The 144,179-nt window shown below is 34.5% G+C and overlaps 1 protein-coding gene and 1 pseudogene across 2 annotated transcripts; one reads left to right on the top strand and one right to left on the bottom strand.

Moving 5' to 3' along the window:
- Window positions 1-24,487: 24,487 nt before the first annotated feature.
- Cdh19 (cadherin 19) lies at window positions 24,488-132,588 on the bottom strand. Of its 2 annotated transcripts, XM_085688398.2 has the most exons (14): window positions 132,329-132,588; window positions 122,627-122,676; window positions 120,829-120,870; window positions 115,784-116,006; window positions 111,776-112,067; window positions 89,062-89,181; window positions 87,085-87,249; window positions 85,684-85,868; window positions 84,972-85,225; window positions 75,516-75,637; window positions 43,056-43,177; window positions 35,344-35,461; window positions 33,222-33,473; window positions 24,488-27,051 (listed from the first exon to the last, which is right to left on the bottom strand). In XM_085688398.2, exons 4-14 carry the CDS (start codon window positions 115,973-115,975, stop codon window positions 26,561-26,563), a joined length of 2,313 nt encoding a protein of 770 aa, XP_085544524.2. In that variant the 5' UTR covers window positions 115,976-116,006; window positions 120,829-120,870; window positions 122,627-122,676; window positions 132,329-132,588; the 3' UTR covers window positions 24,488-26,560. The 2 variants fall into 2 exon arrangements, with proteins under 2 accessions (XP_085544524.2, XP_048299846.3); XM_048443889.3 differs by lacking the exon at window positions 120,829-120,870.
- Window positions 30,324-30,833, top strand: LOC125406787 (prothymosin alpha pseudogene; annotated as a pseudogene).
- Window positions 132,589-144,179: the final 11,591 nt, after the last annotated feature.

Here is a 144,179-nt window from a genome sequence, read left to right as displayed (position 1 = left end):
TCCTGACTGAACATGGAGAGGAGACCCAAGAGCTCCATCATAAACTACCACAGGCATGGCCCCAACTGCAGCAGGAGAAAGTCACCACATAAATCAAAGACCATACTAGCACAAATTGGAGGAAGTGAGAAACCTAAAGTACAGGTTGCACCACACCTGCAGCCATAGTGGGAAGAGATGCGTAGGAACCAAACCAAGAATGCATTCAACACCCTAAAGAGCAATATGGCAAAAATGAAAATAGTGGTCCCCTGAAGGAAGACCTTAACATACGAAGAAATAAATGACCTTAAATATAACTTTAGGAAGATGATAGAAACCCTTAAAAATGAAATGAAAAAATCACTTAAATAAATTATAGAAAACAGAAACAAAAAGAATTGGAAGAATTCAATAAGTCTCTTAAAGAAAGACAAGAAAACTAAGAAAAAACAATGAGACAAGTGAATCAGACAAGTCAAGAATTGAAAATTGAAATAGAAAATAAAGAAAACAAAAACTGGAAATGGTTTTTGAACATTAAATGAACAGAAACTATAGAAACAAACATAGCCAATAGATTACAAGAGGTGAAAGAGAAAATTACAGGAGTTGAAAATATGGTAGTAGAAATAGATTCATTGGTTAAAGAAAATGGTAAATCCAACAAATTATTAATATAAAACATCAAAAATATCTAGAACAGAATGGAAAGATCTAAGAATGAGAGGGATAGAAAGAGAAGAACTCCAACTCAAAGACAAAGATAATATATTCAACAAAATCATAGACAAAATGTTTATCAACCTAATGAAGGATATGTTAAGCATGAATAATAAAAATTCAGAGACAGAAATTGAAGTTGAGCTTGATGATCCAAACAGCAAAGAAGATAGCAACTGGTTCTTATTTCTGCCTCAGTCTGAAATGGCAATTCTGCTTCCAGGAATCACTGAATGAGATTGAATCTTAGAGCTATCTTGGTGCGGGAGAATTGTCTGTATTCTGTCAATCATGTTTTAAATAAATGCTGATTTGCCAGGCAGGAGGTGTAGGTGGGAAAACTAGACAGGAAGTGGAAATGATGCAAGGAGAGTAGGAGAATTCTGGGGAGAAGGAAGTTGATTCTTCCCACTCCTGCCCAGATCACTGAAGCAGCAGGATGTGAGCTACACCACTGAAAAAGTTACTGAGCCACATGGCTAACATAGATCAGAAAAATGGGTTAATCAAGATGTAAGAGTTAGCTAATAAGTAGCCTGACCTAAAAGGCCAATCAGCTTTATAACTTACAGAGATTTCAGTGTGGTTGATTTTCTCTGGGGCCTGCCAGTTGTGGGGTACCAGGCGGGGACAGAAAACACCAACAATTGGGGCCCTACATGGTACACTATCTTCTTCCATTTTATAATAGTCTCTAGGACTGGGATTAAAGGCATACACTTCCCAGTTTCTTTGGCACCTAGTGTGACCACTGGGATTAAAGGTATGTGTTAAAATTACCTTACCTGATAAATACTGGGATCGTTTTGTTCTCCAATCTTCAGGCAAGTTTTATTTATTAAAATACAAATGCAATGTCACTACATATATGATGTCTATGAAGGTATAAGCAGCTTACAGGAAACCAAACAAACTGGACCAAAATATAAAAGTCCCCATGCCATACAATATTAAAAACAATAAATATAGGGAAAAAGAAAATAATATTAAGAGCCACAAATGAAAAAGTCCAAGTAACATATAAAGGCAGGTCTATCAGAACTACACCTGACTTCTCAATGGAAACACTGAAAGCCAGAAGGTCCTGGCCAGATGTGCTGCAGATACTTATAGACTATGAATGCAAGCCCAGACTACTATAACAAGCTAATATTTCAATCACTGTAAAGGAAGAAAACAAGATATTTCATGACTAAATAAAATTTAAACAATTCCTGTCCAAAATTCTAGTCTTGTATAAAGGACTAGTAGAAAAATTCCAACCCAATAAAATTTGCTACACTTACGAAAATACAAGCAATAGTAAACCACACAACACAAAGAAGGGAACAACCACAAACACTGCCACTGAAAAATAGCAGCAATTAATAATCACTTGTTATTAATATCTCTTAATACCAATGAACTCAATGCACCAATAAAAAGACACAGGTCAACAGAATGAATGAGAAAACCCAGGTCAACAGAATGAATGAGAAAACCCAATCCATTCATCTCCGGTATACATGAAACACATCTCAACTTCAAAGGCAGACAATCCCCTCAGAATAAAGTATAGGGAAAAGAATTTACAAATAAATGACACTAAGAAATACAGAGGTGTAGCTATTCTAACTTACAAAATAGACTTCACTCAAAAAAAAAAAGATAGAGAAGGATACATATCACAGGAAAGTCTGTCCATATGGAGTCTCAATACTGCAGTTCTAAGACCCAAATTCAAGAGCAACCACATGTATAAAAGTAATATTACTAAAGCATAAATTGCATATCAATCTCCACACCCTATTAGTAGACTTCTAAACCTCACTCTCTTCAGTGGACAGGCCTATCAACCTTTAAGCTACAAATCCTGGTCCACCCCCAAACCCCCATATAACATACAGCCTTAGAAGAACTCTGAAACACAGGCTATAACTTCCCAGAGAGGACCAAGAGGTGAGTGAGCATCCAAACAGAAAGGCACCCCACTTACAATGCCCTCGGTACTAAACCAAAACTCTGGACCTTTCCCCTATTTGTCTCAGCTTTTCTAGCAAACTAGCAGGCAAGCTTCCTGCATGTAGGCTGTTTCAATACCTCCACGCAGTTTTTGGTCCCTGTTAGTTATGAGTTACACTCTTCTACCAAACACTCTTATTCCCTGAAATCTCAGAGGAAATCTGAAACCCACATTGCAATTGTACAGAACAAAGAAAAAGAGTGAGCCAAGATAACAAACCAAGAGAGTGGACGAAGAGAGCAGAGTATGAAAGAACTCAGTGGCTCCCTGAATCATAGTGAGAGTATAGACCAGACCAAGAACAGTTCCCAAAGACAAAACAACAACTGCAAGGAATGGACCAAGAAACAAAGAAACTGCCTGCATCAGTTGGAGAAAAAGATGAAAAGACACTTATGTAAAAATTCATTCAAAAACCAAAAAAGCAATAGGATAACACCAGATCCCAGTGGTCATACAATAGGAAGACTTGAACATCCAAAACCAAAGAAGCAGAAGGAATAAATTTTAAATGTAACTTCATGAGAATGATGGAGACTTCTAAAAAGAAAATGAAAATCTCCTTAAAAATGAAGGAAAAATCAGACAAAAATTGGAAGCAATCAATAAATCACTTAAAGAAACTCAACAAAGTCAAGAAAAATACCAAGCAGATGATGCAAAGAATTCAAACAGTTTAAGATTTGAAAACTGGAAAAGAGGCAAGATAAAAAAACACAGACCAAATGAATTCTAGAAATGGAACATCTGGGTAAATAAACAGGAACTACAGTTGCAAGCATAACCAGGAGAATAAGAGAGATGTAAGGGAGAATCTTAGTTGTTGAAGATACTATACAGGAAGCAGATTCATTGGTCACAGAAAATGTTAAATCCAACAAATTCTTAAAACCAAACATCCAGAAAATTTGGGACACCATGAAAAGACCAAAGCTAAGGATAATGGGGGCAGAAAAAGAAAAGCTCCAGCTGCATGGCACAGGAAATGCCATTTAACAAAATCTAGCAGAAAACTTGATCAACCTAAAGAAGTATATCCAAATGAAGGTACAAAAAACTTGCAGAACACCTTAAAAACTGGACCAAAAAAGTCCCTCCACATATAATAATGAAAATGCAAAACATACAGAATAAAGAATATTAATAACTGCAAAGGAAAAAGCAAAGTAACATGTAAGTGCATATCTGCCAGAATTATACCCAAATTCACATTGGAATCATTGAAAACCAGAAGATCTGGGCAGGTATGTTACAAGCTCTAAGAGAACATGGATGCAAGCCCAGACTACTAAGCCCAGCAAAGATTTCTATCACTATCAATGGATAAAATAATGTAGTCCATGATAAAACAAGAATCAAACAATACATATCCACAAATCCCAGCCTCCAGAAAGAACTAAAAGCAAAACCCAATCCAAAGAAACTACTGATCAAATGAAACACAGGCAACAGATAACCTCCCATTGGCAAACCCCAAAGAAGAGAAACATACAATCACTCCCACTGAAAAATAGCATGAATTAACAATCACTGTTCATTAATGTTTTTATACTAAGCTCCTCAATTCACCTATAAAAAGACAAAGGCTAAGAGAAATGACATAAAAGCAAGATACCTCCTTTTGCTGTATAAGAGAAGAAACACACCTCAACATCAAAGAAAGGCATTACCTCAGAATAAAGGTTTGGGAAAAGATTTTCCAATAAAATGTACCTAAGAAACACATAGGTGTAGCTATCCTAATATCTAACAAAATAGATTTGAAACTAAAAATAATCAGAAGTGATGGAGAATGACAAATCATCACATGAAAAATTCATCAAAATGAAGTATCAATCCTGAACATCAGTGTCCCAAATTCAAGAGCTCCCACAGATGGAAACATTACTAAAGTGTATATGCACATCAAACATCAAATGCTAATTGTCAGAGACTTCAACACCCCATTGTTACTAATGGACAGGTCAACCAGACAGAAATAAAAGAAATTTAACAGAGAAATAAAAGAACTAACATATGTCATGACTCACATGAACTTAACAGACATCTATAGAACATTTCAAGCAAACACAAAAGAATATATTTTTCACTCAGCAATTCCTGGAATAGTCTCTAAAACTGACCACATACAAAGATAAGAAATAAACTTCAGCATCTCAGCCGGGGTGGACGCCGCAGGCCGGGACAGGCGGTGAGTGCAAAGGGAAAGGAGTCCCTTTGTTCTGATAGCCAGCCTGCAGCAAGCTAAGACTGCAGGCAGGGAGACTTCTGACCAGTGAGGGGCTCTGATCCTGTACCAGAAGATACAATGGAGGGATAAGTGTGCTGTTCCTGACCGCCACACAAGTTCGGTTAGGGAACACACAATATTTCCGCCATCCTTATCTCCCTGGCTACTCCAAACGGGCAGCTTCCCCCAGCTAAACCCTCTCTCCTGCTACGCCATCCCAGCTTTCTGCCTGGAACCCCGACCCTCCTTTCTCCCTTTTTTTCGGGGCTTAAATTCCTCCATCTCAGCCGGGGTGGGCACCACGGGCTGGACAGGCGGTGAGTGCAAAGGGAAGGAAGTCCCTTTGTTCTAATAGCCTGCCTACAGCAAGCTAAGGCTGCAGGCAAAGTGATTCCTGGATAGCAAGGGGCACTAATCCAGTAGAAGAAGACCCAGCGGACGGAAGAGCCATTGGAGAGCATCTGAAGGAAGAGATGGGCAGGCGCCAAGGCAAGAATTCCTCCAATAATCTGAAAAACAACATGAAAATGCCAGATCCCAGCGATCTTACGACAGAAGGAATTGAACACCCTGTTCCGGAAGAACTGGAAAACAGTGTCATTATGAAAACAATAGAGTCTCTTAAACAGGTTATGAATAACTCTCTTAAAGAAATAGAAGAGATAGCGCCTCCCCCAGCCATCCCAGCTTCCATCCAGAGGGCCTTCAGAGGGGTAAGTGTGCTTCGGGCCACGGCAGGGGCCCGGCGAGGAGGAGCTAGGACTTCCCCCGACCCCATAGACTCCCAGGTCAGCCTGCTCTGCTGGCTCCACCCTGCTAGCGCCTCAGCCAGCCATCCCAGCTTCCATCCAGAGGGCCTTCAGAGGGATAAGTGCGCTTCGGGCCGAGGCAGGGGCAGGCAAGGAGGAGAAAGGACTTCCCCAGACCCCATAGACTCCCAGGTCAGCCTGCTCTGCTGGCTCCAGCCTGGTAGCACCTCCGCCAGCCATCCCAGCTTCCATCCAGAGGGACTTCAGAGGGGTGAGTGTGCTTCGGGCCCGCGGCAGGGGCCCGGCGAGGAGGACCTAGGACTTTCCCTGACTCCATAGACTCCCAGGCCAACCTGCAGTGCTGGCTCCATCCTGCTATACTCTCCCGCCTGCCATCCCAGCTTCCATCCAGGTACAAATTTCTATATTTCTCCCCTCCCACTGGGGCCATAAAATCTCCCCAGCTCAGCTGCCTTGCACACTGGGCCTGCTCTGTAGGCACATCCCAGAAAGAGGGAGTGCATGTGCTTTAATATCCTGCCTGAGGAAAGGTAGGCATTCTATCAGTGAACTCCCTGCCCAACAAGGGAACCTGACTGGCTATCAGAAGTTCCAATAGAGAGCATTTGAACGAAGAGATGGGCAGACGCCAAGGCAAGACCTCCTCCAGCAATCTGAAAAACAACATGAAAACACCAAATCCCAACGACCTTACAACAGAAGGATTTGAACACTCTAACCCAGATGAAGTGGAAAAAAGTGCCATTATGAAAGCAATAGAGTCCCTTAAACAGGATATGAATAATTCCCTTAAGGAACTGGTCGAGAAGTATAACAAAAAGTTTGAAGAAATGAGTATAGAAATGGATGAGAAATATAACAAAAAGTTTGAAGAAATAAGTAAATCCGTGAATGAGACCTTAAGAAACCAAGAAAAAACAATCAAACAAATAAAGGAAACAGTCCAAGAATTGAAAACTGAAATGGAGGCAATGAAGAAAACACAAAACGAGAACCGGCTGGATATGGAAAACCTAGGTAAACGAGCAGAGACTACAGAATCAAGAATAACCAATAGAATACAAGAGATAGAAGAATGAATCTCAGATTCTGAAGATACCATAGAGAAAATAAATGCTCTGGTCAAAGAAAACAGCAAATTCAACAAATTCTCTTCACAAAACATTCAGGAAATCTGGGACACAATAAAAAAACCAAATCTAAGAATAATAGGGATTGAAGAAGGAGAAGAACTGCAGATCAAAGGCCCAGAAAATATATTTAACAAAATTATAGAAGAAAACTTTCCCAATCTAAAGAACGATATTCCTATGAAGGTTCAAGAAGCATACAGAACGCCGAATAGACTGGATCAAAAAAAAAACGTCCCCTCGCCATATAATAATCAAAACACAAAACATCCAGATTAAAGAAAGAATATTAAGAGCTGCAAAGGAAAAAGGTCAAGTGACTTATAAAGGTAAACCTATCAGGCTTACACCGGATTTCTCTATGGAAACCATGAAAGCCAGAAGATCATGGATAGAGATACTGCAGAAACTAAGAGACCATGGATGCAAACCCAGACTACTATACCCAGCCAAGCTATCGTTCACTATCAACGGAGAAAACAAAATATTCCAGGATAAAAATAAATTTAAACAATTCGTAGCCACAAATCCATCCCTACAGAAAGTAATAGAAGGAAAATCGCAAACCAAGGAATCCAACATTGCCATCACTGCCTACAATAACTCAGACATCTAGTGACCCTTCACAACCACAAATCAAAGAAGAGAAACACACAAACTCTACTACACACACACACACACACACAAAAAAAAAGAATAACCAGAATCAACAACCACTGGTCATTAATATCTCTTAATATTAATGGACTCAACTCACCTATAAAAAGGCACAGACTTAGAGACTGGATATGAAAACAGGATCCAACATTCTGCTGTTTACAAGAAACACACCTCACCCACAGAGATAGACATCTACTCAGAGTAAAGGGTTGGGAAAAGGTTTTCCAAGCAAACAGACCTAAGAAACAAGCTGGTGTGGCCATTCTAATATCTAACAAAATTGACTTCAAACTAAAATCAGTCAGAAGAGATGGTGATGGACATTTCATACTCTTAACTGAAACAATTAATCAGGAGAAAGTCTCAATCCTGAATATCTACGCCCCTAATATAAAAGCACCCACTTATGTAAAAGAAAAACTTTTAGAACTCAAGGCAGTCATCAAACCACACACACTAATAGTAGGAGACTTCAACACACCTCTCTCACCAATGGACAGATCAATCAAACAGAAACTCAACAGAGAAATAAGAGAATTGCTAGAGGTAATGAATCAAATGGACTTAACAGATATCTATAGAACATTCTACCCAAAAAGGAAAGAATATACCTTTTTCTCTGCAGCTCATGGTACCTTCTCGAAAATTGACCACATACTTGGTAACAAAGCAAACTTACACAGATACAAAAGAATATTTGTAATCACCTGTGTCTTGTCGGATCACCACGGAATAAAGTTAGAACTCAATAACAATTTGAATTCCAGAAAGCCTACAAATGTGTGGATGTTGAACAGTCAACTACTGAATCATCCCTGGGTCAAGGAAGAAATAAAGAAAGAAATTAAAGTCTTCCTTGAATTTAATGAAAATAAAGACACAACATACTCAAACCTATGGGACACAATGAAAGCAGTTCTAAGAGGAAAGTTCATAGCACTAAGTACCCAATTAAAGAAAACAGAGAAAGCATATATTGGAGACTTAACATCACACCTAAAAACTCTGGAAAAAAAAGAAGCAGACTCTCCCAGGAGGAGTAGAAGATTGGAAATAATCAAACCGAGGGCTGAAATCAACAAAATAGAAATACAGAAAACAATCCAAAAATTCAACGAAACAAAAAGTTGGTTCTTGGAGAAAATCAACAAGATTGACAAACCCCTAGCCAAACTAATCAAACGGCAGAGAGAGAACACTCAAATTAATAAGATCAGAAATGAAAAGGGGGACATAACAACAGACACAGTGGAAATTCAGAGAATCATTAGATCTTACTACGAGAGTTTATATGCCACAAAGTTGGAAAATGTACAAGAAATGGATTGGTTTTTAGATAAATACCATCTGCCAAAGTTAAATCAAGAGCAAGTGAACAATCTAAATAGACCTGTTAGTCACGAAGAATTAGAAGCTGTTATCAAAAACCTCCCCACCAAAAAAAGCCCAGGTCCAGATGGTTTCAATGCAGAATTCTACCAGAACTTCCAGGAAGAGCTAATACCTATACTCCTTAATGTATTTCACAATATAGAAACAGAAGAATCATTGACAAACTCTTTTTATGAAGCTACAGTTAACCCTGATACCAAAACCACACAAAGACACAACCATGAAAGAGAATTACAGACCAATCTCACTCATGAACATTGACGCCAAAATACTTAATAAAATACTGGCAAACCGAATCCAAGAATACATTAGAAAAATTATCCATTATGATCAAGTCGGCTTCATCCCAGAGATGCAGGGCTGGTTCAACATACAAAAATCTATCAACATAATCCATCATACAAATAAACTGAAGGGAAAAAAACATATGATCATTTCATTGGATGCTGAAAAAGCATTTGACAAAATTCAACACCCCTTTATGATACAGGTGCTGGAGAGATTGGGTATACGAGGAACATACCTAAATATAATAAAAGTAATATATAGTAAGCCGACAGCTAACATCAAATTGAATGGAGAGAAACTCAAAGCCATTCCACTAAAATCAGGAGCACGACAAGGCTGTCCACTCTCTCCATACCTCTTCAATATAGTGCTTGAAGTTCTAGTAATAGCAATAAGACAACATAAGGGGATCAAGGGGATTCAAATTGGAAAGGATGAAGTTAAACTTTCGTTATTTGCGGACGATATGATAGTGTACATAAGCGACCCCAAAAACTCAACCAAAGAACTCCTACAGCTGATAGTAATTACACCTTTAGTAATGTGGCAGGATACAAGATCAACTCCAAAAAATCGATTGCCCTCCTATACACAAAGGATAAAGAAGCAGAGAGGGAAATCAGAGAAACATCACCTTTCATGATAGCCACAAATAGCATAAAATATCTTGGGGTAACTCTAACCAAGGAAGTGAAAGACATATTTGACAAGAACTTTATATCCTTGAAGAAAGAAATTGAGGAGGATACCAGAAAATGGAAAGATCTCCCCTGTTCTTGGATTGGGAGAATCAACATAGTAAAAATGGCAATTCTACCAAAAGCAATCTATAGATTCAACGCAATTCCCATCAAAATCCCATCAAACTTCTTCACAGACCTTGAGAGAATAATAATCAAGTTTATATGGAAAAACAAAAAACCCAGGATAGCCAAAACAATCTTATACAATAAAGGAACTTCTGGAGGCATTACCATCCCTGATTTCAAACTCTATTACAGAGCAACAGTATTGAAAACAGCTTGGTATTGGCATAACAACAGAGAAGTCGACATATGGAATCGAATAGTAGACCCGGGTATTAACCCACAAACATATGAACACCTGATATTTGACAAGGGAGCTAAAGGCATACAATGGAAGAAGGAAAGCATCTTTAACAAATGGTGCTGGCATAACTGGATGTCAACCTGTAGAAGAATGAAAATAGATCCATATCTATCACCATGCACAAAACTCAAGTCCAAATGGATTAAAGACCTCAACATTAATCTGACCATTTTGAAACTGATAGAAGAGAAAGTGGGAAGTAGTCTACATGATATAGGCACAGGAGACCAGTTCCTAAGCAGAACCCCAGGAGCTCAGACAATAAGAGAAGCAATGAATAAATGGGACCTCCTGAAACTGAGAAGCTTCTGTAAATCAAAGGACACTGTCAGTAAGACCAAAAGGCTACCTTCCGAATGGGAGAAGATCTTCACAAATCCCTCATCAGACAAAGGTCTGATCTCCAAAATATACAAAGAACTCAAGAAACTAGACACTAAAACTCTAACTAACCCAATTAAAAAATGGGGTACTGAACTGAACAGAGAATTCACAACAGATGAACTCCGAATGGACAAAAGGCACTTAATGTCATGCTCAACCTCCTTAGCGATCAGGGAAATGCAAATCAAAACCACTTTGAGATACCATCTTACACCTGTCAGAATAGCTAAAGTCAAAAACACCAATGATAGCCTATGCTGGAGAGGATGTGGGGTGAGGGGAACACTCATCCATTGTTGGTGGGAATGCAAACTCGTGCAGCCACTGTGGAAATCAGTGTGGCGGTTTCTCAGGAAACTGGGAGTCAACCTCCCGCAGGACCCAGCAATTCCACTCTTGGGAATATACCCTAGAGATTCCCTAACATACTACAAAAGCATTTGTTCTACTATGTTCATAGCAGCACTATTTGTAATAGCCAGAACCTGGAAACAACCTAGGTGCCCCTCAATAGAAGAATGGTTAAAAATGGTGTGGAACATATACACATTAGAGTTTTACTCAGCGGTAAAAAACAATGACATCTTGAATTTTGCATGCAAATGGATGGAAATAGAAAACGCTTTACTGAGTGAGGTAAGCCAGACCCAAAAAGAGGAACACGGTATGTATTCACTCATAAGTGGATTCTAACCATAATTAAAGGTCTTTGAGCCTATTATTCGTGATCCTAGAGAAGCTAAATAAGAAGATAAACCTGATGAAGATTATTTAGCTACCTGCCAGGAGGTAGGAAATAGACAAGAGTCCCAGGTAACCTCGGGTGCATGGGGGGGGAGGTGGGAGGGTTGTTGGAAGGGGAGAGGGTTAGAGAGAAGGGAGTAGGGGAGGAATGGGGAAAGCTCGGTGGCCTGGGAGGGGGAGAGTGAGGAAGGATGAATATTGGATCAGGGAAGAATATATTTCAACTAAGGGAGTCATTTTAGGGTTTACAGGAGACTTGATTATATATGGGATCCCAGGTCCAAGGAGAGATCCCCAGATTGTTCTCTGGACAGAGGAGAGGGTGCCTGAACCGAACGTGGTCCATAACCATACTGATGAATATTTTGCTTATCACCATAGATCCTTCATCTGGCGAAGGACGGCGATACAGACGAAGACCCACATTGGAGCACCGGACTGAGCCCCCCAAGGTCAAAATGAGGAGCAGAAGGAGGAAGAACATGAAAAAGAAAATCAGGACTGCAAGGGATGCTATCACCTACTGATACAAGGGAACGGATCTAATGAGAGTTTACCAAGGCCAGTTGGACTGCGACTCAAAGAGGATATGATCTAACCAGATTCTCGGAATGTGGTCGAATTCTCTGAATTTGGTTGGCCCAAAGTCTTTCTGAAAATCCATTGACAATGATACTGGGACTTGTTTCCTCTGCATATACTGGATTTTGGGGATCCAGTCTGTTTGGATACTCACCTGCCTGGACCTGGAGGGAGGGGGGAAGGAACTTGAACTTCCCACAGGGCAGGAAACCCTGACTGCCCTAAGGGACGAAGAGGGAGGAGGAGAGGGAGTGGGGGGAGTGGGAGGGTGTTGGGAAGAGGGGCGTAAATGGAAACTTTTATAATTTAATAAAATTTACTCAAAAAAAGAAATAGAAGAGAAATTTACCAAAAAGATGGAAGAAATGAGTAAAGAAATGGAAGACAAACATAACAAAAAGTTTGAAGAAATGAGTAAATATGTAAATGATACCATGGCAAACCAAGAAAAAACAATCAAACAGGTAATGGAATCAGTTCAAGAATTGAAAACTGAAAAGGAGGCAGTGAAGAAAACACAAACCGAGGGCCAGCTGGATATGGAAAATCTAGGTAAACAAACAGAGACTTCAGGAACAAGCATAACCAATAGAATACAAGAAATAGAAGAACGAATCTCAGAGTATGAAGACACCATAGAGAAAAAAAAACGCCCTGACCAAAGAAAACAGCAAATCCAACAAATTATCATCACAAAACATTCAGGAAATATGGGACATAATCAAAAAACCAAATCTAAGAATAATAGGAGTAGAAGAAGAAGAAGAATTGCAGATCAAAGGTCCAGAAAATATATTCAACAAAATTATAGAAGAAAATTTTCCCATCCTAAAGAGTGATATTCCTATGAAGGTGCAAGAAGCATACAGAACACCGAATAGACTAGATCAGAAAAAAACATCCCCTCGCCATATAATAATCAAAACACAAAGCATTCAGTTTAAAGAAAGGATATTAAGAGCTGCAAAGGAAAAAGGTCAAGTAACCTATAAAGGTAAACCTATCAGACTTACACCAGACTTCTCTATGGAAACCATGAAAGCCAGAAGGTCCTGGATAGAGGTACTGCAGAAACTAAGGGACCATGGATGCAAGCCCAGACTACTATACCCAGCCAAGCTTTCATTCACTATCAATGGAGAAAACAAAATATTCCAGGATAAAAACAAATTTAAACAATACGTAAGTACTAATCTAGCCTTGCAGAGAATATTAGAAGGAAAATTACATCCCAAGGAATCCAACAATGCCAACACTGCCTACAATAACTCAGACATCTAGCGACCTTCACTAGCATAAAACAAAGAAGAAAAACACATACACTCTACTACCCAAAAAAAAAAATGACCAGAGTCAACAACCAATGGTCATTAATATCTCTTAATATCAATGGACTCAATTCACCTATAAAGAGGCACAGACTTAGAGATTGGATACAAAAATAGGATCCAACATTCTGCTGTTTACAAGAAACACACCTCAACCACAAAGACAGACACCTACTCAGAGTAAAGGGTTGGGACAAGGTTTTCCAAGCAAATGGACCTAAGAAACAAGCAGGTGTGGCCATTCTAATATCTAACAAAATTGACTTCAAACTAAAATCAATCAGAAGAGATGGAGATGGACATTTCATACTCATAACAGGAACAACTCATCAGGAAGAAGTCTCAATCCTGAATATCTATGCCCCTAACATAAAGGCACCCATATATGTAAAAGAAACTCTTCTAGAACTCAAGGCAGTCATCAAACCACACATGCTAATAAAAGGAGACTTCAACACTCCTCTCTCACCAATGGACAGGTCAATCAGACAGAAACCAAACAGAGAATTAAGAGATTGATTGGAGGTATTGAATCAAATGGACATAACAGACATCTATAGAACACTCCACCCAAATAGGAAAGAATATACCTTCTTCTCTGCAGTTCATAGAACCTTCTCGAAGATTGACCACATACTTGGTAACAAAGCAAACTTCCACAGATACAAAAAAATATTAGTTACCACCTGTGTCTTGTCAGATCACCACGGATTAAAATTAGAATTCAACAACAATGCTACCCCCAGGAAGTTAACAAACTCATGGAAGTTGAACAGTCAACTACTAAATCACCCCTGGGTCAAGGAAGAAATTAAGAAAGAAATTAAAGTCTTCCTTGAATTTAATGAAAACAAAGACACAACATACTCAAACCTATGGGACACTATGAAAGCAGTGCTAAGAGGAAAGTTCATAGCAATAGGTGCCCAAATAAAGAAAACAGAGAAAGCACACATGGGAGACTTAACAGCACACTTGAAAGCTCTAGAAAAAAAAGAAGCTGATTCACCCAGGAGGAGTAGAAGACAGGAAATAATCAAACTGAGGGCTGAAATCAACAAAATAGAAACACAGAAAACAATCCAAAAAATCAGCGAAACAAAAAGTTGGTTCTTGGAGAAAATCAACAAGATTGACAGACCCCTACCCAAACTAATCAAATGGCAGAGAGAGAACATGCAAATTAATAGGATCAGAAATGAAAAGGGGGACATAACCACAGACACAGAGGATATTCAGAGAATCATTAGATCTTACTACGAAAGTTTATATGCCACAAAGTTGGAAAATGTAAAAGAAATGGACATTTTTTTAGATAAGTACCATATACCAAAGTTGAACCAAGAACAGGTGAACAATCTAAATAGACGTGTTAGTCGTGAAGAATTAAAAGCTGTTATCAGAAATCTCCCTACCAAAAAAAGCCCAGGACCAGATGGTTTCAATGCAGAATTCTACCAGAACTTCCAGGAAGAACTAATACCTATACTCCTTAATGTATTCCACAATATAGAAACAGAAGAGTCATTGCCGAACTCCTTTTGTGAAGCTACAGTTACCCTAATACCAAAACCACACAAAGACACAACCAAGAAAGAGAATTACAGGCCAATCTCTCTCATGAACATCAACGCGAAAATTCTCAATGAAATCCTGGCAAACCGAATCTAGGAACACATTAGAAAAATTACCCATTATCATCAAGTAGGCTTCATCCCAGAGATGCAGGGCTGGTTCAACATACAAAAATCTATCAACATAATCCATCATACAAATAAACTGAAGGGAAAAAAACATATGATCATTTCATTGGATGCTGAAAAAGCATTTGACAAAATTCAACACCCATTTATGATAAAGGTGTTGGAGAGACTGAGGATACAAGGATCATACCTAAATATAATAAAAGCAATATACAGCAAGCCGATAGCTAACATCAAATTGAATGGAGAGAAACTCAAAGCCTTTCAACTAAAATCAGGAACACGACAAGCCTGTCCACTCTCTACATACCTCTTCAATATAGTGCTTGAAATTCTATCAATAGCAATAAGACAACATAAGTAGATCAAGGGGATTCGAATTGGAAAGGATGAAGTTAAACTTTCGTTATTTGCTGACAATATGATAGTGTACATAAGTGACCCCAAAAACTCTACCAAAGAACTCCTACAGCTGATAAACACCTTTAGTAATGTGGCAGGATACAAGATCAACCCCAAAAAATCAGTGGTCCTCCTATACACAAAGGATAAAGAAGCAGAGAGGGAAATCAAGGAAACATCACCTTTCACGATGGCCACAAATAGCATAAAATATCTTGGGGTTACTCTAACCAAGGAAGTGAAAGACCTATTTGACAAGAACTTTAAGTCTTTGAAGAAAGAAACTGAGGAGGATACCAGAAAATGGAAAGACCTCCCCTGCTCTTGGATTGGGAGAATCAACATAGTAAAAATGGCAATTCTACCAAAAGCAATCTATAGATTCAATGCAATCCCCATCAAAATCCCATCAAACTTCTTCACAGACCTTGAGAGAACAATAATCAAGTTTATATGGCAAAACAAAAAACCAAGGATAGCCAAAACAATCTTATACAATAAAGGAACTTCAGGAGGCATTATCATCCTCGACTTCAAACTCTATTATAGAGCTACAGTATTGAAAACAGCTTGGTATTGGCATAAGAACAGAGAAATCGACCTTTGGAATCGAATAGAAGACCCGGATATTAACCCACAAACCTATGAGCACCTAATTTTTGACAAGGGAGCTAAAGGTATACAATGGAAGAAGGAAAGCATCTTTAACAAATGGTGCTGGCATAACTGGATGTCAACCTGTAAAAGAATGAAAGTAGATCCATATCTATCACCATGCACAAAACTCAGGCCCAAATGGATTAAAGACATCAACATTAATCCGTCCACTTTGAACCTGATAGAAGAGAAAGTGGGAAGTTATCTACAAGATATAGGCACAGGAGGCCTCTTCCTAAGTAGGACCCCAGTAGCATAGACAATAAGAGAAACAATGAATAAATGGGGTCTACTGAAACTGAGAAGCGTCTGTAAAGCAAAGGACACTGTCAGTAAGACAAAAAGGCTGCCTTCTGACTGGGAGAAGATCTTCACCAACCCCTCATCAGACAAAGGTCTGATTTCTAGAATACACAAAGAACTCAAGAAACTAGACACTAAAACTCTAATTAACCCAATTAAAAAATGGGGTACTGAACTGAACAGAGAATTCACAACAGATGAACTTCGAATGGCCAGAAGACACTTAAGGTCGTGCTCAACCTCCTTAGCTATCAGGGAAATGCAAATCAAAACCACTTTGAGATACCATCTTTCACCTGTCAAAATAGCTAAAGTCAAAAACACCAATGATAGCCTATGCTGGAGAGGATGTGGGGTGAGGGGAACTCTCATTCATTGTTGGTGGGAATGCAAACTTGTGCAGCCACTGTGGAAATCAGTGTGCCGGTTTCTCAGGAAACTGGGAGTCAACCTCACTCAGGACCCAGCAATTCCACTCTTGGGAATATACCCTAGAGATTCCCTAACATACGACAAAAGCATTTGTTCAACTATGTTCATAGCAACACTATTTGTAATAGCCAGAACTTGGAAACAGCCTAGGTGCCCCTCAATAGAAGAATGGTTAAAAATGGTGTGGAACATATACACATTAGAGTTTTACTCAGCGGTAAAAAACAATGACATCTTGAATTTTGCATGCAAAGGGATGGAAATAGAAAACGCTTTACTGAGTGAGGTAAGCCAGACCCCAAAAGAGGAACACGGTATGTATTCACTTATAAGTGGATTCTAACCATAATTAAAGGTGTTTGAGCCTATTATTCATGATCCTAGAGAAGCTAAATAAGAAGGTGATCCTGATGAAGATTATTTAGCCATCCGCCAGGAGGTAGGAAATAGTCAAGAGTCCCAGGTAACCTCGGGTGCATGGGGGGGGGGGTTGGGACGGTTGTTGGAAGGGGAGAGGGTTAGAGAGAAGGGAGTAGGGGAGGAATGGGGATAGCTCGGTTGACAGGGACAGGGGGAGGGCGATGGAGGAAGGTTGAATATGGCATCAGGGAAGAATATATTTCAACTAAGGGAGTCATTTTAGGGTTTACAGGAGACTTGATTATATATGGGATCCCAGGTCCAAGGTGAGATCCCCAGATTGTTCTCTGGACAGAGGAGAGGGTGCCTGAATCGGCCTTGGCCCATAACCATACTGATGAATATTTTGTTTATCACCATAGATCCTTCATCTGGCGATGGATGGCGATACAGACGGAGACCCACATTGGAGCACTGGACTGAGCCCCCCAAGGTCCAAATGAGGAGCAGAAGCACGAAAAAAATGAAAAAGTAAATAAGGACTGCGAGGGATGCCATCACCCACTGATACAAGGGGACGGATCTAATGAGAGTTTACCAAGGCCAGTTGGACTGCGACTCAAGAGGAAGTGATCCAACCAGATTCTCTGAATGTGGCCGGATTCTCTGAATGTGGGTGGCCTGGAGTCTTTCTGAAAAGCCATTGACAATGACACTGGGACTTGTTTCCTCTGCATATACTGGATTTTGGGGATCCAGTCTGTTTGGATACTCACCTTCCTGGACCTGGAGGGAGGGGGGAGAAACTTGAACTTCCCACAGGGCAGGAAACCCTGACTGCCCTTAGGGACGAAGAGGGAGGAGGAGAGGGAGTGGGGGGTGTGGTTGGGTGTTGGGAAGAGGGGCGTAAATGGAAACTTTTATAATTTAATAAAATTACTTTAAAAAAACAAAAAAAAAGAAATAAACTTCAACAGATAAAATTAAAATGGAATAGCGCCTGTATTTATTGGATTACCAATGTGTCAAAGTTCATTGCAGAAATCCTGCAAACTCATGCAAATTGAACAGTGCTCAATTGTATGAAAACTTGGTCAAGGAAAAAATAAAGAAAGAAATAAAAGTCTTCCAAGAATTTAACAAAAATGAAGGCACAACAAACCCAAACCTATGGGAGACTATTAAAGCAATGCTAAGAGAAAAGTTCATAGCAATAAGTACCTACATAAGTAATGTGGGAAAAGCTCACACTATTGAATTAACAACACAGCTGAAAGCTCTAGAAAAAAAAAAAACAGAAGCAGATTCATCCAGGAAGTGTAGAAGACAGGAAACAATCAAATTGAAGTCTCAAAATCAAAAAAATAGAAACACATAAAGCAATAAAAAGAAGAAATGAAGCAAAGAGCTTGTCCTTTGAGAAAATAAACAAAATAGAAAACCCTTATACAAATTAATCAAAAGGTATAGAGAGAACATCCAAACTAACAAAATCATAAATAATATGGGGGACATAATAACAGAAACTGAGGAAATCCTGAGAAAAATTTTAGATCACACTACAGAATCTTGTACTCCACAAAACTGGAAAACATAAAAGAAATGGGCAATATTTTTGATAGAAACCATATACCAGATAAAATCACAACCAGGTGAACAATTTAAATTGACCTATAACCTCCAAGGAAATAGAAGTAATCAACAAAAGCCTGCCAACTGAAAAAAGCCCAGTGTTGGATGGTTTTAATGCGGAATTCTACCACAGCATCAAAGAAGAGTTAACACCTCTATTCCTCAAAATGTTCCATATAATAGAAGCAGAAGAAGATTTGTCCAACACTGTTTATGAAACTAAAGTTACCCTTTTACTGAAACCACACCAAGCCTCAAGAAAGAATTAGTGTTGCAGACCATTCTCTCCTATGAGCATTGATTCAATAATACTCAATTAAATAGTAGCAAACAGAATCCCAAAACCCATAAAAAGTCATCATCATGATCAAGTTGGCTTCATTTCACAGATGTAGCTGGTTCAACACACAAAAATCAATCAAGTTAATTCATCATATTACTAAATTGAATGAAAAAAGCTTATGATAATCTCAAGCACTATACAACAAGTTGACAGCTAACATCTAATTAAATGGAGAGAAAATCAAAGCCATTACACTAAACTCAGGAACAAAACCGGGCTGTCCACTCTCCATATCTATTCAACATAGTTCTTGAAGTCTGGCTATCACAATAAGACAACAAAACGAGATCAAGGGGGTTCAAACTGAATAGGAAGAAGTGAAGCTTTCATTATTTGCATATGATATGATACTATAAATAAGTGACGTCCAAAAATCAATAGTAAACTCCTACAGCTGATAAATACCTTCAGAAATATGGCAGGATATACAATCAACTTAAAAAATCAGTAGCCCTCCTATATACAAATGACAAAAGACTGTGAAAGAAGTCAGAGAAATATCACCTTTCACAGTAGCCACAAAACCTATAAAATATCTGGGGGTAACACTAACTAAAGTAGTGAAAAAAACCTAATTATCCATAACTTTACATCTATGAAGAAAGAAATTGAAGAAGATATTAGAGAATGGAAAGTTCTCCCATGTTCTTGGATAGGAAGACTCAACATAATAAAAATGTCAATCCTACCAAAAGCAATCAATAGATACAATGTAATCCAAATCAGATTCCAAACATATTTTTTCACAGACCTTGAAACAAGAATATTCAACTATAATGGAAAAGAAAAAAACTCACAGTAGCTGAAAAAATCCTATACAATAAAGGAACTACCAGAGGCATCACCATGCCTGACATCAAAGCTCTATCACAAAGCAACACTAATGAAAACAGCTTTGTATTGGCATGAAAACAGAGAGGTTGACCAATAGAATCGAAACAAAGACCAAGATCTTATTCCACACACCCATGAACACCTGATTTTTGGAAAAGAAGCTAAAATTATACAATTGAAAAAAAGATATCTTCAACAAACAGTACTGGCATAAATGAATGTCCATATGTAGAAGAATAAAAATAGATTCATACCTATGTCCATGCACAAATCTCAAGTCCAAATTGATTAAAGACCTCAATATAATCAGAACACACTGAAATTGATGAAAAGGAAAGTGGGAATATCCTCCAATGCATGGGCTCAGGAGAACAATTACTAAATATAACTACAGTAATAGTGATGCTGAGAACAATAAAAAATAAATGTCACAACCTGAAACAGTGACTTCTGTTGAGCAAAGGACTGAGTCTGTAAGACAAAGAGGCTGTCTACAGAATGAAAAAGATCTTAATAAACTTCAAATCAGACGAAGAACTGAACTCCAAAATATATAAAAGAAACTCAAGAAATAAGACATCAAAATTCCAAATAACCAAGTTAAAAATGGGGTACAGAGCTAAACAGAGAATTCTCAATAGAAGAACCTCAAATAGCCGAAAGTCATCAAAGAAAATGTTCAGCATTCTTAGCCATCAGGGAAATGCAAATCAAAACAACTTTGAGATACCATTTTACTCCTGTCAGAATGTCTAAGATTAAAAACACCAAAGACAACTTATGCTTGAGAGGTTGTAGAGTAGGGAGAACACTCATCCATTCCTGATGGGAATGCAAACTTGTATAACTACTTTGGAAATCAGTATGGTGGTTTCTCAGAAAATTGGAAATTATCCTACCTCAGTATTGAGCAATAACACTCTTGGGCATATATTCAAAAGGTGTTCCACCATACTATAAGAACACTTGTTCCACTATGTTTATGGCAGCAGTATTTTAAATAGCCACAACCTAGATGCCTCTCAACCAAAGAATAAATAAAGAAAATGTGGCACTTTTACACATTAGAATTCTTCTCATCTTTAAAAAACAATAACGTCTTGAAGTTTGCCTGCAAATAAATGGGACTAGAAGAATCCATCCTGAGTAAGGTAACCCAGACCAAGAAAGATGAACATGGTATGTTCTTACTCAGAAGTGGATACTACCTGTAAAGCAAAGGATATTGAGAATATAGTTCATGATCTTAGAGAAGCTAAGTAACAAGTTGAACCCCAAGAAAATTATACATAGATCCACCTGGAAAAGGGAAACAGACAAGACTGCTTGACAATATTGGGAACATGAAGATGCGAGGAGTAGGGAGTGCAGAAGGGGAAGATAGGGGAGAAGGAAAGAGGAGAGCTTGAAAAAAGGGGATAGATGAGATGGAGGAAAGACAGAGATGAGAGCAGAGAAATTGATATTTTTTGTTGTTTTTTCAAGACAGGGTTTCTCTGAGCTTTGGAGCCTGTTCTTGAACTAGCTCTTGTAGACCAAGCTGGCCTCGAACTCACAGAGATCTGCCTACCTCTGCCTCTCAAATACTAGGAATAAAGGTGTGCGCCACCACCGCCCAGAGAAAGAGATATCTTAATCGAGGGAGTTGTTATGGGGTTAGCAAGAAACACAGCTCTAGAGAAATTCCCAGGAATCTACAAGGATGACCAAAGCAGTAGAGGAGAGGGTGCCTGAATAGGCCTATCCATGTACTCTGATTGATGGATATCTTAAACATTACTATAAAATCTTCATCAAGCAGCTGATGAAAACAGAGGCAGGGACTCACTTCAGAGCACTGGACTGAGCTCCCAAAGTCAAGTTGAAAAGTGGGAGGAGTGAGGATACGAGCATAGAAGTCAAGACCATTATGGGTACTCCAACTGAAACACTTTTCTGATTTAATGGGAGCTCTCCATCTCTAGCCAGACAGGGAAGGAAATAGCATAGGTCAAAACTACTCCCTCTAAATGTGGGTGATCGTTGTATGGCTGGGGCATACTATGAGATCTCTGGAAGTTGCACCAGGATTTAGCTCTACTGCTTGTATTGACCTTTTTAGAACCTAATCTCTTTGGTTGTATATGTTGCTCAGCCTAGATATAGTAGAGAGGGCTTTGGACCTTCTCCAAAGCAATGTTCCCTACCCTCTCTGAGGAGTAAATGTTTGTAATGGGATGTGGGGTATGAGTGGAAACTAGGATTGGTATGTATAATGAAAAAATTTAGTTTGTTTTCTTTTCAAAAATATAAATAAAATTGCATGGAAATGGATGAAATTTGGAAAAAAACATCCTGAGTCCTCAGAAAGATGAGATTGGTATGTAATCACTCATAAGTGGATACCAGCTGTAAAACAAAGAATAATGAGCCTATAGTCTATGACAAAAGAGATGCTAAGTAACAAGGAGAATGCTACAAAAACATAATAATTCAGCTGCAAAGGGGAAATACTCAAGGATTCTTGTAAAATTGGGATCATGGTGATGGTGGAAGGGAAGTTGAAGAGATGGGGAGGAAGAGGGAAGAAGGAGAGGGGAGGAATATTTGAATAAATGGCATAGTCAGAATGGGAGAAGGACAGTGGAAGTCAAATAAGGAGACATTATGATTGATGGATCCATTATGGGGTTAGCAAGAAACCTGACACTAGAGAAATTCCCAGTAATCTGCTAGTTATGACCTCAGCTAAGACCCTAAGCAATAGTGGAGAGGTTATTCTAGCTGTCCTTGCCCAGTAGTCAGATTAGAGACTATCTTAAATGTCTCCATATAACCTTGATTCAGCAACTGGTGTAAATAGAGGCAGCGAGTCACAGGGTGTTACTAAGCTGAGCTCTCTAAGTTTAGCTGAAGAGTGGGAGAAATGAGAATATGAACAAAGAGGTCAAGACCATGATGGTGATACCAATTGAAACAGCTTACCTAAGTTAGTGGGATCTCACCAACTCTGTCTGCAAGGGAAGGAACCAGAGTGGGACCAAACTAGGCCCTCAGAATGTGGGTGACAATTGTTTGGCTGGGGAAGTCTGTAGCACCACTGGTAATGGGTCCAGAATTTATCCCTACTACTTGTACTGATTTTTTTGTACCAATTCATTTTGGGGGGAATATCTTGCTCATCCTAGATATAATAAAGAGGGCTTTGGCCTATGCCCAAAGCAATGTGCCTTACCCACTCTGATGTATAGATAGAAGGTAGAGAGGAAATGTGGAAGGAAGGGAGGAGGGGAAGGATTGAGAACTGGGATTTGTATGTCAAATTTAAAAAGTTTTTAATAAAATAAAAATAGAAAAAAATTGCTGCTAATTTCTATGTGCTGGAATCTATTAATAAAAAATATAAAACAATAAATTTCAAGACTTTTTTCCAATATAAGTCTAATAATGGTGAAAAAGATACACTACATATGTTTAAATTATTATTAATTGTAAACAGCTAAGTGGTGTGACTATTTAAAAATGGGAAAGCAAGCATTACTGGGAGTGAATTAGTAGTCAGGTGTATCTCCCAGAGTAAGTCATACCTGAGAAGGGAGCAAAAGGGAGGAGAGAGATAAGAGAAATGCTTTGGAGAAGAAAGTGATTGGTAACATGAAACTGAGAAATTAAAATAATACAGAGAGAAAAATTGAGATTATGAATAATTAAGTACAGAGTAACAAATTTTGAATGGGTCATGATATTGATGATTATTGTCATAGACATTAGGAAACTTTGGGACCATGGTTTGCCAAGAGAAGAAGGGTTGCAATCACAGCAACATAAATTGTATTCTAGCATATTGCTCTATTGCTAATTAAGCTTTAACATTTTGTTAATATCACAAACTATTATATTTTCATCTTATTATTTATTCTCAATTATAGTTATGTAAATAGGAAAATTGAGGTTCCAAAAAATTAGATATATCATAAGGATCAGACATAATTTTTATACAATAAATCAAAGTGAATTGATTCATACTATTAAGAAGTGGAACAAATTATATTCTATATAATTATAGATAGTTATTACATATGTATAGTTATAATATATAGTTATATAATATATTTTATATATTATATATAAGCTCAGTAGTATTTACATTCTTTAAATTCTTTAAGTAACTTTAAATATTGCTTATTTTAAAAAGTGGGAATTTGAAAATTATATATATAAGATTTTGAGAAGGTTAAAGGGATTGTTAATGCAAACAAACCACTACCAGGAATAAATAAGTAATAAAATGTAGCTTCCTGAGGAAGTCAGATCTAAGAAGTTACCAAATGTGAGAAGAGAGGAATAAGAGAAAAGTTTATTTCATGTGACAATGATAGGTCATGTGGGAGCCTGTATTTTTCAGTGGATTTCCATGCCTGACCCAGGTTGTGTATTTTTTGAATTTGGGCCCATGAGAAGGGACAGTTGTCCTGAGGGCTGAAAAAGAGACATAGACATAAAGAAACCCTGCTCATCTATAAGAGTAAATGGCAACTTTATTAAACTCCAGACAGGTATTTATATCAGTGGGCTAGAAGAAGCGAACGGCCCTACAAATCGCCAAGAAAAAAGAAAAAAAACTTTGTTAACTACAAGGTCACATGAAATAAAATACTAAAATAATACAGAGAAAATGAAGTGAGAGTTTTACATCTACATAATTACATATGTTAATTTAGATTTTATTAAACCATTAAAAATTCATGTAATGCATTAACATAGGAGATAGTTAAAATTTTTCAGCATTCATGGTAAACAAAAGATAAGCAAGTACAAATACTGCACACTATTTTGTGAGGAGTTTATTCATTCCCTAGTATTAGGAAAGTTTCCTGGAATGATTAAAGAAGAATATATTTTACAGACAACTATGAGTATTATTATCATCTTTTGCAATATATCCTGAATGTGACAGCCCTATAGTTATAATGGGCACAATGTGTTTAAAACAAATCTACAAAGAGTATCTAGTCATGAATAATAAACAAGTTGTTATATATTCTATATCGTGTATATAAATTGTTCATGCAGATGGAGATTAATGTATTAAATCCCTACTGTGCTGCCCAAATATAATATATTCCCTTGACAATATTTTGTTTGGATTTAATCAGTTTTCAGCATAATTTTCAGTTCTTCAGCATAGGTTCCCTAACAATCATTTTAAATTTTATGAAATATCCATTCCTGGATTGATTTTATTAATGACATTTATATAATATATAATTGGACAATGTGATAGAACTAATAAACTCTCAATACATACATCTCTATATGAAATAAAAGTTTTGGGTATGTTGGTAAGAGTTTTGTTTTGTACATTTTTTTAAGACAGTGTTTCTCCATATAACTCTGGATTAACTATTATATTACAGTTGTGACAGTTTCATGATCTTACAAGTTAATAAATATCTGTTCCATGAACAAAATGATTCTGATTTCAAATTTACATTCTTTTAAAACTATTTGAAATAGATGTTTAAGTTTTAGAAAACAAAGAAAAATAGAATTATTCAGCTACCCTAATAATAGAACATTATTATATATATGTATATATAATATATATATGTTCAAGGTCATACACTATTAATAAAAACTATTATAAAACATTTTGAAGATCATTGTATTCACTGAATTAATTTCTATTCAAATACCAATTTTGACTCCATTGTGATTTTGACATTATAAGAAATATTCTTGAAAACTACATTTATTTATCACATTCTATTACCTTAGAGTTTTATTTACCCCAAAGTCGTATGTGTGGCAGCTTATCATTTACTCCTCCATAATGCTATAAAGAGAAGACTCCATTGTATCTGAGGGTACTGAGTGATCACTCACATGCTAATCTCCTAATAGTATAAGAAATACAAAGACAGACATTATGGTTTATTTATATGAATAATGAAATTCATTCTGTTTTCATATGTTATGCAAATTCACAATAAGGGAACTAACGTGAGTTACTTTATAACACTCATTAATTCATGTATTTAATAGACAGTCAAACTCAGAGTACTAAAGGGTACTACATTTGACAAAAGTTTCAAAATAAAATGATTCGTAGAATCTCAATCAGAAAACTTCTAACATGTAAAAAATATTTTTAATTCTTTATAAAATTACTCAAATTTCTCCAGGTCATAAATTTGAATTTGCACAACATCAGGAATTTCATACTTTTAGAGGCATCATTGCGACATCACAATGGAATGGTGAGTTTAAAAATGCAGATGTCTTTATTTGATATGTTTCTCATTTTGCCCTTCTGAATTGTTGAGTGTCTGTGTTGGATTGCATCAGAAAATTCTACTGATTCTTAGTGATTCAGCAGGGGTGGCTTGTAGTCATATGTGAAATATGATTCGTTTTACCCCTTGCAAACTCTGTGTTTTACTGGAAATAACCACAAGTGTGTACTTTAATATGTCAATTCTACAGACAAGGGCTCCTCCTAGACAGAAAGTTAGAGAATGCAATTTTACCAAAAGCATGTAACTTCATACAAATATATTTTAATTATTCTTTCATGTTGGTATAGGGAAGCCTTAGTTGTTAAGCTGCATTGCAGAACCAAACATGCAAGCCAATCTTTTAAAATGAGGTCCCAAATCGTTTAAGTAGTCAATATTATCTTCTTCATCAGTGACTAGAGATTCCAAGGAGCTCAGAGAGCCAGCTGATGATCCTGTGCCCTCAAAAGCAAAAGTCTGCAGTGAGTCAAAGGGGGGAGCACATGGATCTGTATTGGCTTCCTCCAACTTCTCTAGAATGAATTGTCGGAATATAGCACTTTCTGGGCCCACCAGCAGGGACTGCATATACAGGCTCCTGATCTCCATGCTCTTTCTTTTCCGTGGCTTTCTTTCTCTCATGATTATGCTGCTTCTCAACTCTGAAATATCAAAGGCTTCTGAGTCTTCTTCCCCACCCCCTTCATCATCATAGCAAAATATATTCTCTCCAAATTCTTCACTTTTCTTTGGAAATAGGATTTGATTCCTTCGTTGTTTCATAGCCAGCATCAAAAAGATAAACCCTGGTGAAAAGGGGACATATGAATATAAATTAGTTCATATTGCATAGTGTAAATTTTGCAGTTCTTTGCCTTAACAGAAGTTCAAGACGTCACTGCAAACTTGATGACTCTAAGGAAATCAGAAGGTCATGGAAAATGTTATCTGGATTTAGGATTCTGTGTGATGGTTTAGAGGAATGAGTGAAGAAAAAACAGTGAAATGTTTTGTCTCTTACTTAATTTAAAATTCAAAATGTAATTTAATTCTTCTTCCAATATTATACAGAACAAAGTACAGTAATGAAATTTTGTGCAATCTGAATATGTTTAGTCACCAATGATCCATGATGATTGATGTTCCGAAAAGGAATCATTTGATATTCTTTGAGGCAAACTCATGATGTAGATATTTTTTAAGTAAGTGTTTATAGACAATTATATATATTTTATTTATGGTATGAGTATATATATATATGTATATATATATATACTTAATAATTTTATACACCAGACCTTGTCATAAAAGCTTAATATTTATTGGTAGATATCATACTTGTGAAAATAATTTATTATTAATTATTTAAGACATGTGAGAAATGGAAAGTATATGTACTTGACATCATATCTCTTGTAAGAAAGAAGACACCAATGTGTAAAACAATACAAAAGGCATTCTCATTTGAATTCTGTGATATAACAGCAATTTTAGAAAATCCAAATTAACTCAGGTGTCTGAAATACACAGTCAGTAACTATATTGGAGAAAAATTTTAAAACATGTAGAAATGGAACAAGGTGAAAATATGCTTTAGTTTAAAATAAGAATAACTAAATATAGTTTGTGTCTTAACAATAATCAATTTTTTCTTAGCTTTCAATTTTATGTGTCTCCCTAGAACTTTCTATTATAGTATTTAAAATAAATATGAGATGATCTTATTGAAATTACAACTATATATATATATACATATATATATATATATGTATATATATATGAAAATTTCTTCTAAAAACTGAAGACAGGACCCAAATAAAACAAAAAAGAAGAGTTTTTAGCTGATAAAATAGAAAATATGGAATTGTAAGAGATCACTCTGAACAATTGCATATTGAAGAATTGGACAGCATGGAATAAATGAATGAAATTTTAGAACATATAACTCACTGAAGTCATATTGAGGATAAATGAGAAATCTTCAGGCTAAATAAGAGACTGGATAAATAAGTCTACTACTAAAAAGAACAGTATTTTTATAGAAGAATTTTACCAAAAGTTTGAAAACATAATATCAAGACTTCACTAAATCTCATAAATTTAAAATCAAACACTAATGTGATTATTTATACATGAACTTACTATATCAGTTGATGCCTGAAATTTTATATACATTATATATATATATATATATATATATATATATATATATATATATATATATATACATATATGAATGTTTTGCCTCCATCTTTGTAGGACTCTGTATAGGTACCTGAGAAAGCCAGAAGAGTGAATCAGATGTTTGTGGTGCCAGAATTTCAGGTAGCTCTCATCAATGGGGTTAGGGATTCTACTATAAACTGGAAGTCCATAAGAACAATAATTGATTTTGAGTACTGAAACATCAATATGGCCAAAATCTAATAAATTTTATGTGTACTCTAGTCATTGTCACCATAGATAAGTAATGATAGCTTATGCTGGAGATGATGTGGAATAAAAGAAACACTCATCAATTCCAGGTGGGAATGCAAACTTGTCCAACTACTTTGGAAATCAGTATGGTGGTTTCTCAGAAAATTGGCAATTAATCTACCTCAGGATCGAGCAATACCACTCTTGGACATACACCCAAAAGGTGCTCAACCATACTATAAGAACACTTGTTCCACTATGTTTATGGCAGCAGTATTTTAAATAGCCACAACCTAGATGCCCCTCAACCAAAGAATAAATAAAGAAAATGTGGCACTTTTACACATTAGAATACTTCTCATCTTTAAAAAACAGTAACATCTTGAAATCTGCATATAAATGGAGGGGACTAGAAGAAACCATCCTGAGTGAGGTATTCCAGACAAAGAAAGATGAACATTGTAAGTACTTACTCAGAAGTAGAAACTAACTGTAAAGAAAAGGATATTGAGAATATAGTTAAAGATCCTGGAGAAGCTAAGTAACAAGGTGAACCCTAAGAAAATCATATATAGATCCACCTGGGAAGGGGAAACAGACAAGACTGCTTGACAATATTGGGAGCATGGGGATGAGAGGAGTAGGGAGGGCAGAAGGGGAAGATGGGGGAAAAGGGGAGAGGAGAATTTGAGGAAATGGGATAGGTGAGATAGAGGAAGGACAGAGATGAGAGCAGAGAAAGAGATATCTTGGTCAAGGGAGTTGTTATGGGACTAGCAAGAAACATGACTCTAGAGAATTTCCCAGGAATCAAAAAAGATGACCAAAGTAATCAATGGTAGCGTGCTTGAACAGGCCTTGCCCTTTAGTCAGACTGATGAATATTTCAAATGTCACCATAGAATCTTCATCCAACAAATGATGGAAACAGAGACAGAGACCCAATTCAGAGCACTGGACTGAGCTCCCAAGTTCAGTTGAAGAGTGGAAGGAGTGTTGAATATGAGCAAAGAAGTGAAGAACATGATAGTTACACCCACTGCAACAGTTTATCTGATCTAATGGGAGCTCTCCAGCTGTAACCAGAAAGGGAAGGAAGCATCATAGATCCAAAATCACCCTTTAGAAATTGGTGAAATCCCTCTAAAGCATGAATGATCCTTTAAGGCTTTATATTATGTAAATGTTGAGATAGGAAGAATAAGTTTTAAACCTTTGTTGCATTGGAATGTATATTCAGAAGTATTTTAAGTGGTTACAATACTCATGTGCTTATTATCATATTAAAGTATAAATGATGATAATAATTATGATTTAAAATGAAGATCTAATATAAAAATGAATATATTTATCATATTAATATTGAAGTTTTTATATAGTCATATAATTTCAATTCTGATACTGCAACAAGTCGAATAAAATTGGCCTTCAATAAATAATTTTCTTAATTTAATTAAAAATTTAGCCCACTGGCTGCTCTGAAAAGCCATCTTTGCATTTTTCCGGTGCTGCTAGGTGCTCGCTGCAGCCGCCTTTGTGGCCAGCCGCCTTTGTGGCCCGCTGCCTCCTCCTCCTCCTCCTCCATGGCAGCTCTCTCTCCAGAGTCCTCGAACTCGATTCTTCTCACCCTCACTGCAGTGGATCACCGGAGTGCCCCACCATGTCAGATGCAGCTGTGGACACCAGCTCCGAGATTACCACCAAGGACTGGAAGGAGAAGAAAGAAGTGGAGGAGACAGAGACTAGAAGAGACGCACCTGCCAATGGCAATGCTAATGAGGAAAATGGGAGCAGGAGGACGACAATGAGGTAGATGAAGAAGAGGAAGAAGGTGGGGAGAAAGAAGAGGAGGAGGAAGAAAGTGACGGTGAGGAAGAGGATGAAGATGAGGAAGCTGAGGCTCCTACGGGCAAGCATGTAGCTGAAGACGATGAGGATGATGATGTTGACACCAAGGAGCAGAAGACTGACGAGGATGACTAGACAGTAAAGGACAAGCTAAACTAAGGCCGCCGTGACCTATTCACCCTCCACTTCCCGTCTCAGAATATAAACGTGGTCACCTTCGAGTAGAGGAGCAGGCCCCGCCCGCCAACAGCGGGCAGTGCCACCCACAGATGATCCGCACTCTTCATCAACCCACCAAAACCACAACATGAATTTGCAACAGGGGAGAAAAAAACAAAACTTCCAAGGTCCTGCTTCTTTTCTTAAAAATACTTTAAAATGAAAATTGAAAATTTGTTTGTATTTTTATTTACATTTTGTATTTTTGTACATATTGTTAGAGGTCAGTCATTTTTGATGATAACCGGTGACTAGACCAGCCTTCAGAGCGTTTTCTGTCCTACTTCTGCCCTTACTTGTGGTATGTCCATGTTCATTATAATCTCAAAGGAGAAAAATACCTTGTTAAAAAAAATGACAACAAGAAAACAATCTTATTCTGAGCATTCCAGCAACCTTTGTTGTGTATGTACCTTGCTGTACTTTAAGTAGTTGGTTTGTCTGAGATGGTTAAAAAGGCCAAAGATTAAAGGTTTCTTTTTTTTTCTTTCTTTTTCTTTCTTTTTTTGTCTATGAAGTTGCTCTTTATTTTTTTATTTTTTGGCCTGTTTGATGTATATGTGAAACACTGTCAAAAATAAACTGGAAATTTATTTTGCTGAGTTGCTCTAAAAATATTCATAAAATTTTGCCAAAATTTTTGTTGACCCACACTTCCCATCAACAAAATATATATCATGTTTTTGAACATGAAGCTCTCTGTGGTTGAGGTGGAGTTCAGGTTTGGGTTAGTAATATTGTTGAATTGTAGCTGAATAAATCTTACTTCACAAAGAATCTTAGAATTTTTCTGTTTTTATAAACATCTCTGGAAATAGTATGCAAAATTAAACCTGGATCAAGAAATTTATATATTTGCATATTTTGTAAAGTTATAGTTTTAGACTGTGATAAAGAAACAATGAGTGTTGTACATCTCTAAAAGACTCATTGGAAAAATCACAACTTCCCCAATAGTGTTTCATTTTTAGTAAACAGTATGATTGCTATTCTAATATTTCGTCAGAAATGATTAACCTCTACATTCAGCTAAATTGTACCATTTTGGAGTGAACATCTAAGTGAAGAAAGAACAGTGTATAGAAGTTAGAAAAATTAAGAAATATATGCACAATAATTAAATAAAGTGTAGGTTTCAACTCCACTTAAGACACTGTACAACGAATTGTTCATCTTTAAAATGAGTGCAATATGTCTGCTCACCAAAGCAACAATAATAAACCAATACAGAAAATTATAGTGATTCGACTGAGATTTCTTTCTATTCCATGCTTTACATATAGACGTTACATTCCACATTATCCTTTTTATTACCACAAATGGTCCCCTTAGGTTTTAATTGAAAAATATAGCTTCTCTAAATTTATGATCTAGAGCTTGCCTTTTTCTAATGGAGTAAAATAGGTTTTTTTTTTAAGACAGAGAATTACAAAAATCAAGAAATAGCTCTGAAAAACCAAACAAAGAGGTATACCTGAAAATATAAAAAATAAGACAGGCATAATTTTGAAATTTTGTTATAATAAAATTATTGTGTGATTATTAAATCAAATTAATTAATGCATAATCTCAGTTATTTTTAAACTGAATAGTAATATTTAATCATTCTAAAGTTGAAGATGTACACCACTTGGTTTTCAAATACCAACTAGTTTCTCATAAAGGCACACATGCATGTAAAATTGTACAGATTGACTGAGCTATATTTATATTTCAAATGATATATGTGCATATAAATATATAAGAATATTAATGTATAACAAACGCAAGAAAGTATAAATGGGAAGACATTAAGAGTGGAACAAACTTCAATAAAATGTGTTTTTTTGTATTATTATCTCATAAAATAAAAAAGATAGATTTTATTTCCTTGTTTTCACAAGTCATTCTGCCATTTGTAATAAAATGAAGGATCCTGGAAATCATTAGGTCAATTGACAAAAGGCAGCTACTCAAAGACAGGTGAAAGGATGACCGCAGTATGTTGAAGAACCACAAAAGTCTTGTAAAACAGCAGAAATAAGTCCTTGTGATCTATTATACAACAGTGACCATTAGAAACAGTAATGTAATATATGCTTGGAAATGGGATCTTCAGAGTACTGTTCATAGTGTCCTGCTCAGATGTAGTAGATTTGATTACTGATATTCTCAAGTCACAGAATTTCAAGAAATTCTTAATTGCTACATAATCCTTAAGAAAATATGTATTTCTTACAGTGAGTTTAAATTTCTTAATTTTTCTGGTTGATAATGACTTTTGGTTTATTCACTTATATCATATAGAGATAATCACCCATTTTAACAAGTTCTAGTGAAATATCAAATTGCGCAATAAATAAAAGAACCAAAAACAAATTCAATTTAGTTTTAAACTTAAACATGTTTAGAAAATATAAACATATGTAGAGAATGTTTTATAACTACCTCTTTAACAAATTCTTAGTGTTCCTTTTACAAATGAAAGTTTTTACCATTCAATATTACTTACCAAAAATTACCATAATGCATACCAGGATAGCAATTATTACTTCAATTTTGAACTCCATGACTAGCAGAAATCCCTTTTTAGTGCACATCTCTGTGCTTGCACTTTCTCCACAGTCACAGACTTGTATAGTGAGGGTGTTTGTGCTTGTAAGAGATGGGATTCCATTATCAGAAATCAAGATGATCATGGAGAGGACAGGCTCTTCTTTAAGGCTAAAACCCGTTCTATTAGTCAGAATTACAGCTGTGTTATCTAAAACAGAAATCCAAGTTCACAATTTTTTCAACAATATAAACCAAATATGAACAATATAAGTATTAAGAATAAAAACATTTAAATATAATAATATCTGTCTGAATAAAAAATATTATATTAAAATATTCAGCCCCAAATCATTTTAAAATGTTCCAAAAATTAATTAAATAATAAGAATTATTTGAACTAGATTTAAAAGGTCTTGAGAAATAGAAATGATAATCAGTGCATAGAGAAAAAATGTTTCTGTATACTGCTTTCAGTACTTGAAGGGCTCATTAGATTAAATTAAACCTTTATTTTCACAGTGTTCTGCATACCTTCAAAACAAAATAATTACAAAATTACTGGATATGTGTAAGCTATTCAGTAACCTAACTACTACAACTTGTGCTTTTAAATAATATACATTCTAATTAGAAAAGGGCATATTTCTATTTTAGAGAGAAATCTGATTAGAATATTCTTTAACTTTGACATTACCAAATTATATTTAATATAAAATTCCACACACACATTCATTACTTGTAACTAAATTAATTCATCAGGCAAGTGTTTCACAAATACTTCAAAGTTTAAGTGAAAAAGAATCATGAGTACTTCCATTTATATGAATCTTGTTTCTAAATCCCAAATAATTAGAATTATATTTTCACCATTTTCTTTTCTCAAAAATTTATGAGGAGAAATGATAGCCTCAATCAGAGAATGCCTCAATTAGCCTCAACAATTTGCATGTCTGTGAGATACTTTCTTGATTTCAAGCATATGTAGGAGGGACCAGACTTTAATGCCAATTCAGAGAAATGGGCCTAGGCTTTTATAAAAAAGGAAGAAAACAGAACAAAACAAAAACAAAACAAATTTTTAAAAAACAAACCAAAAAATAAGAAAAGGAGAATTCAACGAACCAGAGAAAAACATGACAGTATGCCTCTGTGGTTTCTGCTTCAAATTGTTGCTCTAAGAAATGAATTGTAAGGCAAAAAAGCCATTTCCTTACCAAGTTGCTTTTAGCTAGTGTTTTACCACAGCCACGAAACAAACCAGAGCACATTTCCATTACTGTAAATGATATTTGTATCTACAAAATCAATTTGAGAGGCACAAGACATCAATATTCATTTCATTCCAAGTCTCTTTCTAAATCATACATTTTCAGTAAAAGATAAATTTCAATATGTATGTATATGATGGGCAAAAATATTTTTCAGATTAGTGAAAAAGCTGAACAAAATAATTTTAGAAGTTATTATCTTTACAGGGAAGGAAAAGAAAGTCTTCCTTTTGAAACAAAATTCTAACTTCAGAATAATTATTCTTCTATTAATAAAGTCTTTGTGTTCTAAGATAATGAACAGATTTAAACACTAGGTTTTTATAAGTTAATTCGTGTTGGCAGACATTCATAATTAAGCAAAGCCACACTCATTGTAACTTAAATATAGATTATTAGCTCTTCATCATTACACTGATACTGGAAACAGTCCAAGATGGTTAAAGAATTGTGATGTTACCACTATAAGGATATTTGGTACCCTGTAAGTCTTTATAGTATCCCACAACCAAGAATAGCTTTCTATTTTAAATTTAATATCAAGATGCTATAAAACAAACTCATAGACTTACATATATACAGTACACAAAAAATTAAATCTATAACCCCTCTACTAATGACTTCTAATTTGAAGAACTATGAGGAGTAACAGAATCAGTGGCCTTCAAACTTGAATTTGCATTATTTTCCATTTTAGCCATTCCTCTTGTTTCATTTTTCATATTGCAAGAAAGTTAAATAATCAGTTTCCCAAATCCATTGATGTAAAAGATATTAGATTGCACTAAACATTTATAAATGAGCAGTTACCTTGATTGTCTCTTAGTATAAAACTTGAATTATTTCTGTCTTCCACAGAGTGATTGAAGTAAAAATGGTGATGTTCAATGGACTCATCTCTGTCTATTGCACTTATGGTCTGAATTATCTAGAAAATTATTAAGAAATTTGATTATGATTATTGAAAATAATAAATTTGTCAAAGCTATTATTATATACAATATTTCTTAAAATTATTAGCAACATCATTAAAGATATAGCAAAATCTCTATATTTCTTCAATATGTTTTTCTTTATTCACTATCTTCATCTGATAAGCAGTAATTATTATTTATCGATTAAGTCATGATGATATTGACTTTCCAGTTATACACATATTTAGAGCAATTATCTTTTTTCTAAAGTAATTAATTTTGTAATTGGTTTTCAGAAATGACTCATTTAAAGCTTTCAGCCAATGTGTGATTGGTTTTGACTCACAAAGATAATAAACAAAACTTTACCATCAAATAAATGTCACTTTATCTCAAATCATAAAATTGTAAAGAAATACTGATATAATCAAATCAGTTCTCAGTTAATTCTTTTATGTCAAGTCATAAGCGTGTTCATTTTAATGAAGGAAAAGATAAACTAGACATTATCACACAGTAAGATAGTGATTAATTCTCCAAATTAAATTAAATTGATTGTAGTAGTTAGTATTTTCTATTTTCTAAAATTGAAATGTCTTTAATAGTGTTTCAATTAAATCTTCACTTAACTGTAAGATGAAATATCCAATTTGATAAGTTATACTTCAATGAACAGCTATTTTCCCACATGAATGCAGAAAAGACTTGTAAAACAGAAGCAATGTGTACATGTCCATATTGACTTATGTTTTTACAAAATATTTACTTTTAACTAAATACTAAATTTTTAAAAGGAAATACAGAAAGAAACATTTTATTCAACTTATGATTGCAGTAATAAGAGAGTATCACATGATATCACGACAGTATTTTTATTTTGAAATAGATTATGATATTTTATGTTGATGAGTGAGGGCAGAATTTTAAGATTATAGTATTCTTGATCCATATTATGCCACTTACAAGTTATCTAAAGTCAGACACTAGGCTATGTTTGAACATAAAGTTTTTAAGTTTTCATTGTAAGCTCACCTAAACATGCTTTTAAAAAGCTTTTATACATCACTACAATTATGCTCTGGTCTCACCAAGAAAACTTTTTCTGGTGAAGTTAGTTGTAGTTGGGAGAATGCTTGTTGGTTCCTGGCTACCCAGCTAGCTTAGCCCAGAATTAACCATACAGAAACCGTATTCATTAAATCACTGTTTGGCCAATTAGCTCTAGCTTCTTATTGGCTCACTCTTACTTTAATTTAACCCATCTCCATCAACCTGTGCATCATCATGAGGTCATGGCATACCAGCAAATTTTCATCATATCTGTCTCCAGCAGTGGCTCCATGACTTCTCTCTGACTTCAACCTTCTTTCTCTCAGCATTCAGCCTAGCTTTCCTAGCCTATGCAAATTCTACCTTGATATAGTCCAAAGCAGTTCCTTTATTTATTAATGGTAATCACTGCACACAGAGGGGACTCACGCATCGGCTAGTATAAGGTAATATTTCAGATTGTTACTGATCACACAGTTTTGGGTTTATTTGTCTAACTAAAGCAAAATTTGTAACAAATCATAGCTGTCACATTTACCTTGGTGACATGTATATTGTTAATCATTTCATTTGAAGTTGTGTGATAAACAAAAACTTTATTGAAAAAGAATTTTGTTTAGTAAAGAAATGATTCAGAAGATGATATCTTTTGATTTTGTTTGTTTTCTAAAATGCTTAATTAAAATTAGCCAAAATACAGTGTTTATATTAGAAACAAATGGAATAGATCAGTTTCAAAAAATATAGATGCACTTATATTTGCTTCATAGCTGAATCTGAAGTAAAACAAACTATCCATTAATTTTAATAAAGGAACCCACAGACATATCAATTCTTAATCTATCAGAGTGGCACTATTAAAACAGTGTATTCAAGTTTAAGTACAACTACATTTTAAATAAAAACAAATCTTTAAGAAATGGACATTAATATGAGCATATTCATTTCCTTAAAATATAGCAATAGAAATCTTATATTTCATTGTGCAAATAAATCTAAAACTACTTGTACTTAGAGTTAATTACTTATCTAAGCTATTATATTTCACTAAATCAAGCCTACTGATCTCTTCAAAATTAATGACATCATTAATGAATTAAAAGATATAAAAACTAATTATGAACTTAGAAAAAATTGATAGGAATTTTCCAAGACTATAGCCAATTTTGATAGCTCTGTTTTTGGTATTTGCTCATGGGTATGATTTTGTCTAAGTTCCCCTTACATGGTACATTAGATTTTCTATCTGTAATTATCTGTGAATTCCATGATGAAAATTCATTCTGTCAACTTACAGAATTTGAAAATAAACCACTTATAACAAACTCATCTATAATTTATTCACTGATACATATTATCTTAGCTAATATTCAAGTAATTTTTAAAATAAATTGTTAGTGATTTAATTTTGTAAATACTTATATTAAGTTTCAAGTGAATGTTGTAATCAACCAAAATAAGAATGTACTATACATTGTACTTTGAGTGTCTCTGCCTATTATAGAAATTGGTATTCATTATTAATTATATAATTATTTTATATATTAGTCTACATGTATATTAATATAGATATGCTGTACATAAAATGCAATATATGTTTGAATGACACACTAAGATGCAATTCAAAAAAAAGAAAATTTAATGTGGCTTAATTTGATATGAAGAACAATTCTATTTTTACTGATTTTGATTCTAAAATATTCAACAAGTGATACCATGTTTATATCCTTGATCTAGTCAATATATTTGAACACAGATCTGATTTCACTAACAAAGTTCTTCGATAATTTCTTATTTTTAATAAGTCTGCTAAGCTTTTTGTAATTCAAAACCCTCTATGATGAATGCTATAACAAGAAAAATATATCCAAGTTTGGTTCCTTTTAAAATATTATTCAAAGCAATCACTATTCCAATTTTCTAAGACAAAATAACCTAAATGCAGTTTATAATTCAAATTTATATGTATTTATCTGTTTTATACTTACAAAGCCAGTAAAAAGAAATGTAACCATGAAATCATTTCACAATGTTTAGAGCATTCAGATGATCAATATAAAAAGCAAAGGAACATGTGACAGATTCAGGACTCTGGTATTATTTATCATACTAGTGAAGATTGAGACTGAGCAGATGAAGGAGGTGTTTTAATTACTCTTCTATGCCGTGAACAAACACCATGATCAAGACAACACTTTAGAGAAAAATGTTTCTGGGAGGATTGCTTACAACTTCAGAAGTTTAGAACATTCTCATCATTGCAGGAAGAATGGAAGCAGGTAGGCAAGCATGGTGCTGGAGAAGGAACAGAGAACTATATTCCAATCCACAGGCAGACAGAAAGCAAGACAAAGTTTTACTTGTTCTTAACTCATTACTTCTACTGACACACATTCTTCAAGAAGGACACACCTACTCAAAGTGCACAACCCCTCCTAACAATTCAGCACATGGGAACAAAGCATTCAAATGATATCATTCTTATTCATACCTCCATCATTTAAATTTTCAAATCAAAAATTAATGTTTGAACACTATAATCACACAAATAAGGTAAAAATTCCGGTGATCGTCCTGCACATCACTTATTACCAGTGAGTTTTGAAACTAGTTTATTACAAAAAAAAAAAAACTGCTAAGGACCTGTTGTTCAAAGTTTATACTTTGTAAATTTGGCCAACACAGATGAGTTAATATGCAACTGTTAGAAATTTTAGAAAAGAATGAAAGTAAAAAATAAAAAGGAAAGAAAAAGATATGACTGTTTCTGGGAATAGTGGAGGAGACTGTTTATTGTAGATAACAAGAAGAGCATAGCCAGAGGAATGGATACCTGGTAGAACACAGAGGGGACTTGACCAAGCTGAGCTGTGATATGTGGACAGTGGGAGGAAAGAAAAAAAAAACAAACAAGTGAAAGAGCCAAGAAGCCCATGGTACAAAAAAGTTATAATATATACATATTTTCATCATTTCCTCCCTCCAAACTCTTCGATATAACTACAAATTTATGACTTTCCTTTTTTAATCTTTGCTGTTACAGACATCTAATTTGATGTGTACTAATTTGGAAATACTTAAGTACAATGTCTTTTGGTAACAACTACAGAATCAGGTAGTAGAGTGGAGTGTTTTTCTCTGAAAACAACTATTTTCCCACTCCCAGCATTCCTTTATTAACTGTAGTCCTTTGTGCAGTGTTCTGTCCTGAGAGACACTCCCCTCTCTGGGTCAGCATGCCTATTGCTCTTTTCCTTGTCAGCTCATATTTATGCCTTCGAGTTTGTGAGATGTATGGGTGTAAAAGACTTAAGTGCACCCAACAAGTTGTCTCACCTTCTCAGTTTTCTTTACAATGATTCCTTTATTTGATCAATAATGATGGCTACTTTTAAGCCAAATAATCTTCACAATGCCATTATTTGTGTGGAGTATGCATGTGCCATGGCATACCTTTTGAGGTAAATATGTTTGCACATATTTTTCTACACACATATGTTTATGTACTTTGTTTCTCTGTGATAATTCTCTATCATATACTCATAGAAAACTATCACTACCACAATATCTAGCCAGCTACATATTCTTCATTTCTTTCTTAGACACTGTCCACTTTTAATAACATATATACTACAATTCTATAACATATTTTATTCAATATAATTTTTGAAATTTGTAAAATTTGAACTAAAAAGAAACTTGTCTGCTCTTCCCTGATATGGTATGTCCTTCTCTAAATTCCCTGATATGGTGTGTCCTTCTCTAAATATGTTGCTTTTATTGCCTGATGATTAAAACTCTTTTGGTCAATAGCTTTGGTATATTCATAGCTAACTCATTTAGTTTTTTGTTTGTTTGTGTTTTGAGACAAGGTTTCTCTGTAGCTTTGGAGGCTGTCCTGGAACTAGCTTTTGTAGATCAGGATGGCCTCAAGCTTAAAGAGATCTGCCTGCCTCTGCCTCCCAAGTGTTGGATTAAAGACATGCACCACCACCACCCTGCTCTTAGCTAACTTTTACATCTTAAATTAACCCATTTCTGTTAATCTGTGTATCAACACGAGACTATGGCCTACCTCTAAATTTTTGGTGTCCTTTTTCTTCAACCATCACATGGCATCTCCTTGACTCTGCCTACTCTTTTTTTTTATTGTCTTTATTAGGATTTCTCGACTGGCTTTTTCTGCCCTGCTGTAAGCCAATAAAGCTTTATTCATCAACCAAAAAAACAACACATATACAGAAGGACATCCCACAACACTCTACAATCTATGAGCAGGAAATTTAAATTATATTTCTTTTCTAGATAATCACACTTTCTATTTACCTAAGGTTTTCAAATATTTTCATCTCTGTATCAGTCTCTAGATGATATTGCCTATCTTATCTCACAGGTGACTGATAAATTCAAGTTTATCTTGCCAATAACGGGCTTTTTCTTTTAATGTTATATTGATGTCCATAGGTCTACTTGACAATTTTAAAATTTACAGCTGAAATGTTCATTTCTTAACTTTGCTTCTCCCAAGTATTATTTTATCAAGGCAAAACATCTTTTTCCTTTCAGATATAATGACTGGTTCATTGGAATTTATTTATAAGTCACCTTTTCTAGTTTTATCATGATTCCAATCTTTTACAACGTCTGTACTCTCAAGTTATATGAAAGATAGAGTGGCTTCCACCATTACCTTGAATACCTTCACATTGTGAGAATTCATCGTCCCTTGCTTTGTACTATGATAACTAGAGGGCATGTCTATAGAAGAGCTCCATTGTATGTATGTGTAAGTATGTGTCAAGAAAGCCATTTATAATCGTTCCATTTATTCTTGATTAAACTCTACAAAAAGTTAAGACTTTATTCTGAGAGAGAGAAAAAGTAAATACTAGTCTTAAGCTCATAAACTACCATGACTTGGACTGTACTATTTCTCTGAGATCCATGAACCATTCTATTCAGTATTGGTCTGTCTTTATACATATGGGGCAGTCCCCTGCTCTAACAACTTATTTGCTCTAGCCACTACTAGTGTCAGATGAAGGTCACATACCCTACCAGTCCCATGAATAATATAAAGATTGATACATTCACTCCTTTTTCTTTCCATTTCAGGATTTCATTAAAACTGTCACATTCTAGTGGGATGTCCCCTAAATATTCTATTCACGTCCTCCTTAATGTCATTATCCACATTTTATTGGTCTCTTTGTTTCTTCTTTCCTCCACAAAAACTTAATACTTTTGAAAATAATGTATGATTTACTTAAATATTGTTTCTATCTTATTGCACTGCTAGTTTTATATCAGAAAGGGTTCTTAATTCAACATTCATAAAATATAAATTACAAAAAGTATGATTTATGATTAAATGACATAATCATAGCATTTAATCATCATGTATTAAACTTTAAACACAAAATCATAAATCAAATTTCTGTGTGTCTGTACTTTGCTTTTCTTCTTTCATGTAAAGCATAGTAAATCATTTTCTTGGCTACAGTTATTTCTCCATGATTCTCATTCTCTGTCTCCACTTGTCTCTATCACTCTCTGATAGCTTCTAGGACATAATTTCTAACAAACTCATTGTCTTTTAATACTTGTTGATGCTAATGTTCATGGATCATGTGTCTTCAGAGCATAAATCTGTATTCTTTTCTCCAGTTCAATTAATGTATCATATGCTACAAAAATCGTACTTTATTCTGGTCATCAGCACACATTATTTTCCTGACTTTTGATCACAAGAATTTATAAAAATTTTTAAATTTTAAAAATTTGCCATGCCAATGCATCCCTCCTTTCTTCTTTATATTTATCACACAAATCTTTTAGTATGGTATACTGACAGATAGAACTTGAGAAGGAAAGTAAAAGAATATGTTTGCCTCTTAGTCTTTTCACTAGCAAGTTTGGGTGAAAACATTGTTGTTGAATTCAACTATCCTATCATGATGTAAGTATTAAGATGTGTATACTTACTAGTTATGTATAAAAAGTATATATACTAATACATAATATTTAAGCATATATTATATGTAGCATATAGGTACATATAGTACAGCATTTAATCCATATAATGTGTATAAGTAAAGCAATCTTTATAAACCAGTTTTTCTGTAACAATTATATGTGACATATTTCACTTTATTTACAATACTGTGTTAGGTTCTTTAAATAAAATACTTTAAGATAATAGAATGAAACTTTTTTAACTTGAAAATAAAAGGATGACTAAAAGAACTGATCAAACCATTATAACTGCCTGTCTTAAGATAAATTGCTTGGTTCATGATAATAATCTAAGGTTTTATGAAGTAAATTATAATAGGAGAGGTATAAAATATAGTGTTATATTCTATAATATTTCCAAAGAGGAAAATAAAATTGTATATAATATATGTACACTTGTAATGAAATGAATATAACTCAAATTATTTACTTTATGTAATATCAAGTATGGTGCCTTATACTACTAATTAATATATACTTATAGAATATAAAATATGCTCTGTTGCTCATTATTTGGTAATTTATTGTGATTTCTTATCTTACCTCACCAAATTCAGCGTTTTCACAAACATAAGTTTCATAGTATTGATAGAACTCAGGAGCATGATCATTAATATTAAAAACTTGTACGTACACAGGAACTGAAGAAATCTGTTGGACATTGTCTGCAAATTAAACATAAAAAATTGAATTAATTACATCTCTATTAAAAGTCATGCAATAAACTGAATTAGAGGATTTCTGTATATTGATAAATTTACTTAAGTGTGGGAACTATGGAATTTATACACTTATCAGAAATCAATGCTCAGTTCTAGCACCACTTATTGTTTTCTTATACAGGTTCTGATTTTTCCCCTTGATAAGGGAAAATGGATAAAAATTGTTCTATGATCACTGTGCTGCCACTAATGAGCTAGAAATTTTTTTTGTATCAGTACTGAGAATTTTATTATAAATAGAAATTTCTACTTTTGTAAATTTCTCTAATCGTCATACTGGCACTAGGAACCCACTCAGAATTAAATTATTTCCTGAAGTCCTTAAATAACTGCTTTATAAGATTATAGTGAAACAACTCTCTGAAACACTAAAATTAAGCCATTACTGATAAAAATGTAATTGAATACTCAGTACTTAATGTACTCACAAAGACACAAATCAACAAAAATAAATCTTTAAAATTACAAAAATAAGGAATATTAAAGGATGATCTTTAAGATGTCTTTGCACGTTAAAAAGAAGAGTTATTTTGAGCTTGTATTTTTTGGGGCTGGATTTATTTTCCTTATAGCTTCATATCACACTTTATCATCAAAAACAATCAAGGCAGAAATTCAAACAAGAAAAGTACCTTGAAGAAAGACTTGATTATTAATTCATGATAAATGTTGCTTATTGGCTTTCCCTTTATTGTTTGCTCAACCTATTTTCTTATTACACAAAGACCAGTAACTCAGAGGTTTAACTTCTCACTGTTATCTTGGTGTTCCCACTTCAATAATCTATTAATAAAATGTGCCACAGGCTTGCCCCCACAATAATCTGGTTGGGCATTTTCTCAGTTTAGGTTTCATCTTTCCTGGTGACTCCAGTTTGTTTCATGTTGATGCCACCAAAACCAAAACACACAACAATCAGCTATCCTGATTAAACTGCAAATCATGTTTGTCTCCTTTCTTTGTCAACTATATTCTACATCTCTTCTTTGGGACTTAAATCACATTGGAACAGGACACCAACATTGTGGATGTTATGGTTCAAACACATTTCTGTTGGAAGACAAGACAGTTTTAGCAACTGCTAAGTCATATCTCCATCACTATTATTAAATATTTCTCTGAAGAATTTGAAATGATCCCCACATTTATTGGTCATTGTCATCATTTAGTAATGTTTCCATTTTATATATAGCATATATATATATATATAATTTTTATATATTGCAATTATATAATTGTAATATATATTCCCTCATATTATTTTAAGGAATAATATTTAAAACATCATTAAATTCAGTACTGTTTACTGAATAATTTATGTTAATGCACACACATGTGAACACATACATGTACATTATAAAGAATGCTTCAAGCCATGTCTTTTTTAAATATCCTAAATTAGTTGTTCAGTGGTAAAGTGAAAGTAAGGATTACATACTGAAGGCTTGTCTTGCTGCTCAAGTTATGTTATTAAATAAATATTTTATAATTCCTATTATCAGAAAAAAAATATATCATTATATTATGGCAAGGTATACAATTATTCTTTGTAACAAGACCTAATAAGTATGTATTTTGGAATATTTTATTTGCAGTTTGATACTTCTGACACTAAAAATAGAGTTTACTTTGAATCAGAGGAACGAGCTAACTACTAGATGAACAAAATTAGCCATAGAAGTTTTGGTGGACTGAGGACACACAGATAGATTCTGAAAAGGGATTATAGGCAAGTTGTTCCTAGAAACAATATTTATTCTAGAAATGATACAAACAGAAATCCACGGCCTTCTGGAATAAACAGAAGGTGTGACAAAGAATGACATTGGACTTATTAATGAAGATAAAAAAGGTACAGACAAGGAAACAATCTGACATAGGGAAATGTCTTAGTGAGCCTCTTGCATGCTACAATTTCAAATTTGGTTCAATAATTTCCTATCAGCACTGAGGAAATCCTTCCTCAGAATAATTAAAAAACAATGCCTCTTATTAAAAGCCATACTGGTCTAGATAATATAACAGTTTTATTTAAAAAAATGAATTTTTAAGAAAAGAATGGAAAAAATTTATTTTGGTAAAGTGTTATAAATAATCAAGGACCAAAGCTAATAATGCCAATAAATTGCATTGAAATTGACAGTTTAGTAAAAACAGTTTCAATTGTAAAAATAATATCAGTACCTTGGCAAAAAATTGGCCACTTCAGGAGATAAATATTCTGTTTCTGGGGAGCGAAACTTTGTCTCAGGTAAAATAAAGTGCAAAAAGGATTGACTTTATTCGACTAGAAGAATAGGTAGGGAAATTAAGGACATAGGTTGCTTAAATGGCAATAATTTTATGAAGACATGATTTGTTACATAAATGGAAAACCCAAATTAACATTCCTTCAATCTCAGAAACAAGCCATAAACTAATACATATATCTGAGAAAAATTTTAAAAGGTATTATCAAGAAAAACCACAAAATGTCAGGTTCTTTATAAACAGGGCACAGCAGCTACTGATTTTTCAAAGGTATCATTACCTTTAAAATGGCTAACTGAGAAATAGCCTTTGACCACAGGAAAATTATAAGAAACATAACAGCTGACACAAGAGCACATAAATATTCAATATATTGAGTAATAGACTAGTTTCAAATATGGAAAATGGAGAATGTTAACAGAAGTAAGAACCACATAAATAAGGTGATTCAGAAAATGGTCTCCTTGCAGCCTGGTATTCCCTTGCAATCTTTATTACCTAAAGGATAATCTATTGTGTTGATTGACTTAAAACAAGATTAACTTTACAAGAACAGCTTAGAGAAAAATTGACTTCAGAATGTTTAGATATAGTAATCCCCAGCCTATTAAGAGGTATCATTGGAAAGTTCTTATTAAAGGGATGTTAACCAGGCCTAGGTTTTGTCATTATTTGGACCATCATTGAAAATAATTTGCAAACAGTCTCTTCAATGTATAACTAAATGAATGATTTCTTTCTAGAGATTAAACTCATATACCTTATATACATGCTAGAAGAGTCAAAGAACTTTTGATTTACTGGGGATTACAAATTGCTTCTGAAAAGAGAATTAAAAGATTTTATGAATTACCTGGGATATAAGAGTTTTAAAATGATTCAACCACAGAGAATGCAAAGCTTGAGAGATCTATTTTGAAGTATTAATAACTTTAAAATTTTCTGGGAAGTATTAACTGGCTATTACCTACAATTGTGTTAACTACTCAAGAATTAATTAATTTATTTCAAACATTAAAAGGAGAGAAGGGTCTAAATAGTCCAATAAAATAATATGTTGAATCTCGGAAATAATAGAATTTAGTAGGAAAGAAGTTACAAAATACACATATGGATCTTTGGAATCTACAGTTTGTAGGTCGGGCTAGTTTACACTTGAAATAATTACAGGGAAACTGTATTCTTTTAATCACTGCTTGGCCCATTATATCTAGCCTCTTATTGGTTAACTCTTACATATTGATTCAATCCATTTCTAATTATCTGCACATTATTACTGTGGCTTACCAGGAGAGATTCAGCATGTTTGACCTGGCAGTTTCATGGCGGTGGCTCCCTGTCTCTCCCTGACTCTGTTTCTTTCTCCTAGCATCCTGTTCTGTCTACTGAACCTATCTAAGCTGCTGTCCTATCAAAAGCCAAGGCAGTCTCTTTATTAACCAATGAAAGTAACACATAGACAGTTGAACCTCCTTCATCAAGAGTTTGTTTATATTCTCGTTATTTTATCTTCTATACATTCCCTACAGCAATTAATATGTAGAGAAATGAAAATATCTTGGAACAGTAATTTTTGTCATAAAAAACATAATAAGAATATTAAAAAGCTCTAAATAAAGGCTTCGAAATTGATTCTAAAAGTAAAATAAAGACCTCATCAATTGGCAGAAATAGACTCAGCAGAAATTGAAATGCCATTTACAAATGTTGAAATTGCCTTCAAGACAGAAAATAAATATTGTTAAACAGCTTGAAATAATTTCTTTTTAAATATTAGCAACAAGTATAGCAAAATTCAGAGACTTATATTTATACAAACCTGATTAGATTCTTCTTCACATACCATGAAGAACAATACTTTCTGAAACTCCCACATTCCAAATTGATGCAAAGAGTTCAAGAAAGATAGGTCATTACTCAGGAAATTTAGAAAAAAGTGGCTCAAAACCCAGATAATTCTTTTCAAAAGAATTATATTTCATTCTCATGGTATTACTAGATTTTACCCAACTTCTTAATACAGCATCTTTCAATATACATAAAAAATTGTTTTACATATTGAAACCACTAGAGTTATTCTGAAGTTGATTCAGAATTGATTTTCCAATTTATTCAGCTATAAGAAACAATTGGAAATGAAAATTATCCCATTTATGTAACACTTATCATATTTTATACAAGTTCAATAGGCTGTCTAGCACAGCATAATGACAAAGTTCATCAGATATTTGTAGAAAATGTGCTTCTAGCCTCAGAAATTCCTACGAAACATAATATTATTTTAAAATTATGTAGAAAAGATTTTTAAATCATTTAATAATAAGCAAAGGAAATGTGCTAATTGCAGTTTGTATTAACAAACCTGCAGTTAGTAACTTAAAATATTCTAATTGAAATGTTATTTGGTAAACGATGTGTTTCATTTTACAAAGTTCGAAAAATAAAAATTTATGCATCTTACTAACGACTATCTTGAATATTACCATAGAACCTTCATCCAGCGACATATGGAGATAGAAACAGAGACCCACATTGGAGCACTGGACTGAGTTCCCAAGGTCCATTTGAAGAGCAGAAGGTGGGAGAATATGAACAAGGAAATTAGGACCAAAATAGATTGGTCCACCCACTGAGACAGTGTGTCTGAGCTAATGGGTGCTCACCAAAGGCAGCTGGATTGGGACTGAATGAGCATGGGATCATACTGGATCCTGTAAATGTGGCTGACAATTGAAGCAGACTGAGAACCTAATGATAATGGCACTGGAATTTGTCTCTACTACATGTACTGGCTTCTTGGGATTTTAGTCTTCATAGGCCTGGATGGAGTGGGGAGGGCCTTGAACTTCACACAGGGCAGGGTACCCTGCCCTCTCTTAGGACTGGAGTGGGGGGGGAAGGGTGAGTGGGAGAGTGGGAGGGAAATGGGAGGAGGGGAGGAAGTGGAAATTTTGAATGGTATTTTTTATAAAGTAATATAAATCTAATTCTGTTGTTATAAAATTATTGAAAGTTATGGCCAACATGGGGATATTTATGCAAACTAAAATTGACAATATTTCTGCATATGAATCTAGTAAAATGAAACAGTTTTTTGCATATTTCACTATAAAATATGTTTCAGGTACAATACAAAATCCTACTTGCTAAGAATTTATATAAAAATCTAATCATACTTTAAATATGATTAATAACAGATTATTATAATAATTTTCTCCAGAGATAGATTGCACAATGTTTTACTAACTTTAATTATTATAGTGATAATGATAAAGGAATGACAGCTGAGGAGAGACATTGGATAGTAGGGAAAAATTGCCAAATTAAATGACCATGTATACTTTAAACATGTATTGACTTCAGAATGAACAGTGTGATATGTGTTAAATTGAGGAAGACGTTTTGATTTGCTTTTACAGGAAAAGAAAAACTGTGAATACCAGTAGAACTGAAAGAGATTAAAGTAGGAGGAACCTTCCGATTAGGTTTCATTAAACCACCTGGCTATTTACTCTAAATGTATAAAACTAACAAATGCCGTTAATTTAATCAGATATAACCTGGCAAAACTGGAAACTCCCTATAATTAGGATTGAGGCATGGCTTCTTTCTGTCTTGCTGAGAGAATAAAAGAATCCAAATAAGTAATCTGAGAAAGACTGAACAAATATGACAACTGAAGACCAAGGATGAATTATCCAGAGAAAATATTTCAAGAAAAAGAAGAAATTGGTCTAATGATATATCACATTTTCAAAAGAATAAAATATCTTAAATCTTCCCAAATGTTTGTTTCTGTTGTTTTCTAAATTTAAAATAAATTATCTTTCTGTAATTTCAATTTAACTAAGAATTAAAGCTTGCTTTGAAGTTCAATTGTGTCTTTCTCCTTCACTAAATGAAAACATGATTATTAATGGAAAGTCCAAAATCTCTATCTCAAGTAAGAAGAGTCAACTGGAATTGGATAAGATCAAAAGCAAAAGGAAGATTCTAGTCTATTTACCCCAATCTCATAATCTTGAATTTAATTTGACTCCTTAAAATCTGTCTTAAGATGTAAAGATTTCAAAATTTATAACTCGTATATTTAAACTCTCTTTTGCAATATTAATGGTTATACAGAGTACTAACTAACTCTAGAAACAGACTTCATTTAACTTTAGGTATGTAATTTTATGCTTGAGTCTGAATTAGATAACTCAGAATTAAACTTGCAATGTGAAGGATGTATTGAATAGATTTTAGTGCTCTAACCTCTCTGAAATCTGCTGCAAATACATTCAAAATGCTAATGTCATTAACCTGAAAATGTTATTCAAAGCTGACGTTCAGACTGCAAACTGCTCAAGACAATGTAAAGACAATTGTCTGAGATTGTTCAGTCTCTCAGACTACTCCAGCCAGTATTTCAGATAAGCCCTGCACTTTCCTATCACACAGAAACAGGAGATCACCTGTGTCTTCAAGGAATTGACCATTAACTCAAATATTTAGGGTCTCCTTAAGAAACCTTCATGCCCAGACAATGGGAAGTAATTATAAAAAGGTAACATTCACATTTTGAAGTGGAAAGGTAGGTTTTTTTTTAAATATTCTACTGCCCTGTAGTTTATGGATAATTACCATGGTTTGGCTGTTGTTTAAGTTGTTATTGGTTATATCAGGAAGGAAACTTTTAGAGGAGATTATACTCAGGGATCTTATTCTGAAAAGAAAAAGAGGGATATAGTGATGAACGGTAAATGGGTAAATTATTAATCTGTGTTCAAACTAATAAAACAATGGCTAGCCTTGAATATTTTATATTGGTATAGAATATTGTATATAAATAAAAAATTTTGGTTATTTTTGTTATATTGTATATTTGCTTCTACACTCATTTTTTGTATTTTATATGCTGATACGAATTTTAGTTTATTTTTATACAGTAAATAGGTTTACATATGCTTCTACTTTTCTTTATGGTATTTTTATAATAATAAAAAATTTTGCTTATTTTTGTTTTAATATACTGTATATAAGTTTCTACTCTGATTTAAAGTATTGTATATTTGCAGCTCATTTTAAAATGTCATGTAAAATTATGTCGTTAAAGGCTCTTATCACACAGTGTAAATTGATTTAAACAATGTATGTTAGCAGTTAGTCATCTATAATAATCAAATCTGTGGCCATTTTACACTTGCTTTCAAATTCAAATATAGTTAAATTTCAATAGACATATGGGTTGGAGGACTGAGAACATTTAGAAGTACTAGAGAAAGGCTTAAATTTTCTCAGTCATTTTGAATAGAAAAAGGAGAAATTAAAATCACTTGTTGCTTTTCCACTATTTCACTATAAACCGTGTTCTTATTATCTGATTACTGAGTTTTTATTGGTAAAGAATAAATAGTAATTTTTTCAAATATATAAATTTTGAATTATTCATTTTTATGGGCACTGAGTTTCTTACAAATTAACGATTTTTGTTAATGTTGATTATATTTTACCAAACTTATTTTTACATAACCAGATAGAAATTGTATTAATTAAATCATTAAAATTTACTTTTACATTGATACAATCCTTAAATTAAAAAAGGACATAAAAAAACAATTTGAGTACTCCTTTCCCCTCATTATCAACAACCCTTTGATGAAAAAAATATTAAAATTACTAATTCAATATTCTAGTTTATTTTATAAAATATGCTTGTGCTACTTTTATTTTCTCTTAATTTATAAAGATTAGAGCATATTGAGATTTCAAATACTGATTATAGGGTCAGTTACATTGCTTAGTAGATATATAATCAATCCACTGTGTTTGAAGACCTGATATCTCTCTTTGGACTTCACTTAATAGTAAGAATCAGCACCCTCACATTATCTTTGACCTCCAAATACACTAAAATATATGAGTGTGTATGCACCCACACTTACCTATACATGTATCACAAATAAACAAATTAAATAAAATATTTTAAATTTATTTTTAATTTATTTTATATAATAAAATAAATAAGGCAAATTATTTATTTCATTCTCCTCAGGTATGAGAAAAGCTTGAAATAATTTATTTCTAGAGTTTTGAATTTCAGTCCTTACAACATGAAAATTATTTCACAGAGAAATATTTTTTTTCAATTTTTAATTGTTCTCTTTAGCTTACTTACTTTATTTTTCACAACAGATTTTCAGAGTGTTGTAGGAAGTCTTACAGCCTGTGGTTACCCACCAACTTCGGCACGGTCTCTTATCCTATATATGCCAATGTAAAGCATGCATCTGGGGTCTTTTCCAGTTATGGGATTTGGTTTTTTACCTCAGTTCAAGTAGATAATTCTGATTTGTGAATCTAATCCTAAATAAATAACCATCTATTTCTTAATTCTGCGTTAGTGTGGGATTTCTTTTAAGTGTCCTTCTTCATTTGGCACCCATGTGTTTTTGGGCTCCATGCTTAAACGGGTAGACAGACTAATGGACTAATGGCCTAGCTGGTCCATGACCCAGACTGTGTCCAAACTTTGCCCACTTGGCTTGCTTTTATCTAATCTGATTTTTTGTAGAACCCCCCACCAGAGCAGAGTTTATTGTGCTTGGCAACTTAGAAATTTTCAAAGCGTATGCACGACTGCTGCATTCCCTGGCATGATTCCTTGCCAAGTGGTAACTTGTGCAGCTCCTGATTTCTGCCCACCGCCAATGAGTTCTGGTTTTCTTGCTCTGTGTATGGAATTAATTTAGTTGCTCTTAATTTGTCAAGCAAAGCATATTTCTTAGTATTTAACCAATGCCAAGGTGGAAAACTAAAGTGACCCAGAAACGAAAGCAGCACAGAACCAATCCTGTTGCCATCAGTTGCATTGCTTCTAGTCACAACTCTGCAACTACAATATCTGTTGGACAATAAGGATTACAGTTTACCAGATCACTGGTAATTAATAAATCAATATGGCAGACTACATTAATATAGAAACTTTTAGTGACTTTTTTGCTAATACTATGGAATGTATTATGTGAGGCTTATTTATTGGAGATTGGGACTCAGTTTTCTCCATATTCTACAATTAAGAAATAATATGGCACTTTTAGGAATCATACAATCTTTACAGAATACTAATGGATAGCTAGTAAACAGAATTAATACCATCAAAATAATAACATTAATTTGACAGACAAAATTGAATCCATATCTAATGGTAATAAGAAGTTATCTGAAAATGTTCATATTGTTGAATTTGACAATCAAAATTTGATAAAAAGCTATGATAAGTAAGGAGATAAAGTATCTCTCCAGTATGACAATCTGCATGCTATTCAAATAATGTCCAAGAAAGAGGTTATGTTTAAAAGAGAAATTTCAGACCTTAGAATCACATGTGCAGAATGAGGACCAGAGACTAGCTGCCTCAATAAAATATTTACAAATATATACAGGCCAGGAGATTCAGGCTTTACAAGAGACAATAGTGAAAAGATTTGAAATAACTGAGGAAATTATTGGAGCTTATGAACAGGGAAATAAGGCACCCTGTAATCTTCTCTGACAAAGCATCAAATTCTAAAGGCCTAAAAGGATCTAAAGAAGGTAGATGGATTCCTATAGGAATGAGTGATCTAAAAGAAATTAAACATGCTGTTGTAACTTATGGTTTGCATTCTGCATTTGTTAGCGAGATGATAAAAACATGATCATCTAGCATTAAAACAATATCTCATGATTGAATTCAGTTAGTTTCAACAGTCCTCTATGAATGGCCTCAATCAATGTTTAGAATTTATTTCAGAGAAGAGGCAAAAATTTTGGAACAATAGGAAAAAGCAAAAAGCCTCGAGACTTCCTCAGATCAAATTCTTGTTGAAGGCCCTTATGCTGACCCACAGGTTCAAGCTCTTTATAATGAACAAATTTTGACTCTAAGCCACAAAGCAGCCTTAAATGCTTGGGACAGGATTCAAGAGTAGGGAAAAAAATTGAATCATATACCAGGGTTAAACAGGGCCAGAGAGAAAAAATTTTTTACTTTTTACAAATATTAACTAAGGGTGTACAAATAGGAATAACAGACCCAAATGCTAGATGAGTACTAACTGAATCTCTGACTTGTGAAAATACCAAATTAGAATGTAAAAATATAGTTGACTATATTTGTATAGAGACATTTGTATAAATGTATAGAGACATTTGACTATAATACTGAATCTTGGGTAGGAGAAGCAATTTCCAAAGAAAGGAGGAGACAGCAAAATGCCAAATGTTTAAATTATGGTAGAATGGGACATCTGAGAAGGGATTGTAGACAAGTAATTCCTAGGAATAATATCTCCTCTGTGAATGGCAAAAACAGGAGGACTTAGCTTTTAGGTATATGGAGAAGGTGGTGTCAAAGACCGACATTAGACCAATGAATTCAGATCAATCAGAAACAGCCAAGGCAACCCAACACCATTGGGGAACTCTTTGAGGGGTCTCTTGCAGTCCCCCAAGCCAAAAGTGGCCCAGTCTTTTCCAGTAACTGTGGAAGCTATGTCTAACATGGAAAATTTAAAAATCCAGAGATTTCTGTAAAAGACCTTACTGTTCTAGATGATGGCATAAACATGGAGGATAAGTTAAAAATTTCAATAGGAAATAGGAAATGTATATTCTGGCAGACTTCTATAAATGATCAAAGACCAAAGCTAGGAGTGCATATAAATAGCATTGTAATTCTAGATTTAATGGACACAGGTGTATATGTGAGTATCATTATTCCAGAATCTTAGCTTCCGAATTGGCCTCTTCAAGAGGCAGCTATTTAATTACTAGAAATGGAACCATATCTCAAGTTAAACAAATCATGAAAAGGGTTTACTTTATTGGGCCAGAAAGTTAAAGAGGAAGTCTGAGGCCATATATGGCTAATATTGCAGTAAATTTATGGGATCCTGATCTGCTGCAGCAATAGAATACCCAGATTAACATTCCTGCAGTCACAGTAACTCATAATTCTGGGAAAGATATTATAAGTTACTATCCACAAAGTTCACCAGCCATTCAGGCTGTACATGAACATAGAGCAGCTAGTAAGCCTTTAGAGGTATCAACAGTCCTACATTTAAAATGGTTAACTGAGAAACTGTGGGCCCATATTTTTTACAAGGTATTTGCAGCCAGGCTTTGTGGCCATGCTTAGTTTCCAAGGCACCTGCAATCCTGTCAAACAAGCTAGCCACCTGACTAAGACTCAGGATGTATAATTCCTTCTCTTTTGTTATTATGTAGATCACCTGAGGAGAGGTGTTAATTCCAATGCTGGTAACTTAAGATGTAGTTTTTGGTTTTGGTAGTCCCATTGTCCCCCAGGAAGGGAATATTAATGAGTATCCACCTTGATTTACCAGTGGGATAAAGGGTGTTTTGAATAATAAACGTGGGTAGAACTTCAGGAATGGATGAAGCCCATCCAAAAGGCCTTGTGAATTGTGTCTCATTATTTCCTGTGCCTATGTACTGGTCTAGATAGAGGGAAATAGTTTCTATGTAGGGGCAACACACCCTGACATAATGGTGTCCAATGTGGGGCTGAACACTGAACCCTAAGAAAAGCAGGAGAAAGGACAAGAAGTACAAAATTAAATGTGGTGCTGACTGCTAAACTCCAAGAAAATCTGGAGAAAGGAAGAGAAGAATGGAGGAAAACATGAGGCTGATTCTCAAACCCCAAAAAACAAGAAAGAAGTGACCAGATGTGAGGAACCCACAAGAAAAATATCAGTGGATACGTTAGTAATGTGTGCTTAGATAACAAAACGGGACAGTAATATCAGGAGTAAAATTTGTAAATATAAAAATATGGGACAAGGAAAAAATAATCAAATGTCTATGCAGTTGATTAAAGATATATTAAAAGAGGAGCAAGTACAGCAGCATCAGATACAAGAATTTTTAAAATTCATAGAAGAGATATGCCCTCTGTTTTCTCAGCATAGGTTCTTAGACTAAACCATATGGAAAAAAGTGGGAATGAAAATCCAACAACATTATTGTAACTATGAACTAGAAAGAATCACTTAAGATACACCTTATTTCTAGATGCTAATACAGGAAAGATTGGACTTAAATTCTGACCAGCAGGAGATGGTTCCATCCACACCACCTGAGGAGTTGCGAGATACTCTTTCAGAACAGAACAGTTACAAAGGTTAGAGACTAATGGTTCAGGCCATGAAAGGGAGTCTTCATCTCTCTCACTAGCAAACAGCAGTGCTGAAAGACAGAGACAACAGGACAGAGTTCAGAAAGAAATAAAAGGCTTGAGAAGGATGGTATCCTCACTTTCGCACAGATTAGGAACTATGCAGATACAGGACTTTTGTCAGAAGAATGATAGTCTTCCCACAGCAATGGGAGGATTAGATTCACAGACAGTTCAGAGTACACCAAAAGTTAAGCAGTGGCATAATGATAGCAGTAAATCTCCTCTACAAGCTTGCATCAGAGAAGCTGCTAGCAGAGGAGAAGAGATGCAAGTATTTTAATTGTTCCCAGTAATGGAGCAGAGAGATGCACAAGGAAATATATATATCATTTAAGTTACTCAAAGAAATAAAAACTACTTGCGCTCAATATGGTGTCATGTTATCCTTTACTCAAACACTGGTAGAGAATATAGCTGTAGAAGCTCTGCCACCAGTGGATTGGAAGCAGATAGCCAAGGCTTGCCTGTCAGGAGGAGATTATCCATTGAGGAGGACCAAATTTACAAAGCAATGTCAGGTCATGGGTTAGAGAAACAGGACTCAGCAGATTCCTATTTCTTACAAGATGCTGGCAGGCAAAGTACCCTATATGGGAGCACATCAGCAGTTAGAATATGATATGGTAACATATGCACAGATAAATGCAGCAGCCAAGAAGACCTGGAATAAGCTTTCATCATCAAAAGAACAGACTGAGGAGTTATCTAATGTAAGACAGGGACCAGATGAGTTATTTCAGGACTTTATTTCCAGACTAGCACAGGCATCTAATGGGTTGATTGGAGACTCAGAAGCAGGACAGATAATAATTAAACAGTTAACATTTAAAAGCACCAATGTTGTACGCAAGGTGACTATAAGACCTTTTAAGAAACAGGTTAATGTTGCAGATTATATTAGAATTCACTTGGATATTTGCAAATCATACACACAAGGAATGACATTAGCTGCTGCCTTACAGGTAAAGACAATTAATGATGTCTTATCTCAGCAGGGAGACATAGCTCCAGGGAGAACACAAGCTACAAGCAAATGCCTGGAGGCTGTTTTAGATGCGGTCTTATGGGACATCGGGTCAGACGATGTCCTGATAGGAGGAGTAAGCCCTAGGACTAGAAAAGAACCAGGATTGTGCAGGAAATACAGGAGAGGGAGGCATTGGACTAGCAAGTGCAGATCAGAAAGGGATGATCTAGGAAATCCCCTTTTGGGAAACAAATTCATGGGCCAACCTCAGGCCCTGAGACAAATTTATGGGGCTAACCAGCAATCTACACCCCCACAAGAAAATCTATAGAACACCTTTTGAAAGACACCCCAGGTAGCACAGGGATCAACCTCAGTTCATCCATATACACGGTTCTAACACCTGTGATATGGGGATGAAAGCTCTCCCCACAGGGATCTATGGGCCTTTACCAAAAGACACTGTAGGACTACTGCTAAGAAAAGGTAGCTCGACTATGTAAGGAATCTTTGTGGCTCCTGGGGTCATAGATGATGACTTTGAGGGAGAGATCAAGATGATGATTCATTCACCAAATAGAGTTTCTGTAGTAAAGGCAGGTCAGAGGGTTGCACAATTAATATTACTTCTGGCTATACAGACCAATAATCAGAGTAAAAAAAGATAGAAAAGGACAAATTTGTGTGGGAATTGCTACCCCGAGTTATATTTCCCTGCCCCCATTTGAGGTGCTTATCTGCAAAGAATCATAACTTCCCTCCGCTCCTGGACTTGGATGAGGAAGTTTGAGTGCATGTGATTATTCCTTGATCCCTGCTGGGGTCAAGTGACAGTCCCTCCTTGGGTCAGGTGACAGTCTCTTTGCAGCCCCCTCCCCATTTGGTGCCATGGTATAAAAGCTAGCCCCAGCAGAACAATAAACAAGCTGTTGTTTCACCTCAACCTCGCTCTGTGGATTTCATTCAACCTGGACACCCTCCGCCAAGACTCGTGGTTCCAAGACCGTGCTGGCACGGTAATTGGAAGCTCCCACCGAGATTGGAAAGGTGAGGATTGTGGACTGGGTCATCCTGTTGTCCGGCCAGGATGCATTGGGGATTAAGATATAATTAAGAAATAAGAGATAATTAAGAAATGGGGAATACCCTGGGTAAATCAGAGTTAAAGAGGTTGTTGAAAGGAACAGCTGTAAAAACTAAGACTTTGGATGATTTTCTTAAAACTACAGAAACGTGGAGTCCCTGGTTCATCACCAGCGGAGCCCTCAATATTTCTTAGTGGGAACAGGTTCGCGGGGATCTTCAAAAAATTTTGAGAAAGGAAGGGCCTGAAGTCCTGCCAATTGCCACGTTCTCCCTTTGGAGACTGATCAGGGATGCTTTGCTTACAGAGAAATTCCAGGTTAAGCAGGCCTTGGAAGCAACAAAAGAGATGTTATCTGAGATTCAAAATAGGGAGGCAAAGGCTTCTCTTTGTTCTGATATGGCCTCCGATAAGGAGGCCAAACCGCTTGCAGGTAAGGTAGAGGAGAGAAAGATTAAAAAGAAAAAACCTCCAGACAAGGGGGAGGGGAAAATGAGTCACGGGACAGAGTTTCCTCTCAGAATTTAGGGGCTTGTCCCAAGCTCACAATTTTCACCTACTGGCGTTTTTTGGCAAGGGGGACCCATTTATTGGTTACATTTACCCCCTTCCCCTAAGAAGGTAGTGACCCCATATTATGAAATGGTGCTACAGCTTATATGGAAAGCATATGATTTTAGTTTACAAATTTTTGGCAGAATCCCAAATGAATTTCTAATCCCTTATCAAAAAGAGGAAATAACAAGGCTACAGAGGTTCCAAGATGGATGGACCTTGTTCATCACAGCCACTGGAGCCAGTTTTGATAACCATTATCCTGATTCTCGTTTAATTTCATTTTTTAAAAATCATCCTGTTATCTTTCCAAGAATTATTAAAATTTCCCCCCTTAAGGGAGTGTGCTCAGTGTTTACTGATGGTTCTTCCAAGGGCTATGCAGTGGTGGTCTCTGGTTCAATTAAAGAAAAGCAGCCCCTAGGTGATTTCTGCCCAAGCTGCAGAACCCACAGCCTGCCTTATGACCTTTTCTCTTTTCAAGGATCAACCCTTCAATTTGTATACTGATAGTATATATGTGGCAGGGATTGATGGGCCATTGGAAACCTTGCCATATATATTACATACCTCTCAGGTTTTCCACCTTTTGGTTCAGCTGCAAAGTCTTATATGCCAAAGAGTGGTTCCTGCCTTTGTTGGCCACATTTGGGCCCATGCTGATCTGCCAGGGTCCTTGGCAGAGGGAAATAAGCTTGCGGATTCCCTCACCCGCCCAATGGCATTGTTCCTTTCTGAGGAACAACGAGCCTATCATCTTCATGAAAAGTATCATTTAAATGCCTCTTCTCTAAAGTTTCACTCTGGATGTACTCTAGCTACAGCTACTCAAATCACATCCCAATATCCAGCTTGTGCTCCATTTCATAATGCCCCCAATGAAGGTGCTAATCCTCGAGGCCTCTGTCCTAACCACCTTTGGCAGATGGATGTTACCCATTTGTTTCAAGCTGGCAGACTTAAATTTTTACATGTCTTTGTAGACACTTATTCCAAGGTAATTTATGCCTCCCTACATTCAGGAGAAAAGATTAAGGACGTTATTGCTCATTGTCTACAGGCTTTTGCCTATATGGGCATTCCAGATTTTCTCAAAACAGACAATGGACCAGCTTATACCAGCCAAAGGTTTGCAAAATTTTGCCAAGGACATCAAGTTACACATACCTTTGGAATTCCACATAATCCCACAGGGCAATTCATAGTGGAGTGCATGCATGCTACCCTTAAACAATTTTTTTTTGTAAAATAAAGAAGGCGGAGTATATCACCTCCCCAAATACCCAGTTATCTACAATTTTATACATTTTAAATTTTTTAACAGTAGATAAAAACAAGGTCTATCAGCAATGGAGAGACATTGGCAGAAACCTTCCCAATCTCTGGGTTGGGTTAGATGGAAGGATAGTATCACGGGACAGTGGCAGTCACCCACACCCATGTTGGCTAGGGTGAGGGGGGCCATTTGTGTCTTCCCTCCAGGAACCAAAAAACCCAACTGGGTACTGGAGCAGAATATTCGGCCAGTGGAGCCAGGTCCTACTGGTCCTGACAATATGGATTCAAGTGAAGAACATCGAGGGAGCCCTGAGATGGGCACTGGTGAGGAATCCACCCATACTGATGCCAGTAAGTAAAGTAAGCTCTGTTTTTCCATCCTTTTATTCCAGCAATTATACTTTGGGGGTTCCTGCAGCAAATACAGCATTAGAAAGATCTTCATTGGGTAATTTAACGTTTGATATATCTCATACTCTCTGCTTCCAGAAGATTAGCAATATTTCAGAGATGCCTAGTATCTCTCTTTCTGGACCATGCGTGGTCCTTAGTAATTATTCTCTGGGAGACATTTCTTCTGATTCTTCTGGGCATCCTTGTTTTGGATTGAGAGATAGCTTTTACCCAATAATATACAAAGAACCCAATAAATTTTAAAAGAAATGTTTCTGGACTTACAACTCCTCCGAGACCAGCTCCCTTATGTTGGAAGATGCCACAATCCTTCAGATTGTACTTACCATTATCTTGGGGAAATTGTGCTCCCAAGGAACCATGGAAATTGGAGGGAGATCAATATTTATGGTGGTTTGGTCACCGACCTACCTCTAAAAACTCCTTGAGAGGAGCCTTTGATTATTCCTATAGAAATCCAAATATGACCTACGTTAACGGGCATGTTTCTCTGTGGCCCTTGTGCATGTATAGATATAAGGCCTTTAGCCCTTCAAAGGGGCTTGGCTTTCAATGCTACAGCCATATGAAACACATCAGACATCTTTGAAACATCCCTCCAGATTAACTATGCAGCGGGAATGAATTTCTCTATTGTCAGTCTGGCTTGTGTTCTGCCTCCCTGTTTGTCTCCTTTAATGTGTCGGTCGTGGAGGATGGTGTCCTTGATTGTTCTTCCAGCTCCTGCTTTTTGAGCAACTGCTGGTCCCCGATGGATGAGCCCATGCTGATGGTGAGAATTCCTGTTCTGGTTCCCCTGGTGGTAGAAGACCCACATGATGGATGAGAGCTTATCTTGTATCAAGAGAAGAGACTTTGGAATCACCACCGCAGTCATCGCAGCCATCGCCATATCAGCCACAGCTGCCACCATTGCAGGAATCTCCGTGTCCCAGAATGCAGCTACTGCAGAGACTGTTAACACTCTTGCTGCCCATGTTACCCAGGCCTTAGAGACTCAAAATACCATGGACTCACATATTCAATTGGGGATGTTAAATTTAAGTCAACAAACAGCCTTATTGCAGGAACAGATTAATGTGTTGTGGATGGTGCAACAAGCCTCTTGTTCTCATTTTTATCATTCTGCCTGTGTGACCCTTATGGAAGTGAAAAATATGTCCTTTGAGGTGCAACGTCTTAATGCTTACCTTAGAGGGCCTTGGAATGATTTCTTTATAAACTTTACCCACTCTTTGGTACATGAGATTATTGCAATTAATGAAACCTGTGTTAAACCTATATCTGCTGAGGGATGGTGTGCTGTGGGAGTTTCTTCAGCTCCTTCAGCCAATCGCCGCTGAGTTACCAGCCCATTGGGGCGTGGTCTCTCCCTTTAAAAAAAAGCAGCGGCTGTCCTCCACTTTCTCTTTGTCTTCCGGCTCCGTTTCCGGCCCCTGGACTCCTTTCCTGTTCGCGCGGAGGGGCTGTTGTCTGGGACGGTAATCTGTAAGTTTTTTCCCCTTTGAATAAATAACCATTATATTAATCATAATTCCAAACTGGTGTGGGATTGTCTGTGACTTACGCCTTCATCTGGCGCCCCACGTTTGGTTGTAGAACCCCCCCTTCCCCCCCACTCAACTGCTTGCTACCAGCTCGGCTAGTCACGAGACCTCCCTCAGCTGCGGCCTGTGCCCTGTGTGTGGAGCCAGCAGTTCAGTTAAACCCCACGCCTCCCAAGCTCCACAGGCTCGGGACAGTCTCTGCCTGCCTGGTTTGCTCTTTTCTGAGTTGTTTTCAAATTTCCCTTGTAAGTGTGGTGCTTTAGTGGCGTGAATCAGAACGACTCGGTCCTTTGCCTTCTCTATTACCAAGAGGATGGCCTCTTATAGTTATTGATTTCAAAGATTGTTTTTTCACTATACCTTTCCAAAAAAAGGATAGAGAAAAATTTGCCTTCACAGTGCCTACTTATAATAATTCTCAGCCTACTAGGAGATATCAATGGACTGTCCTCCCACAGGGGATGCTCAATAGTCCCACATTGTGTCAATATTTTGTTAATAAGCCACTGGAAATAATTCGTAAGCAATTTCCCAAGTCCATAATTTATCATTACATGGATGACATTTTATTATCTGATTCAAATAAAGATACTTTGGAAAGTATGTTTGAAGAAGTAAAGAAAGTTTTGCCTAGGTGGGGATTACAAATTGCCCCTGAAAAGATTCAAAGAGGAGATTCTATTAATTACCTAGGCTACAGAATAGGGTTAGAGAAAATTCGAACACAAAAGGCACAAATTAGGAGAGACCGGTTACGGACTCTTAATGACTTCCAAAGATTGTTAGGAGATATTTCCAGTCTACGACCAGCTGTTGGGATAACACCTGATCTAATAGTTCATTTAAACAAAACCTTAGATGGTGATAAGGATTTGAATAGTCCCAGAAAATTGACAGTTGAAGCAGAAAAGGAACTGACAATGATTGAGGAAAAATTACAGGAGGCACATGTGGATAGGGTCAACCCAAATCTTAGTTCCATCCTAGTCATACTGCCTTCCAGAATTTCTCCTACAGGGATTTTAATGCAGAGGGAAGATATTATTTTAGAGTGGATATTTATACCTCATAAACCAAGTAAAAAATTAAAAACTTATGTAGAAAAGGTTTCAGAATTAATTATAAAAGGTAAACTGAGACTTCGTCAACTAGCAGGTATAGACCCAGCAGAAATTATAGTGCCTTTTACTACTGAGGAAATAAGAAAGTTATGGGAAGATAATGAACCATGGCAAAGAGCTTGTGCTAATTTTTTGGGAGAAATTAGCAGCAACTATCCCAAAAGTGATAGACTTAACCTCATAAAGAAAACTTCTTGGATTCTTCCTAGAATTGTACGTGATGCTCCAATAACTGGAGCTCGGACATTTTATACCGATGCAAATAAATCAGGGAAAGCAGGTTATAAATCGGAAGAATTGAGTAAGGTGGAACAAAGCCCTTATAATTCTGTCCAGAAGGCAGAATTATATGCCATTCTTATGGTGCTAAGGGATTTTAAAGAACCTCTTAATATAGTTACAGATTCACAATATGCAAAAAGAGTTATCTTGCATATTGAAACCGCTGAATTCATACCAGATGACACAGAGTTGACTTCATTGTTTATCGAGGTACAGGACATAATTAGGAATAGGCTTTGTCCAATGTACATAACACACATCCGGTCCCATACCGGTCTGCCTGGGCCTCTAGCACAAGGTAACGCTGAAATTGACCAATTATTGATTGGAAGCGTTCTGCAGGCCTCAGAATTTCATAAAAAACATCATGTCAATAGTAAAGGCTTAAAGAAAGAGTTTTCCATTACATGGCAACAAGCTAAGGACATTATAAAGAGATGTCCTACTTGTTCTTTCTATAATCAAACACCGTTGCCTGCAGGGAGTAACCCAAAGGGTACTCAAAGGAATGAAATCTGGCAGATGGATGTGTTCCACTTTATGGAATTTGGTAAATTAAAATATGTACACCACACCATAGACACGTATTCAGGTTTTCAATGGGCAACTGCCCTGAGCTCAGAAAAGGCTGATTCGGTAATCACACATTTATTGGAAGTTATGGCCATCATGGGTATACCTGCACAAATAAAGACAGACAATGGTCCAGCATATGTATCTAAGAAAATGAAACGCTTCTTTGCTTATTATAATATAAAACACGTTACAGGTATACCAAATAATCCTACAGGTCAGACAGTTATAAAAAGATCAAATCGTACTATAAAGGATATGCTAAACAAACAGAAAGGGACAAAAGATACCCCCAGAAATAGATTGCATAATGCTTTATTAACCTTAAATTTTCTTAATGCTAATGAGAAAGGAACAACAGCAGCAGAGAGGCATTGGATAATAAAAAAAACTTCTGAACTAAACCAACCTGTTTATTTCAAAGACGTGCTGACCTCTCAATGGAAGCCAGGAGATGTGCTACGTTGGGGAAGGGGTTTTGCTCTTGTTTCCACAGGAGAAGAAAAATTGTGGATACCATCAAAATTAATAAAGGTTCGATTTGAAGAGGAGAAACCTCTTGGAAAGGAGAAATGACAGCATCTACAATGATGATAACCGTACAGGTGGTAAGAAAAGCATATAGAATGGGGGCAGGGTTCTGTTCTTATCTCCACAGGAAAACACTGATCTTTGAAAAGTTCAAGGGACCCTGGATATTTGAATACTGACAGATGGAAAATAACGGCCCAATAGGGACTATCAAGAAAACTGAATAGGTTCTGTAAGTACCATATACTAAATCATATTTCTAAATTTATAGAGCTGGTTTTAGAGTTGGACTCTGGCTCAGTCCCTCTCTAATTCCAAGCCTGTTGTTTAAAGAAAAACCCAGAGTTTCTGGAGTTTCTGTCTCATGTCAAGAGCCATGATATGGGACAGAAAGAAATATGAGTTTAGAAAACATCTTTACTTTTCTTCATATCTATCATACCTTCATTAAATATATCTATCATGTCTCTCATTAAATATAGGTATTCATGTATATGTCTATATAATTAATGTTTAAGTTTTCCACAATAAACAATGAGTTTTTCCTACAGTGACATTTAAAGTTTCCAGGAAGAAGATGGGGCCCCATAACAACAACTCCACCTGGTTGATATGACGTCATGATACTGATAGCGCTACTACAAGACCTGTTTTGGGTACCAGCTGCACAAGACGGTTCCAACGTGCTGAAATGGTGCACATCTTGTACAACATTCTGGCCAGACCTCCACAAAATACTCAGAGACTATTTGCAATTTTAAAAGACATTGATCTTGAAATTTAACCATCATTTTACTTTCACAGGATCCCCCAGAAAGAACGTCGCCCCCATGACAGCTGGAAGTAATTCTAGAGAACGACGTCCCCTCTCCCAATAAAGTTTGTCCTTGGGTTTAGGGACATCATTTAGGGGTTGGTTATAATTAGTATATGGTTGAGGGTTGGGGGAGGAATTTTATAAGCACAGGAATCCTTAAAAAAAAAAAAAAAAAAAAAAAAAGGAGGGATAATTGGATTATGGGATAAACAGATTTGTACTTGTGAGTTATTGCTTTTAGACAAACATATTGGTATCGATTCTTATATATTGATACAAAGTTAAATTATGTTGACTATTTTATGCATGCATGCTTCATGCTTCTACCTCTGTTTAAAACATTTTTATGTATTTGTATATATATATTGTATTGATATATGTATATTTACCATATTGCATTGTACACTTCTACCTCTGATTAAGATACTTATATATTGTTTATGTATTGATATATATTTACCATATTGCAATGTATACTTGCACATTGTTTATATTTGGAGGTCTCATTGTCCTCAATTATTGCACACTTGTTTATTATCTCAGTCTTTAAGTTAGATAGATATTGAGAATTATATAGATCAACAGTCATCTAAGTTTGTCATTTATAATTAGACTAATCAGGTTCTTTAGATATATAGAGATTATATTCAGTATAGATAGATAATCTTCAACCTCTTCAAAGAGCTGTAGAAAATGGCCTTTAATCTAATTCAGAGTTCTATGGTAGGGAGACACAATCACTCCTGGCAACACTGATCTATGCCCGAGAGAATGTTGAGCACCAAAGACACTCCACCTGGAGCCTTTCTTCTTGGCAGAACTGGCCTTTGGGTAAAGAAATGCTCATACCTCAACTACTGACAGAGTTACAGAATATCCGTAAATGGATAAAACAAGACTGTCATATCCTGCCAAGACAGGGTAAGATAGTTTTGAAGTTTCTTGCCTTTGAAAATGGTATGTCAGTTACATCAGGCCTTAGCCAAAGTTGGTTGCTTCAACGCTGCAAATGTGACTTTGGGTGTTTGTCCAGGTAGCCAGTTGTCTCTGCGATTTGTTACATGTTCTGGAAGTTGTTTGATTGCACTTCCTAATTACTCAGATAACATTATTTCCCTTCTCAGATCTTCGATGGGATTGAAGATTATATAAATGTAGTTACTTTCCTTTCATGACTTGGCCAAGTTATTTGTTATACAAGACTTAAGCTAGTTAGAATAGGATATTTGTATTTATTGTATATAATTTCGTAGGTTTGTACTTATTGTATATAATTGCGTAGTAGGCTTAGAACTCTCTTACATAAACAAAAGGGGGAGATGCTGTGGGAGTTCCTTCAGCTCCTTCAGCCAATCGCCGCTGAGTTACCAGCCCATTGGGGCGTGGTCTCTCCCTTTAAAAAAAAGCAGCGGCTGTCCTCCACTTTCTCTTTGTCTTCCGGCTCCGTTTCCGGCCCCTGGACTCCTTTCCTGTTCGCGCGGAGGGGCTGTTGTCTGGGACGGTAATCTGTAAGTTTTTTCCCCTTTGAATAAATAACCATTATATTAATCATAATTCCAAACTGGTGTGGGATTGTCTGTGACTTACGCCTTCAATGGTGGAATGCCATGGCCCAGATTGGGGGTTGGGCTCAGCGATGGGGAGGTGCCTTGTCCCTGGGGATCTTGGGACTAGTAGGGGTGGCAGTAGGTCTGCTCCTCTTAAAACGACTTCTAAACACCTTCACCACGACTGAGCTTGTCCACTGTCAGGTGTTACTCAGTCTGGCCCATGAATCTCCCGGAAGTCTTGAGGTATGGCTGCAGATGCTGAAAAAATAAGGGTCTCCAAGGACGGGCAACCTGTGGGGAAAACCCCCGCCTAAGACAGGGCATCGGGGGCAGAGTGACAGGTAAGGGAAGGTACTTCCCTCGCAGGACCTAAGACAGGACCCCTCATTATAAAATAAAGTTGGGGAAATTGTGGGAATTGCTACGCCGAGTTATATTTCCCTGCCCCCATTTGAGGTGCTTATCTGCAAGGAATCATAACTTCCCTCTGCTCCTGGAGTTGGATGAGGAAGTTTGAGTGCATGTGATTATTCCTTGGTCCCTGCTGGGGTCAAGTGACAGTCCCTCCTTGGGTCAGGTGACAGTCCCTTCGCAGCCCCCTCCCCATTTGGTGCCATGGTATAAAAGCTAACCCCAGCAGAACAATAAGCAAGCTGCTGTTTCACCTCAACCTTGTGTTCTGTGGATTTCATTCAACCAGGACACCCTCCGCCGAGGCTCGTGGTTCCAGACCATGCTGGCTTGGTAAATTTGGTTCATCATCTTGTAATGAACTACATTTGAAAGATGAGGAAGGCCATGAAGGACTTTTAAGTCGTATATTATCCCATACATACCTGTGAATTTATGGGGCTGAGATATTATGACCTGAATGGGAGAATATTTATATTATCCCAACATGGCTGTTACTAATCAGATGTTTCAACAAGGATTATTACCTAATCAAGGTCTAGGCAGGGATAATAGAGAAAAGGTTGATACTGACATACAGACAGTAGACCTCCTAGAACAGGATTAGGTTATTTTTAGGAGAGGTCAATGAAAGACCTGCACTCCATACAGACCCAATTATATGGAAAAGTGATGAACTTGTATGGGTGAGTCAGTGGCTTGTAACACAAACAAAAAAAAATGAGCTGCCCAGAAGTTGGTGCAGGAACAGCTGAATAATGGACACATTTCGCCATCTAATTCTCCATGGAATTCTCCAAATTTGTTATTATAAAAATTAGAAAGAACGACTTAAAAACTCTTAATGACTTTCAAAGGTTATTTAAAAATATACAATGGCTAAGGCCTTACTTATTTAAGGTTTCATACAGGAGACCTTGAGCCTCTAAGTAAAATCCTTAAAGGAGACAGCGATCCAAATTCCAGCAAATAGCTTTCAAAAGCTGCCAGACATACACTTTCACAGATAGAGCAGGCTATACAGGAACAGCAAGTGTGCTATGTCAATTACAGTCAAACATGGCATGCATGTATTTTACCTACAAGAGTAGCTCCTATACCAATTTTATGACAGAACAGACCACTGCTGTGGCTACACTTTCTTATATCAGCAGTTAAAGTTTTAAATCCTTATTTTAACGCAGTAACATGCTTGGCACAAAAGAGCAGGATAAAATCTAGAAAATATTTTGGCAAAGAAACAGCTGTAATCAATGCTCCTTACACTAAACAGCAAATTAAATGGTTATTTTAAAATAATGATTCTTGGGCAATTGTATTTGTCAGTTTCAAGGTTAGATTAATAATCTTGTCCCACCTGACCAGTTACTGCAGTTTACTCAACAGGATTCATTCATTTTTCCTAAAACAGTAGCAAAGGATCCCATAAAAGATACTTTGTTGATATTCACTGATGGCTCAAATAATGGAAAGGCTGCTTATGTAGTCAATGACAAAAAAACTTGTGGAACAGACAAAACCAGCTTCAGCTCAAATAGTTGAGCTCTGAGTTGTAGCTCTAGTGTTTAAAAATTTTGCTAATAAGGCTTTTAATCCATGTACTGAGAGCCGATTTATTTATAATGTGTTGCAAGTGTTGGAAACAGTGTCATAAATAAAAATTAACAATAAGTAAGATAAGATATTGTTTCAACAGTTTCAGAAAGCCATACAACATAAAAAATTACCATGTTTTGCTGGACATATCAAAGCACATTCAAGTCTTCCTGGTCTGTTAACTAAAGGTAATGCTCTAGTTGACAACCTTGCAAAAATAATTGCTCTGTCTCAGTTTAAACTTGATCCACAATTGCATGCTATACACCATAAAAATAGCTCAAGTTTAAAAAAATGCTTTAAGCTGATCAAAAAATGCTGCTCATCAAATTGTGAAACAATGTAAAAGATGCCTACAATATCTACATGTGCCTCATTTGGGAGTAAATACCTGAGGACTGCTTCCTAATCATATCTGGTAGATGGATATAACCCATATTACTGATTTTAAATAATTGAGATATGTACATATGATGATTGATATGTATTCAGGATTCATGATGGCAACAACACAAACTGAATAATTCACAAAGCATATAATAACTAATTGCTTGAAATGCTTTTCATGCATAAAAGCCCAAAAGTAACAAAAACAGACAATGTGTCCAGATATTTTAACAAAGCTTTTCAAATATTTTGTACTCAATGAAATATTGTTTATAAGACTGGTATTGCTTATAATCCTCAAGGGCAAGAAACTGTGGAGTGTACACAGAGCTCCTTAAAAACACAACTTCAAAAAATAAAGACATGGGAGTTGTATCCTCAGACACCACACAATGCCTTAAATCATACATTGTTTATGCTAAACTTTCTAAACATGGGTGTCCATGAGTGATCTGCTGTGGACAGATTGTGAAATAATAGTACAAAGACCATCTTTGCTAAAGCAAAGTGGAGGAATCCTTACATTGATTCCATATTAAAATGGGGTTGAGGACATGTCTGTGTTTTTTCCCCAGGATAAAAACCAAACAAGATAGCTTCTAGAGTGATTGATTCAGTATATTCAACAAAAGGACAACAGACTTAAGAACTTCTTAGTTGATAATGACCAAGCAAAAATAAAATAAAAAGATCTTGAGGAGGAACTTGTGATCTAGCTATCCCAGTCCCCAACAGAGAGGAGTGCCTGTTGTGGACTTGTAGCTGCCACCACTGGCCACTGCAGGATACCATTCTGCCTCCAAAGACTTCAGAGAAGGAGACCCTACCAAGAAGAGCTGAATACAGTGTTTACAGCTTACTGTGAGAGCTATCTTGCTTTAGAACTAAGATACAGACTAACCATTTAAGTGTTCTCAATTTCTGGGACACAAAACTCATTTTAAATAAAATATTAAACTTAAAAACTAAGACCTAGGCTTTCCCCTCAGAAAGAATGAAAACTCAAAAATGACTAAAACCCCTCTTCATTTAAGAAGGGGACAGACTAAGGAATTAACAGCTGCTCAGAGATTAAAAGTGGTATTTGATAACAGCAAATGGTATTGTACTCTTACTGGTAATGACCTGACATTTTCAACTACAAATAAGATGATTAAAAAAGGTGGTATTTACCAATGGTGCTAAAAACAATGGTACTGACCAAAAAAAAAAAAAATTAAAAAAAGTCAGTTCTGACCAAGAAAACAAAAAACCATGACACAAATAAAGATTATTGGAGAGTCAGTATTGACCGATAATACAAAAAATATGATTTTGACTTGTTGTTATTGATAATTACTAAAAAGAGGTTGTGACACTGTAAATATTTGGAGATGATGCATATGCTGAGAATTTTACATTTAAGTGGTGCTCTGAACCAGTGGAGGAAACATTCTCAACTCGGGTAATTCTCTTCTCCTTTAAATATAAGACTATAACTTTTGGTAACATAATTATTCACAAAGCATTATGATTTATCCTGACAAAAAGTATGTCTATTGAGACACAGGGCCTGAAAGTATATTTCTCTCCACTAATCTCTTTTATTTACAGAAATCAGCATTTAATGACAGGTTTAAAGTTTTTTCTCCCCAGATGCCTAAGACAGAAACTAGCACACAACAATGCCTGTTCCAAAGACAGAAAAATTTGAGTAAAGGAAGAAGACTTTGCCCAATCCAGGTGTGATGTATTTGTCCTGTTGTAGAAGCACAAGGGTTATTAAAATTTAATAGCAGAGAGTGGAATGTGGGCCCATATTTCATACAAGATATTTGCAGCCATGCTCTCTGGCCATGCTTAATTTCCAAGGCACCTGCAATCCTGTCAAACAAGCTAGCCACCTGACTAAGACTCAGGATGTATGGCTTCTTCTCTTTTGTTATTAAGTAGATCACCTGGGGAGAGGTGTTGATTTCAAAGCTGGTGACTTAAGGTGCAAGGGTTTTTGGTAGTTCCATGGTCCTCTGGGAAAAGAAAATTAATGAGTATCCACCTTGGTTTACCTGGGGGATAAAAGGTGTTTTGAAAAATAAAACATGGGTAGATCTTCAGAAATGGATGAAGCCTGAAATGCCCTTCCAAGATTCCTGTGTGAATTGTGTCTCATTATTTCCCGTGCCTCTGTACTGGACTTGTTAGAGGAAATAGTTGTTATGTTGATGCTATGGACACTGTCAAGAAGCCTATATGGGGTAAACAGTGGTCTCTAGCTGAATATACGTTGCAGGCTTTAGAACAGCTAGTACAAGAGATGTTTATCATATTCAAGAATCAAACAACCCTAGTAATTCTCATGTATTTTTTGTAAAAAGTAAATCTGGTAAATGGAGAAAGGTGACAGATCTAAGAGTTGTTAATAAAGTAATTCGACTTATTGGTCCTCTACAATCTGGAATTCCTCTGCCTTCTCTATTACCCAAAGGATGGCCTCTTATATGTCTAGATTTGAAAGATTATTTCATCACTATTCTAACATGAGGGGCCCTGCTTGTTTGGGTATCTGTCCTGCCTTTTTCCCCCAGCTGTTTAGTCCCAAAGTAAAATCACACATGAGATCTCTATAAGTTAGAAAGCTTATTGGCCCATTAAGTCAGGCTACTTATTAGCTAACTCTCACATCTTGATTAACCCATATTTCTGATTTATTTTAGCCATGTGGCTCAGTACCTTTTTCAGTGGGGCAGCTCACATCCAGTTGCTTCGGTGATCTGGGAAGGAGTATGAGGAATCAACTTCCTCCTCCCCAGAATTCACCTGCTCTCCTTGCATCATTTCCACTTTCTGTCTGGTTTTCCCACCTACACCTCCAGCCTGTCCAATCAGCATTTATTTAAAACATGATTGACAGAATACGACAATTCTCCCGCACCAAATATACCTTTACAAGAAAAGTATAGAGAAAAAAATTGCCTTTACAGTTCCTTTTTATAATAATTCTCAGTCTATTGCGAGATATCAATGGACTATCCTTCCACAAGGAATGCTCAAAAGCCTCACACTGTGCCAATATTTTGTAAGTTAGCCATTGGAAATAATATGTAATCAATTTCCTACGTCTATAGTTTACCATTACATGGAGGACATTTTGTTATCTAATAAAAACATGGATACTTTAGAAAAAATATTTGAAGGAGTAAAGAAAGTTGTGCCAAAATGGGGATTACAAATTTTTCTTGAAAAAGTATAGAGAGAAGATTTTGTCACTTACCTAGTTTGTAAAATAGGTTTGCAGAAAATTAGGACACAAAAGGTACTAATTAGGAGTTATCAGTTGTGGACTCTTAATGACTTTCAAAAATATTAGGAGACATATCCAGTCTATAACTGGTTTTTGGAATAATACCTGATGTAATAATTCATTTAAACAAAACATTACATGGTGATACTTCAATAGTCCCACAGAAATATCAGCTGAAGCAGAAAAGTAATTGATAATTGTTGAGGAGTAATTATAGAAGGAACATGTGGTTAGGGTGAAATCAAGTCTTAATTGTATTCTAGTCATACTGTCTTTTAGAATTTCTCCTTCAGGAATTTAATGCAGAGAGATGATATTATCTTTGAATAGATATCTTGCCACATAAACCATGTAAAAAAAATTATGTGGAAAAATCTCTGAATTAATTATAAAAGAAAAATTGAGATATTTATATCAGGCAGTAATATTTAAAATTAACCGTTAATTTACTTTCACATGATCCCATAGAAAGAACATTGCCCCCATGACAGCTGGAAGTAATTTTAGAAGATGACATCCCCTCTCCTAACAAACTTGTCCTCAAAGTTATGGCCATCATTGAGGGGTTGATTATAATTGGTATAGTGTTTAAGTTTGGGGAAAATTTTTATAAGCTCAGGGAACTCTTTGAAAAAAGGGGGGAAATTTGGATGGCATAATAGATTAGTATGAACTACCCACACAAATAGTAATAGTGAGTAATAGAGTGAATACTTGTGAGTTATTATTTATAGGCAATTACATTGGTATATTTCTTATATATTGATACAAAATAAAATAAGATTGATTATTTTATGTATACATGCTTCTATCTCTTCTTAAAACATTTTTATATATTTATATATATTTATCATATTGTAATGTACATTCCTACCTCTGATCAAGATACTTAAACATTGTTTACATTTTGAGATCATTGTTCTCTTTTGTTGCACAATTGTTTATTGTATAATATTCCAATATGAATTCATAGTCTTTAAGTTATTCAGGAATTAAGAATTATAGATCAACATTTGTCATACTTATAATTAGACTAATCAGGTTCTTTATACATATAGAGTTTATATTCTGCATAGATAAGTAATCTTCAAAAACATCAAAGAGCTGTAGAATATAGCATTTAAATAATTTAGGGTTTCGTTGAAGTGAGACACAATTGCTGCTGACAGTACCAATCTATTCCTGAGAGAATGTTGAGCACCAAAACACTCCACTTGGAGGTTGTTTTCTTCTTGTCAAAACTGGCCTTTGGGCAAAGAACTCCCATGCCTCAACCACTCACAAGGTACATGGTATCCAGTAATGGATAAGAAGGATACAAAGAAAAAGACAAGGTAAGACTGTTTTGAAAAATTTCATGCCTCTGAAAATGGTCTGTCAGTTATTCTAGGCCTTAGCCAATGTTGGTTATTTCAATGTTGCAAATGAGATTTTGAATGATTGCCCAGGTAGCCAGTTGTCTCTCTTTTACTGCACATTTTAGAAGTTGCTTGATTGCACTTCCTGCTTATTCAAGTAATATTATTTCCCTTTTTGGATCTTTGATGGTATTGAAGACTAGACAGTTGTAGTTATTTTCCTCTCATGACTTTGGCAAGTTATTTATTATATAAGTCTTAAACTAGTTAGGATAGGATAATTATTTAATATATTTGTTCTTATTGTATATAATTTTGCATTAAGCTTAGAACTCTCTTACTTAAACAAAAGGGGAGATGCTGTAGGAAGTCTTACAGCCAGTGGTTAACTGCCCACTGGGTCATTGCCTCTTATACTGTATGTGCCAATGTAGAGTATGCGTCCAGCGTCACTCTTTTTTGGCTGCAGGATCTGGTTTCTGATCTCCATTCAAACAGAGGATTTGTGGGTTTACCACTAAATAAATAACTGTCTGATTCTCAATTCTGAGCTAGTTTGGATTTCCTTTAAGCATCCTTTTTCAGCAGAGTGTAACCAAATCTCCATGATTCTAATATTAAAAAGTTTGCATATTCTGTCTGCCACAAGGGGTCATTATAACTATCATTTGCCATTGAATTAGTCAGGAAATTTAAAATCTAAGACCAAGGTCATCTGGCTTATTTTAATATAAATAAACATAATCATAAGAAATTGAACAAACAGGATAAAATAATACGCCAATCTAAAAGGTCACATAGTTACAGTATATAATGAGTTATAAGACAAACGTATGCTTTGAACCTCAGAAAATGTTAAGAAAGTCAAATTTTTATAATTATCTATAAAATCATTGATAAGGAAGATACAATATTTTCTATGTTTAATTTGAATCTTTTTCTGTGATACTCTATTTTTAATGACAAAATAGAATTATTTTGACAATTTTTACATATATATCACTTTTAACATTAATATAATTGATCAAATAAGTGATTAATTCACAATTTAAAAGACAATAACAAGCAACATATAGTTATGATTAGGTTTATTTTTAATAATTTGAAAAGTCATATTCTGCTATACCTAAACAATAAGAAAAACAAGTGCACAAATAAGTGGTCACTGCTAATATTTAAAATTTGGCAGTCTGAAACAGGAACTGTAAGCACTATTTCAAAATGACTTCATGATTTTGTGATGATGTACGGATGCTATATGGATAATCAATAAATATTCACTGAATCTCTCATATTTCACAAAATATCAGAATGAAATATGATTTACATTATATGTGATTTAGTACTAATATATAAAATTAGTTCAAATATTTCATTCTAAAAATAGGATAAGGTAAAGGCATTCATGTTCAGTTTCTTCATTTTATTTACAAATGTATAAATAACATTGCCTTAACTATCAGCACAATAGTGAAGCAAAGTTAAGATACCATTTTAGTAAATGGAAAATTTAGGAGGCAATACCTAATCAGTAGCATTTCAACTGTGTTTTCAAGAGTACCTGATTTTTAAATTTCCATAGTTTTTCATTAAACATTCCATTTAAGAATAGACATGGACATATTCATATATAGAATCATATATATTCATATATATATAGAATCATATATATTCATATGCTAAAAGCTATGAAACATCCATTCATTTTATTGTTAGCCATCAAAAAAGAAGAATTACACATTGCCGTATATTAAATACAGTTTAATTAAAGGAGTATTTTTAATTATATTTGATTTTATTTTATTGTTATTTTATATAGAACCCATAATCATTAAGAAAAACTCAAAAATTAGTAATGATATCATAGGAAGCATGAGTTATAGTGAGAAAGTTAATAACTTAAAGTAAAATGACCTATAAGTTACATACAGATTTTTAAATTTAAGTAATTTCTAAAGCATTTACCATATATCAATTTCTGTTTTCAAGTTTATGTAGTTGTTTAGAAAATATACTAAGTAAGTATGTGGCTGGTTAATCTGGACTTACATGCTTCTGTAGCTGTGACACTCAGGTTGAACCAAGCACTGACTTCCCTGTCAAGCACGTTAGTGGTAATTATTGTTCCATTGTCATTGATATGGAACATTTTGCTTCCAGTGAGTGAATATCTGTACCAATAAGGAAAGAGATAAAACAGATATTACTATTTACTTTAAAGCAATTTTATAGGGAACAGCAAATTTCAAAGTTGTAAGACAAATTATTGAGTACATTATTTATTTAGCAAATATGATGCTGAATATTCCAATAAACTACATTCACATAATTAAAATTCTGGCATAATAGATGTCTTTTCACATCAGTCACAAAATAGAAGTTATTGAAAAAGAAATAGTCCTTTAATTTGAAAGAAAGCATGAAATAAATTTGAGAACATTTGTAGGAAGGAGAAGCAACAAATGATGTAATTATATTATAATATTTAAAATTAATATAAATATTTTTTGAAAAGTTGAAATTAAAATGAGTTTAGAATTAAATGGAGATATTTAAAATGCAAATACCTGACTCTCCTACGCATAGCTGTCACAGAGCTTTATTTGATAAAGGATTTTTTTGAAAGCAATTGCAAGATAGATGTCTCTTTTATGTTTTTGCTTTTTTTATTTTTGAGACATGGTTTGTCTGGCATCTTTGAAGCTTGTCCTAACAATTGCTCTTGAATGCCAGTTTGGCTTTAAACTTTCAAAGATCAATATGCCTTCCTCTCTCTCCCAAAGGCAGGGATTAATGGTGTGCACCGCCAATGCCTGACTAATACACAAGCTTGTCATAAACCATACTTCAATTTGATCATGAATGAAATGTCTGAAACCTCCTATTTTTTTCCTTTATGAAGAAGTAAACACTTTTGTTCAGTCTGATCCTATTAGTCTCCATCTTATACTGTGGATAATGTCAAAATCAGTAGTTCTATCACATATGAAATTATGCTTATTTGCAAGTGTTTAAAACAAATATTTGAATATTTTTCATGAAAATAAATTTTCCTTACACAAGATATTAATATGATTATTTTTGGTAAATATGAGAAATTATTCCAATCTATTTTCTCAAGGTAAACATTGATTATTAATTTAGTATTTCTGGAAAGTAATGCCAACAAATTCTTCCATAAAAAAATTTGAAGAAAATTGTCTCCAATTTATAGCAAAAGAAGGTATTGAAGCAATCATTATGTTTTACCAGCTTGAGATTGATTGATAATAATAATTAGAGAAGAATAATACTTGGGGCTTAGGTGACTTTTTATTACAAATACATTCCTGAAGACTTTCTAGAAACATGCATAAAATTTGTCAGGGATGATATGACTTTAAGCTTTAATTTACAAATTTCTTAAAATAGTATACTAAAATGAGAATGATATTCAAGAGAATCTTAAAAGAAGATTTAGAATGAGACTTTAGAAGAGTTTATTTTTATATCCAATGATTACAAAATATTACAAAATGTTTTATATAAATATCAACAAGTGGTACATTTTTGAATAAATTTTTGCTGACAAAATATAACAGCACTTTAAAGGCTATATTTTTTATTTAACATCTAATTATGTTTCTGTAAAATACCATTTCAGATAAAAATGAGAAATGATATTTTTCATAATTTAATATATATCTGCGAGAAATTAGGAACTATAGCAAGGATAAGATAATTTTAACAAGATTCCATAAAAAATATAACTAGAAATAAAATCAGATGTAGGGATAATCTCATTTTACTGAATTGATATGCGAAATATTCATCAGTATGGCTATGGGACAAGACCAGTTCAGGCACCCTCTTCTCTGCTGCCCAGGGAACAATTTGGGGACCTCTCCTTGGTCCTGGGAACCCCTCCAGAATCAAGTCTCTTGCAAACCCTAAAATGGCTCCCTTAGTTGAATATTTACTTTCCTGTTCCCATATCAACCCTTCCTCCATCCCACCCATCCCATTTCCCCAAGCTATCCCGAATCCTCCCCTTCTCCCCTCTCTCTACCCATCTTCCCTTACATCCACCCCCACCTCCCTGTGCACCCAAGTTTGCCTGGCAATCTTGTCTACTTCCAATATCCAGGAGGATAACTATATGATTTTCTTTAGGTTCACCTTATTTAGCTTCTCTAGGATCACGAATTATAGGCTCAAAGACCTTTAATTATGGTTAGAATCCACTTATGAGTGAGTACATACCATATTCCTCTTTTTGGGTCTGGGTTACCTCACTCAGTAAAGCGTTTTCTATTTCCATCCATTTACATGCAAAATTCAAGATGTCATTGTTTTTTACCGCTGAGTAAAACTAGGTGGGTTCTTCTCCATGATTCATGACTTCACTAGCCCAGAGCAATTAGTTATCTTTTTAGGATCAGTCATAATTTCCTTTTTTTTTCCTTTTTTAAATTTTTTCTATTTATTAAAAATTTCCACCTCCTCCATACCTCCCATTTCCCTCCCACTCCCCCTCCCACTCCCTCTCCAGTCCTAAGAGCAGTCAGGGTTTTCTGCCCCGTGGGAAGTCCAAGGTCCCCCCTCCCCCATCCAGGACTAGGAAGGTCTTGTTAGGTGAGCCTTAGAGAGCAATCTGTTTCCACTACAAAATGTGCTCCACTCCTCACTCCTGTGCATTATGATTATCCAGCCATGTTGTCTGTTGTTGTGGTAACCACAGATACATACAGTCCTTAGCCCACATTAAAGAATATTCAGATATAGACCGTTACAGAAAATCACAACTACTTGAAACACAGAACTCTTTAGCCCTGTTCCAGTGCCCATTGTTACAAATCTCTCTCAAACATATTCATGGGATATTTCTAAAAAGGGGTCAGACATATTTTAGGATTCAATGATCATGAAGTTTTTGGTTTTTTTTTTTGAGCTTTTGGAGCCTGTGCTGGAACTAGCACTTATAGACCAGCCTGGCATCGAACTCACAGAGATCTGCCTGCCTCTGCCTTCTAAGTTCTGGGATTAAAGATGGGCATCACCACCGCCCGGCAAGATTGTTTTTTTCTAGTAAATTCAAAAGCTACAACCTGGGAATCTTATTTTTGACTTTGCAAACATGAGTTGAACAATGATAGCACCAACAAATATGCCAAAGTAGATGTGAAAATCTCAAGAAGGCTTCAAAAAAGTACATGGGAGAAATAATCTTCCATAGGGACAACCACACCAAGTGGTATCAAATGCCAAATGGTCAATTCTGAAAACATGTATATAAGCATATGTGTACACAATATATATGTATATATATATATATATGTGTGTGTGTGTGTGTGTGTAAGAACAATTAATAAAAACAGAGATCATGGATTTGAAAGAAAAATGAGTTTATATATGAATGGAGAAATTATTTTTTTTGCAACTGGTTTTAATTATTTTTTATATTTAAATTCAAAGTTTATTAAATTATAGAATGGAGAAATTCTTAATTATAATACATTTTTAAAAATTTTATAAAAATACAACTATTCAAACTAAACTAGCATAGATAGTTAACACTTACTCTCTCTCTTGTTTTATTAAAGAAACCCCTGCCATTTATTTTCTAGTCCATATTCAGAAGATTGTTTATTCTTGGCCTTGATTTCAGTTGAAAATTAATATGTGTATTTCCTTTATGTTATTTTACAGATTTTCTTTCTTTCCTTTTTTTTTTTTTTTTTTTTTGAGGCAGGGTTTCTCTGTAGTTTGGAGCCTGTCCTGGAACTAGTTCTTGTAAACCAGGCTGGCCTCGAAATCACAAAGATTCACCTGCCTCTGCCTCCCAAGTGCTGGTATTAAAGACATGCACCCCACCACCAGGCCAGATTTTCTTAGAAACAATCACACTCTGAAATTCATGATAGGCTAGATCTGTGGTTCTCAACATGCATTTCATGACCCTTCTGGCAGTCACCATTTCATAGGGATCACACATCAGATATCCTGTATATCTTATATTTACATTTTGATTCAGTGTAAAATTACAGTTTTGAAGTGTCAACAAAATAATTTTACAGGAGTGGGTCATCACAATATAAGGAATAATATTAAAGGACCATAGGATAAGTATATTAAGAACCACTGGATTAAAATTTATACTGCTGCCCAAGCTGGTTTCAAACAAATAGCAATCTTCCTTTCTCAGATTCCTAAGTTTTAATATTACATAGGTACATCACAATGCTTGGTTTTCCATTCCATTTATAAAGGAAGAAGCAAAGTCATAAAATTTATTAATAGTAAGACATTTGGATATTCTGACTTTCATCTTGACTTTCATAGTAACAAATATCATTGGTAAATTTCTCACTTATCAGCTAAATTATATTTTGAAATAATTTTCATCCAAGACAACTATTACAAGATAATTTTCATGTAGAATCCTCTGAAAAATATTTAAATCCAGTTTTATTTCAACGTTTAAGAAATCTCTTTATCTAGTGTCTTTAACTAAACTACAATTACAAGGAGATACAACCAGTTTTTACAGGATGTTTAAGTTCACTTTCATGATCCTACCTAAAATTTCTCACTGTATTTCACCATGGTGTTTCCTTACTTGCAACCTTACTTTTTCAACATCAATGGTCAATGATACTGACCCTGTCTTACCCATGTTAATTGCATGAATACTTGATCAATTGTTTAGGTCAGTATCTGCTAGTTTCTTCATTAAAGAATTTTTTTCTCCATTTTTTTAAAGAAAGAGCTCTTGAAAATATTTTGAAGCTATCCTATATTTTCGCAATAATTCATCTATCAGTGTTTTCAGCAAGTTAATAAATGAAAAAGTGTTGGACATGCTGGTGCAGTTAATGATGATTTCTATTCTTTTAATTATGTATTTCAAAGCCACTTTATTGCTATAAAAATGCCAAGACTCTTTACATGTATTTGTTTGAATTGTAAAACAATTTTTTCCAATGATCATCATGAATTTTGATATCTGTGAGTACTGGAGAACAGTTCCTTATGAATATTGAAAGATAATCACAAAATAAGGCTTTGAATGTTTTTAATTGTTATAATTTAAGTATTATGATTATAATAAATATGCAAATCCAATCCCATAGGCCTATTTTGAGACTCCTCATTACTTCTATACTCTCCTCTTTAGCTTTTAACATTTGCTTACATAAATTTGAGTGTGTCACAGCTCAAGAGGTCAAAGGACAACTTGCATGATTTTATACTTTTCTTCTCCCATCCAAATACCAGAAACTGAACTTAATCAAATCATCCACAGCATGTCAGAGAAGCTCCTTCCACCCCTGCTGCATTAGAAAACTTAATGGCTCACAGACATATATTCATTCATATATATATATATATATATATATATACACATATATATATATACACATGTATTTTTTTTTTACCAAATTTACATTTAGAGTAATGTTTAAAGTGAAGATCAAAAACTATGTTGGGGAAATCACCAAGGAACAATTTAGTTTGTAAAATATATTACTCAGATAAAAATGTTCTTTTTCATAATTTTCCAGAAAGAAAATCATGTATTCAATGCTGTGTGGATGTGACTAATATGACGGTTTTAATTTTTTGGAGATCATAAGTAATATGCGTTATAAAGGTCTTCGTGTAAGTTTTTTGTTATTACAGGCATATATACATAAATAGATAGCTCTAAATATATATAATGTATAGTTCCTAAATAATTACTTATATCTTAAAACTATGCATTTATATCTTTCAGCATTGTATATTGTTTTCTCATTAAACAAAGTAAAGTATACCTGTGAAGAGGAATATAATCTCATCTAAAAATGTCCTCTCATGTAACACATCTTTCTCTCTGAAGCCTGTCATGGAGACAAGATCTTGCCTTTTCTTACTTCTTGTGGCCTGATAATCATAAACATGTTGTGGGTTTTAGAAACATCACTTTAATATCTAAGTATATCAGCACATGACAGTCTTCTCCTTGTCTTCTCATTGTTTTTATGTGACACCAGGCATATCAGATTAAGGTACACATTTGTCTTTGCCTCGCTAATGCCAATAATATTCTATTCTACAGAAATGGGTGCTGTCAAGCAAAGTTTCTTTGTAGACATTTCTCAGCACATAATATATTTTCACTTCTTTTGGACAATTGTCTTTTCAGGAAAATTCCTGATGTTTGGATTAGAGAAGGATCTTCTGATAATCCTATGTGGTACACTTCATTACTATTAGAAGCTATTTTGTTAATCTTGAAATTAGGTGTTTATTGTAGAAATGCATTTCTTGCCTTTTTAATTTTTTTATGTATTATGTATTTTTCTTGATTATTGTACAGGCCAGGATTTCTAACACTATGTTTTTTCGGAGTAGTTCAAGAAAACATCCTCACCTTGTTCCCATTTAATGAAAAATCAGAACAGTGTCATTAAATCTACATTTTTAAAGGCAACATCCTAAGGAAAGAAATTAAAAAATTTCTGATGAATATTTTGCATGTCACCACAGAACCTTCATATGGCGAAGGATGGAGATAGAGACAGAGACACATATTGGAACACTGGACTTAACTCCCTAGGTCCAAATGAGAAGCAGAGGGAGGGTGATCGTGAGCAAGGAAAGCAGAACCAGAGGGAGCCTTCATCCGACGATGGATGGAGATAGAGACGGAGACCCACATTGGAGCACTGGACTGAGCCCCCAAGGTCCACATGAAGAGCAGAAGGAAGGAGAACATGAAAAAAGAAGTCAGGTCCACGAAGGGTGCGTTCACCCACTGATACAAGGGGACTGATCGAATGAGAGCTCACCAAGGCCAGCTGGACTGGGACTGAATGAGCATGTGATCAAACCGGATTCTCTGAAGGTGGCTGACATGGGGGCTGACTGAGAAGCCATTGACAATGGCACTGGGTCTTGTTTCGTCTGCATGGACTGGCTTTTTGGGATCCTGGCCTGTTTGGTTGCTCACCTTCCTGGACCTGAAGGGAGGGGGGAGGAACTTGGATTTCCCACAGGGCAGGAAACCCTGACTGCTCTTGGGAATGGTGAGGGAGGAGGAGAGGGAGTGGGGGGAGTGGGAGGGTATTGGGAGGAGGGGAGGAAGTGGAAATTCTTTAAATAAATAAATAAATAAATAAGAAAAAAAGAAAAAAAAAGAAAATAATAACTTAGTCTAAATACACCACAGGAACTTTGGGGTATAAGCAGTGTCTCCAAAGAGCAAAGGAGTTCTCAGCTTCCAAGTCAATGTAGAATATTATGTAGTATTCTAGGTAAAAACTAGGAAGAGTTTATAGGCCAGGGAAATTACTAAAAGTATGTATTTAAAATATTAGGTTTTCATTTACTTTGAAAAAATTAGAGTGTTCAAAGCAGGCCTGAGCCTCCTGGATACCACAACTAGGAATAATGGAATAGGACTGCGGTTCTATTTTGTTGGTTTTCGGAACCTAGGCCATGATTAAGAGGGATAGCTGGTGGCATTCATATTGCACCACTAGAGGTGGAATTCTTTGACCAATGCAAAACAGACCAGAGCAAAAGCATTTGCCAAGAATGTCTTCATTAATCAAGAATGAAAGTCGGAGTTTCAAAGACAATCAGATACTGTTGTAGTTCTGATCATAAATGATGCCGACTGGCGATGCGGTGGCGTTATTCCCATGACATTGAGTCTATAACTCATGATCCTAGAGAAGCTAGATAGTAAGGTGAACCCCCCCCCAAAAAATGCATGTAGTTATCCTCCTGGATATTGAAAGTATACAAGATTTCCAGACAAAAATTGAGAGCTTGGGGTTGGGGGTGAGATGGGGGTAAGGGGAGATGGGGAGACAGAAGTGAGAAGGGCAGGATGGGGAGAGCTTGAGAGAACTGGACAGTTGGGATGGAGGAGAAGTGGATATAGGAGCAGGGATGTATATATCTTAATTAAGGGAGCCATTTGAGGGTTGGCAAGAGACTGGACTCTAGAGGGGTTCCCAGGTGTCCAAGGAGATGTTCCCAGCTTGTTCCTTGAGCAGATGAGGAAAGGGCACCTGAAATGGCTCCATACTATAGTCACACTGATGAATATCTTGCATATCACCATAGAACCTTCACCTGGAGATTGATAGAGATAGAGACAGAGACCCACATTGGAGCACTGGATGGAGCTCCCAAGGTCCAAATGAGGAGCAGAAGGAGAGAGAACATGAACAAGGAAGTCAGGGCCGCCCGAGGGGTGCGTTCACCCACTGTGATGGGGGGGCTGATCGAATGGGAACTCACTAAGGCCATCTGGACTGAGACTGATGGAGCTTGTGACCAAACTGAACTCTCTGAACGTGGCTGACATGGAGGGCTGACTGAGAAGTCAAGGACAATGGCACTGGTTTTTAATTCTACTCCATGTACTGACTTTGTGGGAACCTAGTCTGTTTGGATCCTCACCTTCCTAGACCTGGATGAAGGGGGACTTCCCACAGGGCAGGGAACCCTGACTGCTCTTTGGACTGGAGAGGGAGGGGGATGGGAAATAGGGGGAGGGGAGGGAAATGGGAGGAGGGGAAGAGGTAAAAATTTGTAATAATAATAACAAAAGAAAAAATAAAATATTAGGTTTTATATTTATTGAAATTATATCTCCTATTTTAGAAAAATCAATCGAAACATAGTAACTAAAACTATGATAAAAAAATTAGAACATTTTTCCTTTAGTAAAAATATAAATTTATCTCACCCATTATTAATAACCCTTCAGTCCTTCTATCTTTTCCCAAGTTAAGGAAGTGGAGTAGACAGCAAGTTTGCACATTTATTATAAGCTTTTATTCAAAAATTTAAAAATGTGAGTTCAATCACTAGGACAGAAATGGAAAAAAAAAAACAACTCCCAAAATTTTGTTCCTGACTTGGACACATACCTAACAAGATAATAAAAAATGTATACACACACAGTTGCATACACACATGCACACACACACACACACCAGCAAGCATATTTCATTCTTGGAGCCAGGGAGATGGGTTAGTGGATTAAAGCACAAATTGTTAAACCATAATGACCTAGATTTTTAAATATAGGGTTTTCACTTTATGAGCCTGTAATTCTAGTACTGCTGATTATGGATGACATAAGTACTTATAATGTGTGCTGGCTTCCAACTTAGTCTCATGTTCAGTGAAAGAATATGTTTCATTGAAATAATTCAGAAAATGGTAAAGCAGGGCACATGCAACCACCCCCTCCACAGACATACACATAGTGTATTGTGATGAATTTTAGGTGAGGATTTTTCTGTTCTTGAATATTTTCACCTTGATTGTTTCAATATATTTGGAACAACACAGGGTATTTAAACTTCCTTTTCATATTATTTTTACAAGTCCCTTATATTATATATATAAAGATTTAGTTAGAAAAATTTTGTTTCGCATTTTCAATGGACATTAGTAGATACAAACCTGTATAGGCATTTATTTACACAATACTAGTGTGAGTAAATCTAAAAAACCTACCTTAATGGAGATTGTTTTCGATCTGTGTCTATAGCAGATACTGTTCCAACAATTGATCCATATGGCTTTTCTTCAGGAATTCCAAATATATAATATGGTAAGAGGAAAACTGGAGGTTCATCTTCATCTTCCACTTGAACTTTAATGTACGTTGAGGAGGAATTTACATGGGCTGATGCAAGTTCCTCATTCACATGACAATTTTTCACTTTAACTCTAATGCCATAGTGGCTCTGGTGCTCAAAATCAACTTTCTACAAATAAATGAAGGATGTTTAGAAGAAATAACTTCAGTTAACCAAATTTTTACTTCAAAACATTAACTTATTTATGTCTCATTTATTTTCATCTAGGTTTGATTTAATGTTTGAAAATTCATTGATTATGATCATTAAGCATATTTGAAATAACTATTGTTTAAAATAGAACCAAAATTCTATATTTATGAACTTAAAAAGTTTGAAAAAGTGAGAATTACTTTTTTATTAGTTAAATGTTCTTTTCTTAATTTTCTTCTAAAATAATTTTAAGATCAAATTAAAACTAAGATGTTCTTTAAGTGTCTACATTGCTCATCTCTAAATTAATTAAACTTCCAAGCTACAATTCATGATCCCTGAGTTCAATTATCAGTGAAGAAAAACAATAATCAACAACTCAAAATAATTATGTGTTTTTTTGAGATTTTGTTCTATTATTTAAATATATGTACCTTTTTTAGTATAATTACACCTTCTTGGGTCTCATTATCAGTGATGATGTCAAATGTTTGTGAATCATCATCTTCAATGATATATTCCATTTCTGCATTCTCTCCTATGTCATCATCATATGCTATAATTTTTCCAATAGATGTTCCACTGGGTGCAGATTCCAATACAGTGAAGCGGTAGAAACCTTTAAAACAAAATTTCAGTTATTTAGGATCAGTTTTTAATCATATGAATCTCCCACCTTTATCATATTGTTTCGACTCTTAGGAAAACTCATGCCTTTCCTGAAAGCTATCTGCTTTTTGTTTTAATATTTCTTTCTCTCTCTCTCTCTTAGATATGTGCTTATATGCTTACTATCTTCTATCTTATTGGAAATTGGAGATTTTGTTGCATCTACTTTAATTATTAGAATTTTCTCAAAAATGCATCCTACAAAGATATCTGCTATTTTCTTCATTCTTTGTTTTGTTCTTGCCAAACGTCATTTTATTATGGTAATTGACAATTGTCCATTTTTAGAAAAATGCTTTAAATGAATTTTTGTTACTAATTAGAATTTTCCTGACAAAAGAAAACTAAAGAAACTTTAAATGATTGAGCATTTGCAATAAAAAATCAGAGAAAAAGTAACCTTCTCTTCCTAAAGAATAAAAACAAAAGCTTCAAGTTAAATTGTCATTTGAATGTGCAGAAAAACAGTTCCAGAAGTGTATTCATGTCAATTTTCTATGATGCCAAGAATGGTTCTTTAAAACTGTCACAGGACGCAGGCTTACAGGAAAGTTAATTTGCTAATAAGGTAATATTGACAAATATAATTTACTATGACTCACTTTGTGGCCTACTCTAATCATGTAAACCCGCATAAGTGGAAGTAGTGGCCAAAATATTGTGCTTAGATATGCTAGTGTGAGAAATATTTGCTTTAATATATGCTCTGAGATATCTGGTCAATAAGAATTAGCAGATAACCTAGATTAGTCTTTCAGCTACCAGCCATCAAGGAAAGAGAGTCTAGTGCTAGCTGGGCAAGCAACTGAACAATGTCAGCATCACTGACATGAACACGGAAAAGGATCATGCCAAAAAGATATAGGAAAATGCTCTGTGGTGTTTGATTATAGCCTAGGGAGACCTAGCCAAAATGTATAAAAATGATCAATAAATTGTCAGTTTGTGGCATTTTGTAAGTACAAAAAAAGAATACAGACTCAATACCCTTTCTCTATTTTGTGTTCTTATATTAAATTAAAAAAATTCTACTGTATACAATTAGCACATTTATTTTATGTAAATTTCATACTGCTTCAATGTTCTATATAGAGAGCCAATTTTAGCATCTGTGCATATTACAATGATTTAAATTACAATGGAAATCTAAGAAACTTTCTACTTACTTTCTTTGAATATTGGCTTGTTGTCATTAATATCTGACAGTGTTATTGATACAGTCGTAGTTCCAGACAAGGCTCCAGGCTGACCAAGCATGTCTCTGGCTTGGATAATTACACAGTATGTATCTTGTAATTCTCTATCCATTTTAGAAGATATTCTTATGACTCCTTTAAAATGGTAACAAAATTTCTATTGTTATTATCCATGACCTTTTTATATCTCACTTTGTAAGCATCCCATGCTGAAACTGTTATTCTGCTATATGCTAGCTACTAATGAAAAGAATTGTGATAATGATAAAATTAAACACCAATTTTGTTTAAGATTCTTATTATAAACACAACTATATTTTCAGTAAAATGGTACTGGTACTTCTCAGTGGCATGACATGTATCTCTTCTTCTGATTTGTGTGGTCTAAAGCTGAGAAGTGAGTATTTACGAGTACTGATGTCAAGGGCAGGGATCCAGGAGTCCATTTGTCAAAAAGGGGTAACAGTGGGTTGGGTTTTTGGGTTTGTAACCTTAAGGAGGGGTAGGTGCTCTTCTTACCACCATTCCTCTGACTGGTATGGGTTGTACCTGAGCCTACTAATGTGTTTTCATTTTCATGTATTTTGTTTATTTGTTTTTGTTTTCCTAGTTTTTACTTTTATTTTTGTTTTGAAGTCATACACATCCACACACAGAAAGAGAAGAGCAAGCAAGAGAGAGAGAGAGAGAATAAAACTAGGGGTTGGGATAGCAATGAAATGGGAATTATCTAGAACTGATTTAGAGAGAAGAAACACGATCTAAATACATAGCAAGAAAATAGAAATGTCTTTTAAAAAGAGGTACTGTACAAAATAAATCAGCATCTCTCTACTGTAATCCAAATAATAAGCTATAAAAATAATATTTTTGAGAAGTAAGACTATTACCACCACAATACAACAAAACATCATATTCCATACTTTTTTTAGTATCAAGAATCCAGGGCAGAGAGTAATATCAACATATTTCAAATAAATTCATAAAAATTAATTATTTAATTATTTAGCAAAATACACTATTTTTTTAAAATTAAGTCTCTTTATTTTAATAATAATCAGAAGTTTGTTCATTTGTTACTTTGAAAATTTTGAAACAATTAGCTAGGATACTGAGTCTTTAAAGCCTACAAGTTCTGAAGAGGAAGATTTAAAAAGGTGTTGCTTTGAATTGCTAGGTAATAATGAATACTCATTGAACAAGCAGAGACATTTAAACATTTGAAAGCCAGTGGATATGTTTACATCTGATAAGAAAGTTTTGTGTAAACTTTCTGTTCAGCATGTGTAAGGACCATTTGCAATTCTTATAAAATAGCTACTAACTGTTTTTAATACATACTTAAAAAAGAAACACATGAACTCCACTTTGATTTTAAGGGTATTCAAATGATTAATATAATCAGGAAATACAATGACAATCTTTTTTTATAAAATGTAAAATGAGCCTGTCCCAAAGGCAAAAATGTGCCAAATATACAGCTGTGTTTTGAGCAATTTCTTTATCATATGATACCACATATTTAATATTATACAGGGAATCATAGATATCTTGTAAGTCATGTAAATGTATCTTTGAGGATTTATCTCCAGTTTCCTAGAGTTTATTGCAGTTGGCAATTTTTAAGGTGCTGTAAGACTTTTGACAAATGACATCTGGTCAATTTCTGTAATGTCTAATTCTCATATTTTTAAATTGTTTTGCCCTTTTTCTCTGATACATTTATAAGAATCATTACAAATATTTTATATCAACCATGTAAATATCCATATCTCTGAATAATGGAAACACTGTGTATGTGTCAGTGAAATTAAACCTTAGGGAATGGCATCGTAACTAATGCTGAAATATGGCATCTTCAATGAACATGTTTGTAATTAGGTGATATATGCTCTTATTTTCTTCTTAGGAGACAGAGATGGTTACACTTTTTTATTTCACAAATACCTGTTGTAGGTTCAACAGAAAAATATGGTTGGCCTTGTACTATGTTGTAGAGGATTCGAGCATGATAGCCAGTTGTAGGGTCATCAGCATCATTGGCTGTTACCTTAATGACAAATGTTCCTAAAGAGAAAAGATATATGAAGAGCAAATTTAGATTTGAGTCTTACTCAATAAAGAATTCAGTTCAGTAAAAGAAGGAAAATGGGCACATTAAAGAAAATCATACTGTTTTTTATTTTTCAAATCACAACTTTTGTTGTGAACATATAAAAAATATAGCTATATAAATATGCCTTATTCTCAAAAGGACTGAGAACTAAAAGCTTGCTGTCTCTAATTAATGAAATGGACTGTTACATAATACATTGATACATACTATTTTTGCTATTTCCAAGATGCATGTTCACTGTAGCAATTTGAAAAAAAAATTAAATATGTAAAAGTGGTCTATAGATCAAAGAAATAAATAATGTTGAAAAAAATTGTAACCATTAGTGAAATGAGCTTAAAGAACTATAAGTTGAAGAAAAAAAAGTATGGATTAAAGTCTCTTTACTATACCCAGTAAAGTTTTTAGTAACCATAGATGAAGGAAACAGTGTATTTCGTGACAAATTCAAATTTAAACAAATAGCTATTCGAAAGCTACTAAAAGAAAAAGCTAGAACCCAAGCAAATTAGTAATACATAAAAACATATGCAATAGATAGCCTCATCTAAGTAAAATTAACAGAAAGAAAACACACAAACACACATGAGCATACATGCACACACACACACACACACACACACACACACACACACACACACTATTTCCACTACTAACAACAAAATAATGTGCAATTACTCATTATTATATTCTCTCAGTAACAATGAACTCAATTCAAAAATAAAAATTAACAGGTTAATAGAATAGATATGAAAACAGCATCTATCCTGCTTTATTCAAGAAACAAACCTCAAAATTAAAGATGTTTTTTAAAGAGTAAATTGATTGAAAAGGACTTTTCAGTCAAATGAACCTAAGAACCTAGCTGGTTTAGCTAAGTTAATATCTAATAAAATAAATGTCAAAATTTATTCAAAAGACAAGGAGAAAGACATTTAATATTTATTAATGTAAAAATCGACCAGAATGATAGCCCAGTGCTTCACATTTATGCCCAATGCAATAACACCCGCATTTGCAATAGAGACATTATTAAAGTTTAATAAACTCTTTAACCTCACACATTAATGGTAAAAGATTTCAATACCTCATTCTCACAAATGGACAGGTTCTAACCATAAACTAAACAGAGATAAAATAAAATTAACAGACATTAGGACTCAAATATTCCTAAAAGATAACTACAGAATATTTTACCTAAATGTGAAAAGATATAGCTTGTCAGCCCTTCATTGAACTTTCTACAAAACTCACCACATATTTAATCACATAATAAATCTCATCAAATACAACAAAGTTGTAATAATCCCCTGTATTTTCTCAGAGCACTGTGAATAAAAGTTGAATTTCAACAACATAAAATAAGAAAGGCTACAAACTAATAGAAACTAATCAACTCTCTACGAGTTAACACTTGGTTAAGGTAGAAATAAAGACAAGAGTTAAAGATATCCTGAAATACATTGAAAATGGATACACAAAAAATCCAAATTTATGGGACACAACTAGAGTAGTACTAAGAGAAATATTCAAAACACTTATTCTCTTCATGAGGCTATTAGAATGACCTCATACAAGTGATATAGCAGAGTGCCTGAAACCTCTAGAGCTAAAAGAAGCAAACACATTCAAGAGGAGTTAATGGTCGGAAAAAAATCTACACAAGGATGAAATCAATGAACAGAAAGGAAGAAAATCATAGAAACAGTCAATGACAGAAAAAGTTGGTTCTTTGAGAAAAATAATCAAGACAGACAAGTCTCACCAAATCTAACTAAAGACAGAGGCATAATATGCAAACTAACAAAATCAGAAATAAAAATAAGTACATAGAAGAAACATCAAGAAAATACAAAGAATCATTTTGTTATTCTTTAAAAATATATAATCCACAAAATTGGAAAATCTAAAAGAAATAGACAATTATTTCACCAGATAGCATTTACCATAGTTAATAGAAAATCAAAAATACAATTTCAATAGATCTATAACTTCCAGGGAAATAGAAGCACGAATTGAAATTCTCAAAAACAAAAAAGCCCAGCACCAGATCCTTTCAGTGCAGAATTCTATCAAAACTTCAAAGAAAAGATAATACCTATACTCCTTTAATTCTTACCAAATAGAAAAAGAAGGAACTTTGTTAAATTTATTCTATAATGTGATAGTCACCCTGATACCCAAACCACACTTAGAATCATCAAAGAGAATTATAGAACAATTTATATTATGAATAAATGCAGAAATATTCAATAAAATACTCTCGAATGGAATCCAAAAAGATGCAAAAAAGATCTTCTTTATGAACAAGTACACTTCATCATAGAGATGCAGGTATGATTCAAAACATAAAAACCTTCCAATGTATTCCACCACATAAGCAAACTGAAAGACAAACATAGATTATATCATTATATACTGGAAAAAGCCTTTGACAAAATCAAGGATTCCTTCATGATAAAAGAATTGAAGAAATCTGGGATACATGAAATATATCTAAATATAATAAAGGCAAGATACAGCAAACCAATAGCCAAAATTAAATTATATGGAGAAAAACTCAAAGCAATTCCTGTAAAATTGGGTACATAAGAAGTTGGCACCTTACCCTTACCTATTAAATATAGTACTAGAAGTTATAGATAGATCAATAAGATGACTTAAGGAGATCAAGGTGATAGAATTAGAAAGGGATATGGCAGAGGAACTTGATTCACAAATTATATCATAGTTTACGAAACCAACACCCAAAATATTACAAGGGAACTCCTACAGTTTATAAATGCCTTCAGTGAAGTAATTGATATAAAACAAACTAAAATATTCAGTTGCCCTCCTATATCTAAGAAAGAAATATTAGAGGCAATAGCCTTTATAATATCCACAAATCAAGCAAAATATTGTGGATTAAATTTAATCAAACAATGAAAAACCTGTATGAAAAGAACGCTAAGCCATTGAAAAAAGAAAAAGAACAAAATATAGCAAAATTAAAAGCTCTCCCAAGCTCTAGGAGAGCTAGGATTAACAGAGTAAAAATGACAGTCTTACCAAAAGCAATTGACACATTCAATGTAACACCACCAAAATTCCAACACAATTTTTCACAGACCTCAAAACAACAATACTCAAATTCACTGGGGGGGGGGGGGGGGAAGGACAGCTAAAAAGAATCCAGTACAACAGAGGAACTTCCAGAGGCATTACTATCTGTGATTTCAAACACTATTATAGACCTATACTAATATAAAAAGGTTGGTATTGGCATAAAAACAAAAACATGAATTAATCAAATTGAATCAAAGATCCTGCTGTAAATCCACTCACATATGAACATCTAAATTTTGACAAAGATGTCAAAAATATTCAAAGAATACATCCTCAACTAATGTCATAACTGGATGTTCTATGTAGAATAGATTTATATCTGCCACCATGCACAAAATTCAAGTCCACGTGGATTAAAGACCTCAACATAAATCCTACTACACTTAACCTAATAGAAGAGAAAGTGTAACGTGGCCTTGAACTCATTGGCACAGAGGACTACTTCCTGATTATAACAGCAGTAGCCCAGACAGTGAGATCAACAACTAATAAATTGTACCTTCTGAAATAGAAAAGCTTCTGTAAAGCACTGGATATGGTAGATCAGTCAAAATGCCATACTACAGAATGGAAAAAGATCTTCACCAACTGTCCATTTGACAGCTGATCTCAAAAATATATAAAGAATTCATGAAATTAGACATCAAAATACCAAATAAATCAATTGAAAAATGGATATAGATCTAAAAGGAGAACTCTCAACAGAAGACTCTCAAATGGCAAAACGATATTTGAGGATTTGCTCAACATTCTTAGACATCAGGGATGTGCAAATCATAAGAACTCTGAGATACAATTTATACCTTTCTGAATGGGGCACATTAAAAACACTGATGATAGCTTTTTGTTGGAGAAGATATGGAATAAGGTGAGTAAGGTAATCACTCTTCTAACGCTGGTGGAAGTGAAAACCTGTACAGCCACTTCTGAAAAATGTTAGACACTTTCTAAGAAAATTAAGAACCAGTTTACCTCCAGAATCAGAGATATCACTCTTGGGCATATATGGAAAGAATGTTCAATCCCACCAAAAGGACACTGTCTCAAGTACTAATAAAAACTCAGAGAAAGATATTAGGAATTGAATTCTAAAAGATCAGAGAGACAGAGCAACAAGGAACTAGTTTGTATCTCTGCAAAATCTTCACAACCAAGGGGACAAGATCTTGCTTCTACCAATCCTCAGACTGAATATTTTGAGCTCTTATCTCTTTCTGCTTTATATTCCTCTCTATCCATCCATACATATCCCTTTCTGTTTCCACCTACCTAGTACAGGGATTCAAGGATGTGACACCCAGATTCAGGGATTAAAGGTGTGAGCCACTACTGCATGGCTTTGTTTTTTCTTGGGGGTGGGGGAATCTTCAACAGTCTTGTGTAGACCAGAGTGACCATGAATTTGCAGAGAGCTGTCTCTCTCTGCCTCCTGAGTGCTGGGATTAAAGGTGTGTCCCAGTACTGCCTAGTCTATATGGCTAACTCTTGTGTAGCTCTGCACTCTGATGTCTAGGCTAACTTTAGTTGTTAGAGCACAAAAAAAAATACTATGACATCTCCATTTTTGACTAAAATAGAAATGGTTATAAGTAATATAAGGAAACTATGTAAAACAAGTACAATAAATATGTTGCAATGCATAAAGGCCAAAATACATCAACAACGTCAAACCCATAAATATTTGAGAATTTTAATAAAATATTCCATTATCTATCTTATTTTCTTGAGTCTTATAGGTCGCACCTAATTCACTTTTTATTCCAGATTGCATTATCAAAACTATCCCTTTATGTCTCTTAACCTCATACACTTTATATTTCATTAGTAAATTTCTTTTCTAAATCTGATGAAAAGGAAATCTATAAATCTAACTATAATTATAAAGTATTCAACTCCATCAGAGACCTGAGAAGGAAATAATATTTTTGAAGTAAGCAGGAAGTGCAAGCAAGTTACTTCCAAAGAGTAATGTGAGAAATTACAACAGATGACCTGGAGGACTCTCAAGTCACCTAAAATTGGAGCATCCATATTACACCTACTATCCTACTATATTTACTTTTCTACTTTGTCAAACTTTGCAAAGTTTGAAATGTCATTTTCTTTTGGGTCCTATTCATGCAATTTGGAGAACATACTGCCAGCAGTCAAGGCAAGAACACTTTCTTGCCTAGTGGCTAGCTTTTTTTCACAAAGACAATTTGCATTATTTGTCTGTAAAGAAAATAAACATTTGGGAAGATTTATGAAATTTTATCCTCTTGGTAATATGATATACCAATAGGCCAATCTAATATTTCTCTTGGTGTATTTTTTCTTGGTGATTTGTATTTTTTCTTCAGATGTTATATTTGTTCAGAGGACTTCAGATTCCTTAGCTGGATGACCTTAAATTACTGAAAAGACAGAAACAAGAACCTTTCCCAAACCAAAATTTGGTTAGGTTCACTTTTGGCAACTTACATTCAATCAAATGAAAATCATTTGCTAGTTTTATAGGTTTGGTTAGATTTAATGATCATGCTTTTGGATGAACTATCATCTTGTCTGACTAAGAAATCTCTCTTGTTCAAATCTAGTAATTATAATCGGTATAGGAGGTACTTCTGTATTTGTGTTGCTTTCAGTGGTTGAATAAAGAATCTGCCTTGGCCTTTTAATAGGGCAGAACATAGATAGGCAGGGAAGACAGCACTGAATGCTGGAAAGAAGGGCAGTGTGGCAGGACACCATGGTTCTCCTTTCTGAGATGGATGCTGGTTAGAATCTTTCCTTGTAAGTCACGACCTCATGATGTTGTACAGATTATTAGAAATGGGTTGAATCAAGATGTGAGAGTTAGGGAAATAGAGGTTAGAGATAATGGCCAGGCAGTGATTTAATTAATACAATATCTTTGTGGTTATTTCGGGTGTAAGGTAGCCAGGCAGTGGATGTAGCCTACTCATCTCACTACATATTATTTTCTTCATGGTTTATCTGGAAACTTTTGTCTTATCTTCCATAGCTGTTCTATCTTTCAGAGCAATATGGGTCTCTTCAATAGGCTTTAGATCCTTTAGCTACCTTGGAAAGTAGTTTCCTCCACATTTGCAGGAAATAACTGAACAGAATTTTGCATGGAGGCCTGTGAGAGGCCCCTCAATCCATTGGCTGATGAGAAATAGTTACCTTGACTGTCTCTTTTTGAATGTCATTCATTAATCCAATGCCTGCATTTTCCAAACCTTCTTCATAATCCAGAAAGTAAGGAGTTTATGTTTGGATTATATTTAGAAAATTCACTTTTTCTAAAATTCCATGTTTATAATTCCTTATTAGGTGATCATGTTTTCTGCATTCGAAACCCTTGACATTTGATTTTCTTTAAACCTTTGAAATCACCTTTTCTACCCAAGAATCATCATTTTCATGACATTCAATAATGATTGTATCTCAGATCCATTTTTTCAAGGGTGTTGATCTTGTCTTTAATAGCCTATTAATACATTTTCATTGTGAATTATAATTTGCAAAAGCCAGAGATTCAATTATTCTTTATCGAGCTGCAAAAATCAGTCTTTGTAAGGAATTAACAAAGGCTTATTTTGGGTCTATTATAGCTTTAGTAAATGATACAACATTTACTAAATTTAGCAAATCATACAAAAAGTATGATTTTCTTTCATACTTTTTCAATTCTTCCCCAAGCATGCAAAGATGTTGCAAGGCATAAAGTCAGAATGAAGTCGTCATATAGAGATTGCCTTTGTACATGAACATAATATCCCTCTCCATGAAGTTAATCTTGGAAGATTTCCATACTTATAGATGTATTTTGTTATTCAGTAATCTTAGCCTCATCTTTTCACCAAAAGATCCATTGTAATTGGGAACCAGGCTTCAGGACTACTATAACCAATCCTCTTAAGTCTTGAGGGATAATTCTATAACAAATTGACTGTGAATTTAACATCTGGTTAAAAAAAAGGTGAATGCATGTCATAAGAGACTATTGTTTTCTTGGATCTCCTGAAATTTAACATTTCCATAAAATTCCATTCAGCACTTAAGCAGTCTTGAGAACACTTGGCATTTGGCTCATTCTATAAGGTGACTGGATAAATTGAATTCAGTTCTTTGAAAACTGTAGGCACTTCTTCTTTAACCATATAATGCAAAACTGAAATTGTTTCTCCTTTAAATTCCCCTCTTTGAATCTGAACATCCTAATTATCTTTTTAAAAAAGTTTTTCTAATACCTATATCATGGCACTCATATCAACCATCTTTAAAAGAATAATCCAAGAATTATAAAATGAACAGTAATAATTTTAAAATAAAAATTAACATTAAATCATTCCCAGTGAAGTTAATTGCCCATTCTTTATTTTTTCCATTTTTAAGTCATGCATTGTATAATCAGTGAGATAACTATCTCCATTGTAGTAGTATTTCTCATTTTTCATATGTGAAAACTCTCTCTTTTAACTAAGTCTTCCCTCTAAGAATTCCCAACTTTCTCCCCAAACTTGATGACATGACATTGAATATTTAAGGCTGACGCTTCTGCATAGAATAGAAGAAGTCAGTGTGTGTTTCAAGGCAGCTACCTAATTGGTGAACAGCCTGAGAAGGGGGTTCAGGGAAAGCCTTCCACCTTCTATGTGAGAAAAAAAATCAGCAATCAAGGTGGTGAATCTGGCTGCAAGTAGATTTGGCCAATGCCAGTGTCTACATAGACATAAGCAAACCACTTTTTCATGAATTCGTGCTTGACATTGGGCACCAGATGTAGCATGAATTTTAATTGGTTTTACAAATAAAAAATCAGAGTCAGCTCTCAGGTGGAGAAAGCTGAAAGATTAGAGAGGCAGAGCAGCCAGCCACTAGTTCTTCCTTATACAAAATCCTCAGAACCAAAAGAGGAAAACACTGTCTGTATAAATCATCAAACTGAATGCTTTGAGTAACTTTCTCCTCCACCTTTATATTCCTCTCTCCACCCAGCCACATCCCTTGCTCTCTCCACCTCCCTAATGATAGGATTAAAAGCACATGACTCTCAAATTCTGGGATTAAAGGTGTAAAACTCTGCTACTTTCCTTGATTTTTCTGAATCTGGCTCAATTTCATGCAGGCCAGGGAGGCCTTAAAATAACAAAGATTCATCTGCCTCTGTCTACCAATTACATGTAAAGGTTTGTGCTTCACTGCCTGGTCTCTATGGCTATCTAATGACTAGCTCCACACTTTGATATCCAGGAAAGATTCATTTGTTAGGGCAAAACCCAAATATCACTACATATAGTGGTTTTGTAATTGTGGTAGGGACTAATCAATGATTGACACAACTTAAACACCTGTACGATGTTCGTGAGCTTGATCCTCAGGACCATGATCCAGAGACATTCTAGTCCAGAGACTTAGGAAAGAACCAAACAGGATTGACAGGGAAAAAGTGAATGTAATGATTCCATGTGACAAACAGTTTTACTTTTAGATTGATGCCTATTCCTAACTGTAGTTTCTCTTCTCAACTTTCATCCAAACGACTGAACCTAACAACTGATGAGAACAGATGCAGAGACTCACAAACTCTAGGACAGTAAATCATGAGAATGATCAACAAGATGGCTTTTAGAGGACAGTGGAGCAATGGACACCACAAGAGAACAAACAGAGCTAAATACCCTGGGCTCTTAGAGGTTCATGGAGTCTGAATAGACACCTAGGGATCCTGCATGGCACTGAGCTTGGCCAAAGGCATATGTATTAGAGATGTGCAATTTTGATTTCTTGTGTTACAACTTTGATACATCTACCTTTAAAACTTGTAGAAAATATCTTTAATGTGTGTCACATTTTGCTTAACAAAGTTAAAGAGGAACAGAAAAAAACTCATTCAAACTCATAAATCTGAATTTATGTATAAATTTAAAATTCTGAGAAATAATATTTCAAATTTACCAAGTTTGAAAAGAAAATATTTTCTGTTAAAAATTGTAATTATTAATATTTGTATATATTTGTATTTCAATATATCAGTTTTATCACAAATATGCTTGTATATTATGATATACTTTATAATATTTATGGTACATATTATTGAGCACTATTTTATGTACTTTTCCAAAAACAGTAAACACAAAATATAAGATATTCAATTAACTATAATAGAATTCAGTATGGCCATTTTATTTACATTTCAAAGTTGAAATGCTACTGTAGTCACTATTAATAAGTAAAGTCAACAGAGTCTCATTCACAAGTCACATTATACTTTGATAATAAAATCATCATGATAATATTGTAACAGCAGATGTCTACACATTTGTAAACTGAAGAACTGGGTGTATTTCCTGCTATAAAAGATTTGAAAAATTCCATTTATACCATTAAGAACCTAGGAATAGGGATAAATAAGACTTTACTACAATCTATTTTTTCTCTTTGTAAAAGGAAAAGGAAACATAAAACCAAGTTTTAAAGGGTTTCCCTTTACAATATTCTTTTTGCTTGTAAACATACATAAATGGTTATGGTGTTTCAATGATAACTTTCATTCTGAGTATGAAAACTATAAATGTTTATGCATTATTTGTTGATCATCTCACAAATGGACAGGTCAATCAAACAGAAACTCAAAAGAGAAATAAGAGAATTACTAGAGGTAATGAATCAAAAGGACTTAACAGATATCTATAGAACATTCTACCCAAAAAAGGAAAGAATATACCTTCTTCTCTGCAGCTCATGGAACCTTCTCAAAAATTGACCACATACTCGGTAACAAATCAAACTTACACAGATACAAGAAAATATTAGTAATAACCTGTGTCTTGTCGGATTACCACAGAATAAAGTTAGAATTCAATAACAATTCGAATTCCAGAAAGCCTACAAATGCGTGGAAGTTGAACAGTCAACTACTGAATCATCCTTGGGTCAAGGAAGAAATAAAGAAAGAAATTAAAGTCTTCCTTGAATTTAATGAAAATAAAGACACAACATACTCAAACCTATGGGACACAATGAAAGCAATTCTAAGAGGAAAGTTCATAGCGCTAAGTGCCCATTTAAAGAAAACGGAGAAAGCATATATTGGAGACTTAACAGCACACCTAAAAGCTCTGGAAAAAAAAGAAGCAGACTCTCCCAGGAGGAGTAGAAGATTGGAAATAATCAAACTGAGGGCTGAAATCAACAAAATAAAAGCACAGAAAACAATCCAAAAAAAATCAACGAAACAAAAAGTTGGTTCTTGGAGAAAATCAACAAGATTGACAAACCCCTAGCCAAACTAATCAAACGGCAGAGAGAGAACACTCAAATTAATAAGATCAGAAATGAAAAGGGGGACATAACAACAGACACAGAGGAAATCCAGAGAATCATTAGAACTTACTATGAGAGTTTATATGCCACAAAGTTGGAAAATGTACAAGAAATGGATTGGTTTTTAGATAAACACCATTTACCAAAGTTAAATCAAGAGAAAGTGAACAATCTAAATAGACCTGTTAGTCGCGAAGAATTAGAAGCTGTTATCAAATACCTCCCCACCAAAAAAAAGCCCAGGACCAGATGGTTTCAATGCAGAATTCTACCAGAACTTCCAGGAAGAACTAATACCTATACTCCTTAATGTATTTCACAATATAGAAACAGAAGAATCATTGCCAAACTCTTTTTATGAAGCTACAGTTACCCTGATACCAAAACCACACAAAGACACAACCAAGAAAGAGAATTACAGACCAATCTCACTCATGAACATTGACGCCAAAATACTCAATAAAATACTGGCAAACCGAATACAAGAATACATTAGAAAAATTATCCATTATGATCAAGTGGGCTTCATCTCAGAGATGCAGGGCTGGTTCAACATATGCAAATCTATCAATGTAATCCATCATATAAATAAACTAAAGAAAAAACCATATGATCATTTCATTGGATGCTGAAAAAGCATTTGACAAAATTCAACACCCCTTTATGATAAAGGTGTTGGAGAGATTGGGTATACGAGGATCATACTTAAATATAATAAAAGCAATATATACTAAGCCGACAGCTAACATCAAATTGAACGGAGAGAAACTCAAAGCCATTCCACTAAAATCAGGAACACGACAAGGCTGTCCACTCTCTCCATACCTCTTCATTATAGTGCTTGAAGTCCTAGCAATAGCAATAAGACAACATAAGGGGATCAAGGGGATTCGAATTGGAAAGGATGAAGTTAAACTTTCGTTATTTGCAGATGATATGATAGTGTACGGAAGCGACCCCAAAAACTCTACCAAAGAACTTCTACAATTGATAAACACCTTTAGTAATGTGGCAGGATACAAGATCAACTCCAAAAAATCGGTTGCCCTCCTATACACAAAGGATAAAGAAGCAGAGAGGGAAATCAGAGAAACATCACCTTTCATGATAGCCACAAATAGCATAAAATATCTTGGGGTAACTCTAACCAAGGAAGTGAAAGACCTATTTGACAAGAACTTTAAGTCCTTGAAGAAAGAAATTGAGGAGGATACCAGAAAATGGAAAGACCTCCCATGCTCTGGGATTGGGAGAATCAACATAGTAAAATTGACAATTCTACCAAAAGCAATCTATAGATTCAAAGCAATTCCCATCAAAATCCCATCAAACTTCTTCTCAGACCTTGAGAGAACAATAATCAAGTTTATATGGAAAAACAAAAAACCCAGGATAGCCAAAACAATCTTATACAATAAAGGAACTTCTGGAGGCATTACCATCCCTGACTTCAAACTCTATTACAGAGCAGCAGTATTGAAAACAGCTTGGTATTGGCATAACAACAGAGAATTCGACCTATGGAATCGAATAGAAGACCCGGTATTAACCCACAAACGTATGAACACCTGATATTTGACAAGGGAGCTAAAGGCATACAATGGAAGAAGGAAAGCATCTTTAACAAATGGTGCTGGCATAACTGGATGTCAACCTGTAGAAGAATGAAAATAGATCCATATCTATCACCATGCACAAAACTCAGGTCCAAATGGATTAAAGACATCAACATTAATCTGACCACTTTGAATCTGATAGAAGAGAAAGTGGGAAGTAGTCTACAAGATATAGGCACAGGAGACCAGTTGCTAAGCAGAACCCCAGGAGCTCAGACAATAAGAGAAGCAATGAATAAATGGGACCTCCTGAAACTGAGGAGCTTCTGTAGAGCAAAGGACACTGTCAGTAAGACCAAAAGGCTACCTTCCGAATGAGAGAAGATCTTCACAAATCCCTCATCAGACAAAGGTCTGATCTCCAAAATATACAAAGAACTCAAGAAACTAGACACTAAAACTCTAATTAACCCAATTAAAAAATGGGGCACTGAACTGAACAGAGAATTCACAACAGATGAACTCCGAATGGCCCAAAGGCACTTAAAGTCATGCACAACCTCCTTAGCGATCAGGGAAATGCAAATCAAAACAACTTTGAGATATCATCTTACACCTGTCAGAATAGCCAAACTCAAATACACCAATGATAGCCTATGCTGGAGAGGATGTGGAATGAGGGGAACACTCATTCATTGTTGGTGGGAATGAAAACTTGTGCAGCCACTGTGGAAATCAGTGTGGCCTTTTCTCAGGAAACTGGGAGTCAACCTCCCTCAGGACCCAGCAATTCCACTCTTGGGAATATACCCAAGAGATGCCCTATCATACCACAAAAGTATTTGTTCAACTATGTTCATAGCAGCACTATTTGTAATAGCCAGAACCTGGAAACAACCTAGGTGCCCCTCAATAGAAGAATGGTTAATAAAGGTGTGGAACATATACACATTAGAGTTTTACTCAGCGGTAAAAAACAATGACATCTTGAATTTTGCATGCAAATGGATGGAAATAGAAAACGCTTTACTGAGTGAGGTAAGCCAGACCCAAAAAGAGGAACACGGTATGTATTCACTCATAAGTGGATTCTAACCATAATTAAAGGTCTTTGAGCCTATTATTCATGATCCTAGAGAAGCTAAATAAGAAGATGAACCTGATGAAGATTATTTAGCAATCCACCAGGAGGTAGGAAATAGACAAGAGTCCCAGGTAACCTCGGGTGCATGGGGGGTTGGGAGCGTTGATGGAAGGGGAGAGGGTTAGAGAGAAGGGAGTTCTCTGGACAGAAGAGAGGGTGCCTGAAACGGCCTAGGCCCATAACCATACTGATGAATAATTTGCTTATCACCATAGAACCTTCATCTGGCGATGAATGGAGATAGAGACAGAGACCCACATCGTAACACTGAACTTAACTCCCTAGGTCCAAACAAGAAGCAGAAGGAAAGAGACCATGAGCAAAGACGGTAAGATCAGAGAGAACCTTCATCCTACGATGGATGGCGATACAGATGGAGACCCACATTGGAGCACCGGACTGAGCCCCCCAAGGTCCAAATGAGGAGCAGAGGGAGGAAGAAAATGAAAAAGGAAATAATGACTGCGAGGGATGCTATCACCCACTGATACAAGGGGACGGATCTAATGAGAGTTTGCCAAGGCCAGTTGGACTGGGACTGAACGAGGTCGCAATCCAACCAGATTCTCTGAATGTGGCCGGATTCTCTGAATGTGGCTGGCCGGAGTCTTTCTGAAAAGCCATTGACAATGGCACTGGGACTTGTTTCCTCTGCATATACTGGATTTTGCGTATCCAGTCCTTCTGGACACTCACCTTCCTGGATCTGGAGGGATGGGGGAGGAACTTGAACTTCCCACTGGGCAGGAAACCCTGACTGCTCTTAGGGATGGAGAGGGAGGAGGAGAAGAAGTGGGGGGAGTGGGAGGGTGGTGGGAGGAGGGGCGGAAATGGAAACTTTTATAATTTAATGAAATTACAAAAAAAATAAAAAATTGTTCACGTGGTCTTGATTTAATTTTGGTATATGGTACGTATCTAAAAAGTGTCCATTTCTTTTACATTTTCCAATTTTGTGGCATACAGACTTTTGTAGCAAGTTCTCATGATTCTCTAAATTTTCCCTGTGTCTGTGATTATGTCCCCGTTTTCATCTCTGATCTTCTTAATTTGCATGTCCTCTCTCTGCTGTTTGATTAGTTTGGATAGGGGTTTGTCAATCTTGTTGATTTTCTCACAGAACCAGCTTCTTGTTTCATTGATTTTTTGGATTGTTTCCTGTGTTTCTATTTTGTTGATTTCATCCCTCAGTTTGATTATTTCCAGTCTTCTACTCCTCCTTGGTGAGTTTGCTTTTTTTTCTAAAGCTTTCAGCTGTGCTCTTAAGTCTCTAATGTGTGCTGTCTCTGTTTTCTTTATGTGTGCACTTAGTGCTTTGAACTTTCCTCTTAGCATTGCTTTAATAGTGTGCCATAGGTTTGGTTATGTTCTGTCTTTATTTTTACTGAATTCAAGGAAGACTTTAATTTCTTTATTTCTTTCTTGACCCAGGAGTGGTTCAGTAGCTGACTGTTCAGTTTCCATGAGTTTGTAGGCTTTCTGGGGTTAGAATTGTTGTTGAATTCTAACTTTATTCCATGGTGATCTGATAGTACACGGGTGGTTACTACAAATTCTTTGTATCTATTGATTTTGCATTGTTACCTATTATGTGATCAATCTTTGAGAGGGTTCCATGAGATGCTGAGAAGAAGATATATTTTTTTCTGTTTGGGTGGAATTCTGTTACATCCATTTGGTTCATAAAATCTGTTAGTTCTCTTATTTCTCTGTTATGTTTCTGTCTTGTTGACCTGTCGATTCCTGAGAGAGGAGTGTTGAAATCACCCACTATTAGAATGTGGGGTTTGATGCATTCTTTGAGTTCTAGTAATGTTTCTTTTACATAAGTGGGTGCTTTTATATTAAGGACACAGATATTCAGGATTGAGAATTCCTCCTGATGAATTGTTCCTGTTATGAGTATAAAGTGTCCTTTTCCATCTCTTATGATCGAATTTACTTTGAAATAAATTTTGTTAGATATTAGTTAGCCACACCCACTTGTTTCTTTGGTCATTTGATTAGACAACCTTTTCCTGACTCTTTATCTGAGGTTGTGTCTATCTTTGAGTTTGAGATATTTTTCTTGTAAATTGCAGAATGTTGGATCATGTTTTCATATTCATTCTCTTAACCTGTGCCTTTTTATAGGTGAATCGAGTCTATTGATATTAAGTAATATTAAAAACCATTGGTTGTTAACTCCAGTTATTTTTTCTGGTGGTAGTGTTTGTGTGTTTCCCTTCTTTGAGTTATGCTGGTGGAAGGTTGTTAGATGCTTGTTTTATTATGGATTTTGTTGGCTTCCTTGGTTTGTGGTTTTCCTTCTAGTATTTTCTGTAAGGCTGCGTTTTTGGCTATGTATTGTTTAAATCTGTTTTTGTCCTGGAATATCCTGTTTTCTCCATCGATAGTGAATGCAAGCTTTGCTGGGTATAGTAGTCTGGTCTTGGATCCATGGTCTCTTAGTGTCTGTAGCACATCTATCTAAGACCTTCTGGCTTACATTGTTTCCATTGAGAAGTCAGGTGTATTTCTGATAGGTTTCTCTTTATAGTTTACTTGACCTTTTTCCCTTGCAGCTCTTAATATTTGTTCTTTATTCTGTATGTTTTGTGTTTTGATTATTATATGGTGATGGGATGCCTTTTTTTGATCCAGTCTATTTAATGTTCTGTATGCTTCTTGTACCTTCAAAGGATTATCCTTCTTTAGGTTGGGAAAGTTTTCTTCTATAATTTTGCTGAATATATTTTCTGGGCCTTTGAGCTGTAATTCTTCTCTTCTTCTACTCCTATTATTCTTAGGTTTGGTCTTTTCACTGTGTCCTAGTTTTTCTGAATGGTTTGTGTTAAGAATTTGTTGGATTTGTTATTTTTTTTTAATCAATGAGTTTATTTCCTCTATAGTATCTTTGGTGTCTGAGATTATTTCTCCTATTTCTTGTATTCTGTTGGTTATACTTGTCTCTGTAGTTCTTGTTCATTTACCCAGATTTTCCATACCTAGCTTTCCCTTGGTTTGTTTTCTTCATTACCTCCATTTCATTTTTCAAGTCTTTAACTGTTTCTATTACCTTTTTGATTATTTTATCTTGGTTTTCATGGGTATCTTTGAGAGATTTATTCATTTCTTCTACCTTTTTTGTCTTCTCTATTTTTTTTTACAGCAGCATTTCACATCCTGTTAAATGTCCTCTATTATTTTCATAATGTTATGTTTAAAGTCGATTTCTTCTACTTCTTCTGGAATAGCATGTGCAAGTCTTCTTGTTGCGTGATCCCTGGTGTTTTCATGTTGCCTTTCAGGTTGTTGGGGGAATTCTTGTATTGGAGCCTGTCAATCTCTTTCTTCAAATGGAGCCAGGAAAATCTTGGAGTCTTGACCAAATCTATGCTGTGACTGACTCTGGATGGATCTCCTCAGTGCAGGCGTAGAAATTGTTCATGGTCCAAGGACCTCGCAGACAATAGGGCAATCTTGGGGGAGGCAGGGTCAGGTGGAACAAAGAAGCCCCTGCAACAGGAGGTGAAGGGGCCCTGTTCTCCTTAATCGGACCGTCTGTCCTGCCTCGGGATGGCACCCACTCACAGTTCTTGATTGTTGTCCTCAGCACAGGGACAGGGACTCCTGGAGATCCAAGGACTACTTAGACAAAAGGGCAAACTTGGGGCGAGTGGAGGGCTGTGTGGAACAACGAAGCGCCTGCAGCAAGAGCTGAAGGTTTCCTGCACTCCCTTACAGCTGGGAAGGTGCAAACTCACCCCTCTTGGTGGATAGCCTCAGTACAGGAGTAGGAACTGTTGCCAGGAAGTATTATAAGTAATATAGTTTTGTGTAATTATTCATGACTGGATAGCTGAGAACACATAAGCAGCCTCTTTGTACAAAAAGGCACCCACTGTGTGGTGACTACAATGACATAAAACCTGAAAGAGTTTGGGAAGTATCTCTCTCTCTCTCTCTCTCTCTCTCTCTCTCTCTCTCTCTCACACACACACACACACACACACACACACAGACACACACACACTCATGGACATAAGCATGGCTTCATGGCAGCAGAATTTTCTGTTTTATTCTGTTGGTTAGAAGCAAGTAGGGGTATTTTTTTTAGAGAAGACTTCCTGACACATTGGTAGCAGTAAAAGCTGAGCAATTCCTTTAAGAAGGCTTCCTGGTTTGTGCTCATTGCACACACAGCTCTGGCTCTATTAGGAGGCTAAGCACATGAAGTGGGTTTCCTCGCAGCATGCTGCAAGTACTTGGTGACAGCATGGGCAGATTACTTCCAAGAGTTGAGACGATGAGTAGGTCTCCCACCCCTCAGTACCAGATCTGGTAAAAAAGGTATCTCAGCCATATAGAAAGGTTAAGAGAGGCAGAGCCGGCATCCACAGACTCTGCAACCAAGCTGTTAATATTTTAAGAGTGCTACTGGTTTAAAAATGATTACAGATATGCAGTAAAGATATATTCAGAAAGAAATAAACCACTCAATGTGTCACAGTGTGTTTTGAAAAATGTACATAGACTTGAGAGAGAAAAGAAAAAAAGTATAGACAGTCATAAATAGAAATAATTTGTTTTACAAAATAAAAAAAAGTCTTTAAAGAGACAGAATAAAGGCAGCCATAGATTAAAGAAATAAAAAAAAAGAAGCAATATAAAGATGGGAACACACAGAGAGTCTAGATTGTGTATATTATTGTGTTTTCTTTAAATTTTTGACTGTAAGTGAGCTAAGTATAGAGAGACATTTCATTGTATGGGCTGCTAAACTAAACTGACATATATATTTTAAAGGTATCTTGATTACAAATTTGGGTCTAAGGAGATATTGCTTTGGAAAAGAGATTCTTCTTCTTTTTTTACCAGCTAATATGGTTTTATCAAACAAGACTGCCTGAAGCAATGACTCAAATGGTCCAACTGCCACAACAACTTCAAGACTGCTGGCTTAGGAGCATCTACCACAAAGATACCCTTTGAAAGACCTGATTAATATTGCCCCCAAATAAGCAGGAAATAGTCTAGAAAACAGCGCCCTAGTTCGCTAAGAGATTGTCTATAAATATTTTCTTATATTTAAAAGGGAATATGCTATAGAGATGAATACTTTGTATTGGTATAGATCTTGGTTTATTGATACAAATTAAAGGTCTACTTTGTTATATGTATTTTTCTGCCTTGATTAATGTGTTTGTGCAGCTTATTTAAAAATATAATGTATAACTAAGAAATATTTGCTAATAGATTATTATCTATACTGGTCAAGTTTGTAATCATGTTAGTTGGGTTTTCTAGATATACAGAGCTATATTTCAGTTGGATAGGAATTGTTCAAACCTTTCAAAGACTAATAGAATATGGCAGGTAAAATGGTTTAAGAACTTAGGACTTTACATGACAATTAGACACACCTGTTCCTAGCAGCACCAATTTATTTCAAGAGAATGATGAACTGCAAAGAGGCTTCGTAGGGAGTTTTTAGCCATTGGGTAAGACACTGCTATTGCCTTGATGGCTTAATGGTATGATATATGAAATGGACATAAAGCACCCACAGCAAAGTGATTGCTCAACTTGCCTAAAGGTGAGGCCAGTCCATCAGGGTTCCTGCCTCATGAAATAGTTTGCCAAACATTCTTTAGGATAGAGAAGAGAGTGACTGAGAAACTGCCAATAGAGACAAAGCAGTCTTACAAATCTCCTGTTTTATAGCAAAGTTTGTTTTATTCTATGGGCCTGTAGACTAAATATGGATGCCCTGATGTTACAGAAGAGCTTTGGGTGACAATACAGGTAGTGGATGTCTCTGTTAATGGTAGAGTTTTGGAAGTACTTTTCAATTCACTTCCTGTTAACTTACGTATTATTATGTCCTTTTGACTTCTTTGAAGTAGTTGAAGAACAGATAGTTATAGTTTTCATTTGACATAATAAAAGATAAAGTACATATAAACAGTATAACTGTAATTCTTAATTGATAACTGTTTTTATATGTAATTTTACTCTTATAAAGTTGAAACTTGCCCTTTTAATTAGAAAGAAAAGGTGAGGTGATGTGGGAATCCCCTCTTTATTCTGTGATTTTTTTTATTAACATTGGGGATATAAGAGGGCCTTCTTTCTATTTGTTGTTTTTATTGGTCAAATAAAGAAACTGCCTAGGCCTTTTGATAGGGCAGAACTTAGATAGGAAGGGAAGACAGGACTGGATGCTGGGAGAAAGAAGGCAGGCTGAGAGAGCTACCTGCCATGAAACTGCCAGGTCAGACATGCTGAATCTTACCCAGTAAGACACAAGCTCATGGTGACATGCAGACTATTAGAAATGGGTTGAATCAAGATTCTAGAGTTAGCCAATAAGAGACTAGAACTAATGGGCCAGGCAATGCTTAAATGAATACAGCTTCTGTGTAATTATTTTGGGGGTTAAGCTAGCCAGGCAGCCAGGAGCTGGGTGGGATGCAACCCACTGTTTCCTCTTACTACACACTTGTTAATAAAGAAGCTGTTTTTGTTCTATGTAGGAGCAGAAAATAGGCAGCCATGAAATCTTAACTGAGATATATAGAGAGAGATTAGGCAGAATAAGAGAGATGGCATGTAGCTGCCAAAGAAGACAGACATCTCCAGAACCTTTACCAGTAAACAGTGAGACTAACAGTAAAATATAAAATAATAGGAATGTTTTAAGATGTAAGAGTTAATTAATAAGAAGCAGTAATGTAATTAATATAGCTTTAGTGTGATTATTCAGGTCTGGGCAGCCAGGAACGAATGAGTACCCTCTACCAATAGTATCTCACTAGTTGATTGTGTAATGTTACAGATATACATTACTGCTTCCAAAGGGAATCATTGGTAAAATAACAAAACAATGTGAAAATCCCTGACTTCAACAGTAACCAGATTAATAAAAACTTTTGTTCATTCTTTTGGTGCCCTATCCAAAATGTAAATGTAAATTTCTAGTTGTGAGTATTAAGATTCCACATAAATTTAACTGTTTGATACCCGTAAAAGATCTACTGAATCTCATAGATTAATTAAATAGTTCATAAATTAACTTTAAAATATGACTAACAAAGATATGCAGTCACCAAATGTGTTGTATTTTTTTTTGTCAATTTGACACAAGTCCTGTAGGAAAGTGGTGCCTCCACTCAGAAGGTTCTCCTGGGTAATAAGATAGAATGAAGAGTAAGACATAAGAAAGAAACCAAAAGCAAGCAAGCATGGCTCCATGGCTCCTGCTTGAATTCATACCCACAAGTTTCAACTGTATTTTGTGTTTCTGCTATGACTTCACTCAGTGATGAAATGATAAAGTGAAATAATCTTTTCATCCCCACATTATTGTTACATTTTTTCATGATGATTATCATAAAAATAGAAAATTTAGGACAACATAAACAGCATGGAAAAACTGTGTTATTAGTTATGCTATAACACTATCAACAAAACACATTTATTCCCTATATGCTTTCTAATTCTGTAATTGTTCATTTCATTTCTCCTCATCTCCAAATAAAGTATTAGACCATTTTTCTAAATTCTACTATGTGTGTTGAATATCACAAAAAAATCAAAGATAAGCAACCACACATTATTTGATTTATAAGGAATCCATTATCCTTTAGGAGTTTTCAACATAGATTCAGATGAAAACTTTTTTTCTAAGAATAATTTGGTAACTGTTACATTGTTTCACTGGTGCTCCCTAAATATAGATTGTATTAGATTCTAATTACTTATATTTAAATCATTTTGTGTACTATCTTTGTAAATGTGTTTGTGTATATGTCCATGATGCATGATTTTTGCATGTTATGAAATTATTCACACATGTGATTGTGGTCACTTTTCTATGGAGGTCTTCACCTAGAACACATGACTGGCCTCTTTTTATCATTTCCTGAACTTTTTTCCTCTAAAAAATCTACTCCACTTCTCCAGATGTATAATGACTGTCATACCTTATCTGCACTTACCATTTTTATCACATACTAATTATAAGTCATGCTTATTTAAAATAAGATATTTTATTGATGTGTGTTTAACTGGCATAAATGCCATTCTAGAAATTAACTACTAAAATTCCTTCATGATTCTATTATTTACTTTAAAACAAAATGTTATCATTACATGATAATACTAAAAATTTTATTAGATAAAAGAATAGAAGAAGGAGATTAGAGAAATAAGAAAAGGAAGAATAAGTATAGGAAGGAAGATGAGAAGGGAAGAACCAAATAGGAAGTATAAGGAATTTGTTTCTGGAGCTATCATAACAAAAAATTTAAAGGAGTTTTAAAAATAAATGAATAAAATTTATTTTTGACACATATTATGCAATTTATGGGTAATTTATGTTGTAATTATGTTCATCCAAATAAAAATAGTATCTTACAATCAATTTTAAATTGCACCATTAATTTATAACTGATAAGTTTAAAGTAAAAAAAATCAGGAAAAATACAATGAGAAATACACTTTATAATCAATGGATGATTACGCAAAATTTCCATAAATAAGCTTCAAAATAATTTAGCCTATTTTAACATGATGATGGCTAAAGCATTTATATATCATTTTAAATAAAATTTTGAATTAAATTCTGCTGTATATTGTGATATCCATTTTTTGGCTGACTTAAGACAATTTTTTTTATAACCATAAATTTGCTTGGTTTCAGTTATTTTGATAGGCAAAGTAGATGACAACTTTATTCCTTTGAAATCATCTCTTACTAATTTTCTCAATTTAAACTTTAATATAAATAATGTTGGAAAATAAATTAAAATGAGCAAAGACAAATATAAATGTTTAAGCACTCTTTTATCTTTGTGTTCCTTGTTTTTGATGATTGTACTAGTTTTTGTTGTGCAGTTTATTTTCTTTTATATGTCATGAATATTTTATAGATTTGTTAGTATATTAAATATATATCTAAACCTTTAAACACGATTTGAAGAATTATAGGATAATTGCTTTGTAATATGGAGTTGCAATTGATAAAAATGTAAATTTTAGCTCAATTAAACTTGAATGTCCAACTTGAAATCAAATTCATTTCAGATATAAATAAAACTACTAAAAAGGAGCATTATATGTGAAGAAGTTTGTATTTCATACACACAGTGTATAGAAAAATAAATCCATCACATTATCCCATAGAGAAAAAGCCATTTTGAAGCAATAATAAAGTACTAAGTAAATTGAGCTCACTAGATATTATTTTGTAATTTTCTTCTTAATTTACCTTATACAATGGTATTATATTTCATAATTCTGCAAATATTTTACTTAAAATTTTGTCACAGGAAAGTTTAATAAGGAAAGTAAAACAATGTTTTGTCAATCATATACTCAAAATTTTAAATCTATTGTCATGCTAATAAAGCTCTGATGTAAATTAACATACAATACCTTCTGGAGACATCTCTGGTACAGTGGCCTCATAAGGTTCATCCAGGAATTTGGGTTCATTATCATTGATATCCAAAACCCTGATGACAAACTCAGACTCAGGTTCCACAGCCTTTCCAGTGGTGGTGTCTATTACCTGGGCTCTCAAAATGTAGAGAGATTGTTCCTCTCTATTGAGCTTCCGTATGGCAAATATGTCACCTGTTCTTTCATCAATGCTGAAACTTCCAGCTCCAGTTCCCAGTAGCTTGTACTGGAAAGTGTGATTTCCATTGTCTAATTCAGATATTAGCTGCAAGTAAAAATAGACAGTGAATTTCTGACAAATGGAAAATTTTACTTAGGGTTCATCTTTTTTGTATTTTAATTACTATCAATTAAATAATCCTATATAATTCATTATTATTATTATTATTATTATTATTATTATTATTATTATTATATTTTGTGTTTTGAGACAGGGTTTCTATGTGTAGTCCTGGCTGTCCTTTTACTCATTCTGTTGGCCTTGCTGGCTTTGAACTTAAAGAACCACCTGCCTCTACTTCCCAAGTGCTGGGATTAAATGCTTGAATCACCACCATAGTTTATAATTCTTCATAATATCAACTGAAAAAAATACTTATGTGAAATTTACATCCATGTCAAGCACTGGAGAGGTTAATGATGTACCAAAATTTCATTATTTTAAACAAATAAGTCTAATTAGTTTAAATTTATTTATAATTTGACTAATTATAGTCTATTTGTAATTCGAATAAATGTAACTTGACAAATTATAATTATATTATTTGTAGGTAGTCTAATTGTAACTTAGTATTATTTATAATTAAACTAACTATACTTATAAACACTTCTAATTACTTTAGACCAATTAACTTAGGCTTTTCAGGTTGGAGAGAAGGCTCAGTGCTTGTCAGCACTGAACTGCTCTTATAGGGGACCAGGTTCAAATCTCAGGACCAACATTGTAGCTTACAACTGTCTTTCTCTACTGTTATAAAAGATCCAACAGCCTCATGCAGAAATACATTGGGCAAATCACCAAAATACATGAAATTAAAACAAATTCAGAAAAAGTAAAAAGTAAATAAGATTGCTATAAAATTATTCATTAACTAAGTTAAACTTAGTTCAACTATTTGTAATGTAGTCTTAGTAAAAAGGTTATCTCAAATATTTTGTATATATATGCATATAAATATAGTCATATATATATAATTAAGGAGCAAAAGATTTAATAATTATATAAACACATTTATTGCTTATATTGAACTCTAGAACCTCATTATACTTGTACAAAAAATATTATAACCATTATAAATGTTATCTTTGTGATCATTGCATCTCTTAAAAATATTTTTCTATTCCTTTCATATGTATGTGAGCTTGTGTGATTGCTTGTGTGTGGAGCTTTTTCATAGTGCTGTGTGTAGCCCATCAAATGATAACAGGTGAAAGTCAGTTCTCTCCTTTCACTATTTAGGTCAGTGATCAAACTCAGGTTTTCAGGCTTCAATTCTTGGGCCTTTATCCACTGAACACCCTCAACTGCTTTATAGAGAAGGAAATAGCAAAACAATTTACACTTTCTTGGTGCTACATGACTTTTTGTACACTTAAAACAAGACAAAAAACTGTGTGGGCCCATGTCTTCTACTGATGACTACTATATTACAAATATTTAAATCTCAAGCGGCCAGAGACTATACTTAGATAGCACAATGCTTGTATAGCAAACACACTTCCCTGAGTTTAATTACTAGCATCAGTTAAATTAAAGGACATCAATGGAGACCTTCTAAATACAGTACAGGAACAACAGGACATCATAAAGTTAAGAGCACCCTCTTTTCTATATTCTTCCAAGAATAGCCAATTTCTAGATAATATGTCAAAGATAAAAATCGAGAAATAAATTAAAACCTAAAAAAATTAGAAACTCAGCTAAGAATTAAAAATTATTTCACTACATTGCATGCTAAATTCTCATATGTACACTACTTTCTTATGGTTATTCTTCCATTCTGTTTAAATCTCAATTGTCAAAATCTATACAGTTAAGGAATTAATCTGAAATTCAAAGTCTATGCAACAATACAAGTGTTATTTTTATACAAGTAAACTGGCTACATGACTTTTCATATTGAAATTATTCTAAAATGAAGATGCCACTGCATTGTAACTCAAAGATATTATTATTATTGAGCATATATCCGTCTGTGGGTCACCATTTTTAAGTAGTCTCTTCTTCTGAGTAAAACTTCCAAGTAATTATATTCAACCATGAAGCACATTTCACAGCGATTCTGATTTTACAAGTTGTAAATTATTGTTCTATATTAATTAATCTTATATGTGACTATGAGAAAAATTGCATAGCTTAAATAAATATATTGTTTTAATAATAAAATCCAAATCACTTTTATGTAATGAAATAGAGAAACTATCAAACAGATTTTATTTCTGGCTACATCTCTTTAGCATAAAAATTATTTATAAATGAATGGAGTTTTCTATTTCATAGGTTAGTAAATTAATAGAAATAAATTTATATAACTATCAATGTGTCAAATGATAAAAATGTTTCATTTTGGTAACTTGAGACTTTATTTAATAACTAATAGACAATAAATTAAACTTATAAATGAATGAATGTATTCCATATCCATTTTTGAAATAATTTCTAAATACCTTTGAACAGAGTGTTTAAGTACACATCCAAAAGGTTGGTTGGATCTCCATTATATTCCTCAAATCAAGTTAAGCAAATTCCTGTCTTTGGGCAAACGGGTATTTTGTAAAATATAGTTTATTTGGGCAAAAATATTGTGTCTAGGGAGTAGATTTTTGTCATTTTGGTAATCCAATATCAATGTTAAGATTTACCTAATTGAATTGAATGATATCTTATACTTTACTGTGTATCAAATACTGGGCATCCTCACTACATCTTAAGCAAGAGAGTTACATGATGTAGGTGGGCCTTCTGTCTATGTGTTATTTTCATTGGTTAATAAAGAGACTGCCTTGGCCCTTTGATAGGACAGAAAATTAGGTAGGCAGAATAAACAGAACAGAATGCTGGGAAGAGGGCAATGAGGCAGATGCCATGGATCCAGCCACCAGGTCAGACATGCTGAATCTTTCCCGATAAGCCACCACTTCGTGGTGCTACACAGATTATTAGAAATGGGTTAATCAAGATGTGAGAGTTAGATAGTAACTAACTCTCTACAGATAATAGGCCAGGCTGTGTTTAAATGAATACAATTTGTGTGTTGTTATTTCCGGGGCTAAGCTAGCCATGCGGGAGCCGTGCGGGATGAAAAGCAGGCCTGCCCGCAGCTCTTCGCTACAGAATACAGTTTCCGTGTAATTATTTTGGGTGTAAAGCTAGCCAGGTGGGAGGCGGGAAGTGGCCCGCCGCTCCTTCTACAGTTACAAATAAGGACATTCTACTTAATTACCTTTGTTTAAAATAAATCAAATAATAAAAATCAGATTGAATAGGTTCTGTCTCATTAGGAAATTTTTTTACATATAGTTTTCTAATAAAGTGAAAATAATCAATCCATGGACATAAATTTCACTAATTACATGGCATGTATAGGCTCATTAAGTTCTCAAGTTTGTAAAAGGGATTGAGTTAATATACATAATTAAAAATAAGTGAAGGCAAACCATCAGTTACTTAACATAGCAATGTATCAAGTTGAGTACTGCTGATAAATTATATTTGACTGCTTTGATCCATTTCTAAAATAACATCATTACATTTCTAAAGGCTAATAAAAAGACATAATAAATTCTTGAAAAGAGAGAAAGAGAAATTTAAAAACTGGAGTTACTTCTTCAAGTATTGAGTGATTGTTTCAAATTCAATTGATAATTATTATTGTGTTTAATATTTTCTACTGGCTTCCTTAAATATATGAAAGTCATTAGACTCATTCATACTACATTTTTATAAAGTCATCTACTGTAAATTTTTCAGAAAATAAGTACCCTTCCAACATGTTGTCTAGTGTCCATTTCCTCTGGTACAACAAATTGGTTCCACACCCAACCACGCTTAGCTCTCCCAGTAGATGATGCTGATATCTCAGTCCTCCTAGCTTGGAAGTTCTCAGTAACTTTAAGGAAAGACCAGAGGAGAAGAATCACCAATATCCAGTGTTTCAGGAAGCAGCTATTCATTTTGTTGTTTATTTGAATTCCACCTGTTATTCTACAAAAGAATAGGAATGATGTAAGCAAATTGTGCAGTTTCTCAGTACTCCTTTTCAATCTTAAGTATCCTCATATTCCTAAAACATAAAAAAAGCAGAACAAAAACTGACATTTAAAAAAAATATTTTCTCATATAATTAATAAATACAGATTACAACATTTTCAGCTGGGAATAAAACCGACATTTAATTTATCTTTCAATTAGATTAGTTATTTGTATTTTGTGGCTCAGAAGGATATGCTATAAATTTTAGCTTAAGCATCATTTGTTTTAAATTGCAATCATAAATCAGCCCGAAGGTTTCAGGATTCCTTTAAGAATCTCTTTGATTCTGGGACAAAAGTCCCAGATCCTTCATCCGATGATGGATGGCGATACAGACGGAGACCCACATTGGAGCACCGGACTGAGCCCCCCATGGTCCAAATGAGGAGCAGAAGGAGGAAGAACATGAAAAAAAACTCAGGAGTGCGAGGGGTGCGATCACCCACTGATACAAGGGGACTGATGTAATGAGAGTTCACCAAGGCCAGTTGGACTGGGACTGAACGAGCATGTGATCCAACCAGATTTTCTGAATGTGGCCGGATTCTCTGAATGTGGCTGGCCCGGAGTCTTTCTGAAAAGCCATTGACAATGACACTGGGACTTGTTTCCTCTGCATATACTGGATTTTTGGGATCCAGTATGTTTGGACACTCACCTTCCTGGACCTGGAGGGAGGGGGGAGGAACTTGAACTTCCCACAGGGCTGGAAGCCCTGACTGCTCTTAGGGATAGAGAGGGAGGAGGAGGGGGAGGGGGGAGTGGGAGGGTGTTGGAAGGAGGGGCGGAAATGGAAACTTTCATAATTTAATAAACTTTGAAAAAAAAAAAAAGAATTGGCTACTCAAAACAGAGGGATGTCCAGATCATGGGCATCTCTCCAGATTATAGGAAGAATGGACAGCTAGCACAGTGCAGATCTCCTTAACAACCCATGAACACAGTCAAGCCTTCCAGGGCGTATCTGACGAAAGACTATGAGGTTTCTGAAAATAGAAATAAATATGGATTCTGGCAAAAAATAAAAAAGAATCTCTTTGACTGACAGCTGACATTGAAATATATCTAATTTTATTATCATTTAACTGACTTATTTCCTTCTTATTTCTCAGGAAAACTGAAGTCAAGATATTAAAAAAAATCTCCTCCTTTTGCTCGTTACAAATAATTTTACCTTACAATTTCTCATTATAATACTATACAATATATATATATATATAGTACAAATTATTTTTTACCTAGAAACTGACAAACTCAATAACTTGATAACTTCAACTAAAAAAAATCAGTGAAAATTATTTATTGTTAAAATTTAAATAATTTTGCTTATAAAGATGGCTATGGTTCAAAATGAAATAATAAGAGAAAATTTTATTATTATAATATTAAATAAATAATATATTTAAACAAAAATGCAAGTAGATGGAACCAGCAAAGTATATAAATTGAAAATTGGATATGAATTAACTACTAGAATAAACTCAGGCCTACTTCCTCCATTCAGAATCCCATAGGTCTGAGGCTACTCTCTACAACTCTGAGACAGCAGCCACTCTTACCTTCCCCACCTATGCACAATATCTGCACAGTACATTGAGGAATCAAAATTGGATTTAATCATTTGGTTTTCTTGAAGAAAAATAGTCTAATGAATACTTATAAGAGTTTAACATGATAATAATCAGAAAAAAATCACAGAATCTAAGGTTATAAGGTTTTTTTCATGATTTTACTCTGAATACTCTGAATTTATTTTTGAACCACTTCAGAAAGAATAGTTTTGTTTTTGACTTTAGTTAATAAATGTTGTTAAAAAACATTTAATTGAGAAATTAATTAAGGAATTCTGTGATTTTTCTGTAGTTCTTCCAAGCAGCTGTATTTTTGCTACATATTTACTTAATGAAGATAAGCAAAGATATTCAACTTGAGTAAAAATAGGATGAATTTGACCCTTAGATTGAAATTAAAATTTGTGTTCCATTTAGTTGAAAATTGCATAACTATATGTGTGTAAGTATGTATACATGTGTGTATGTGTGTGTGTGTGTGTGTGTGAGAGAGAGAGAGAGAGAGAGAGAATGAAATTTAATAAGAATTTATTTTTATTTTTTTATACAGAAAACAAACTATCTTTTTTCATTATACATACCAATCCAACTTCCCCCTCTGTTCCCTCCTCTCATTCCATCTCCATACCCTCCACCCCCACCCCCATTCAATCCTCAAGAGGGCAAGGCACATTGATTCGGTAAATGTTCAATGCACTCCCTACTATATATAGGGAAAGCAAGGTATCATACAAAAAGAAAAGGTTCCCAAAATGCCACTACATGCAGTAGGGATAAATTCTGGTGCAACTACCAGTGGCCTCCAGTCTAACCCAGTCACATAACTGTCAACCACATTCAGAGGGACTAGGTTGGTCCTATGCTTGTTCCTTCCCATTCCAACTGGAGTTGATGAGTTCCCATTATAACAGATAAACTGTTTCAGTGGGTGTACTTGATCCCTTTGTTCATATTCTCATTTCTCCCACTCTTCAGCTGGGCTTTGGGAGCTAAGTCCAGTGCTTCATTGCAGGTCTCTGCCTCTCTTTCCATCAGTTGCTGGATGAAGGTTCTATGGTGATATTCATCAGTCTGACTACAAGGCAAGTCAAGATCAGGCCCTCTCTCCTCCATTGCTTATGTTCTTAGCTGAGAATGTCTCTAGAACCAGGTTTCTTACTAACCCTATAATGACTTCCTCAATCAAGATATTGTCTTCCTTGCTCTCATCTCTGTCCATCCTCCTTCTTGACTGTCTCATTCCCTCAAGTTCTCCTCTCCACCCTCCCCTTTTCCCTCATTTTCCCCTTTCACCCTCCCTTCTCCTCCCATCCCCATACTCCCATTTTTGTCGGGCAATCTTGTATATTTCCACTTTTCAGGTGGCTCTATATGTAATGAACTATTAGCTCAATATCCTCTGGATATGCAAAATTCAGGTAAATGAACAGAAACTACAGAGACAAGTATAAGCAACAGAATACAAGAGATAAAAGAAAGAATCTCAGGTGTTGAAAATACTATAGAAGCATTAAATCCAACCAATTTTTAAAACAAATCATCCAGGAAATCTGGGACATCTTGAAAAGACAAAACCTAAAATTAATAGGGGTAGAAGAAGGAAAACTCCAGCTTAAAGGCACAGAAAATATATTCAACAAAATCATACAATAAAACTTTCCCAACCTAATAAAAGATATCCCTATGAAGGTACAAGAAGCTTACAGAAAACCAAATAGACTAGATTAAAAAAAAGTCCCCTCACCATATAATAATCAAAACTCAAAACATGCAGAATAAAAAATGAATTTTAAGAGCTGCAAAGGAAGCAGGTCAAGTAACATATAAAGGTAGACTTATCAGAATTACACCTGACTTATCAGTGCAAATCATGAAAGCCAGGAGGTCCTGGACAAATGTACTGCAGACACTAAAAGACCACAAATGCAAACCCAGATGACTATACCCAGCAAAGATTTCAATAACATTAATGGAGAAAACAAGCTATTCTATGACAAAAGCAGACTTAAACAATACGTATCACAAACCCAGTCCTATAGCAAGTACTAGAATGAAAACCCCAACCCAAAAAAGTTAATTGCACCCACAAAAACACAGACAACAGATAACACCCCACCAGCACAACTCAAAGAAGGGAAACACACAAACACTACTACCAAAAGTTTTCAATAAGAAAGTTTTTGCTTCATAAACAATTGAATTGCTACTACTGAGGTACAATCCAGTCCCCAGCTGAATGAACAATAATACATAGATAGACAGATAGATAGATGCTGGATACAATAGATCTGATAGAAAGAATAGGTAAGTGGTGGATATGATTTAAACACAATAATTATATTTTGTTTAATTTGGAAAAATATCCTAAGAGTTAATATGAGAAGTTAATTATAATATTTGAGTAAACTTTTTTCTGTTAAGTATATACTTTGATACATTGTGTTAATTGAATTTTTACATTTTATTATTTATAGTATTTCATGTGATTGATTGTTTCTGTGGGGGGGTAGGTATGTGGATGGTGGGTGTACATGTCAGTGCATACAAGCCAAAACCATAATATACAAAGGAACTAACTGAAACATTTTTGATCTTCTTCAATAATGAATTTAGCAATCAAATCTTGAAGTCATACTTCATACTAAGTGCTTCTGCCTGCTAAACCATTTTGCCATCATCTATTTATCTTTACCTACAATGAACAATTTATTAAAATTAAGCTAATTTCTGTATCATAATATACAAATTTTTAGAGTAAAACAAATTAAAAATCACTAAAAACTTGCTTTCGGTCATAGTGTTTCCTCACAGCTATAGACATGCCTGATAAGACAGAGTAACAGAGAAATATTAGGTATTGGTTTAAATGAAACAGCCTTTTTCTCATAAGCATTTTGGATAAATTTGGTTTTTGTTCAACAACATTATTCTGGAACATATAGAAAATAAAAGGTCAGAGTTTTTAGAGATACTGACATGAAGGAAGACATTAAAATGCAAAATATTTGCCTGTGAAGTCCTTTTATTGCAGAAAAAGGGATATAAGCACAATTGAAGCACTGTCAGTTGTGTCAGAATTATTAGTTCAGCAAAAGATCAGGTGACAGAAGGCAGGTGGTGAAAGAGATAAATGATGTTTTTAGGAAAATGTAGATTTTTACATATTCTAGTAGAATTTATATTAGATATTGGTACAAAATTACCTGTAAGTTATATTTATTTGACCAGGAAGAGCACAGACACTACTGTAAGAGAAAAGGACTTATGTTAACAATTATCATTTTATTTGCAGACTTCCAAACTGTTCTTCCATTCATAGATTCCTAAAGGTACCTTAACTAGAAAAGAATTTAATGGGAAAAAACAGAAAATTAAGCAAAAAGACTTATAGTATCTATATGGCTATGTACATATACAACTAAGGGTTCTGCATTTGTTTGTTTTTGCTTTTTTCCTTGCTTTCATTTGCTTTATGTAACAGAGTTTTGATGTGTAAACCAGGTTGACTCTGAACTTGACATTCTCCCATCCCAGTTTCTAGCATGGTAGGATTATAGAAATATGCAACCAGCAACTGACTTATACCTGGAATTCAAGAGCCAATTGATTAATGATAGGGATTTAAAAGGTAACTAATTTATAACAGTGATTCAAAAAAAAAAAACAACAAATCTGTAAAGGGAATGAGAAGTTTGAGGCAAAAGCTCCGAGTTCACTTGAAACCAAATCAAAACAAAACCAAAGAAATCTGCTGTAGTCAACTCCTTATCAATCAATGAGAGGAATACATATTGAGAGTGTACAGAAGGATTGTATGCAGCACTCTGACACATATTTTGTCACATATAAAATGATCAATTATGACAAATTAGAAAAAAAGATCTTTGTTATGCTATTGAACTATTTTTTTTCTAGATTGGGTTTCTCTGTCCTGGAACTCCCTTCTGTAGACCATGATGACTTCAAACTCAGCGATTTCTGCCTCCACCACCAGCCAGCTAAGTAATTCTTATAAGCAAAAAAAAAGATAGATTAAAATGTATCAAAATTGAAATTTTATTTTCTAATGATACTTATTTCACAATAGATGGACAACAACCTGATTCAAAGTTAGCAGATTAAAATGACACAGTTTATTATCTGCCACTTCTGGGGGTCAGAATTTCAAATTGAACTTTACTGGACCAAAACTGAAAACTCAGCAGGACTACATTCACCCCACAAGATTCTGGAAAGAAACTCCTTCCTTAAATCTTTCAGTTCCCAAGCTATTTTCTCTGATTGCCTTCTGTGACTCATGCACATCTTCAAGCCCTCAGCACGGTACCATCAGAACTCATTTGAACTCTCTTTGATCTATCTGCACAATGCCTTCTCACATTATGCGATTTTTTTTCTGCCTTCAAATTTCAGTAAAATATTGCATTTAAATCCCTTTTGAAGCATTTAAGAAAAATCTTTTCTTGTACCATAATGCAAAATTTATAGAATTCAGGAATTTGATCACCATTATAGAGCCTTAATAAACTAATAAGAAAACAGAAAGACAAGACAGAGACTTGGAGCAAATGATTGTCGATTATATCTATGTAAAAGGACTGTAAAGAGATATTAGAGAATGTTGAGAATGCAATAATAATTGTCATTATAGAATGCAGTATGGATGAGCATTGGAATGAATTTTCATGAAAATACCTAAGGCAAATATGTTATATAATAGTAAGAATCTTGTCTTGCAGTAGTATTGCAAATTTATTAGCATTTTATACTATTGCAGTTAGAATAGTAACAATTAAAAAAGTAACTCTTCTGAGGTTAAAAACATGTAATGAGCATTACAATGTTTTTTGATCTTGTAATACAATTCAGTATTATAGGAGGAATGATTTTTTTAACTGAAATCTCTTTTTTTCTCACACATTATATTCCAACCATATTTTCCATCCCTCCAGTCCTCCTAACTTTCCCTACATACCTTACCTCTCCCAAAAATGCACTCACCTGCTTCCTCTTCAGAAAGGAGCAGGCTTCAAAGAGACAATCACCAAACACTGCAAAAGAAAATAGAAATAAATAAGACAAGGCAAAAGCCCTCATATCAAGGTTGGATAGTGCAAATCAATAGGATTTAAAAGAGTTTCAAAAGCATGCAAAAGAGTCAAAGACACACCCTCTCCTATTGTTAGGAGTCCCATTGAAAAAACAAGCTAGACAACCACAATATATTCACAAAGGTCCAGGGGCACACTCATGCCAGCCTCATGATTGCCTAGCCAGTCTCTTTGAGCACATATTAGCCTGTTTTACCTCCATTCCCTCTGACTCCTGTAGTCTTCCCTTGCCCTCTTCCTTGGTGTTCCTATATGAATAAGTGGAAGGACTCAGTGCAGACCTCCACTTTAGAGTCTATCTGCAAAAAGTCTGAATATTGGTCTCTATACCTGCCCCCCCCCATGTTTCAGGAAGAAATACCTGTAATTGTTGTTGAACCAGTGGACAAAACATCATTCTATGAACATAGCAGAATATCACTTCTTTTCTCCTTTTGCCAGTAATGTTGTGTTTACTTCTACATTTTTTTTCAGGCTATTCAAGGCTCTATTTCCTTGAATACCAGAATATATGTTGTGTGGGATTCTCTACAAGCAGTTTCCTTAAGTTAAACCAACCTTTGTTTGGTCATTAATTCCCACACGGTCTTTATCATTGTTGTCATCACTGCACACAGAACATCTTGCAGCCAGATCAGATTGTAAATTTTGAGTTTCATAACTAGGTTGGTGTACTAGCTTGTCTTTAAAAATATTTTGTTGTGTGTGTGTGAGAGAGAATGTGTGGTTCATGTGTGTAGTGTGTATGTGCACTTTGTATGCTAGAACAGAGGTTAGAGTACGACTATCAGTGGCCTGTATTTTCACTCTCCATATATTCCCTTTAGATAGATATCTCAGTGAACCTGAGCAAAGTCTGGTGGGCAGAAATCCTTAGGTTTCGTCCTGTCTCTAGCACCTATTACACACCAAATTATTTCACGGGTGGTTGGAATTTAAAACCAAGTAGTTATGCTTTGATAGCAAACATTTTATCTACTGTGCTGTCACTCCATTCTTAAGTAAATAAATTTAGGATGCAAATAGTATTTCAAAATTTTTATGCTGAGCATATAAAACCGGATGAAAGTAATATAGATTGTATATATACATTTACATGTAAATTTTGAATGTTTAAAAAGAAAAAATATAATATCAGATATTGTCAATTTTATAGTAACAGATAATTAAAATATTACCACTTTAGAATTCAAAACATAGCAATGCAGATCTGAACAACTTGTTTATTATTAGTATGTGGTGTAGAAAGTTTACAATATTTGTATCTGAATTGTAAAATGTTTCTCTGTATACTCTCTGCTATGTTTAAAGTTTTCTACAATTTCCATGTTTTTTAGGAGAATGGTAAAAACTTTTCAAATAATGGTTCACTTGTGACTAAAGATGATGGCATCTGTCACTAGTGCTAGAGTGAAAAGCACTCCAAGCAGAATCCAGGCAAAAAAAGAAAATTTATAACAATCAGTTACATCATACTCTGCATTTGCAATCCTGCTTGTATTTTACATTCTGGTGAATATATTAGAATAAACCCCCAAATATGTTATGTGAGGAAAACATGAGAATCTGGTATTTCATTGTGTTTAAGTTTATCCCCAAATGTATATAGGCCTATTTGTATTTATTAATTAGGTTCCAGAATATAATATACATTTCATTATATTTATGCTTGTAAATGAGATGGGATTTAGATTTTTAAAATATTATGCAGAATAATAAGTAATATTAAAAAAACATAAATGTTAAATGTTAAAAACTATAAAAGCATCATAAAAATGTTATATAAAAACTACATTTTATCCAATATTATACAATGCAGAAAAAACTGCAGAAATTTTGAATATCTGATCAACTATTAAGTATTTATACTTATTATCATCACACTATGTGTAAAAGTCATTCCTGTGTTTTCCTGGGTGGAAAGATGAAAAAGACGGTATTTAATAACGTGACACTTACAGCTGATGATTTGTGTTGTTTACACTGAATAAAGTTCTGTAAGTTTTATTTTATCTTCTAAACCATTCTTAAGGAAGACATGGTAAAGTATTTCCTGTTACCTCATGTAGGACAGTTTTTCAATACTGAGAATGTAGTCTTGAGGGAAAAGAAAAGTCAGAATGATGGATGTGGTGGCAATATGTAAAAAATAAAAAGCTGACACTGGTGAAGGTAGGGGGGATAAATATAGAAACTCAATCCTACTTGTGACCTCTTAAAAATCAAGGGAAACTTGGCAGCATCAAAGAATGGCACTGCACATAGAGCCTTTAAAGGACCATAGAAGAAAATTGGGAAATTGTGTTGGAATGAGCTCTTGTGCATAAGAGGGAAACAGTGTCTCTGGACGCTGGATTGTCATTGCTCACACATAATTTTTAGATCCTAAAATACCCATTAAACAGAAAAAGAGTGAATAAGCTATCTATGTCCTATTTTAACTAGTCATGTGTATAATAATCCATACAGGGTCATAATTGCTTCATTAGGGTTGTGATGTCCTTTTTGACATTGCAGCCCATTCATTAACTGTATGTGTGATGTCATAGAACATAATGGGACTCGTAGTGCCATTTCATTCTTTGTGTGTAATTTACTCCCTCAATACTTGATCAGTGAGGAAGAACGCTGGAAGAATGAACAGTGCATTTGAGGCACTACGCATGGTCGATTTGGATGGTGAAGAATATGTTTAAAATTGCAACACAGAATCCAGTGGATATAACATGCAATGAAACATTCTAATTTTCTTAAATCTATCTCTCATTTTTCTTTTCTTCTACAAGCTCTCAAAACATACATATCTCCCTTTATATATCTCATTTACCCATTTGTAAGGATAAATACGATTAGCATAACAGCTGAGCAGGAAGCCAGCATATAAAACATTTAAAGATAAAATTAATATAATCCATCCATTAAGGCTGGTCCATGGAAATACTTTGTAAGATGAATGAAAGAGCTAATTAAGAACAAATGATATATTTATTTTAAAAAGAAATTTCATTTACATTCTGAAAGGAATTGATGGAATACTATGACTTTTTATGATATAGGCAATTATGTCTGAATTGGGAAAATGATTTTAATCAGGGACATATAAAATTTACAGCTGCGTGTATGAGGCATGAACTTACAAAACCACACATACAGACAGACACACAGACATACACATACTAATGAAGAAGACACTATCTTGCTGGTTGGGAATAAAATAAGACAGGGTAACTTGGGTGAATATGTGTGTGTATTCAGAAATTTTAAAATGAAAGAATGTTAACCATGCTATTTTTTATATTTTAATATATATTTCCATAATACAAATATGCAAAACTTGAAACAAGAAATATCAAATGCCTTTATGTAACTTATATTGATGATAGGATTGTTTTCAACCTTATCACAGTAAGAATGTTCCCTCAAATGCAGATCTGGAAATGTTCAAGTGTCACAAACTGCTTTCTGGGGAGAAAAGACAGGCAATGGATTCATTAAGTGAGCTGTTATACTCAGAATTTTAAGTAGGTATTGATTTGTACATTTGTATATTTAAACAAATACTTATATACAGCAAATCACAGATAAACAGTAAATTTCTATCAATTTCCATGTTCTCAATTTTGAATTATCAACCATTATTTTCTGCAACACACACACCCCTTTATAAATGCTGGCAGCAAATATAGTTTATGATAATTGAATGTCATTCTTTTGTGCTAAGCAGACTTAAGTGACTATGGCAAATGATGCAATCATGCTTGAAACAATACATGATATTGCATGGACATGTATAAGTAGAAAATGATTGCAACATGACTCTGAAAAGTAAAAAAAAAATGTTTTCAAAAAAGGATTAATCATGAGTTTAGGAATAAAAAATATTTTTATATATTCACTCATACAGTTTTAAACTAAATTTTATTAGTAATTGTAATTTCTATGACCCATTTTTGATTACCTAAATATAGTTATTCTACCTGTGAAATGCAAAATTATGACATTCTGAAGGGCTTGTGGAACATGAAATTCTCAGTACACTAAACCCAGTTTCTGGTGAAGAAAATCAGATGGTGTTTAAAGCCAAGGGTCTCTTCCTGGAAAACTATTGAGAAGGCTTGACAAATATGATCTGTTATAAGACTTATAATATGATTTGACCCAGGAATTTCTAAAGCTTAAAATATTAAGGGTACTCTTTAAAATATGTTTAGAAAAGATCATGAAAAGTTTCTCTAAAATTTAAAGGTGTTATATTAAAATCAAACTGTGTAGAGGGAAAATACTGCAAGGTTTTTCAGGATTCTCACACACACATACACACACACACACACACACACACACACACACACAGATCTCTTGATATAAAATGCTCAAAGTGTATAATGTTACTTGTACGTGTGCATTCAAGAGTGACCATTTGGCCCTGGATTGTCAATTGATATGCTCTTTCCTAGGGAAGACAAATTCTCTAACTCCCTACTATTCTCAGTTGCCAGTAGCTCTTTGGGTAGGGTTGTAGCCTCATGTGCTTTCCCCCATACATTTTGCATGTGAGCTTTTTTATTGTATTTAGGACTGACTTCATGAGATGGACCCCATAACTAACATTAATAAAGTGGCCAACCACCTTAAGCTAGATATGTCCTGGGCCTAAAGAAAACTTAGTATCTGTCAAAAAACTTAATCTGTCAAAGGAATATACAAGAAATAATGGATGACTTGACCTCACAGAAACTATGGCAGCATACAGCAACAATATAGGTACATGCGAGGAGTGCATACCATTACTGAGAGAATCTCAACTATAGCCAAAAGCTATTCATAATTGATAGCTGATGGCAAAGTGAAAACCAGTTATCTCAAATAAATTTTTGATAGGTATATATCAACTGCATTACAAGATTGGTTGTCCAATGCAATATTAATTCCATAATTTTATGTACTTTTAAATTTTTTTATCTTCTTTATATTTTGCTTTCTTATTTTTATTTAAAAATATTTTGTTTTGGGGAATTTATTTTGTTGAACCAACATTTCTCTGTATCTTTGGGGAAATAGCTCTTGTAACCCAGGCTGGCCCCAAACTCACAAAGCTACACCTGCCTCTGCTTCCTGAATGCTGGGAATAAAGGCATACACCACCACCGTCAGACAAAGTGTATTTTTTAAAATTTGAAGAATACATAGTTGGGATTGTTGGTAAGTGAGGCCAATTAAAAATATATAAAATTAATGAAAGCAGCCCATTCATCACTGATACCATGGCATAGGTTACCATTGTTGTTATTCTGTAAGTGTGCAAAAGTGGCATGCTGAATTCAAATAATTTGAATTAGTCATTAACTGATGATTGGCATTTAAGTCAAGTAAAATGATGTTTTTAATCAGAGTAGATAGCTAAACAACAATGAACTATTTATGATGGTTTTCATTTTCAACATGCCTTTTGGTCCATTGTTTGTCAGTATCTTCATATTATATGAGGATTTTATTTTGATCTCAGGAAATATATCTTTAGTAAGTCTTATTTTGTTTATGAGTACATTGATTATGTTCGGCTTTTTCCTACTCTGTGTTCATTTCCAAACCCCATAAGGAACAGAAAAGACTTAAAGAAACTATGAGATACTTTTCATTATTTATGCTATATCTCATTCTTTTCCATTTATATTTTGAGTACAATATGTTAACAATATTTTTTAAAAGTTTACAAATAGTGCTGCTATGAACATAGTTGAACAAATGCTTTTGTAGTATTATAGGGCATCTCTTGGGAATATTCCCAAGAGTGGAATTGCTGGGTCCTGAGGGAGGTTGACTCCCAGATTCCTGAGAAACCTCCACACAGATTTCCACAGTGGCTGCACAAGTTTGCATTCCCACCGACAATGAATGAGTGTTCCCCTCACTCCACATCCTCTCCAGCATAGGCTATCATTGGTGTATTTGAGTTTGGCTATTCTGACAGGTGTAAGATGGTATCTCAATGTTGTTTTGATTTGCATTTCCCTTATCGCTAAGGAGGTTGAACATGTCCTTAAGTGCCTTTTGGCCATTCGAAGTTCTTCTGTTGAGAATTCTCTGTTCAGTTCAGTACCCCATTTTATAATTGGGTTAATTAGAGTTTTAGTGTCTAGTTTCTTGAGTTCTTTGTATACTTTGGAGTTCAGACCTTTAAACTTTCAGATAACTATTACTGGTTTGCTAAGATTTGCATATTCATGGAAACATTAGTGTTAGAGTATAACTTCAGCTTTATTTTCAATATTCTATAACATAAATTGTACATTTCATCATTTATTTTAATCTTATATCCTCTTAATTTTGAATCAATGACTATAACAATGTCATTCTCAGAAAAGTGGGTGAAAATGGGGGTCATCATATGAAGTGAAATAAACCAGAGACACAAAGACAGTTGGGAGATATTTTCTCTCATAAGGGAAGTTCAGAAAAAAGAGAATACATGGGTGTAATAGCAGCATTAAAAATGTATGGAAATAAAAGTTGGAAATAAAAGAATAAGAGTCTGATTAGACAGGTGGATATTATCATTGTTAGAAATATATGTAAAAAATATAACAATGAGACAGACTACTTTTTGCCACTAATGCATGGATAATAGTGTCATGACATCTCACAAACTGTATAATAAAGGGTTAAATATTATTTGTATTAGAATCTAACTTGAAAAAGTATCCTAGACACTTACATAAATAGGCACGCACATGTTCTTAGTAATAATAACAACCTTGGTGAATATTTTTTTATATAAACAGTATTTATCATAATTAACCCTAAAGTATGCATTCTGTGAAATAGTATTTCAATAATAACAATAACTATAAAATTAAACTAATAAAAGTATTATGAATGCAACTGAAAATAATCATTCTTGGACATATATTTAGACATAGTTTTTATATCTATGAATGTTTCTTTATTATTATCTAATAGACCTGATATACCTCTATAGTTGATGTAATCTATAAGCACTTGATAAGGGTGAAAATATATAAAGTAATGCTCCTGTCTCACATTTTCCACAGAAAGCATTATTTAGAAAGGATTATTTGTATGGAACTAAAAGATTATTGTAGCTTGGCTCAATTTTTTTTCAAAAACTGTGCAAAAAGGGCAGCATTATCTTTACTAGTTCAGAAATTATTTCAGTACTGTCAGTGAGTGTTTTCTTAGGGATTATTAGCAATGCTCTACTTCAGTTTCACAGAGCAAAGACTATCATTTCCCTGTTAACGTTTGAATGGTTTAGTTACATTTTATTATTTATTTGTATATTTTGAGGGTGCTAACATTTTATTACGTGAGTTTACATACTTTAAAGTAGATATTTTAATAATAAAATAGAAAGTAGAATTTTTGAGACTGTTTTAATTACAATATGACAAAAGTAGAAACATTTACATTCCTGTAACTTATGTATAGTTTGCTCATTCCCAAAGAAGTATGATTTTTATTTAATCCATAGAAAAAATATTAACTTTCTCATTTTATGGCAAAAATGATGAGTTAAAAGTATTATCAGTTTAATATACCATATTGTAAAACACACAACTCATTCATAATATAAGGTGTAATTAAAGAACAAATCAAGTATTGATATTTCATGGTGATAATTTACTGTATTCAATAACACTTTAAATTTCATTTTCCATATAAAAGTAGAGCTTTTGAACATCAACATCATATTTTTCCTTCACTATTAAGTCATTTATCACTGCTTTTATACATACCTAAATAATTAGTTTGGAAATTTCAGTAAAAATTTGAGTGCTTTACACTTGTAAACCCTGTCGAAGATGAGAAAAATACCTTCTTAAAGGACCATGCCAACATTTTCAACAGAATATGTGTATTTGAAAAAAAGAATTAATTGGTTAATTTTTTAAAATTTATTATTATTGAGTCACATTTGCTCTCTTGAGTGTTTACTGCAGTTAATAAATCTCTTTTGTTTGGTTTTGCTTTGCTTTCCCAGGTCAAGCATCTTTCCAGCCAGTATGGAAATATCATCTCTCATTTCTGTGAGCTGTTGTTGAAATCATAAAAATAACTCTTTTAAAGATATTAGGAGGTTCCCTGCAGTTTTTTTCATCCTTAATCTGTTATACAAAAGTAAGTAAACAAGCTGGAAGATAATAATCTTAAAAGAAAATCACTAGAACATTTAAAAGTTGTATTATTCTTTCTTGTACTTATTCATATGTTTGGTTCTCAATATTAACAGACTGGCAGCAATAAATCCAAAGGAAGGTGTATGAAAAGATGACCAACGTACTCTTTTTAAGCACTAAACAAACTTTTTAATTTCTTTAGACTCAGTGAAGTGTTCATTACTATCCATAACTTGTAATGTGTAAAATATTTAATAGATGCATTCTAAAATGATAAAAGGCAAAATCAGTTTTAGTTAATATTTATTTATAGAATATAATAAAATATAATTTTATATGAAGACTTTTATGCATGCTTTACATTTTATGTAAGTTAAGCTTATTTTCTCTTATGTGAAACATAAAATTGTACATGAGAAAAGGGATAATATACACACAATGTAATAGTTAAATCAAGTTACAATTATATATTAACTTCAAATGTCTTCTGATAGTGGAAACCTTGAAAACATACATCATCTTAAGTCACTGTAAAATCAATTTATAAAATTCCTATAGATAACCATTCTAAAGATTCCAACATGGGAAAAAGACAAACCAACAACACCAACACTGTAAACAGAAGGACTACCTTAACAGTTGTACAAATTAAAAATTGAATGTTTATAGGAGTGTGTGAGTTTGTATGTGTGTGCAAGAGAGTGTATGCTTGTAAGTAGAAAAATATATGGAGGTAATAAAGAACAAAGCTTACCAAAATATTAAGCTAAAAATGTAAATGCTATTCATACAATGAAAGATATACTACATTAAGTGTTAAAGAAGTCTTGATAAAGAAGTAAACACATTTAAAGAACAAGAAATTGTGTAATTATTGAAATACAAATAGAATACTTAATTTTTAAATGAACCTACATATGTAATTTAGAATCATTTTTGTATTTATAAACTTATTTTACTGGTTATTAAATTCAAGCTCATATATAATAATGCTATAGAAATATATGAAAAATTCAATCTGAATGTATTAATCAAGACTAAATTGTAATATTAAATATTTATTTTGTAATGAAGTTTATTTTTCATGATTTGAAGGAACACAACTTCATTATCCATATTTCATAATGTTAAAAGCAAGTGCATGACAATTTAAAATCAAGTTCAGTCTTACTTATTTATAGAAGAAACCTAGCTTTCTAGTTTTTTAATATTTAAGAATTTTTTTGAATTTGTATTAAGATAATAGAAATTTGATTATGTGGAATAGTTTTCAGAAATATCCAACACATTTATTCACTTCAATTATTTCTAGATTAAATTTCTTTAGCAAATGCCAACTAGCCATCATTTTTCAGTCACTTGCTGACTTAGTTTATTAAATATACATATATATATATACATATATATATATATATCACTTATACATTTCAATCTACAACAGATATTCAGAGTCTCACCAGCTCAGATTCAAACCCCATGGCACCTGAAGAAATGGTATTACAACTTGATAGCAGTTACAGGAGAAAGAACGGAAAGATCTTCTGTCTTAGATTTATAGGCTTCTCAGAAAAATCTTCATTGTTCAGTGTGCTCTGAGTTAGAGTTGCTGCTCTTTCAGCAGCACAGCGGTCTCAGTATGTCACTGCGAATTCAATGCTATTTCTGCTTCTCCAAGTAGAGCAATGAACACTGAGTCTTTTGTGCAAAATACCATAAGGTCATTCTGACGTCTGTTCTTAGTCTGAGTCTAAAATGGAGACAACAAAACAAGTAGTCTGAGGCAACATTTTTCCCCGCCCCATCTCTTTATATCTTTCCTGTTTTGAATTTTTGCTAAAAACAAGCAAAAGAAAACTTGCTTAAGGTGATACGAGGGAACTTATGTAACATAATTCTACAAATAGAGAAGACATGCCCTCTGCTTGAGAATCACCCCAGGAAACAAACGATCATTTCAAAGCAGTGAAAAAAATTACTAAAAGAAGAAGAGTCCTGAACTCTATGTCTAGGGTTCTAGATTCTTTTTAATTAAACCATTTTTACTCAGGAATCATATATATTGCATAAGGAGACGACATCCTTTAAATTATAATATTTTTATTTTCTTTTGCTTATTTATTAAACAAATATTTTCATAAGTAAGTTTTATTATAATTAAAATTAGTGGTAAAACACTTATTGTTACTCATGAGATTAGCATTTTCTTACAATTTGCTTGTGAAAATTATTTAAATTTATTTCTGAACCAAATGTGAGTAGAGCTAAACTAACACAAGCATTGTCTAGAAAGTAAATAATTTCAATAAAATAATTTTCAACCTTGAATATGTCATTGCTCATATACTTGTGAGTAAACAACCTTCAGTTTCAGGACCAACAATTAAGACATGAAAATTTGTGTTGCATGCAGATTCATTTTTATCATAACCATGAAAATACAGCAGCACATGTAGTAGAAGATACCTAGTACTTTATTAACATAAGGAAGTATATGCTTATCAATTTATACTTTCATATTGTAAATATGAAAAGCAAATTCATTAGTTTTGATTAGACAAAAATGGTATGTGTCTTATTAACATTAATCAAAGCTAACTTCTGAGCATTTATGCACATTGTAGTGCTTATGTACTTACTGATTATCTTATATTTTTATGACAAGTACATTTGATATATTACAGACATTATTGAAAATTATACAATCAGAACTGAATGGTGATTTATTAATTCCTGATGGTTAACTGAATAAATTTACAAAGCAACAGCAGTCTGAAATGTTTATATGCATTTAGGAAAATACACATGAAAACACTTGGTTTTTAATACATATAAAAATGAATACCCATCAACTCAAGAATCCTTACTTTTACTAATTACAATTTCTGAAATCTTTACTGGGATATTATCCTAAAAATAAAATATTCTCATTCTTTTCCTGCCTAGGGATTTTCAGAGTATCTGTGGCCATTTCAGTTTTGCCCTGCCACACTAGAATCCAAAATGCCAACGTCTAATGGTGGTGATGTGCCTTCTCTGTGCAGAAACTATTCTTTTCGGGAGCTGGGTGTCCTTGGCAGTGTTTCCTATGAATAGTGCTATAATGAAAGAAACACTTGCTGGAATAAACAGTTTTCTTCCTCAGTTCTGGCCAGCCTGCAGTCACAAAGATGCTTTTTTTCAGTTTTAAATGCTTAGGATTTAGAATGTCAATAAATTTTAAACTGGTTGTCCCAGACAATACAGTCATGAATCTATTTAACAGTGTCCTGAAATAATCTTTTTACTCAGAATTAGTAGTTATAATGCCCACAAGGATTCTCTTGAATCCTCAATGTATTTCCTTAGTCTGTGACTCTAGACAATATTTTTGGTTTTCTGAATATTCTAACCAAACCCAAAATAATTATAGTCATTGAGCACAGTTAAGACTGACTAAGAAAGTTTAGGAGAAAAAAAAATGCCACTTTTCATCTGAGTACCATTCACAAATTACTTCACAGTTTATCTAGTCATCCTAACAATGTCATGTGGTTTCTAGTGTTGGTATCATCAAACTTCACAGTTTTAATCCCTGCAATCATTCATGCTTTACTTTTCTCCTTAATGTAAAATGTGATCTGCACATAATTGTAAATTCCATACTTCACATCTTTCATAGTTAGATGCAGAGCCAACAAACATTACGTGAGTATGACTTGTATTATGTCTCTTGAAGTTGAATGATTGTAAATCAAAATCATTGGCTTAAAAATAGACAAACAAAACCACTGATTTTGATATTCATTTCAAACAACAGCCAATTTTGCCACATGTGTTTTGTTTTGACTGAATTCACCTGCTTCTTTAGGAAGATATGTCACAGAATATGTAGATGATAACCATCAAGAAAAATTAAATAAAATTCTGAATGTACTCCAAATTAGCTAGTGTGTATTACAAGCTTAAAAAAAATCAACTTTTGTTCATGGAACTGTTGAACATACTGTACAAATGTTGTAATGGATCTTGGCTCATCAGTCATATTTTCCAAGTCTCTACCCTTGTTTTCTCTTTTCTTACTTGCTTTTCTGTGGTTATTATTAGCTTGGAGATTTGTTCAAGTGTTTATGTTTTTGTTAGCCATCTGCTGATTCATGAACATGCAGCATACATCCCAGTCCATTGCTTGCATTAGAGACAGTGTAGGTGTGTACATAAGGATATTTTTCACTTTAATTTTAGTGATTATTGTTATTTAATCTTTTTTTAGGTCTTTTTCAGATCCATCTACCCCTCTTCCTCTCCATGTCTTTACTGTTTGATCTGGTCATTTCTAAACATATTCCAAACAGCACTTAGAAAATATCCAATAGCCAGATTCTCATTATTAGCAATTTACTAGGTGATAATATTTTTATAATTCTAAAGGAGCATTTTCTGTAGTATTTTATTAAATGTAATATAAACCTCAAAATGACATTTATATTTAACTGTATTAAAATTATCTCACAGAAAGCAAAGACAAACTTTCAAGGTTGTACTATATAAAGTACGTAAGCAAATATTATTCAAATATCTAAGAACATATTTCTCACCTTCAGAATGTTCAAAATAGCAATTAAGTGGGAATTCACTAATGGCATAAAGTAATTAGGATTGTTAACTATCTTTCTAAAATAGTAATCATAATATTAATGGATTTAACTATGATATTTTCATATATATATATATATATATCATTATAGTTGTTCTTTTTTATCTTTTCAACATTGAGCTTCCACCATTTATGTTAACTCTCACTAGCCCGTTTTCTTCCATCCTTTCTTCACTATTTCCCTTTTACTGACACATAACATGTATTTCATCACTTTTGTTCTCAATCACCTCAATCAATCTTTAGTTAAATCTCATTTCCCCCATTTATGAGGCTCTTTCGAGGCCATGAACAACACAGTCACACACACACACACACACACACACACACACACCCTGCACACATATTTAACTTCAAGTTCTGATAAGAGAGAAACTTGTGTATTTTGATTTTCTGAGTCTTATTTAATTTGATAAATGTAGACATCTTTTTTTGCAAAAGATTTCATCATTGAGAATGAATAAAATTGTATTTTATTTACAATATGTGAACTCTTGTTCATCCTTCCTCCCTCCCCCCCCATCCCAGGCCACCAAGCTTTCCCCTTTCTTCCCCTACTCCCTTCTCTCTAACCTTCTCCCTCATAAATTAATGTTTGAATATTCATCTGTTGATGGGCTTCAAAGTTGGTTCCATTGTTTGGTTTTGAATTAGAACAAGAAACAGAATTTTAAGAAAAAATTACAGCAAGATTTTAAAGTTACTGAGTAGCATTCAACACTTTAATAGCTAAGTCTTATGATAATTACATCTTTAGTCATTTGAGAAAACTCATTGAAGTCATTAGTGGCTCTGTTGTTTATTTTCTCACTAGCAGTGACTAAAGGCTCCTTTCATTCACACATTTTTACCAGCACTCTTATCATTTGTGTCTTGAAATCATTCTTATGGGGTGAGATGGAAACACAAAGCAGTTTTAATCTGCATTTCCCAATGCTAAAGATGCTGAGATTTTATCACATATTTATTGGCCCTTTTTAGTTCTTCCTTAGAGAACTGCCTAGTACATCGTGGTGAACTTACTGTTTAAAAGATTTGCTTACATTACTGTGTGTTTTTTTGAAATAATTTTATATTCTAAATACTAACCCTTTGTGTAAGGGATTAATATTTCGAATATAAAATATTCTAAATATATTTTTAACCTATAGCTTGGAAATATTTTATTTTGTCAGTTAGGCTGTCTGATAATGCTGTCTATAGGTTCAATTATATTTTAATATGCTTTTAAATTTAATATGAATATTTTTGTCATTTCACCAGATTTTTTAATGCACTACTGGAGTAATGTTCAAAAAGTCCTTGCCCATGACTATAACTCCAGAGATTTCCATTCTGAATTTTTATTACTCTCAAAATTTAGGTACTACATTGGTGTATTTGATCCATTTTGAATTTTGCATGTGGTGAGAGATATGACTTTAGTTTACTTTATATACATATATGCAATCTCTTCCACCAGAAACCTTTTTAACTCCTTTGCAAATATATGTTTTCCTTATTATTGTCCATTCCTACAGCCTAAGATATGCTCTGTCTGAAAAGTGATGTATTTTTACATGTAAGGACCTGAGTATATATCCCTAGAAAACATTAAAAAATGAGAGATAAAAGTAGACATGGTGTCATGATTTATAATCCCAGTGTCGAAGAGTTAGAATATGTAAACTTCAAAGGTTTGCAAGACAGGTAGCCCAAGTTGCTAATTTAAGGGAAAAATAAAATCTCTTATGTCAAAATCATAGCAAACAAACAGACAGCTAAACAAAAGCCAAGTGTATAGTATCCCTTAGGACAGCACCCAATGTTTATTTTGACTTACACACACACACACCGTTTATACACAAATATAAGGTCAAAGTAACTGCGAGTAGATATGTCAACTGGAGGGGGTCTTCTTTTCCTTTTGTCTTCATGTTTGTTTCTGTGCCAGATATGGGATGTTTTTTATGTGTGTTTTGCTATTGTTACTGTTATTGTCACTATATCTCTGAAATATATTTTGGCAACAGGTATTCAGAGTCATTATCATTGTTCTTGTAATAAAATCTTTCCATGGCTAGTCATATTTATTTATGCTTTAATATCTATGTTTAGATTTTTTTTACCTTGTTTTGTGAAGAAATACATTGAGATTTAGAGGGATGCGTCCACCCACTGAGACAGTTGGACAGGTCTAATGGGAGCTCACCAAGGCCAGCTGGACTGGGAGTGATGGAGCATATGATCAAACTGGATACTCTGAATGTGGCTGGCAGTGAAGGCTGACTGAGAAGCCAAAAACAAAAGCACTGGGCTTTGATTCTACTGCATGGACTGACTTTGTGGGAGCCTGGTTTGTTTGGATGCTCACCGTTATAGACCTGGATGGAGGGGGGAGGACCTTGGTCTTCCCTTGGGGCAGGGACTTCCCTGACTGCTCTTATGACAAGAGAGGGAGAGAGAGGTGGGGAGCGGGAGGGGGAGGGGAAAGGGAGGTGGGGAGGAGGTGGAAATTTTTAATAAACAAATAAATAAGTTAAAAAAAGTGGAAATTCCAAGTTGTTTATTTTTTTGGTTAACAATGAATAATAAATATTTTTCCCTTTTATTTTAATATATATATTTTATATTCCATGTTTCCCCTTTTCTGGAGTATCTTAATTTCTGGAAGCAACTCATCTAAGAAAATATTTAGCATCAATTTAATGGTGGGTGAATATTACTGCCATTTATTTAATATACTTTATTTAAAGATGCATTATCTATTAAACTTCCTATATTATGAACCACAAAAAATACATTGAGATTTAAATGGAGATTTTATTGAATATATAGAGTGCTTTCAACAATATAACCATTTTCATAGTAGTCTGAATGTGTATGAATCATTCTACCTCCTGTTGTTTTTTTTTTTTCATTATCTTAAAGTTCCCTTTGATGTCTTTGTATTTTTTGGTTTGCCTCAAGAGGGAAGAAATATCATAAACTTATATTCATGTGAGATGTTAGCTAAATGAATACAGGCAAACAATTGAGATATCAAAATTTAACAACTGTAAGGGATTATAAAATAAAGTATGAGAAAGCTAAGGGAAATAACATTGTTTCTGGTTTTATGAATATGTCTTCAAAGAACATGGTTAGGACACTGTTAATTTGAGTAATTTGAAAAATGTCAAAGTATATGCCGACACTGTTAATTTGAGTAATTTGAAAAATGTCAAAGTACATGCCCTACTGAGGCATACATGACTCCATCTTCTATTAAAATCTTAATCTGTGACTTGCTACCAACCCGTTCTGTCTGTCTGATTTTGTGTCCGCTGTGCTAGAATCACCACTTCTATGAAACAGCGTTCCCCTTCTTCACACAGGCACAGTGAAAATTGTGACATGGTAAAAACTGATCAGACCATCTTGGTGTCAAATAGATCTGGGTATGATGGAGTGAAATAAACTGAGCAGTACTGGGTTTGGAGACTGCTAAAATGTGTGGTGATATACTTCAGCACCCTCTATGAATTATCCTTAAAAATATGCCTCTGAGAATACAGAAATAAAGAGAGCAACAAAATGATAATACACAAAAATGTTACTTTAAAGAGTATTAATTATTTCAATATTATTTAGAACATTTGTTTGTAGGAAAAAGACAATAAACGTTACTAAGAATATCAGCAAGATTTAGATATTTAGATATTTAGATTTAGATATATAAAAATTGGTGTGAGATCTATTAGGACACAACTATAAAATGATGAAAAGAAAACAACTAGAATTCATCTAACCACACAGTTATATGTCCTTCCCAAAGCAAGTGGAGAATTGAAAATGGTGGGTGAACTAATATGTACTGGGTTCTTTCATAGTGGTCAACAACCGTGAATTTATACTCCATAGTTTGGATGGAAGAAATTTTTCAATAAGTTTAATGATTATAGCTAAATTATTTAGTGCATATTAAGTGGAAAAACAAAGAAAGCACTCTCCCAGTATGGGAGAGAACAAAATAACTGAGTAGTAGAACTTGTCTCTCAGAATGGAGAGGCTTGTTTCCACTCATGCTACTGTCCATATGAAAAATACAACTTTCACTCTGAGCTTTATTTGAGGGCACTCTGATATAACAAAAACACAAAAGAATGCAGACAATTCCTCTATCACAATAGTGTTTCATAACTCAGTGAACATTCTGGGAAACATTGCTTGGCTGTTTTCATATTTATTTAGGAAATCTGTATTAATATAAATTGACTGTGAAAGTTGGGTAGCCTGAATTTTGAAATGATATAAATTAGAAAAATAAAACATCAGAATTAATCAATATCCTAAAAGCACTACATTTTCTTAAAATGTAATGCAAACTTGAGACAGACATAACTACTGTGGTCCTGAACTATTTTGGCAAACAAAACAGAGTCTGCCTTCCTCAAATAGGCCTTTAATTCAGCAAGGTACTATGTGTTTGTGTTCCTTCATAAGCAGACCGAATGTCCTTAATAATACATTGGGACTTATACTTATTGGTGCTAGTCAAGACAATATAATTCAAGATCTATGTTACAAAATGAATTATTGTGAGATCCATTTTTAAGTGTATTAACCACATGTTAGCACTATAACTAGAATTTTTTGACAACCAACCTGATAAAAAAGCCAAGAAAAATAAAAGTTCCTTTAAAAGTGTTTGAAATAGTATACCTAAACATGAAATTAAAGAGAATAGGTGTTGTCACCTGATTAATTAGGTTCAAATACCATTCACTGTTCACTATCAACCCCTTTCTTTGTTCTCTTAAAAGTAAGCATTCTAAAACTTCAAACAATAGTGAAGACAATGCCTGAACTAGCCCTTCCCCTATAATAAGATTTATAACTAGCCTAATTGCCATCGGAGAACTTTCACCCAGTATCTATTGTAAGAATATGTAGAGAACGACAGCCAAGTACTGAGCTGAGCTTCCAGAAACCAGTAAAAGAGAGGGATGAGTGATAATATGAGCAAAGGGGTCAAGTCCATGATGGGGAAATTCATGGAGACAGCTGGCCCATGCTAGTGAGAGTTCACTGACTCTGGAATGGTAGCTGAGGATTCTGAAGAGGATTGAGCTAGGTCTTTGAATAAGGGTGACAGTTGTGTGAAATGGGAAGTTTCTGGAGCTACTGGCCCTGGGACCTGGACTTATCCCCAGTGCATGGACAGTCTTTTTGTAGCCCATTCCCTATTGAGGCGTACATTACTCAGCCTAATCCAGGGGAAAAGGCCTTGATCCTGTCTCAACTTGATGTGCCAGACTGGACTTCACAATGCCTCACCTTCATTTTCTTCACCTTCTCTGAACTACTTCGTGGAGAAAGCACACACAGACATTCAAATAAGAATAAACTAGTAACTCTGTGACTTTAATTCAAAGTGATACATACAGACACTAATAAAACAGTTATTGAAAAAATAAAAATAGCAATGACTTTCTATGGATTACCATTTTTATGATTTTTCTAGTAGTCAAATTTTCTACATTGTCTTCTCTGTTTCTAAGCTTTAAATATGTATTACAATAACAAATAAAAATTTAATTAAAATTCATGATAAAAAACTTAAATGATTTATGATTCACATAATTGTAGGAGCTTATTGTCAAATTCAGGAAAACAGCTCATTGTAGGTAAAATCTTAAATATAGCAATATCTTTTGAAAATTGATGCTATAAATTTCAATAATAGCAGATATTTTTCAAAAATGATGAAAATGTACATATATACAAATATATTCATTATACACATATATCCATTGTTTGCTTCTTGTCTTTATATTTGTTCTTTCATGTGAGAAATCATTGCCACAAGATATAACATCTGTGGAATAATTTGTTTGACTAAACTGCAAAGTAATGCTCATAACAAAAGAAATCTAAAGTTGGAAATGGCAATAAACAAACCCATGTGCCTATAACATAAACATACATTTTAGTGGTTGGCAACACACATTCTAAAATTTAAAAATTCAATTTCAACTGGGTACAACATGTAATCATTAACCCATGCTTGCTTTCTCCAGAGTGTATTTTAAAAAAAATAATTTTAGAAGTACAGATGAATGTTATTTTTTATTTTACTTATTTTTTAAAAGAACAAACTATCTTTTTTACGTTATACCTAATCCAGGTTCCCACTACCTTTCCTCCTCCACTTGTTGTACCTCACCCCCATCCACTTCTAAGAGAGGGTAAGGCACATTGCTTTGGAGAAGGTCCAAGGCCCTTCCTACTATAACTAGGCTGAGCAAGGTATCCATCCAAAGAGAAGAGATTTCCATAAAGTCAGTACAAACAGTAGGGATAAATCTAGGTGCCGCTGCCATTAACTCCTCAGACTTCTCCAGCCATAAAACTGTCAACCACATTCAGTGGGACTATTTTGGTAATATGCTTGTTCTTTCCCAGTCTGGCTGGTGTTGGTGAGCTCCTATTAGCTCAGGTAGACTGCTTAAATGGGTAAAGCCATTACAGTCTTGACCACTTTTCTCAGTCGTCCAACTCTTCAACTGGATTTTGGGAACTCAATACAGTACTCTGATGTGAGTCTCTGCCTCTATTTTTGTCAGTTGCTAGATGCCCCTCAAACAAAGAATGTATAAAGAAAATACCGCACATTTATACATTAGAGTACTACTCAGCCATAAAAAAACAATGACATCTTGAAATTTGCATGCAAATGGGAGGAACAAGAGAACACCATCCAGAACGAGGTAACTCAGACCCAAAAATATGAAGATGGTGTGTACTCACTCATAAGTGGATACTAGCTATAATCAAGGGCCATTAAGCTTATAGTTCATGATCCTAGAGAAGCTAAATAACAAGATAAACCCTAAGACAAACATATTGATCCACCTGAAAATTTTAAATAGAAAAGATCACCTGTCAAAATTGGGAGCATGGGTGTGAGGGAAGAAAGGAGTTTGGAAGGGAAAGAAGAAGAGAGAAGGGGAAGGTTGAGGTGAACTTGAGGGTACAGAATATTCAAGATGGAGGAAAGACAGAGATGAGAGCAAGGAAAGAGATATCTTGATTGAGGGAGACATTATGGGGTTAGCAAGAAACCTGGTTCTAGAGAAATTCCCAGGAATCCACAAAGGTAATTCCAGCTAAGACTCTAAGCAATAAAGGAGAGAGTGCCTGAAATGGCCTTGCGCTGTAGTCAGATTGATGTGTATCTTAAATATCACCATAGAATCTTCATACAGATGAATTTTCATATTGACTTTTTCTTTTGATAGAAGTTTTTAAGTGCCCTAAACTGTTCTAAAGTTTGGTATGTAGCTGACATCTTTCATGAGCTTTTCTGAAAAAAAAAAAGTATATTAGTTCTAAGAGAATGTCAGAAAGTAGTTGTTCATATTTACTTTCTTCTATAGTTCATTTCAGATCCACCCCACTTGCTGTAGTACCAACTTCTTTCCTTTTTTAAAAGCCAACAAAACCGAATTAGTACTGCTGATAAACCCTTAGATATGTGACCTTACAGTGGAAGTTTATAGACTTATCTGTAGCAAATCTCAAAGAAACTAATTTTCATCTTTGTAGCCACTATCAGTTCTCTATATCTCATCATCTGGGGGTGAAACTTCAGTCTCACCTTCTCTCCATTTTAGGATTTGAAGTGACTGCATTTTTACATGTCACATTATGTCCAGATGGCAATGTTTCTTTTAAGTTCTTTTTGCTTTTCTACACACTATTTCACAATGATCCTTGAGCCTTTGGAGGATGGGAAGGATGTAGATCTCCCATTTTAGAAAGGATATTGTGCAGTGTCTAAGACTCTGTCCCTTCACTAGGTTTGGGTCATTCTGTTAATGATCAGTAAGCTACTGTGAATGCATATGCTTTTTTGAAGAATATTAAGAAATATAGTAATCTATGCATATATTATACATTGCTATCAATAAGTATAACATTATACCTTTGAGAATAACAGCAGTAGACTTCAATCTTTGTATATATTTATTTTATTTATGTATTTGTGTATGAGTCTATGCTGGATCATATATGGGTCTATCTATATGCCAAAATGTGTGTCAAATCCCCTAGTGATACAGTTTCAGACAACTCTGAACTATCCAACATGAAAGTGAAGAAATGAACTCTGGTCCTTTGCAAGAGCAGCATGTCCCCTTGATTATTAAATCATATTTCCAGCCCCATCCATGAACTTTTAAACCTCGAGCCTCGATTAGCTTGTTAAGATTAAAGGTTTGCAACACCATGCCCTATTTATAAGTGGTTCTTGGTATTGATCCTATCACTTTGTACATTCTAGGTGATCATTCCACCAATTGATCTATGTTACTAGCACATCCTTTTAACTCTTATTTTTAAGTAGCACTGCATATTTAACTGTGAAGAATTAAGAGAAAAAACTAAATAACACATGATTTCAGAATTTAAAAACCATGAAATTTTCTTAACCCAAATAATATAGTGAATTCCAAAAAGCATCTAACAATCATAGATCTCTTATTTTAGAATAATATGTTTACTTATTGTGTGAAAAATTATACGTTTATGCGTGTTCTTGATCAATCGCCTGGTGACTCACTGCTTCTTCCAGGCACATCTCCACCTAACTCCATTTCTTCTTTCATAAATTTATTTCATCAACACATCATCAATTTTTATCCAGAAGCAGC

This window comes from Myodes glareolus, chromosome 5, assembly GCF_982192425.1.
Source record: "Myodes glareolus chromosome 5, mMyoGla1.1, whole genome shotgun sequence".
In the NCBI taxonomy this organism is placed as follows: Eukaryota; Metazoa; Chordata; class Mammalia; order Rodentia; family Cricetidae; genus Myodes; species Myodes glareolus.
This window is presented reverse-complemented; position numbering and strand designations above follow the sequence as displayed.

What these genes read in the sequence shown, in the direction of transcription:
- Cdh19 (XM_085688398.2), bottom strand. Translation starts at nt 115,975, where the DNA reads ATGAATAGCTGCTTCCTGAAACACTGGATATTGGTGATTCTTCTCCTC. An exon ending in TTCTGTTGAACCTACAACAG is followed by an intron (nt 87,250 to 89,061) that starts GTATTTGTGAAA and finishes ACCATTTTAAAG; the next exon opens with GAGTCATAAGAATATCTTCT. An exon ending in CGAAAACAATCTCCATTAAG is followed by an intron (nt 75,638 to 84,971) that starts GTAGGTTTTTTA and finishes TTATTGGTACAG; the next exon opens with ATATTCACTCACTGGAAGCA.